Here is a 121,896-nt window from a genome sequence, read left to right as displayed (position 1 = left end):
TATCGCAGCCTTTGGACTCTGTTGACAATTGAAGAAGAAAAATAGAAAAGATATATAGTTACGTTGCTGAACAATGAACAAAGTGGAATAATTTTTCAATACATGAAATTGGGCCATTTGGTTATTAAACGATGCAAATTGCATATACAAATAAAAACTTATAGCAAACTGTTATATAGATTAGCATCATTATATGTAAATGAAATCGAGTTTTTATTAATAGGAGATGTGATGCTAGGAGAGGGTTTAGATTAGCATTCATGACAGCATTGTCATTTAGAGAAACTGAACAACATGTGTAAATTCAAAATCAAAAGGGTGATGAGATAGCATAAAAAAACAAAGTTGATCAAAAAATTCATCACCTTGATCATTATTAGTCGGAGCTGTTTGTTTCATGAGGGTCTAATTGAATATCTTGGTCATTTTTTGTTCCTGACGTAGAACCCTCTTGAGTGCTTTGATCCTGAAAATGTAAATAAGTTGAAGCATATATCTTAAAAATTAATTCCTAATATGTTTCTTAGTTAGCTTATACTTCCTGGGCACAATCAATGCGTAGAGCATTGGGAGGCAAGATGAAGTATGAATTCGTTGATGGAACGATTAATCCAATCGTTGATGATTTTAATTCCTTATTCCGCCATTGGAACCGTTGCAACAATCTTGTTCACTCATGGATCGTGAATTCTGTGTCTCCTTCAATTGCACAATCCATCATCTTCATGGAAAACGCCTGTGATGTTTGGAATGATTTGAATGAACGCTTTTCACATGGTGATTTGGTAAGAATTTCTGAACTCATGCAAGAAATTTATGCATCGCAACAAGATTCCAAAACTATTACTATCTTTTACTCTGAGTTGAAGATTTTGTGGGAGGAACTTCATATTTACATGCCTGTTCCAAATTGTGTACGCAGAGTACGTTGTTCTTGTGAATTCATGCGTAATGCAAGACACAATCACACTCTGCTTTATGCCATTAGGTTCTTAACTAGTTTGAATGAAAATTTTGCTATGGTTAAGTCTCAGATCTTGTTGATGGATCCACTACCTTCTATGAACAAAATATTTTCCATGGTTTTACAACATGAAAGACAAGGAAACTTTACTTCACCTAGTGAAGATACAGTTCATATCAATTATGCTGATTCCAGTAAATTCAAGGGAAATTATTCTGGAAAATCTTGTTCTCAAGGTTCCAAGAATGGTGTACGTGTATGTACTTTCTGTAACAGAAACAACCACACTGTGGAAACATGCTGGAAGAAGCATGGAATACCACCTCATCTTCAGAAGACTTTTGGTTCTTCTTCTTCTTCATCTGCAAATCATATTGCTAAGGAGGATGTTGCTAATGTTGAAAAGCCTCCAACATGTGTTGATTCTAAAGTTGTTACTCCAGCTATCACACATAAGCAAAATGAGAGGTTAATGTCTTTACTTCAAAGTTCATCTCTCAATCAAGGTTTAAACACTGCACATGCTTCCAATCAGGTTTCTTCTTCCATGTCTCTTGGTCATTTGCCATCTGACAGGCAAGGATCAAGCTTCATTTCTTCTTTAACTTGTCACAATTTCACTCTCAGCTCTTGGATCATAGATTCAGGTGCTAGTGATCATATTTGTAGCAATCTAAAATGGTTTCATTCTTAGCAATCTGGAACCATTAAATTTTCTGATGATTTTATAATACATGATGTTCTCTATGTTCCTGATTTTCATCTTAATTTGTTTCCTGTGTCCAAAGTAACAAATTTATTAAATTGTATTGCGAGTTTTAATGGTTTCCAGTGTTTTATTCAGGGCAAGAAAACCAAGAAGATAATTGGTTCTGGTGATAAAAGAGAAGAGTTATACTATCTGAATCTTTCAAATAAGATGACTTGTTCTGCAAGCAAGCTTGTTTCAAGTCCTGCTCCTTTACCAGACAGTGCCCTTTGGAATTTTAGATTAGGTCACCTTTCATTTTCTAGAATGAAGTCTTTACAGTCTATGTTTCCTTTAGTTCAATAGATTCTAAAGCAACTTGTGATGTATGTCATTTTTCCAAAGATAGGAAGTTGCCTTTTCCTGAAAGTTGTAATAAAGTTGAAAAGCCTTTTGAATTAATACATTTTGATATTTGGGGGCCTATTTCAATTTCTTCTATTCATGATCACTTATATTTTTTAACTATTGTTGATGATTTTAGTAGATATAATTGGATAACTTTAATGAGATCAAAGAGTGAAACAAGACAACATGTCATTGATTTTATCACTTTAATTGAAAACCAACATGATTGTCATGTGAAAATTGTTAGAAGTGATAATGGCCCTGAATTCATTATCCCTCAATTTTATGCTTCAAAAGGAATTTTGCATCAAACTAGTTGTGTTGAAACACTTCAACAAAATGCAAGGGTGGACAGAAAACATCAACACATTTTAAACATCACCAGAGCTTTACATTTTCAATCACATTTACCCAAGAATTTTTGGTCGTATGCTTCTATTCATGCTGTTTTCATCATGAACAAAGTTTCAGTCCCATTTTGAACAATCAAACTCCTGATTTACATCATTTAAAAGTTTTTGGCTCTTTAGCTTATGCATCAACTCTTCAGGCAAATAGAATTAAACTTGATCCTAGAGCAAGAAAGTGTGTTTTTCTTGGTTACAAGAGCGGAATGAAAGGACATATTCATATCAGTAGTATGAAACTATTTAATATTTACAGCAAAAATGCAACAGTTTTTAAAAATATTGGACAAAGTGTGTACCTGGTTGATCATAAATATAATCTTCAACATCATCTTCAATCAAATGCTTCAACTCTTTGCAGTCATTAATTATTATGTGAAGCAGCTGCGGTAGGCACATTATTATAGATGTGGAGAAAACATTTTCCAATTTTTCACATCCCTTAATTTTCATCTTAGTAAGGTTTTTGAGGAAAAAATATTTTTTTAGACCCTTAAAAAGACATGTCAACATAGGTAGAGTATACAACTCAATGATTTGCAATCCGAAGTTCATCTCCCACTCACCTACTTCATTGAGACAACATATACTTTCAACATTGGAATTATCTACCTTCAACCTTTCCAAAGCGACAAAATGCTCCACAAATGAATGGTAAAGAAACAGTATGACACAATACTAGCTTGGTAGAAGAACTAAGTCAATTAAATAGTCTAACAAACATCCATACTAATCAAATATGCATCTTAACGTAAACAACAGATATTAAATAAGCTTAACTTGATCTGCTTAATTTGAGCACAATATGGACAATAATTTTTTTTAAAAAAAAAGGGAAAACAACTAATTTATTTCATCTAATATATAATGGGCTCAATTATTTTTTTGGTAAGCAAAAATTATTATTAAAGGGAGTACAAGGGTATTGTAACCCAACAGCCTAGTTAAGTTGTGACAAGTTATATCCGCTCTCACAATATATGTTGTTTGTGGTAATTCAGAATTTGATTGTGATAGCACGTAATGAAAGATTTGTTGTCGTTTTGGTATAAAAGTCAAGTCTAGTTGTTAGTATTGAGAATTTGAGTTTAGGAGGGCAAAGAACAGTGTCTGCTAGGAGTGAACGCCATCAAACGGTTCCAAACATCCAACATGATTAAGATTTGTAAACTCCTTGGCGTGTTGGCTTTCTTATCTTTACTTTTAACTAGATTGAAGACCCGTGCGCCGCACGGGTCCTACCGACTAAAATAGTCACCAATTAAGGTATATTGTAATGAAAAATTGTAGTGAAATTTATCAAATGATAAAAATTTATTAGATTAGTGATATCATGACGACATTTATATAGTTTGAAAATCGTACTTTTATAATATTTTTTTTATAGTACCTTTGGGGATTATGAATAGTATCTGTCAGAAACGGTTGATTCAACTTTTATCATTGTTAATGTACCAATTTTGTCTAGACTTTTATTTGTATCCCGTGCAACAATTGATTCATTCATTATGTAATACCAATCATAGGTTAGATTAACATTAAATTAGAATAAAAATTTAAAGTACTAATAAAAGCACTCAGATTTTTTCATATGATAATGCAAGGAAAATTACTCTTTCGCAAAAAAATAATTATATACAACATTTTTTTAAAGGAAAAAATATAGAACATATCAATGAAATTTTTTAAAACAACTTTTATGGAAAAATCTCATATAAAAATAGATTTTTAATTAAATGTTATTTCTTCTATAAGCTTTAAAAAAAAAAATCAATTGTTATTGAACTGCAATATATTCCTCTATTGTTATTAAATTAACCAGAGATGATTCGGTACAATATATAACATAGCGCATAAAAGCTCAAACTCCGACTCTTATATAGTCTCATTACGATCAACAAAATAAAATGGCACCATTAGACACCCTATTATATTAATACATGCCCCAATAGCCACTTATATTACACATTAATTTATCAAAAGTGCTTCAACAGCAACATTGTACCAAATTAACATTGGACAAATTTATAATAGTAACCAATTCAGATCTCCATTCCAGTACATACATGCTAATATCAACCCTATAAATTAAAACTGATTGGTTACATTTAGTTTGGACAAAATTTAAACTATGACAGGTTCATACCTTTGTTAATAGTTTAATTGAGCAATCAAAACCGATTGCTTGCAAGTAAGTTTGGACAGTTAAATCAAACCTTATTACTTGATATCTTGAAAGCTTATTTAGTTTGGTATAGTGTAACATTTGTTAATACCTTTAGCCATAAATATTCAACAGGTGTAATATAAGATGGTTCAGTCTTAAATATAATGAAAAGAGTAATGACTGAGTCTTCCTATGTTCCTATTGATAGCAGAGCTCAAAAGTTGCAGCTTATAGTTTTTTCTTAGAAACTGCAGATTAATTTTTTAAGTTGAAGATTGTCATCTTCGAATTTGTGATATATAAGTTGAAGATTATTAACTGGAATTGACACATCTAAATTAAAATCAGCATCACATAGCATATGAATTCAAACCAAAACAACAAAAATGGCATATATGACATTGTTTTAAAACAAAAATAAGAAACAAAATGGTTTTTTTTTTTTTTTTCCAAAACAAAAACTACAGATTAAATAAAGGAATTGTCACAATACAAATTAATGGATTCAAGTACTTCCTCTAACCAAATCCTATCAGGAACCTGAAGAGCCAAATGAGCCAACTCATGGGCCACCAAATTTCATTGTCTCTTGGTAAAAGAGGAAAGCACACTTGTTAAAAGTTTTACTTAACCTGAAAACATCTAATAATATTCTCTAGATAAGTTCCAGGTTCTTCAGCAGCACTAATGATCTTCTTCACTAACCCTTCATTATCACTGAAATTCCACTGTGCGAAAACAGCAGTCCTTGACCAAAATCATAGTCTTATACAAAGCATAACCCTCAGCTTCTTCTGGTTGAACAAAGTCATCCCTCTTCCAGGTTGTTGTTGCTAAAACATGTCCATCTTCATCTCAGAAAACCACACCCAACCCCCAGGTATTTTCCTATTGTAGATTTGCATCTGAGTATGCTTTAATATCCAGCCCCTAATTGGTTTTTTCCATCGCAAATTCTGAGGATTTCGCTGATTAATTTGTTGACTGTGAACAGGGAATACACGGTTAGGTCCCAGATCAGAGGTTAAAGAGTAAGAAACAAAATCATTAAAACTAATAAATCGGAAACAATACAATCCAGTTGGGGCAGAATGTTCAGGAACATCAATCTGAAACTAATAACACTTTTAAAAAGAGACAGGGCTAAGGGAGAACAAAGAAATTGCAATAATCAGTAAAAAAACAAAAACAAAAAAAAACAAATAATCAATAAAAGCAAATTGCAATAATAATTAAAAACAAACAAAAACAAATCACGATGAAATAGGGAGTGAGAGAGAACAAAGCCTCGTGGGAAATAATAAACAGGAATGCAATTAGCTTGTTAAGAACCGCATCAAACTCGAAATCAGAGTTGTTGATCAAAGGACCAGTTAGGAAATGGTAGGCAAGCAGGGTTTGAATGTTATGAGAGAGTGGAAACTGAAGGGTGAAGCTGCAGAATGATTGGAAACGTATATATTTACCCAAGGGATGCATAAAGCCTTGCGTTGGAAACATACACATTTAATCAGATGCACACTTATTTTTCTGCATGGGTTATACCAAAGGTTTAGTGATAGCAGCCATATGGATTTTTTGAAATTGAAATAATCTTGCATTATCTCGGTAGTGTAATAGGCCATGTGAAGGAAATACAACCATTCAATTTTTGAAATTCAAATTGACAATAAAATAGGAGGGAAATGTTATGTGCATTAGCAATTAATGACAGATTAGTAGAGGGAAAAATTAGGTTTAGTGCTTGCAAGACCTAATAAGCATTTAGAGTAAGGGATGATGTATTTATATATTTATATATACAGGGCAAGTCTTAAAAGACATTGACCACGTTCCTGTGATGTAAGCCGAATAAAAAGGAACTTAATCAAACCAAACAATCCCTTATTGTAGAAAAACACTTGTGAAGTTGTTAATCATTTTTTCCTATGACACAGATGAATGTTTATTGTTTCGTTTGACTTATTTCTATCTCTATATTAAATGGTACAGATCATTTTTTATAATAGAACAGTTAATGTTATTTTTAACTTTGAAAATGGCATTTTTTTTTTCTTGGTGTCCCGGATTCGAACCACGGACCTTGCATATATTATGCATTGTCCATACCAACTGAGTTAAGCTCACAAAGACAAAGAAATATATATTCACCTTTAATTTGTTAAGCTTCAACTTTTAAAACAATTATTATTAGTGATATTGTAAAAAAAAATGTTACATCTTGGCAAATAACATATTTTGGCTCTTTTAAGATGATTTTTTTCTCTTTCCAATATTACCCTCAACTTTCAATACAAATAGCACATATAACAATTAGATAAGAGTAAATTCAAATATTAAAATAAAAATGTAAGAAACAATATTTGTACTTATCATATTTGATTTAAAGAGTACGTATCTATCAAAAGTTAACATGAAAATATGAGAGGATATTACCAATGAGATTGAGAAGTCTTTCGGTTGACCCTCAGAAACCAATGAGATTTCAGTACTTGTGGGGCCCTTCAATTTATATCTAGGACAACATACATTGGCTCCAAGAGATCATATATTTGATTTCATTGGCTCCAATTGCGTCTGTGTCTTGGAAATAGAATTAGGTGAGCTTTTAATGGATGAAGGCATGGAATGATTAGATTCTGGAAATATGTCGATGAAATTTTGCAAATCTCTAAGCTCCAATTTTTCTAGTGAAGCAAGTTGGAAATATGCAATTGAGGACAGCTATCAATTTCAACAACTTTCAGGTTTGGAAACATTATTGAGTTGCAACTACTGACATTATCACCATTGACAGTTTCCTCAATCGTGTCATCCCAGGGGTGTTTAATCAATTGTGTCAGCTTATCACACCGATATATGAAGATAGATTCTAGTGACAAAAGGTCTCCAGCAGAGTGACATGGAAGTATAAGATATACTAAAACTCATGAAACATATCCTTACCATTCTCAGAAACTCGGAGGATGGAGAAATAGGCCTCCCTATGAATTTGCACGTATTTCTCACATACCAATCCATATTCTCACTTTCATCAAACCCTCATTATCCGCATCTAAGAACAAAAGGAAATCAATCGTGCAACATTTAGGTGAAAGTAACTCCAACATTGCAAAATGCTGCTCCGAGTGCTGAGGATAAAATTTCGAACATTGCTTCTTTACAAATAATTTTATCTCGAATTTTGTAAATGATTGCGTGAAGCCAGTTGAGGATAAGATTATAGACATTACTTCTCTTGAGAAGTTCCTTCAGGAGACGATTAGGTTGGTGGTAAAGCTGGTGCTCTCGATGATTCCGTTAATGTTACTTGTGACAAGAGCAAGATCACGGTTACTTCAGACAGCAATTTCTCCGAAAGGTAACTTTTTCGTCTTTGCGTTGTTGTTTTGCTCTATTAGGTGAAATTTGTGTACTTGAGGTAGAGTAGATAGATGTAGCATCCTATTATTGAGATATCAATAATTGTGGTGCCAAAAGGATAACAGCAGGTGATTTTGTAGAAGTTCCAATGCCTTATGCTTGTTGTGAGCCAGTCTTGGCTTGTGATGTTTGCAGGCATTCACATTTCCAACTTAATATTCTAGTGACATTTTTAGCACTGAGTGAGAATGATTAGTGCAATTGGTCATGTTCATGAATTTCTTAGTACGTGCTTGTTAATATTAATGTGATTCTGATGCAGTGTCTTACGTACTAAATTTTCTTAAAATCGCCACATATCTTACAAAGTGACAAAACAAAACCACTGTATTTGACAAATCACCTTTCTGATTAATTTTTCTCTTCAATTTTCATATAAAAGAGGGAAGAAGTGGAATTGTCAGTTACAAAGATGGAAGCGGAGCATATGAAAGAGCCATTATAAACCTATATGTAAGATTGCCTAAAATCACAACATTTGGTACAATAATAATTGACATTTGGAATAGTTAACAACATGAATCCATTCATTCCCTAACTTGTATAAAAACATTATAACCGTTGTACAGTCATATATGATCTCATCTCGTCTCATACAAAAGTTGACAATATTCGATCAGTTTGGAAAACTATATCCACGATTTGCAAAAAAAATGCAGACATGATTAATAATCACCTGATTAAGATTGAAAGCCTTTGAAAACGATCAACTATTCCTTGTTTGGATATTTCTCATTACAAACCACTATTTGCTGCTAGACATGATTTAGTGGAACGTGTTTGCAAATAAAAGTATAAGGAAATAATTACAATTTTTTTCTTTTGCTATAATGTAAAATTAAAAGCAGCAAAGTTTCTACACAAACTCTTATTCTGCAACTATCTGCATAACCTAATATATAGAGAGAGATATACATAAACCACTAGACTAATTCTTAATTCTGTTAATATTCCAAAACTGTTTAATATATATTCATAAAATATTTGGCACCCCCAATAAAAAAATTCAAGATCCACCACTGGTAGAGAGATACATGAGGTGTGGACAATCCCAAAGAACAACTTACAACAAGTGAAACATGAATTCAGAAGCACAAACTGTGAAATGCATAATCACCTGATAAAATATGAAACAAATGAAATGGATGTAAGTTTTGATTAGAATTGCATAATGAAAGAAATATTCTATAGTTTGACTGATAAAACTTGAAGTAGGTTTCACTAACCTTAACTGGTAGGAGCTCAATTTCTGCGAAAGCTATTTAACTTTACCGTCAAAGTAACATAGAGCTTGTCACCTATTCCATATATAAACCGAAAGTATGCATGCCTCCATTTCCTAATAAGAAACAAAGAACCACAAATCCCCCAGAAACCTGCTGCAAATCCAACTCCCGTCCTTAGATACAATGATTCTTTTATCGATTCATCATCCTCATTCTCTGTAGATGGCAGTGCAGTTTTAGGATTTTCTTCTGTTATGGTACAATTATTAAGAGGAGCTCCGCATAGTTTAGGATTCCCAATATAACTTGATACATTAAAACTTTGAAGTTGAGTTCCTATTGGAATTTTTCCATCAAAATTATTGCAAGATAAATTCAACACCTCCAAAAAGTTTAGAGAGCCATGCTCTGAGGAATTTCACCAAAAAACTTATTATTAGAGAGATCGAGAGATTCCATATTAATCATGCCTCCAATCGTTTTTGGAATTGTTCCAGTCAAACTATTGTGAGATAAGTTCAATGTTTGAACTTGAACAAGCCGAAACAATTCCAATGGCACTTCTCCAGACAAGCTATTGGCTGGAAGGTCAATAGTTCGTCTTCTTGGACTGACTCGATACATATAATCTTGACCTTTGGTAAATAAATCAATTGTGGTAGGATACCATCCATAAACATGATCAGTATCCATTTGAGTCAAGTTGTAAACACAGTGTGGCAAAGATCCTGAAAGTTTGTTATTTGCAAGGTCTAAGTGAAACAAAATATGGAGATCAAATAGTTGTGGTGGAATAGTCCCTTCAAATTGGTTAGCTCTCAATATGACCACTTCTAAGTCTTGTGAAATCAAGATAGGTATGGTTCCAGAAAATTCATTTTCGCCCAAGTTCATGTTTTCCAATTGGTTCAAATTAGAGAAGTGCAACGAAACTTCACCAGATAGCCTATTACTCCACAAGTTAATGTAATTTAATCCTAAGTTCTTCCAACTATATGGAATTGTTCCTGAGAAGGAGTTGTAAGACAAATCAACTCTAAAAGCCATTGGTGATATGTTTGGGAGTCCTCCAGTGAAATTATTGTGATCCAAGAATAATGAGGAACAATTTAGTGTTAGGTTAGATATGTCAGCAGCAATCAAATTGTTTGATAAAAAAAGTTCATAGGATATTCTTTCTATAAGGATTGAAAAGTTACTTTTATCTACCAACAAAATTGCGGAGATCGATAAGTCGAGTTCTTGCAATGACTTCTGTGTATATATTCAAGATGGAAAGTTTGGGCCTTGATTTATATTGCTCAAAAACAGGTGAGAGAGTTGAAAAGGAGGAACCCAATCCAAATCAATTTGGGAGACAAAATTTGAATTACTCAAGTCTAAATAATGTAAACTAGAGAGTTTGGAAAAAGTTAAATTTGAAATTTCACCTGAGAAATTGTTAGAGCCGATAGATAAGTCATTTAAAGATGAGAGGTTTCCTAGTGTCGACGGAATTGATCCTTGTAGCTGGTTTTCCGAGAGATCAAGCTCTTGAATATGTGCTAGTTGGCCTATTCTATCTGAAATTGATCCTTGTAGTTGTTTTTCCGAGACTTGGAATTATAGAATTTATTGGCAACTTATTATGACTGGTAAATACTCACTCCGTCCCAAATTATAAGCAAAAAAATAAAAAACCACACTTATTAACAAAACTAAAACATAAGAATTTGGAGTATATAGTTTTTTGTGTTTTCTTTGAAAAAAGTTTTATAGGAAGATTGAAAAACAATTTTCATTTATTATTGGTTATGGGAAAAATGAAAGAGAGAAAAAGTTGAATGTAATTTGCATTTCAGTTTATGAGAATAAACAAAAGTTTTTCTTGAAAAAGAGATTTTTTTTTAAAAACAAGATTAAATAGAATAAAAGTTTGTCTTTTCTGCTTATATTTTGGGATGAAGAAAATGAGTTTTTTATTTTTTTTATATTATGGAACGGAGGGAGTAGTATTTTGCGGTCAACAATGAAAGTTTAGTGTGGCCTATGCCTCTTCCTTTCAATTTAAAAACAAATAAATAATATAAGTTTCACTTGATCTCCTTTTGCTTTTGGCTTCAAAATTCTGCAGCAACAATGATAGTAACATATGATCTCATCTCATAGAGCTCTTAATTGTTGATATCACAATGGCTCTGTTTGGAAGATTATATCCATGCACGATTTTCATAAAACCACCACAGATCTTACAAAGTGACAAAACAAAAGCACTGTCATTGACAAATCACCTTTCTGATTAATTTTCTCTTCAATTTTCATATAAAAGAGGCAAGAAGTGGAATTGTCGGTTACAAACATGGAAGCGGAGCATATGAAAGAGCCATTATAAACCTATATGTAAGTTTGCCTAAAATCTCAGCATTTGGTACAATAATAATTAACATTTGGAACAGTTGACAATATTCACTCTATTTGGAAAATTATATTCATGATTTGCAAAAAAAAATGCAGAATCTTCTACATTAATAATCACCTGATTAAGATTGAAAGCCGTTGAAAAGGATCAACTATTCTTTGTTTGGATATTTCTCACTACAAATCACTATTTGCTGCTGGACATGATTTTGTGGAATGTGTTTGCAAATAAAAGTATAAGGAATTAAAAGTAGCCATAATTGATTGATTAAAGTGAAAAACATTCAAACAAGATGACTAAAAAAAGGCAAGGAAGACTTGGAATTGTAACCTTTACTAATTTTTTTCCTTTGCTCTTTCCTTTTGTAATGAAAATCAAATTTCATATGGGATTTAGATATAATGTAAAATTATAAGCATCAAAGTTTCTACACAATTTCTTATTCCACAAACTTATATATAGAGAGATATACATAACATGAGCAACATTAGAGAGGACAAGCCCCAAGAACAGTAGTCCCGTCACATATGACCTCATCTGATACGGCCCTTAATTGTTGGTATCGACAATTATGTCCACGATTAGATTAACATTAATAATGCCCGATCGTCACATGTATAATCACTTGATAAAATATGAAGCAAATGCAATTGATATAACTTTTAAATGGAGTTATACAGTAAAACAAAATACTCTATCAACTGATCAGTGAATAATGAATGATAAAATACTCTGTAGTTTAATCAATGAAACTATGAGGTAGGTTTAACTAACCTTAACTAGCAGGAGCTCAGTTTCTGCGAAAGCTATTTAACTTTACGGTCAAAGTAACATAGAGAAAGTCACCCACTCTATCAACTAACCGAAAGTACGCATGCCTCCATTTCCGAATAAGAAACAAAGAACCACAAATGCCCCAGAAACCTACTGCAAATCCCACTCCCATGCCTAAATACAACGACTCTCTTATAGATTCATCATCTTCATTCTCTGTATTTCCAGGATTTTCTTCTTCCGTGGTACAGTTATTAAGAGGAGCACCGCATAATTTTGGATTGCCAATGTAGCTTGATGCATTAAAACTTTGAAGTTGCGTTGCTATTGGGATTTTTCCGTCAAAATTATTGTATGATAAATTCAAATAACCCAAAAAAGTTAAGAGAGACATGCTCCGAGGAATTTCACCACAAAGCTTATTATTAGAAAAATCGAGAGATTCCATATTTTTCATGCCTCCAATCGTCTTCGGTATAGTTCCAATGAAATTATTGTGAGATAAGTTTAATGTTTGAACTTTAACAAGCCGAAATAATTCCAATGGCACTTTTCCAGACAAGTTATTAGCTGAAAAGTCAATAGTTCGCCTATCTGGTTCGATTTCATACACATAATCTTGACCTTTTGTAAACAACTCAATTGGAGCATTATTCCATTCATCCACAAAATTAGAAGTAACCATATGAGTCAAGTTATAAATGCACTCCGTCATAGATCCTGAAAGTTTGTTATGTGCAAGGTCCAAATGAAACAAATTAGTGAGATTGAATAATTGTGTTGGAATACTCCCTTCAAATTGGTTACCTCTCAGTATATGAATACTTCTAAATATTGTGGTATGTTCAATGGTATGGTTCCAGAAAATTCATTTTCTCCCAAGTTCATGAATTGCAATCGTCTCCAATCGGAGAGGTTTACTAGAACCTCACCAGACAGTCTATTACTCCACAAGTTAATGTAAAATAAATATTCCAAGTTCTTCCAACTATGTGGAATTGATCCTGAGAAGGAGTTGTAAGACAAATCAAGTCTAAATGATTTACTAGAGAGTTTGGAAAAATGTAAATTTGAAATTTCACCAGAGAAATTATTAGAGCCAATAGATAAGTAATTTAGGGAAGAGAGGTTTCCTAGAGTTGAAGGAATAGATCCTTGTAGTTGGTTTTCAGAGAGATCAAGTTGTTGAATATGGGCAAGTTGGCCTATTTCTTTTGGAACTGATTCTTGTAGTTGGTTATAAGAGAGATAAAGGTCTCTCAAATTTTGAAGGTTTAGCAAGCTTGAAGGTATCTCACCGTATATATTACTCTGTGAAAGGTCAAGATAAGTGAGATCTTTGGTGAGATTAAAAAACCCATCAGGTAAATGAGAGGTGAAATTGTTTAAAGAAAGATCAAGAGTTACAAGTAAAGACAAATTCAAATACTCAACAGATGGGAAATTGTTCAGGTTACAATGACTCAACTGTAATTCTAATAGTGAAGGAAGTGTATTCACTATTTGAAGCCAATTGGTTTCCTTATGAAGATGAATTCCACTAAGGTCGAGATATTTCAAGGAAGAATGTGGAGAAAGCCAACCAAGATTATCCATGTGAAGAGGACCGTGATCATGATAACGGAAGGGGGATAAGTCAAGGTAGAAAAGGTTAGATGAATGTGTGATGTTGTGTTGAATGGATGGAAATCTTATCACATCAAATTCATTCAGACTCAAATCCAAGTAACTGAGAAACTCAAGTTCTAGAATACAAAGATTCATCTCACCTTTTAAAAATGGCTCATTGTCAAAATTAGATTTTCCATTGAGATCAAGTTTTGTAACTCTTCCAGTAATGTTGTCACAGTGGACTCCTTCCCAAGCACAACAATCTATTTCGGTTGACCATGTTAATATCCGACCAAGAGTGTCATTGATTCCTTGTTTGAAGGTTAAGAGTGTCTCTCGATCTTTCTCATTGCATCCAACCACTGTGTGATTGCTGCACAAGCTTTTGTAGAATGTGGTTATAGATAAAAGTAAAAGCAAAAGAAGTGAAATTTGTGTAGTAAGAATGGTCATCATGAATGATTGTTTGAATCAGAGAAGATTTAATTCAAATGAAAATATGATTTGGTATGAGATTTTAATGTGCTTATATAAGATATTGAGTTATGGGAAAGCTTATAAAAAAAAATTGGAAAAAAGTTTGCTTAAAGTGGGGTCTGATTGTTAGAAAAATGAAATGAAAAGTCTCCAAAACTACAAGACTTTGAAAAGGCCGGGAAAAAGTAAATGAATGTAATTGATTTCATTTACTATTTCAAGTTCAAATTGGTATGTCATTGTTAGAAAGAAGATGGCTTGCATAAAGCAGTGGAAGACTTTGAATTTTGAAATCAGTAATTTGAATGGCTTGGTATGTGAAGTCAGTGACATGACATAACTGAGTGAGTGAGTTTGGTAGGAAAATAAAAGAATGTTAGCTTTTGGAAAAGTAGTGGAAGACTTTGAATTTTGATGTCAGTGATATTATGAATGTTTGAATCTTATGTTTTAATATTTGCTAAAGTCCCTTTTTGATAGGACATAGCCCGTTGCTGAGAATGTTCGCCTTAAAGCCTCTACCTGTGATACTGCTTTTTCAGATTGATTTAATTGTGGAAATTACAATCTCTCAGCAATTGATGTAATTGTAATGAATTGAGAGCAATACATCTATTTTTACCATAGGAGGTTTTTCTTTATCTTTTATCTCCAGCTAAACTCTTTTTCTTCCTCTTTCTTCATACTTCACCTACTTGTCTCGGTGCGCCAAGAGAGTATGTGACAAGTAGATGTGGAAATACGATATGCTATGTGGCTATACTGTTAAGACAGGTTATTCGACATTACACCAGAACGTGTACAGCTTGGAATATGATGAAGTGGGCATGGTTATTACGTGAGTCTTGTGCAGTGCTGTACTATCAAAGGAGATGGTGTTCGCATTGAAAATGTTGCTCGATAAGCTCTTCACTAGAGATGCACGGGTTTGAAGAGGGCTATTGGGAATTAACCGTGAGAGCTCTGATTCCATTTTCCCCGACAAATCAAGTCTTCTACTCTTCCTCTCCTTGTAAGTGAGTGTATATGGTGCCCATCGAACGACATTACTATCTTTTGTTTTTATTTTTAATGTTCCTTGATCCGATCTAGGAGTTTTCAAACTTCCCTTAATGCTTCTTCTTTTAATTATGGATGTATAGGTAATCTGTACTATAAATGTAAGTTATTGTAGATAATTAAATTTAATAAGTTTTCCGAAAATTATATTTAAAACTCTCTTATGTTTTTTATTTTGGCTGAAGAAAACATAGATCATATTATTAAACAAAAAGTATTGATTACAATCAGGTAAAAACTCAAAAACTTTGTGATTAGTTCAAAACTGGCCACCCTTCAAAGGGTATGTGCAATCCCACAGTATCATCTTAACTAAAAGATAACGGCATTTTGATATCAGAGATTATAGAACCGAATTCATATTCTCTAATAAGGGGACACGCGCAATCTAGCTTAGCATAGCAAAGCTAGAGGAGAAAAATTCATTGCATAATAGAAAAGAGTAGCAGATACATTCATGTCGAACATGTACGCGCATTTAGCCGAACTCCGTAATCAACTATTGTAACACAATTTCTACACAAACTCTTATTCGGCCACAATACTAAATAAATTAATTAACATATAAACTAATAAAATATTTGAAAACAAATAAAACAGATTTTAAATACATGAATGCAACCATTTTCTGAGTTGTATTACATTGTTTTCAATGAACAAAAACATTATAACATGTGCAATAAAAAAAAACATAAACATTACAAGAAGTGAAAGATGAAGTCAGCAGCAAAATAGGTATAATCACATATAATCTCATATCAGATAACTCCTAATTGTTGATAATACAATATTGGCTCTGTTTGGAAAATTATATCCATGATTTGCATAACAGCGCAGGATCTTCCACAAATATAATCACCTGATAAAATTCCCGAGCTCGATATGCATACAAATTGTATCTGAATTCAACTCAAAGACGTAAATACAATTTGTTAAACTCTGTTATCAACAGCTCTGTTTTTTGCATATTTACTTCTTATATTGAAACCAAATTTTCTATTTTAACACGGTTTATACAAAAACTTTTGCATAAATTGATATATAAATTAACAGAAAGTAATCCACTTTGTCCATAAAAACCAATTACATCAGCAAGACTTTCTTAATAAAAATTAAGGAGAAACTGCATAATGAAGATCGCATAGTTGATTTAGTCAGTAACGAGAAGGATAAATCTTTCCTCTGTTGAGTTTATTCAACCTGAGAAAGTGGCTTATGTGTTGATATCTTATTCAACCAAAACAGACGAAAATGGTAGGGGCAAAAACTTCATTATGGACAATACAGATTTTGAGAGTTGTCAAGGAATGCACTTGTTATCCAAATGTTATGTTTATAGATCGATGTATCATCATTGTAAACTAGATTATCTTGGACAATCATCCAATATATTGTAGCAAGTTCTATTTTAACTTAATATGACAATATTGGTTTTTTCTTATTATTGAAAATAAATTTTAATGACATCTTCACATAATTTAGATTTGGAGGAATCAAAATGTTGATTATAGCTCATAGTCTGGCAAAGCAAGAGGACGACAATTTAGTGCATAACAGAAATCAAGTTTAGATACTTTGTTGTCGGAGACTTAGGCACAATATTGAGAACCTGACTTGCTATTGTAACACAAATTCTACAAAAACTCTGATTCTGCCACCATCTGCATAAATTGATATATAAACTAACGCATAAGCGATCCACTTTCTCATTAGAGTATTTGGCAAAAAACTCTTCTGCTGCATCTGTGTTTTTACTGACTAAATGCAGGTATACGTATCATTTTGAAGGGCTGCCTCTTATACCAGTTGATGCTTTGGCAGGTATCTGTTTTTGAGGTGGAGTGCTTCGGCAGTCATCAGCGTTTTGGGTCTGTTATTGTGTTCTTTAATGGTTGGTCTGGTTACATTTTCTTCAAAAAATAGTTAACAACATGAATTCAATCCTTCCTGGTACTTGTTTAGTTGAACTTTGACTTGTATAAAAAGTTTTAACTAATAAAATATTTAAAAACAAATGAATAATTCAATTTTATTTGAGTTTCCTTTTTTGCTTTTGGCTAAATAATGTGAGGGATCATTTAAGATTGTACTCGTACCATCAATGTAGGTTAATTTAGATCATTGATTATCTTTGAGAGGCACTATCCAAAAAATCTTAGCAAGTTCCAATCCAGCTTATTTTAGAATTCAATGTTAGTTTTTCATCTGCGATGCAAATAATATCTAATATGACATTATCACATGACTTAAGAGTTGGATGCAACATTTCTACAGAAACTCTTATTCTGCAACGAAATGCATAAACTGATATTCATACAACATTAATGCAACCATTCGCTGAGTTGTATAAAAAGTTTACAATGAACAAAAACATTACAACAAGTGAAAGTTTAATTCAGCAGCAAAAACATTCACATATGATCCATCACAATACTTGACTCTGTCGGAAAGTTATATCCATGATTTGCAAAGCTATGCAAGATCTTCCATATGCTTAATCATCTGATAAAATATTAAATCAAGATGGATATAAGTTATGCATAGAATTATTAAATCATGGATAAACAAAATACTCTATAGTTTGATCAATTAAACTGAAAGCAGTTTCACTAACCTTTACTGCAGGAGTTCAATTTCTGCGAAAGCTATTTAACTTTACCATCAAAGTTACATAGACCCTGTTACCCACTCCATATATAACCCAAAAGTATGCATGCCTCCATTTCCTAATAAGAAACAAAGAACCACAAATCCCCCAGAAACCTACTGCAAATCCAACTCCCAAGCCGAGAAACATTGATTCTCTTATAGAGTCATCATCTTCAATCTCTGTGGATGGGTTGCAGTCTTAGGATTTTCTTCTTCCTTGGTACAATTATTAAGAGGAGCTCCGCATAATTTTGGATTTCCAATGTAGCTCGATGCGTTAAAACTTTGAAGTTGCGTTGCTATCGGGATTTTTCTGTCAAAATTATTGTATGATAAATTCAAATAACCCAAAAAGGTTAAGAGAGACATGCTCTGTGGAATTTCACCACAAAACTTATTTTTGGAAAATTCGAGAGATTCCATATTTTTCATACCTCCAATTGTCTTCGGTATGGTACCAAAGAAATTATTGTGAGATAAGTTTAATGTTTGAACCTGAACAAACCGAAACAATTCCAATGGCACTTCTCCAGACAAGCTATTGGATGAATCGTCAATAGTTCGCCTTTCTGGTCAAACTTTATAAACATAATCTTGACCTTTTGTAAACAACTCAATGATAACACCGGACCAATGAAATATGTTTAAAGTAACCATATTAGTTAAGTTATAGACACACTCTGGCAGAGATCCTGAAAATTTGTTTAGTGGATGACGTTGGTAAAGGTGTACTTCATCAAGAAGAGTATACGTAGCTCTAGCGAGGACGAGAAAGATCGAACTACTATAAAAATATTAGTGTTATCTCTCTTCCCTATCCTCTTTACTTTTTACTATTGCATATGATCAATTGAATAATTGTTAGGATAATTCCTAGTGTTGATTTAAGTTGTTTTTCATTGAATAGTAATCTAATTCATTGAATTAGGTTTCAAATAATTTGCTTAGATCAATTGATTGCAAAATCTATTCAATTCCTCAATTTCACATGTATTGTGTTTTGATTTGACAGCTTAGTAATTTTGTTCATATAGGTTTGGTTTGAAATTGTCTAAACGTTTTGTACATTGTTCAAGGTTTATTGAAGTTTGATTGTATAATAAGGTTAGTATTGTGAATCTCTTAATTCTAAGATTAAATCTTATTGCATGTATATTTGTCTTTTTGATACATTGTTGTGATTGTTCGGGCACAAATCCAATAGTACGTTATAATTGGTTTTTATTAAAACTCGGGAAAAACTTTTTAAAAAGCTATTCACCTCTCCCTCTAGCTTGGTAACCAATATGCCATATAAACCAACAGGCAATTGCTAGGAGTAATGAAGTAATACAAATTTGTTCCTAAAATGAAATTTGATTGTGCTAGGCTATAAGCAACTTCAACAAACCTGGCATGAAATTTGTTGCCAAGAAAAAATTACCGCACTTGTTAACTTTACCATTTTAATAACATTTCTGGTAGGGATGGAAATTAGACCCAGGACCGATTGGTATCCGCAAAAATTACCTGCAATGGGTAGGGTAAATCCCCGCTTTCATGGGTATGGGCATGGGTCCGGGTAATTACCCGCAAACTTAAAAGGGTACGGACACGGATATGGGCACTATAATACTCATCCCTGCAACCCGCACATATGTATTTATATAATATAATAAATAATTTATATATTAATTAATTAATTTACCTAACAATTTAAGCTTAAACCTAAACCTAAAAATTACTTATTATAGTAACCTAAACCTAGCCTTCTGTTGCATTTTGTTATCCATCTCTTCTGCTTCCATGTAACTATTTCTTGAATCTTATACTTCTAAAGGGATGACAATTGGATCCAAGTCCGATGGGTACGCGCAAAATACTACGATACATATTGTTTTTTATTTGGCTAAATACTACGATTCATATTATTTTATGAGTTGATTTGAAATTTTTTGGATCATAATTTTATTTCAATTGTGGGTTTTTTTTATTGTCTTTTTCATAGTTAAAATGTGGGTAATGGGTGCAGATATGGACACTTAAGTGCCCATAGAGTATGGGGAAGGGTACTAAAGTTGTTGCCCACGAGGGTACGAGTCCGGGTACGAGCATTTTTTACAAACGCAGGCATGGGGATGGGTACTATAGTACCCTATCCATTGGGTACCCATTGCCATCCCTAATTTCTGGTGGATGAGGTGCTGTGAACATTATGTTTCTTACATTTTTTCTAACACCCACTTATTTATTGGTTGAAATTCATGTGGGGTCCACTTTGAAAATGGTTCTTACATAAAATGGTGAAATTCATATAGATTTCACCAAATAAAACAGTGAGTGTTAAAAGAGTACTTGTGCTTCTGTTCTACGGTAAATGATTGATAGTATTGGAGAATTGTTGTTGATACATTGCATAAGGTTGAGACACACGAGTAAAATACGCTTTTGCCCTCTCGGCAGTTAACTGCTGAGGAATTCAAAAATCGGTTGCAGTTAACTGCCGAGGATCTTCTACTACAAATCTGGCAGAAGCTCTCTCATCCATTATTCATCTCATCTTCCAAAAAAATTTCAAATTTCTCTCAAAAATCTCTCTAAAAAACCCAACCAAATTTATTCAACAAAATCACAAGTAAGTAATTATAATGCTATTAACTTACATTTTAGTTGTTATAAATGTTTTTATTTTTTAGTTTTTGAGTAGATTTATTTTATTTTAGTTTGTGAGTAGATTTACATAGTATAATTCATTTTTAGAGTAAATGTTAGTTGCTTAATTTAGTTAAAATGTTTGTATGATGTTTATGTTATAGTTTAAAATTTCAGGGTTATATTTGAATTTGGTCTTTTATATTTATTTTTTTATTTTAGTTTTTAATTAGATTTACATGTCATAAATCATTTTTAGATTAGATGTTAGTTGATTAATTTAGTTAAAATGTTTGCATGATGTTTATGTTATAGTTTAAAATTTTAGGGTTATATTTTAATTTGGTGTTTTATATTTTTTATTTTATTTTAAGAGTAAATATAAGTTGAATAATTTTGTTATATTTTACGTTGTAACAAAAAAAATTATGTTAAACATAAGTTGAATGATTTATGTTATATTATATGATTAATCTTTTTATTTTAGTAAGAGTATATGATTTATAATTTTAGGGTTATTTTTATGATTTTTAGAGTCTGTATAATGTGCACATCAAGTGTCTGATGGAATGTTTGAATGAGTTTTTCATTGATTGTTTTTAATTTCTTATTGTGTAGATTTGAAACAATGGCCGGGTGGATCGACGTTCATGCACAATTCAACGGCGGAGAACCTCAGAGGTTGAAGGTTTGGTGCCTTGGTGTAACGTTAAGAGGTCTCAAGGATGAACTGACTGAATTCAACCAAGGAGTCAACCCCAGAGATAGAAGGAGGGTGGAACACGTTCGATATAAACGTCCAATGCTCGACAAGGGGAGAGTATCATTCACTTGGGTGGAATTAACGAACGACGAAAACGTGACGAGCATGTTCTGGGAGCACAACATGTTCCAATGGATCGATATGCGGGTGACGTTGCTGAGATCAACTAAAGATATCATCAAAAGTTTGATTCCACCAGAAGATCATCATTAGTTAGGGTAAGGTGCATTCCAACTACAACAATTCTCTTACCTCTGAAATGGGGTAATTCAAACTTGTCAAACGGCCATGACTCAAGCATTTCGCTCGACATTCATGTTTTTCCTTTGAAAAGATTAAATTCTTGTTAGGCTGGTTTAGATGAAGGTATTAAGTGTCAATGAATGAACCTCATTTCGTTGGCACTTCAATACCATCATCTAAAGCAAGCCTAACAAAAATTTATTTTTTTCAAAGGAAAACATGAATGTCGGGTGGCAGTGGCTTGGTTAAGGGAAACCACCGGAGCCGTAGCGAAAGCGAGTCTTCATAGGGCTATTGTCACTACTTATGGACCTGAAATGCTTGAGTCCTGTTGTTTGGCAAGTTTGAATTTACCCCATTCAAAGGTAAGACAATTGTTGTAGTTGGGAGGTACAAACGTCCATTTGCAACAATTGTCTTCCTCTGAAAGATGTAATTCAAACTTGTTAAACGGCAGGAATCCAGCATGTGATGTGCATCTTGAACAATGGTATTCAAGTGTCAAGGAATGCACCTCATTCTTTTGACACTTTAATACCATCATTCAAGATGCTCATTGGATTATGCAGTCCTGCTGTTTAGCAAGTCTGAATTTGCCTCATTCAGTGGTAAGATAATTGTTGTAGTTGGAAGGTACATTCTAGAATATAATGTAATGCAATGTAATGTGATAACATATATGTAATATCCCGCTAAATTTTAAATAATCCGTTGTATCAGTTGAACATGTTAGAACTGAAGTAATTTTTGAAAGGTTAATTATTTATTGAGAAACGCGACGATATTCGGTAAATATCTAACACATTATTTCAATGAACTTGAGGAATTACATGGTTATGAGTTGATAAAGGGTAATTGTGTCTTTTCCCTGGAAGGGCATTTTGGTCATTTGGGACTTAAGATTTTTTTAAAAAAGTTGGACCCATTTTCCCCATCTCATTTTCTTCCAACTTCTTCTCTCAAAATCTAGAATCCTCTTTCCCCTTCTCCTTACCAAATACGGCCCTCACCATGAGCCACCCTATCATCCAATTTTTCATCAATTCTTCATGGAAATCATGTTGTAAATAGTTCAAGTGTATTCTTTAGAGTGGAATAAGCAAGAAATAAGCTTCAAAATTCATCCTCCCTCCTTAATTCCTCATGACCACCCCTCTCTTTCAACTTTCCAATTCTTCATTTTTCTTTCAAATTCCATGGAAAGCAACTTATAAGCATGTTTTTGGAGCAACCAAGAGTGGAATAACACTAGGAATGTAATTTATGTTGTGGTGATTATGATAGTGACTTGGCTGATACATACGGAGCTAGGGAATTACATTCAAGGTTAATTACGGATGCCCTCATGGTTGAGGTTTGAAATGCAAAATAAGTGAGACGGGTCTATGCTATTTTTAAAGGATTAAAGGTGAGTTCCTTAGTTAGTTAACTCTTCCTTTCGGTAGTTTGAACTATGTCATTTTGACTTTGTTATTTACTTTTACTTGGTACAAACGAGGTTTTTATGGTTATGCTAAGTCATGATAATGTGAATGAAATTTTATATGATATCAATGTTATGAAAGTGTTGATTGTAACGCCCCAATTTTATTTAATTATTTTTGATTGATTTAAAGTCTTTTATGTGATTTTAAATGATTATGTTCATTTTATGATGTGGTGTATTTTATTAAATGTCTATTTGTATTATTTAATAGAATAAGTGAAGAAATAGAGTTATTTTGAAGTTAGGGGAGTTAATTAGGATTTATTAGAATTAAGGGGAGTTTAATAGAAAAAAAAGGAAGTTACATTTTGGGAGTTAAGAAAAGAGAAGTCAGAGAAAACATTCTTACGTGAAAACATCAGTTTTGGGAGAAAACCAGAGAAACCAAGGAAGAGCCAAGAGAATCAGATTTTGTGGAATTTCTTCATCTGAATTAAGGTAAGGGTGAGGTTTACTTTCAATAGTATAGATTGTAATTCTAATTTTGGATTTAACATGTTTCTGGTAGAAATTGGGAAAATTTGGGATTAGGTTTTGATTATTGATTTTTGAATGAAAAAGTGTAGAAACCATAGAATTGAATGGTGAAAAGAGTGGTTAATCAGGTAGGTTAGTGATGGGTTAACTTTTTAATGATAGGGTAATCATATGGTGATGATTATGGATGATTTTGGAGAGTTTAGGGTCAAGAAATGGAGCCAAGGAGGCTCCCATGGTAGAAAATCGTAGAAAAATCTGTAATTTCAATATGTAGGAAGCTGTCGAAATCATGAGGCGATGATAGTGATCGTGAGGCGATTTTGACAGAAAATCTGTAATTTCAATATGTAGGAAGCTGTCGAAATCATGAGGCGATGATAGTGATCGTGAGGCGATTTTGACAGAAAATCTGTAATTTCAATATGTCTGATGCATGCCCTGTTTCATGTTCTTGCGTCTTTTTCACACGTTTCTGTTTTGAATTGGCCTTTGGTGTGAACATGAAAGTTGTAGATAATTTTGTTAGCTTCCCTATGGCTTTGGTTTGACATGAAAGTGATATTTGGTTTTTGAGATATTATGAAAATACTCCAAGGAGGTCTTATTGAAATTTTATGAAAATTCAGCATAACCATTTCTAAGTGAATCCAAAACTTATGGGATAATTCCAAAGCTCCAAACTAGAAGTGCCATGAGTTCAATTAAACTGTGCATTTTTCTGGTGTTGTTGACTTGAATATACTGAACTGTAATTGACTGTGATGAATGCATTTATCTAATTGAATTATGTATGATGTTGCATTATGGAGTGGTGAGTCATATAGTACATATGCATTAGTTGGAGTTGTATGTAGATATACACAAGCGGAGTCAGTTGCATAAGCATAAAAGCGGTGAGGGCTTCTGCCCTGGAACGCCTTGTCGTTCAAAGCGGTGGAACACATTGTTGTTCAAAGCGGTGTTTAGCGGTTGTTATCACGATTTTGGGGTATCAAGTCATTAATTAGGCTTGAACCTTTCAATCTTTGATATTCTCTATTTTTTCTTGGGAAGGGCAAAATTGAGAAAACCCTTAGAAATTCTAAGTTCGGGGGTTGTTTTCGTTACGGGAAGGTGTTAGGCACCCGCAATGACTATAGTACTCTATAGGAGCCGTTTTCTTAGTTTTATGTCTACGCTTTATTTTTAATGCTATTTATTAAAAAAAAAGAAGTTGATTATGTTAAGAATGGAGGGAGGAAAATGTTTGAAGTTTTATTTTATTGGACTTGGAGAGGTTTTGACCTCTTGCCTACATACCCTTTTAAGGGTTCAAAATGCCATGTAGTTCTCTTTCAAAAATGTTTTTGTGTGTTTCAATTGATTTTAAGTTTTGAAAAAAGGTTTTAAAGAAGGGAAAGAAGCCGTAAAGGCATGAGAGAAAAAAAATGGTGAGTGGTTGGTATTTATTAAAGAAAAGAGTCTAAGTTGGAATTAAAGTTCATTTGAGTTTGATTAAGAAAATAAAGGGAAAAATCAATGGAGTTTTGACTCCAAAGTTTGTTTGGAAAAAAAATTTCAAGTGATGGAATTTGCTTATTTTTTGGAAAATTGATATTTTTCTAAGCATCGCATTTCCTAAGCATACATCTAAAGCGGTAAATCGACATACAACGTGTGTGCGTGTCGGTGCTTGTGTCGGTGTACATCGTTAGAGAGTCCTTGTCCGTTACATTGGCCCTAATTTACATTCTATGGTCTTGCAAGAAATTAAAAAGGAAATTTAAACTACCTAAAATATTACATGCCATTTTAACATAGAAAATAAAAGGAAAATAATGCCTAAACTATGAGAAATTGAGATGAAAGAGGTAAGATGCTCATGAGGTGAATGAAACATGAAATGAAATGGTTAGCGATATAAGGCATAAAAATGGTAAAAAAGGTAAACAATATTGAATAGGATAGCAAAAAGAAAAGAGCAATGGAGTGAAATAAAATGGTAAAATATACCTAAAATTTGTTATAACACTTAGACATGCACATGACCCATAATTCTCTCACCATAGCAATTTTTAAAGAGGTTTGATTTTAAGCTATAATGTGAGAATAACAAGGACACATACAAGCCAAGCATTATAACACATTTCTAGAGATATTTTGCACTTTATTTCTTGACAAAAACACACATTACTTGCAAAACAAGAAAAATTAAAATTCGCATCACACAAACAGTAAACCACACATAGGATCAGAGACATATTCATCATGAAATTGCATATTAATCACTCATATCATGCACCAAGACCATGAACACAATGTGACAAAAAAACTCACAAGAAATTCCATTAAAAAGTAAAAAAAACATCAAGAACTATCACATACATTTTTTATTAGTTTTTCAATGTGTAAAAGCATCACAAGAAATACCAAAAATGAATTAAAAACAATAGGAATTTTTCTAGAATTTTTGAGAGAAAAATTGAGCAAGTAGGGGTTCAAATAGCAAGAAAACAGGATGCAAATAGCATAAAATAAGAAAAAAATGCAGAAATAACCAAACTGAAAACCCAAGCCCAAAACCCATGGATCTGGATGCACAGGGAGCGTTGGATTGATCCAGGAAGCCAAACCCTAGATCTAAAGGCTAAGAATGAAGGGAAAGAACCAGAAATAAACCGGACCGGTTCACTTGTTTATAAAAAGGCTTATGGACCGGTTTTTTTCATTTCTTCCTCTTTCTTCTCTCTCTTCTCTCATTCTAGTGAGAGAAGCTCTCACTTCTCTCCTCCCTCTCTCTCACCGGAAACTGGAAAAGGAAGATGAACTTCATCTTCTCCGGTGAGGTTTGTTCCTCCGGCGTGGTGGCCGGCCGCCCAAGGGGGGCGGCGCCGCCGCCGGAGTTGAACAAACTTCTCCGATTTCGAAATTTTTTACATTTTTAGATATCCTTTTTTGTTCTAAACACGAATATGGCACTGGATTTTGCATGCAAAGCTCGAATCAACGTAGATCTACGCTTCTTGTTCGCGGTTTTGAAAGAAACTTTTTCAAGTTTTTTTACTTTTTTCGAATGGAATCTTTTAGAATTTCATAGATCTACACTTGATTCGTCTTTGTTGATGTTCTTGAGAAAAAAAAGATGAAGTTTGAGTTTTACCTGTGATTTTCGGTTGGAGATTTCGAATATGTTCTTCGGAAAACTTCGATTTGATTCTGTTTGTGGATTTTGCTGCGTGAATCCGAAAATAAATCGGTTATTCTTCTTCACCGGTTCGATTTCTTCTTCTTCTGTTTTCTCTTCTCAGATCCTTCGTGATCGTGCTTGAGTTCGTCACTGATGGTGATGAATTCGCACTGGAATTGCGAAGGAAATGGTTCAATGATGATGATTCAGTGATGAATCACTGAGAACTGTAAAGAAATCAAAGAAAAATTGTTGAATTCTGGTTCTGGAAAAGTTAGGGTTTTTTGATCTGTTCTTGGTGATTTTCTGTTTTGATCTAACTGAATGGAGAGAGAAAGTTGAAATCTGTTTTTGGTGATGTGTCAATGATTGTGTGGATCTGTGCAGATTTGACTCTATTTATAGGCTGTCATGTGTGATTCTGGACCAATGAGAAAAGGACATCTGTTTTGGGACTTTTCTGCAAAAAAAGAAAATTAAAAGACTGGACAGCAAATAAGAAAAACGACTAAAAAATGCAATTTTTAAAGAGTAGTGGACAAAAATGCAATTCTGGAAATTGTTTGAGGGACTAAAATGTAATTAAAAATAAAATTGAATTAAAATTGGTAATTTGGAAAAAAAAAGTAAAGTGAAACCTAAAATAAAATCAACAAAAGGACTAAAATGAACCAATTACAAAAATGAGGTATTTTAAAATACCTTTCTGCCGAAATTTTGACAGGAAAAGACCAAAATGCCCCTAGGGACTAAACTGACTCAAACTGACTCAGATGGAATTTTTGAAATGGTTTTTTTTTAAACAAAGACTCGAGAATGATTTGTACAGACAAGTTGAAAAGAATCAGAGGCAAACACAGGAACTAAAATGGGCTCCACTGCAGGAAATGACCAAAATACCCTTTTTGTATGATTTTTTGAAATAAAATGCAAGGAAAGTAATGCAATGTTTCAGAGAGTTTTCAAATGACTTGTGATGCAAGAAAAACACTTTGGATAGTTTTATGCAAGAAAATCATGCTTGAACGTACTTTGAGACAGAAACAGTAAAATATGCAGACGAAGAGAGAGTAGAGATTCGGAGTAAAACAATAGCGAATTGACAATTATCAGTGTTAGAAAAGAAATTTGAACGAGTATTTTTAGGTCCAAAATCAGGGTATAACAGCTGCCCCTATTTAAGTTTCTTTGTCCGGAGGGTCAAGAGACGAAGTCTTTGGCTTGACGGGACGAAGATACTTAAATATTAACATTTGCACTGCGTTTTGGACGTAAAAATACGCTTGCACATTTTCAAATATCATGAATGCCATGCAACATTTGGATTATGAATGCGAGACAAACGAGAGTCGGAACTAACAAAAGATGTCGTATCCATTGCGGGATTGGTAGACATTGGCAAGATAACAGATAACAGGGTAGGTAGGGAACTAGAAACAAATTGACGGGTACAAGCTGCTCTTGGATTGAGCTGGGCACTTGACCGGGAATAAAGGCAGACAGACAGGTGCGAGTTGTTCATGGATTCGAACTGGTCACTCGACCAAAATCATAGACATATAGACAGGTACGAGCTGTTCTTGGATTTGAACTGGTTACTCGACTGAAATCATGGACATATAGACAGGTACGAGCTGTTCTTGGATTTGAACTGGTTACTCGACTGGGGTCATGGAAAAGTAGATAGGTAAGAGTTGTTCTTGGATTCGAACTGGTCACTCTACCGGAGACAAAGGCAAATAGACAGGTGCGAGCTTGTTCTTGGATGCGAACTGGTTACTCCATCGGAGACATAAACAAACAGACAGGTGCAAGCTGCTCTTGGATTTGAACTAGCCACTTGACCGGACAGAAACAAATAGACAGGTACAAGCTGTTCTTGGACTTGAACTAGCCACTTGACCGAACAGAAACAAATAGACAGGTACAAGCTGTTCTTGGACTTGAACTAGCCACTTGACCGAACAAAAACAAATTCACTGGGGTTTAGTTTTATTGACAAAACATAGATTGAAACTGACTTGACGTTGATTTGATTTGAAAGGTAGAAATTGACCAATATTATTGGCTCACAAGATTTTGATAGAGAACCTGACATAAGTATTGAATTGAGACTGATGTTGACATTGGAAATGCAATATGCATAGATGATATAACAGTTTTATCAAATGTGTGGGCACGTAATATGCATGATTATGCATGTATGAGAGCTTGTAATGCATGACTGTTGGTAGTTTGTAGACACAGTTTCGCAGAGACAGACAAGACATTGGAGTATTGGGCACGTAGTGGCTCGTGCTATATTACACATTCCTGGAAATTCTCTTTGGAGATAACGCCGTTGGGAGACGTATCGGAACCATGGCTGAGGGCAGATAGCTATGCAACTTGCTGGGGATAGAATCTCGGAAGGCTTTACTGGGGATAATGCCGTCATTGCCGGGTGTTTCAATGTTGGGTGTACTGTGGATGTCGCATCTGTGGTCAATGCTTTTTGCATGTCATTTTCTCAATTTTTTATCATTATTTTTTTTGCAACCCATTTTTGCCTGGATCGCCCTTTCGGGTTTTCGATCCACCGGGGAAATAAATTCTTTTCATTGCCCCATTTTTGCCTGAACTGCCCTTTCGGGTTTTCAATCCAGCGGGGTGCTCATTTTTGCCTAAGTCGCCCTTTCGGGTTTTCAACTTAGCGAGCCTATTCATTTTCATGCATTTTCATTCTGTTTTTTCATTCTTGCCATTGACCACAGACTATCCTGGGGAAGAATCTGCTTGTAACACATATTGAAATAGACATCAACATACGCTCGCTCATGCATGTTTCGTTTGAATGTACCATGTTGCTCAGGTTTGCTTTCAAAATAGACAAAAAACTTTTTCAATTTTCAAGATGTTTGTTTCAAGCATTTGTCATTATCAAAATAGAAAAAAAATGTTTTTGTACATAGCTTTGAAAGTAGAAAGAAAATAGAGTTTCAAACAAAAGCACAGGCTCAAATTGATGTATAAGAGTGGTGGTCAGCCGAAGGCGTGACTCCACGGATTTACAAAGCTTGGAAAATGGTAATTTTATTGGTTGGTGGTACATTGAACACAGTAACCACTATATTTCCTAGAAACTTTGAATTCGCAAGCATAGGAGTTTCTGATGAAGATGGTCATTAACAGCTGCAGATGCCTCAAGGGGATGGTGGTTTGCCAGATATAGTTACTTGCCTTTTGTTTCAACCTCATTTTTGCATGAACCGCCCTTGCGGGTTTTCGGCCCATCGAGACGCTCATTCTTGCCTGAGTTGCGTACAATCTCAGCGAGCTTTTTCATATTTGTTTTTTTTGTCCCTTATTTTTGCCTGGACCGCCCTTTCGGGTTTTCGACCTACCACGCTGTTCTTTTCATATATCTAGGCAAAGTATTTCTTGACTATATCAGCATTCACAGGATTTGGAAGTTCTACACCATCCATGTGTGTAAGAATTAAAGCACCACCAGAGAAGGCCTTATTGACAACATAAGGACCTTCATAGTTAGGCGTCCACTTGCCCCTTGGGTTGGGTTGCTGGCTTATCCTCCTTTTCAATACAAGTTCACCTTCCTTGAATTCTCGAGGATGGACTTTCTTGTCAAAGGCAGTCTTCATCTGTTATCGCGATTTTCGGGTGTCAAGTCATTAATTAGGCTTGAACCTTTCAATCTTTGATATTCTCTATTTTTTCTTGGGAAGGGCAAAATTGAGAAAAACCCTTAGATTCGAAGTTCGGGGGTCGTTTTCGCTACGGGAAGGTGTTAGGCACCCGGAACGATTATGGTATTCCATAAGAACCGCTCTCCTAAGTTTATTTCTACGCTTTATTTTTATTGCCTACTTATTGAAAAAAAAGTTTTATTTGAGTGAAGAATGGGGGGGAGAAAGTGTTTGAGGTTTTATTTTAGTGGACTTGGAGAGGTTTTGACCTCATGCCTACATACCCATTTAAGGGATCAAACTCCATGTAGTTCATTCTCAAAAAATGTTTTTATGTGTTTGGTTGATTTTAATTTTTGTTGGAAAATGATTTTGGAGAAAAGAAAGAGGCCTTAAAGGCATAAGAGAAGGAAATGGTGAGTGTTGGTTCAATTGTTTATTAAAAAATGCCTAAGTAGGAATTAGGATTCATTTGGATTTGTTTAAGAAAATAAAGAAAAAAAATCCATTGGAGTTTTGACTCCAAGGTTTGTTTGGAAAAATTTGAGTGATGGAATTGTTTCATTATTTTTGAAAATTGGCATTTGTCTAAAAATCGCGTTTCCTAAGTATACATCTAAACGGTAATCATGCAACATGTGTGCGTGTCGGTGTACATCACTTATAGTGTCCATAGTCCTTTACATTGAGTCCTAGATACATGCTATGGTCTTGCAAAGAATTCAAAAAGGAACTAATCTATCTAAAATTATTACAAACCCAATTGATATAGAAATGAATAGAAAAATGATACCAAAACTATGGGATGAATGAAATGTGAGATGAAATGGTTAGTATCATAAAGCATGAAAATAGTAGAAAGGTAAACAAAATTGAATAGAATAGCAAGCGAAGAAAAAAGGTAATGAAATGAAATAAAGTGGCAAAATATACCTAAAATTGGCTATGAAACTTAGACATGCATATGACCTATAATCCCCTCATTATAGCAATGTTAAAGGGGTTTGATTTTGAGCTATAATGTGGGAACAAATAGGACATATTCAAACCAAGAATCATGACACATTTTCAAAGATATTTTGCACTTTATTTCTTGATAAAAACACACATTGCTTGCAAAACAAGAAAGACATGAAGATCTACATCCACAATCAGCAAGATATACGCATGATCAGCAACATATTCATCATGAAATTACACACCAATCATCCACATCACATGCCAACATTTTATGAGAAAATATACCACAAAAATACACAAACTTAGATCACACACAAAATTAATCAAGGAAAAATAACACACACATTTTTATCATTTTTTAAACCACTGGAAAATACCACCAAAGTATTAAAACGTGTTAAGAAACATATAACAATTTTTTTAGAATTTTTAGAGAAAAGATTGAGCATGCAGAGGTTCAGTTAGCAAAAAAAGCAGGGTGCAGATAGCAGGAAAATGGCAAAAACGCATAGGAACCTTAAGCCCAAACCCAAAGCCCACACTCAGCAGCCTGATGACACAGGGAGCGTTGGATTAATCCAACGCTCAAGATCAAACAAGATAAACCGGTCTTGAGCCGGACCGGTTCAATGGCCTATATATATGTCTCAAGACCGGTTTATTCATTTGCTCCCTGCTCTTTCTCTCTCTAAACTTCTCTCTTCTCTCAGACCTCTCGCCTCTCTCTAAAACTCACCGCCGGTGAGGATGAAGCAACGGCGGAGACCTTGAAGGTCCGCCGGAACCTTCATCTTCTCCGGCGAGATTATGCACTTTCCGGTGACCTAATTTTCCAGAATTCAAAAATTTTTACATCAATCAAAACCTCTCTTCAATCTAAACATGATTTCACCGCTGATTTTCGCAAATAATGATTGAATCGTCGTAGATCTGAGGTTTTTTTCTCCGGTTTTAAAAGTTAGGGTTTCACATTTTTTGAAGGAGAAACCTCTAAATCTTCGCGGATCTGTGTTTATTTGTTTCTGGTTGATATTTTTTGAAAGAAAAATAGAGGAAACGAGGCTTTGAACGACGTAGATCCTGGAATTTATTTTCGGTTTTGATGACGTTTTTAGGTCTTCAATCTTTTTGAACCAAAACGTTTTCCTTTTCCAAGATCTACATCGCCTTGGCTTCGTTATTGCTTTTGAGGAAGAAAATTGAAGTTTAAGCGTTTACCTGAGTTTTAATGGAGATTTTGTTGGATTTCTTCGGAAACACTTGATTCTTCGTTTTCTGTGTTGTTGATTTGGTTGCTGGACCGGAAATAAACCGGTGATTTCACTGGTTCTGCTTCTTCGTCTTCTTCGCCGGTTTAAACTTTGCTTCTTTTCCTCTTCCTCTCACTCATTCCTTCGTGATCGGTGCTGGAGTTTGCCAATGGCGAATTCGCACCTTGAATTGCGAAGGAAACCGATTCGATGATGAAGATTCAGCGATGAATCTTTGAGAATTGCGAAGGATTCACTGAATTTTGTGTTGAATTGTGATTCTAGAAAAATCTAGGGTTTGAGTGTTCTTGGTGATTTCTGAGTTTTGATCCTAACAGAAAGGAGAGAGAAATCTTTCTTTGGTTTGTGATGTGGCGTGTGATTAATGGTTCTCCTCTTGACTTGTACAGTAAATGCGCCTTTTATAGGCTGCCTTGTGTGCTTCTGAACCAATGAGAAAATGACACCTGTCTTGGACTTAAGGACCTTGCTGCAAAAAGGAAAAATAAAAGGACTAAACTGCAATAATAAAAAAATGGACTGAAATGAAATTTTCAAATGTTTTGGACTAAAATGCAATTTTAGAAACTGTCTCAGGGACTAAAATGCAATTAAAAATAAAATTGGACTAAAATTGGTAATTTGAAAAAACGTAAAGTGAAACCAAAAATAAAATCAACAAAAGGACTAAAATGAACCAGCTACAAAAATGAGGTATTTTAAAATACCTCTCTGCCGAAATTTTGACAGGAAAAAGACCAAAATGCCCCTAGGGACTAAACTGACTCAAACTGACTCAGATGCAATTTTTGAAATGATTTTTTTAAACAAAGACTCAACAATAATTCGTACAGACAAGTTGAAAAGACTCAGAGGCAAACACAGGGACTAAAATGGGTTCCACTGCAGGAAATGACCAAAATACCCTTTTGTATGATTTCTGAAATAAAATGCAAGAAAAGTAATGCGACGTTTCAGAGAGTTCTTAAATGACTTGTAATGTCAGAAAAGACAGAGGCAGTAAAATTCGTTTAAAAAGAGAGTAAGGATTCAGAGTAAAATAACAGAGAATTGACAAATATCAGTGTTAAAAAAGGAAATTTGAACGAGTATTTTTTAGGTCCAAAATCAGGGTATAACATCATCCTTGCTTGGTATGACTGTCCGCGAGCCATGGCATCCATACGTTTTTCCTCAACCAAATTCAACTGATCATACCGGCTTTGGCACCATTCAGCCTCGGATAACTTTGCTTCCATGACCACACGGAGAGATGGGATCTCCACTGTAACGCCCACTTTCGTTTAATCGTTATTTAATCGAGTTTAGGTGATTATATTATATTTATATAATATATGTATGATTTTGATATGTTTTGATAAATTGTGGTGATTTTGGTGATTTGATTGATGACGTGTTAGGTTATGAGTTTTGGAGGATTTGATAAGATTAGAGAATTTATTTTATTGTTAAATAAAATAAAGATTTGAAAAATATTTAGTTGAGGGCTGTTTTGATATTTTAGATAGTTTTGGGGGAGAAAGTGAGATAAGATAAGTTATTAGAAAGAGGTATAAATAGGAGAAGACCTAATATTATTAGAAACTCATTGTACGTGAAAACTTTTGGAAAAGGGAGAAAAAGCCAAGTCTAGAGGAACCAAGGTAGAGTGCTGCGATTTCTTCATAACCAGGTAAGGGTGAGACTAATAATTCAATAATGTTAATTACTGTAATTCTGATGATTAGTTGACCAAGTTAGGATTGATTTAGAAAAGTTTTGGAATTAGGTTAAAGCCCTAAAAATTGATGATCAAACGGTAAAACTTGTTTAGATTGATGTAAGAACCGTCCTATAACCTTAGAACATGTTTAGGATGAATTCTGGAATCAAAATTAGGCTTTGAACCATGTTGTGTGATGGATTTTTGAGAAAAACCCTAGTCTGCCCGTGCTTCTGTTCATCGCTCGCCACGGCGAGTGATGATCATCGCCTCGCGAGTGATGAACTTCATCGCTCGCCACGCGAGCCCCTTTCCTTCGCCTCGCGAGTTGTTTGGTTCAACTCGCCATGGCGAGCAACCTTCCTCGCCTCGCGAGCTTAGGCAGAGTGCATGTCATATTTCGTGTTTCGACCTTTTTAGTTGAATCTTGTATGCCTTTAAGTGCCTAAACATACCTAGAGATGATTAGGAATGATTTTAGGACAGGATTGAACCCAAAACAACATTAGTTGGGAATCTGAGTGGTACTCGCCATGGCGAGTAAGAACTCTCGCCTCGCGAGTAAGTCCAGAATGTAGCTGTTTGAGTGGTTGTGCGATCTGTGTCGCACCTTTTGATCAAGAGTGAACCCCTAATTGGTAATGAGACCTTATGATAACGTTTAATGCAGTCTGTAAAAGCTATTAAGATATGTTGATATTAATTGAGCATGATTAATGTATTATGCAATATGTGAGATATAATGAAACGATTATGATTCTATTGAATTGCTGTTGATATATTGATATCTCCTTGCTGATATGTGACTTGACTATGCTGCTGCTGTTATTTAACTGAGTATGCAATGCTTATTTATGAATATAATGAAAATGATGACGTTTTGCATCAAGTTATTGAATGCACATGATTACGATGATTATGATGTTTTGTTCATATGTGTCCATGCATAGCATATCATTGAGCTTAGTCCTCACCACGAAAATTAGGAGCTTTGTCCTCCGCACGTTTTATAGGAGCTTTGTCCTCCGCACGATTAAAGTATATTAATACTTATGATGGTGATTGGTACCACATGCATATAAGGAGTCTAGGAGCATTGTCACATTGACATGATTAAGATGCCTTGTTGATAATGAATGGATATGTGATTATGTGATAAGTGTTATTTGATTATGTGATGTTGTTTATAATGATTGGATATATGATTACGTGATAACTGTTTAGCATTTATGCAAAGTTAATAATGGAATGTTTATGATGTTAATTATGATTCGCAATTACATTGATTAATGTTATTTTATTATGAAATCTCGCCCCTTCTGCTTGAAAACGTTGCCCTTCGTATGGGTAACTTGCAGGTGATCGTGCTTAGTGTGCAGTTGCTTCGTGAGTTGGCCTTGCCTTCACTGTGTCGTCTAGGTCGCTCTGATACGTAACGGGATGGGGTTTAATGCTATAACATGCTTCATTCTTTTACGTGAACTGCTTATGTTTTGATAAACTCTTTTGAGATACTTATTGGGCCTGCGTGCCGAAAACGTTTATGATTTATGTTTATGATTTTCCGCTGCTATGTTAAAGATATTTGTGAAGGTTAAATCATTATTTAACTGTTTTGGATTACGTTTCTATGTGATATCCCGTTTATGGTTTTTACTCTGATAATTGTTTAAGAAATTTGTATATTGGGAAAACGGGGTGTTACAATTGGTATCAGAGCAGGTCGATCCGTCCGGTCAATTAGAGAGTCGTGTCGAGTCTTAGTAATATTTATATTACTATCTTATGTTGATTGTTGCTACTTTTGTAGAATATCCGAAATGGCTGGAAGGAATGATGCTGCGTTAGCTGCTGCTCTTCAAGCTGTTGCCCAAGCTGTGGGACAACAACCTAACGTGAATGCTGGTGCAAATGCTGAAGCTAGGATGTTGGAGACGTTCATGAAGAAGAACCCTCCGACTTTCAAAGGACGTTATGACCCTGATGGAGCCCAGACGTGGCTTAAGGAGATTGAGAGGATTTTCCGAGTTATGCAGTGCACTGAAGATCAGAAGGTGCGGTTTGGTACTCATCAGCTGGCCGATGAAGCTGATGACTGGTGGGTTGCTATTCTGCCTACCCTCGAGCAGGAAGGAGCTGTTGTGACTTGGGCTGTTTTCAGGAGAGAGTTCCTGAGAAGATACTTTCCGGAAGATGTTCGCGGGAAGAAAGAGATCGAATTCCTTGAGCTGAAGCAAGGAAATATGTCCGTGACAGAGTATGCTGCCAAGTTCGTGGAGCTGTCTAAGTTCTATCCGCACTATACTGCAGAGAATGCTGAGTTCTCGAGATGCATCAAGTTCGAGAACGGTTTGAGGCCCGACATTAAGAGGGCGATTGGATACCAACAGCTGAGAGTTTTTCAGGACTTGGTTAATAGCTGTAGGATCTACGAAGAGGACACGAAGGCTCACTACAAGGTAGTGAATGAGAGGAAGGGCAAGGGACAGCAGAGTCGTCCTAAGCCGTACAGTGCCCCTGCTGATAAAGGGAAACAGAAGATGGTCGACGTTAGGCGGCCTAAGAAGAAGGATGCTACTGAGATTGTGTGCTTCAATTGTGGTGAGAAAGGCCACAAGAGCAACGCCTGTTCTGAGGAAATCAAGAAGTGTGTCCGGTGTGGTAAGAAGGGTCATGTCGTAGCTGATTGTAATCGTGCAGACATTGTGTGCTTTAACTGCAATGGAGAGGGTCACATTAGTTCACAGTGTACTCAGCCTAAGAGGGCGCCGACTACTGGTAGGGTCTTTGCTTTGACTGGGACTCAGACAGAGAATGAGGATCGTTTGATCAGAGGTACTTGCTATATTAATAATACTCCTTTAGTTGCTATTATTGATACTGGTGCTACGCATTGTTTTATTGCTTTCGATTGTGTTTCTGCTTTGGGTCTTGTTTTGTCTGATATGAATGGAGAGATGGTTGTCGAAACTCCAGCTAAGGGTTCGGTGACTACTTCTCTCGTATGTTTGAAATGTCCTTTGTCTATGTTTGGTCGTGATTTTGAAATGGATTTAGTTTGTCTACCTTTGAGTGGTATGGATGTGATTTTGGGTATGAACTGGTTAGAGTACAACCACGTTCTTATTAATTGTTTTAGCAAGTCAGTACATTTCTCTTCCGTCGAAGAGGAAAGTGGTGCAGAGTTTTTATCTACTAAGCAGCTGAAGCAACTGGAACGCGACGGTATCTTGATGTTTTCGTTAATGGCTACCTTATCTATTGAGAATCAAGCAGTGATTGATAGGTTACCGGTGGTGTGTGAATTTCCTGAAGTTTTTCCAGATGAGATTCCTGATGTGCCTCCAGAGAGAGAAGTTGAGTTTTCTATTGATCTTGTTCCTGGAACGAAGCCGGTCTCGATGGCACCTTATCGTATGTCTGCTTCTGAGTTATCTGAGTTGAAGAAACAGTTGGAAGACTTGCTTGAGAAGAAGTTTGTTAGACCAAGTGTTTCACCTTGGGGAGCGCCGGTTTTGCTAGTAAAGAAGAAAGATGGTAGTATGCGGTTGTGTATTGATTATCGGCAGTTGAACAAGGTAACTATCAAGAATAGGTATCCACTTCCGAGAATTGATGATTTGATGGATCAGCTAGTGGGTGCACGAGTTTTCAGCAAGATTGATTTGAGATCAGGTTATCACCAGATTAAAGTAAAAGACGAAGATATGCAGAAGACGGCTTTCAGAACGCGTTATGGTCACTATGAATATAAAGTTATGCCTTTCGGTGTGACCAATGCACCTGGAGTGTTTATGGAGTATATGAATCGCATCTTCCATGCATTTTTGGATCGGTTCGTAGTTGTGTTTATCGACGATATTTTGATCTACTCCAAGACTGAAGAAGAACATGCTGAGCATCTGAAGATTGTCTTACAAGTGTTGAAAGAGAAGAAGCTTTATGCTAAATTGTCTAAGTGTGAATTCTGGTTGAAAGAGGTGAGTTTCCTTGGCCATGTTATTTCCGGAGATGGAATTGCAGTGGATCCGTCTAAAGTTGAAGCGGTATCACAGTGGGAGACTCCTAAGTCAGTTACTGAGATTAGAAGTTTCTTGGGTTTAGCTGGTTACTATAGAAGGTTTATTGAAGGGTTTTCTAAGTTAGCTCTTCCGCTAACGCAGTTGACTTGTAAAGGTAAAACTTTTGTGTGGGACGTTCATTGTGAGAAAAGTTTCGGTGAATTGAAGAAACGGTTGACGACTGCTCCAGTGTTAATTTTGCCGAAGTCGGATGAACCTTTTGTGGTTTATTGTGATGCGTCCAAGTTGGGTTTAGGAGGTGTACTTATGCAAGAAGGTAAAGTGGTAGCTTATGCTTCAAGACAGTTGAGAGTTCATGAGAAGAATTATCCTACGCATGATCTCGAGTTGGCGGCTGTAGTCTTTGTATTGAAGATATGGAGACATTACTTGTATGGTTCGAGATTTGAGGTGTTTAGTGATCACAAGAGTTTGAAGTATTTGTTCGATCAGAAGGAATTGAATATGAGACAGCGAAGATGGCTCGAATTGTTGAAGGATTATGACTTTGGTTTGAATTATCATCCAGGTAAAGCTAATGTTGTTGCAGATGCCTTGAGTAGGAAGACATTGCACATGTCCGCCATGATGGTCAGAGAGTTCGAATTGCTTGAACAGTTTAGAGATATGAGTTTGGTTTGCGAATGGTCACCTCAGAGTGTGAAACTGGGTATGCTGAAGATTGATAGTGAATTTCTGAAAGGTATCAAGGAAGCACAGAAAGTTGATGTAAAGTTTGTGGACTTGTTGATTGCTAGAGATTAGACTGAAGACAGTGATTTTAAAATCGATGATCAAGGTGTGTTGAGATTCCGAGGAAGAATTTGTATCCCAGACAATGAAGAGATTAAGAAGATGATTCTTGAAGAGAGTCATAGAAGTAGCTTGAGTATTCATCCGGGAGCTACGAAGATGTATCATGATCTAAAGAAGATTTTCTGGTGGTCTGGTTTGAAACGAGATGTGGCACAGTTTGTGTATTCCTGTTTAGTTTGTCAGAAGTCGAAAGTTGAGCATCAGAAACCTGCTGGAATGATGGTACCTTTAGATGTGCCAGAATGGAAATGGGATTGTATATCGATGGATTTTGTGACGAGTTTGCCGAATACTCCGAGAGGGAACGACGCAATTTGGGTTATTGTTGATAGGTTGACGAAGTCAGCTCATTTCCTACCTATTAATATTAGTTTCCCTGTTGCCCAGTTGGCAGAGATTTACATCAAAGAGATTGTGAAGTTGCATGGTGTTCCTTCGAGCATTGTGTCAGATAGAGATCCAAGATTTACTTCTAGATTTTGGAAAAGTTTGCAAGAGGCCTTGGGTTCGAAGTTGAGATTGAGTTCGGCGTATCATCCACAGACAGATGGTCAGTCGGAGAGGACAATTCAGTCGCTAGAGGATTTGTTGAGAATTTGTGTTCTTGAGCAAGGAGGAACTTGGGATAGTCATCTTCCGTTGATCGAGTTCACATATAATAATAGTTATCATTCTAGTATTGGAATGGCACCGTTCGAGGCTTTGTATGGTCGGAGATGCAGAACTCCGTTGTGTTGGTTTGAATCGGGAGAAAGAGTGGTCTTAGGACCAGAGATTGTTCAGCAAACTACTGAGAAAGTTCAGATGATCCAAGAGAAAATGAAGGCGTCGCAGAGTCGACAAAAGAGTTATCATGATAAGCGTAGAAAAGATCTTGAGTTCCAAGAAGGAGACCACGTGTTTTTGAGAGTCACTCCTATGACTGGTGTAGGACGTGCTTTGAAGTCAAAGAAGTTGACCCCGAAGTTCATTGGTCCGTATCAGATATTGGAAAGAGTTGGAACGGTGGCTTACCGAGTGGGTTTACCGCCGCATCTTTCGAATTTGCACAACGTTTTTCATGTGTCGCAACTTCGAAAGTATGTTCCGGATCCATCTCATGTAATCCAAAGCGACGATGTGCAAGTTAGAGACAACCTTACGGTAGAGACTTTACCGGTAAGGATTGATGATCGTAAAGTGAAGACGTTGAGAGGCAAGGACATACCTCTCGTGAGAGTCGTTTGGTCGGGAGCGACTGGTGAAAGCTTGACGTGGGAGCTTGAGAGTAAGATGCTGGAGTCTTATCCAGAGTTGTTTGCTTGAGGTAAATTTTCGAGGACGAAAATCTTTTAAGTGGGGGAGAGTTGTAACGCCCACTTTCGTTTAATCGTTATTTAATCGAGTTTAGGTGATTATATTATATTTATATAATATATGTATGATTTTGATATGTTTTGATAAATTGTGGTGATTTTGGTGATTTGATTGATGACGTGTTAGGTTATGAGTTTTGGAGGATTTGATAAGATTAGAGAATTTATTTTATTGTTAAATAAAATAAAGATTTGAAAAATATTTAGTTGAGGGTTGTTTTGATATTTTAGATAGTTTTGGGGGAGAAAGTGAGATAAGATAAGTTATTAGAAAGAGGTATAAATAGGAGAAGACCTAATATTATTAGAAACTCATTGTACGTGAAAACTTTTGGAAAAGGGAGAAAAAGCCAAGTCTAGAGGAACCAAGGTAGAGTGCTGCGATTTCTTCATAACCAGGTAAGGGTGAGACTAATAATTCAATAATGTTAATTACTGTAATTCTGATGATTAGTTGACCAAGTTAGGATTGATTTAGAAAAGTTTTGGAATTAGGTTAAAGCCCTAAAAATTGATGATCAAACGGTAAAACTTGTTTAGATTGATGTAAGAACCGTCCTATAACCTTAGAACATGTTTAGGATGAATTCTGGAATCAAAATTAGGCTTTGAACCATGTTGTGTGATGGATTTTTGAGAAAAACCCTAGTCTGCCCGTGCTTCTGTTCATCGCTCGCCACGGCGAGTGATGATCCTCGCCTCGCGAGTGATGAACTTCATCGCTCGCCACGCGAGCCCCTTTCCTTCGCCTCGCGAGTTGTTTGGTTCAACTCGCCATGGCGAGCAACCTTCCTCGCCTCGCGAGCTTAGGCAGAGTGCATGTCATATTTCGTGTTTCGACCTTTTTAGTTGAATCTTGTATGCCTTTAAGTGCCTAAACATACCTAGAGATGATTAGGAATGATTTTAGGACAGGATTGAACCCAAAACAACATTAGTTGGGAATCTGAGTGGTACTCGCCATGGCGAGTAAGAACTCTCGCCTCGCGAGTAAGTCCAGAATGTAGCTGTTTGAGTGGTTGTGCGATCTGTGTCGCACCTTTTGATCAAGAGTGAACCCCTAATTGGTAATGAGACCTTATGATAACGTTTAATGCAGTCTGTAAAAGCTATTAAGATATGTTGATATTAATTGAGCATGATTAATGTATTATGCAATATGTGAGATATAATGAAACGATTATGATTCTATTGAATTGCTGTTGATATATTGATATCTCCTTGCTGATATGTGACTTGACTATGCTGCTGCTGTTATTTAACTGAGTATGCAATGCTTATTTATGAATATAATGAAAATGATGACGTTTTGCATCAAGTTATTGAATGCACATGATTACGATGATTATGATGTTTTGTTCATATGTGTCCATGCATAGCATATCATTGAGCTTAGTCCTCACCACGAAAATTAGGAGCTTTGTCCTCCGCACGTTTTATAGGAGCTTTGTCCTCCGCACGATTAAAGTATATTAATACTTATGATGACGATTGGTACCACATGCATATAAGGAGTCTAGGAGCATTGTCACATTGACATGATTAAGATGCCTTGTTGATAATGAATGGATATGTGATTATGTGATAAGTGTTATTTGATTATGTGATGTTGTTTATAATGATTGGATATATGATTACGTGATAACTGTTTAGCATTTATGCAAAGTTAATAATGGAATGTTTATGATGTTAATTATGATTCGCAATTACATTGATTAATGTTATTTTATTATGAAATCTCACCCCTTCTGCTTGAAAACGTTGCCCTTCGTATGGGTAACTTGCAGGTGATCGTGCTTAGTGTGCAGTTGCTTCGTGAGTTGGCCTTGCCTTCACTGTGTCGTCTAGGTCGCTCTGATACGTAACGGGATGGGGTTTAATGCTATAACATGCTTCATTCTTTTACGTGAACTGCTTATGTTTTGATAAACTCTTTTGAGATACTTATTGGGCCTGCGTGCCGAAAACGTTTATGATTTATGTTTATGATTTTCCGCTGCTATGTTAAAGATATTTGTGAAGGTTAAATCATTATTTAACTGTTTTGGATTACGTTTCTATGTGATATCCCGTTTATGGTTTTTACTCTGATAATTGTTTAAGAAATTTGTATATTGGGAAAACGGGGTGTTACATCCACCTCCAAAGGAAGAACTGCTTCCATACCATACACAAGAGAGAAAGGGGTTGCCCCGGTTGAACTGCGCACTGTAGTACGGTAGCCATGCAGAGCATAGGGCAACATCTCATGCCAGTCCTTGTAAGTAGTTACCATTTTCTGGACAATCCTCTTGATATTCTTGTTGGCGGCCTCAACTGCACCATTCATCTGAGGTCTATAGGGAGAAGAGTTATGATGCTCAATTTTGAATTCTTCACAAAGAGCTTGCACCACATTGTTGTTCAGGTTAGTACCATTGTCGGTAATGATCTTGCTGGGAACACCATATCGACAGATGATGTTGTTCTTGATGAACTTAGCTACCACTTGCTTGGTTACATTGGTATAAGATGCAGCTTCGACCCATTTGGTGAAGTAGTCAATTGCCACGAAGATGAAACGATGGCTGTTTGAAGCCTGCGGTTCAATTCTTCCAATCATGTCGATGCCCCACATTGAGAACGGCCATGGGGATGAAATAACATTGAGAGTGTGCGGAGGCACATGGATCTTATCAGCATAGATTTGACATTTGTGGCACTTTCTGGCGTGCTGGTAGCAATCATGCTCCATGGTCATCCAGTAGTAACCTGCTCGTAACAACTTCCTTGACATAGTATGCCCTGTAGCATGGGTCCCGAAGGTACCGTCATGTACATCATGCATTAACTGCTCTGCTTCGCGTTCATCAACACATCTTAACAATACCATGTCGTAGTTTCTCTTGTACAGAATGTCTCCATCTAACAGGAATTTACTGGCCAATCTTCTCAGGGTCTTCTTGTCTTTGTTGGAAGCACCTGGTGGATACTCATGGCTTAGCAAGAACTGCTTGATGTCGTAATACCAGGGTTTATTGTCAACCGCATTTTCACCATTCTGATCGATCACATCCCCAATAGCCTGCACATCATTCCAATGGTTTACTCGAAACATGGAGGATAAGTAGCAAGAGCATCAGCCATTTGATTCTCATCACGAGGGATATGGTGCAACTCAACCTTTGTAAAATATGTCAGCAGACGTCTCGCGTAATCACGATAAGGAATCAACTTGGCATGGTGGGTCTCCCATTCACCCTTTATCTGGTTGATGACGAGTGCAGAATCTCCATAGATGTCGAGGTGTTTGATTCTCATGTCAATTGCTTCCTCGATCCCAAAGATACATGCTTCGTACTCAGCCATATTGTTTGTACATTCGAACAGAATCCGGGTGGTAAAAGGAATGTGATGCCCTTGCGGGGATACAATGACTGCCCCGATTCCTTTACCATATGCATTAACAGCGCCATCAAAGACTAATCCCCACTTACTATTGGGATCTGGACCTTCATCAATCAACGGTTCTTCGCAGTGTTTTGATTTCAAATACATGATCTCTTCATCGGGGAAATCAAACTCAATTGGTTGGTAATCATCAAGAGGTTGGCAGGCAAGATGATCGGCAAGAATGCTACCTTTGATTGCCTTTTGAGTTTTGAACACAATATCATATTCAAACAAGAGCATCTGCCAGCGTGCAATCTTCCCAGTAACAACAGCTTTCTCAAAGATATACTTTATCGGATCCATTCTGGATATCAACCAAGTTGTATGATTCACCAAATAATGACGCAGGCGTTTGGCGGCCCAGGCCAGAGCACAACAAGTCTTTTCAAGCATCGTATACCGAGTTTCACATTCGGTGAACTTCTTGCTTAGATAGTAGATAGCGTGGTCTTTCTTTCCAGTTTCATCTTGTTGACCAAGTACGCATCCTATGGATTCATCAAACACTGACAAATACATAATCAAAGGCCTTCCTTCCACGGGTGGGACAAGGATAGGTGGTTCCAGCAGGTAATTCTTTATGCTATCAAAGGCTCCTGGGCATTCATCGTTCCATACAATAGGCTGATTCTTCCTGCATAACTTGAAGATCGGCCCGTAGGTTGCGGTCATGTGAGATATGAATCGGGAGATGTAATTCAAGCGCCCGAGGAAACCTCTGACTTGTTTCTCGGTCTGCGGGGCTGGCATTTCTCGGATGGCCCGGACTTTATCAGGGTCGACTTCAATGCCTTTTTGGCTGACAATGAAGCCCAGTAACTTTCCAGATCTGACGCCGAACGTACATTTGTTAGGGTTCAACCGAAGCTTGTACTTTCTCAACCTTTCGAACATTTTTGTCAAGTATTCAACATGTTGCTCCTCATCTTTTGACTTTACAATCATATCATCCACATATACTTCGACTTCTTTGTGAATCATGTCATGAAACAGAGTAGTCATTCCTCTTTGGTAGGTAGCACCAGCATTTATTAGGCCGAACGACATCACTTTGTAGCAGAAAGTACCCCATGGGGTGATAAAAGATGTCTTTTCTCTATCTTCAGGGGACATTTTGATCTGATTGTAACCGGAGAAGCCGTCCATGAAGGAGAACACCTTGGACTGAGCAGTATTGTCAACAAGCACATCAATATGAGGTAATGGGAAGTTGTCTTTTGGACTGACTTTGTTCAGGTCTCTGAAGTCAACACACATCCAGACTTTTCCGTCCTTCTTTGGCACAGGTACAATGTTGGCAACCCATTCAGGATACTCGACTGTCATGAGAAAACCCGCATCAATCTGCTTTTGAACCTCACTCTTAATCTTGAGAGCCATATCTGGATGAGTCCTTCTCAATTTCTGCCTGACGGGAGGACATTCAGGCTTCGTGGGGATCCGATGTTCCACAATCTTAGGATCTAGACCTGGCATATCTTCGTACGACCATGCAAAAATATCCGGGTATTCTCGGAGGAGCTGGATGATCTTCTTTTTAACCCCTTCCTCTAGAGCAGCACCGACCTTGATGTCTCGCTTGTTCTCTTCGGTACCTATGTTGATAAGTTCAATCTCTTCCTGGTGAGGCTGAATGGCTTTCTTTTCTTGCTCGAGAAGTCGAGTGATCTCATACGGTATGTCATCACCTTCCTCATCTTCGGCTTCATACACCGGGAATCCAAAATTTGGAGGAAACGTAGGGTTACTGTGCCCAACGGGTTTATTATGGCTCAATCTGCGTAAAATGGTTGGATGATTTTAGAAAGAGGTTTTTTATGCAGATTTTTTTGAAATTGATAAGAAAATATAGATGTTTTGGTTTTTTCTGGCATTACCATTATTTCCAAGGAAAAAGCACTAAAAATAAAAGTCATGAAAGAAGCGACAATTTTTTATTAATAACGGCGATGCTGAAACAAACATGCCCTTACAGAAAATATCACTTTCGCTTCGGGCAGAGCGAGAGGATTGTTATTTTGAAAAAACGAAACTTAAGCAACAAGACACATTACTCGGAAACATGCATGATTGAAGGAATGTCGATGGTATCCCAATCTCTCGCAATGCCTCCTGGTATAACAAACACAGGCCTAGGACCAAATCCGGTCGCCTCTTCAGTAATTGCATTGACAAACCCAGCACTATGGAAAGTTCCTGTGGAGACACTTGATGTTGGGGAAAACCCGAGACCTTCCTTGTGCTTATTCTCACGGAGTTGTATTAACTTGCCCCAGCCGGCAGCCTGTCCTTCCTGAACAGCCTTCTGAGCGTCTTTAAAAGAAGCCATAGTAGCCCCAGTCTTCTTGAGCTCCGTACCTTCAATAGTCAAACCTTGAAAGGCAGTTCCTTCAGCAGATCCAGCTTCAATGCAGGAGAAAGATGACAGCTGGCTAACCAAATATGCCTCTTCTCCATGGACTGTAACAAGCTTCCCATTCTTTACAAACTTCAATTTCTGATGCAGGGTAGAGGTTACTGCGCCAGCATCGTGTATCCATGGTCTTCCCAGGAGACAGCTATAAGAAGCATTGATGTCCATGACCTGGAATGTGATCAGAAAGGTTTCAGGACCGATAGTCATTGGCAGATCTATCTCCCAAAGAACATTCTTACGGGATCCGTCAAAGGCTTTTACCAGAAAAGTACTTCTTCTCAGAGGAGTCTCTCGATAGCTTAACTGATCTAGAGTTGATTTAGGCATTACATTCAGGGATGAGCCAGTCTCCACCAGCACGTTTGATAGCATGTCAGACTTGCAATTCACAGAGATATGTAAAGCCAGATTGTGATATTTTCCTGCTTCAGGCAGCTCATCTTCACTGAACCACAGGTTATTGCAAGTAGTAATATTTCCCACTATGCTGCCGAAGCGATCCACAGTGACCTCGTGATCCACATAGGCTTGTTCCAATACTTTTAACAGAGTATTCCTGTGGGCTTCGGAACTCAGGAGTAGTGACAGGATGGATATCTTTGACGGGGTTTGTAACAGCTGATCCACAATCTTGTAGTCACTTCTCTTGATTAACCTCAAGATCTCGTCCAGATTGGAATCCTCTATAGACTGGCTTGGTTGGCTCGCATCTCTAGTAACAGGAGAAACATCGGTCAGAGTTGCTTTGTCAATGGGTGGGGTGGTAGGTGTATTTGCTTTCTTTTGGAACAACGGTGGACGGACCCTTCCGCTTCTCAGAGCTGCTGTAGTTCCTTCGGCGATGTTGCTTGCCATGGCCAAGGATGCCAGGGGCACTTCTACTCCGTTCTCAATCATGGTAGCATTGTACTTGTAAGGGATAGCCTTTTCTGAAGTATAAGGTACTGGTCCGGGCAGCCTTATCACAAGAGGCTCAACATTCTCTCTCGAAGGCATGCTCTTAACGGGCGGATCATGAAAGACTGGCACAATCACACAGACGTCGCTGACAGTCAAATAATTGTCGTTCATCAAGCTCTGGATGTCATTTTGAACAACATAGCAACCCAAAGGATTACGAAAGCATTCTGGGCAACTGGCATGATCATGGTCAAACAAAGAGGCTTGGCATAGCTTGATGTGTAGTGGCACCAGAGGAGTTGCAACATTACGGACGTCAAATCTGGGAGCTTCCTCATATACCTCAATCATGTTTACAGCAGCGTGATTCGGAAGAGGATTGTCGAGGACATGAGGGACATTGATGGAAATCACACTTGAGGTCAGAACGGAACTTGGGAGGCAACGGATCAGGTGGAGGCTTGCCCTGTCTGGTTGTGCAGTGCCCTCTGAGAAGTAGAGTCGGGAGTAACTCAGCATACAACATTGGTATCGGAGGGAAGGTAGGTCTAGCTTGTTGATGGTGTTGTTGTTGAACTGGTGGCTGTTGTTGCATTTGCTGAGCAATGGCATTGACGGGTACCTGAGGTTGACCCGATGGCAAAGGATACTAATGATAGAATGGTGGAAAGAAGGGATGCTGAGAGTATGGCGCATATGGGTACGACGGAGGTAACTGGGCAGCATTAATAGGGGCGACAGTAGCCATGGATTGACCGGCCCCGGCAGATACCGTCCCTACTTCTGTTTCTTTCTTCTTATGATGTTTGTTACCGTATCTCTTTGATGCATTCACGGAGGATTCAACTTTCTCGAATACAATAATTCCTTCTCTGACAGCTTCTTCTAGGCGAGTCCCCATGGTGACCATCTCAGAGAAGTTATTTGGAGCAGCAATGATCATTCTTTCGACATAATCCTTTTTCAGAGTCTTCAGGAATGTCTGAGTCATCTCTTCTTCATCAAGAGCGGGAGTAATGCGGGCAGCTGCCCCTCTCCATCTCTGTGCATACTCGCAAAAGCTTTCATCTTTCTTTTGGGAAAGGGATCTAAGAAATTCCCTGTTTGGTTTCAACCTGGTATTAAACCCATAGTGGCTTTTGAAAGCAGCGGCTAATTCATCAAAGGTATGAACGTCATCTTTGCTCAAGCTAGTATACCATTCTGCAGCGTCTTCCATCAAGCTATCTTGGAAGCAGTGAATCATGAGCGAATCATTGTCTTTGTAGTTACCCATCTTTCGGACATACTTGATAATGTGGTTCTGGGGACAAGTCAGCCCATTGTATCGGTCAAACTCTGGGATCTTGAACTTCTTAGGGACGTCCACCTTTGGTACCAAGCAGAGATCATGAGTCTTAAAAGAGTCCCCGTTCCCTCGGTTAGCTTTGATTTCATGACGGAGTTCTTTAGCAAGTTCCTCCATCCTTTCTTCCATGGTTCTGATCACGGGGATGCTTCCGTGATGTGCGTTGATGTTAACACCTTGAGATATGGCATGCACAAGAGGCTCAGTGACAGTTGCCGTTGTCTGAGGCAAGGTAGTATTGATGGAGACAGTGTTCGTCCCAGGAACCGGGCCATTGTTAGCAGTACCAGAAGTGCCTGCTGCAGTACTAGGAGTGAAAAACGGTGGAAGTCCAAAAGGAAACCCAGTTGGCATAGCGAAGCGAGCATCAGTAGATGCAGTTGGGATCACACTTGTAGCTATAGGGATAGCTGTGGCCACAGGGATAGCTGTAGCTGATTGTTCCTGGGCGGCTAGCAGAGCAGTCATGGTATCATTGGCCTTAGCCAATTCTTCCCTCAGAGAAGCTAACTCGGTACGGAGCTGAGCATTTTCCTCTTCCATAGCTACCAAATTCTTCTTTCTGTATAATCTAGTCTGATGTATTCTGTCAGGTTCGTAGACCTTTCGAGCACGAGCCACCTTTCAAACTGTGGCAGAAGAACCAGGAGGCAGTGAGCACTTGGAAACCTTTAGGTGACTGATGAATGATGCATGATATATACAAATGCAAATGCAAAAGGCTTTTTTGTCATCGAAGGGTTTTTTAGACAAATTAGGAACTTTGTAAACAATATTAAACAAGCAAAGCAAAACGAAGTTTTTACAAGGTGAATCCCTTTGAAGTACTAAGCCAAGGGAAGACTTTGAAATACAAGCAAATAAAACTCTCAAGCATAGGAAGTGGTGGGATGACCCTCAGACTCGGACTCTGAATCTGAGCCGCAGTATCTAGCATAGAAGTCGCGTCGTCCTCTAGCTCTCTTGGAGTCCCGCATGAGCAACTCATCTTTTTCTTCAAGTTCCCTTCGGGCCTTAGCCAACTCTTTCTTCAACATCAGGTTTTCATGAGTTTTCTGCTCATCCTTACCATCCAAAGTCATGATTAGATTCTCAGCTTCATTGTATCAGGCTTTCCACATCTGCTTCTCACGACTCTCCATGGCTAGATGCTCCTGATACATCTCCTGAGTTGTGGGAGGTAGAGGTAAAGGTATAGATGGAGCAGATGCAGACACATGTCTCATAGCAGGGTAAGGCATACCAATTTCCTCGGCTCGATCTATTACCCACTGAGTATAGGTCTCATGAGCAATACCGGATCTCACACCCAGATGCTTCACACTCTTCCTACGGACTTTGGACCAAGCATCTATGAAGGCCTCCCTTTGTCCGGTGGGGGCATTCGAATAGTAGAAGAATTCCGGAGATGTAGCAAGATTGATGGGCTTTGCCTTCATTGGGAACGCAAACTGTCTCATAGCAAGCTCAGGATTGTAGTTGATTCCCCCACGGGTACCAAGAAGAGGTACATTGAGAAAATCCCCACAACCGGTAATAATTTCCTTAACCCGAGCGGCGGGAGTGAGCCAGACCACCTCATTAGGAGTGAGGGCCATAATCCGCTGTGAGTAAGACCAATTCTCCGAGTTGTCATGGAAAGAACTCGGAAGGTGAGAAATAAACCACCTATATAGGAGAGGTACGCAGCAAAGGATGTACCCACGACCTTTGAGAGTTCGATCATGGATAGCATGGTATGTGTCAGCTAGCAAGGTAGGAACCGGATTCTTGGAATGGAAGATCTCAATAGCATTCATATCCACAAAGTGGTCGAGATTCGGAAAGAGAATGAGCCCATAGATAAGCAATGCAAGGATAGCCTCGAGCGTGTCCTGACAAGTGGTTTTGAGATTAGCCTGCTCAAGTAGATACTTCGAAGTGAACCCTCGGATGTGAGACTTAGTAGTAAGATGATTGGAGACATCGGAAGTCTTGAGATAGAGATCCTTAGCAATAACCAAAGGAGTAAGAGAAGTCCCGGGACCGGTGAAAGGCGTCTTCTCGGCTATAGGTGAATCTAACAAGTAGGAATAAGCCTCAAGAGTAGGGACTAACTGGAAGTCCGGGAAAGTGAAGCAACGGAAACTCGGGTCATAGAATTGCACTAGAGTGTGCACTAGCTTCTCTTCAACATTGGTCCGGAGAATAGTAAGCAAACCACCATATCGGAGTCGGAAACCTGTTTGATTCTTAACCTTGAGTGCCAACTCTCTCAAACTAACCAAATCAACCTCCTTGAACTTGTAGGATTTAGTCTTCTTCATACCTGTAATGTTTACAAATTTTTTAATTTGTCTAGTCCTTCGATGAATGCATGAGAAAAATTTATGCATGAATGCATGTATGCATGATTGTTTTTCAATTACAGAGAAAACATGGAGGGTTGAGATTCAAAATCGAGGGGCCACGGGTGGACACGGTGTCCGGTAAACTAGGGTTTAGGGTTGAGATTCTAATGAAGTTCCCAAACTGCAACCTCTTTTGCGTCATGGTGGCACGGGACAACGTCCGTTCCATGATTATTCGCAAGAAGGTCTAGTTTGAGTGTAGTATCGCGTGACGACTAAAACTTGAGACAACACTCAGTTTAGCCACCGCACTACGTCCTAAAAAAGCCAGGGATGGGTTTGGTAACTACGGTCCATAGCATCGTCGAACAATTGAAAGCAAAGTGCCTAAGCATGACAACACACGCCGACAATATTACCTCCAAAATGCCTCAGCTATGTGAGATTGATCGCATAACCCAATACACGAGGCAACCCTCGGATCGAATTATCGATTATATCTCTACCTATTCATAAGTTCACTCAGCCCGGGTATAGGACTTTGATATTCTCACCCCACACGTAAAGTGAAAAAAAACAAGTATTCACATATGTAAGCAATAAAACAAAGCGTAAACATAAACTATGAAAAACTAGGCGTGACCCGCTTAAAACGTCCCCAATGAAGTCGCCATTTCTGTTATCACGATTTTGGGGTATCAAGTTGTTATACCCTGTTTTTGGACCTAAAAATACTGGGCCCAATTTCATTTCAAACTTTGTCAATTATCAAATTTCAACTGCACAGTTCAAATTGTCTCTGCCTCGCAGTATTTTCAATCACAATTTTACCTATGTTTTTCTTGCATAAAACCTTTCGAAATGTCTTTACTGGTCTTGTAAGTCATCCAAAAGTGTCTCTGAATCATTGCATTGCTCTTTCTACAGTTTATTTCAAAATTTGCAAAAAGTCATACAGAAGGGTATTTTGGTCATTTCCTGCAGTGGGACCCATTTTCATCCTTGTGACTGTCTCTGAGTCTTTTCAGATTGTTTTTTTACATTTCATCAGTAAACCTTGTTAAATTCATTTCAAACTTGCATCTGAGTCAGTGTCAAGTCAATTTGAATCTGTTTAGGTCAATTTTAGCCCTAGGGGCATTTTGGTCATTTCACACAAAATTTTGGCATAGAGAGGTTACTTTGAAGTACCTCATTTAGGCCATTGGTTCGTTTTAGTCCGTTTTGTCAATTTTTTTTTTTTTTTTTTGTTTTTGTTTCGCTTTACGTTTTGTCAAGTTACCAATTTTATTTCAATTTTTTTTTTATTTTTATTTTTGCATTTTGGTCCTCGAAGAGGTCCAAAATTGCATTCCAGTCCAATTTTCTTTCCAATTTACATTTCAGTCCTTTTTGGTTAATTGCAGTTTGGTCCTTAAAGTTCTTATTTTTGCAGAAAGGTCCAAATTTCATTTTTTGTCCAAGGCCGTGCCATTTTTCTCCAGGTCCAGGTGTCACAATTCCATTGGCTCAAGTGTACACATGTCAGCTATAAATACATTGAGTCAGATTTCAGAAGCAATAATCACACGCCAACTCAACAAACACAATCAGATTTTCTCTCTCCATTCAGTTAGATCAGAAATAGAAAAATCATCAAATTCATCAAGAACACAAGAACCCTAGAAATTTCCAGAACCAAAATTCATACACAAATTCATTGATTTTTGCATCAATCCTCAGAAATTCGTGTGAATCTTCATCACTGGATTGAAGATTCTCCTGCAATTCCAAGTGCGAGCTCACATTAAAGCAAGCTCAAGCACTGATCACAGGATTTCCTCACGCAAATCTAAGAAGCAAGCTCAAGCACGTAATCACAGAGAGAGAAGTAGAGAAAGAATCGGAGAAGATGAAGAAATAGAACCAGTAAACCGATTTATTTTCGGTCCAGAGAAGATCAAAAATCATCAAGAACATTCAAGTTTTCCAAAGATTTTCCTCCATCAAAAGTTTCAACCAAAACTTCAGCTAAAACTCATCTTCCTCTTTTAAAAAGTTTAAAATCACAGTTTAAACCCGTAAAATCACGCAAGCAAACAGATCTAAAAATTTCCAGAATTCAAAGGTAAAGCCGTAACCGTAAACACAAAACCTAGATCCATAAGGATCTGAGTTTTGAAAGCAAGAACGAGTACCAGAAAAGTAATCAAACGACGAAACGATGTAGATCTTTAAAGATCTAAACGTTTTTGTTCAAAAAATCAAAAATCATTTCAAAACCGTATAAAGTTTTTCCAAGATCTACGTCGTTTCAAGCTGTATTTGAAAAAATAATTGCTGGATTCGTGTTTAGGGTTAAAGGACGAATCAAGAGATGTAAGAATCTTTAAGTTCTGGAAATTTTTCACCGGAAAGTTCATAGGTTTCGCCGGAGAAGATGAAGTTTCCGGCGGACCTTCAAGGTCTCCGCCGTAGCTTCATCCTCACCGGCGGTGAGGGTTCTAGAGAGAGATGAGAGAAGAGAGAAGGTTTAGAGAGAGAAAGGATTGTAAAAAATGGAAAAAACCGGTGCCAGTCCCTTTATATAGCCAGTGAACCGGACCGGTCCAGGACCGGTCCAATCTCCTTCATTCCTGGCCGTTGGATCTAGGGTTTCCCACCCTGGATCAATCCAACGTCTCCTGTGCAATCTGGGTTTTAGTGTGCTGGGCTTTGGGTTGGGCTTAGTTTTCTTTTACGTTTTTGCTTTCTTTTGTGCTATTTACACCGTTTTCTTTGCTATTTGCACCTGTTACTTGCCTACTTTTTTTTATAAAAAATTCCTAAAAAATTCTAGTTGTTTCTTGATATATTTTTGGTATTTCCATGGCGTCCTTGCATGTAAAAAAAATGGTGAAGTGGCATGAACTAATTTCCATGTGTTTTTACACTTTTGGTATACTTTTTGCTATGTTTTTGTTCTTGATGCTTTGATATGTGTTATGAATAAATGATATCCTATCTTGTGATGAAGATGCCTCTGGACATGTGCTTTTTTTTGTTTGTCTTTGGATATGATTTTGTGGATTTCTTGTTTTACAAGCAACAAGTGTTTGTTTCAAGGAATAAAGTGTCAAATTTCTCTATGAATTTGGTGTGATACTTTGCTTGCATGTGTCTCCATTAATTTCATGTCATGGCTTGAAACAAAATCTCTTTCAAAATTGCCATGATGTGATGATCATGGGTTACAAGCACCTTTAGGTATCATATCCAAATTTTTTAGGCTTTTACCACTTTATTGCTTTCTTTTGCTTTTCCTATACAATTTCTTTTTGTTTTATTTCCTACTATTTTGTGCTTTGTGATTACTAACCATTCCATCTCATGTGTCATACATTTCATAGCATTCCACCACCTCCTCCACTTTCTTTAGCTTAGCATTTATTTTTGCAAGTTTTAATTCATTTGGTGATGTAATTTGTTATCATTGGTTTGTAGCTTGGCAAAGGGGCCATAGAATGTATTTAGGTAATTTTTGTAATATGGACTATGGACACTATGACGCACCGGCACGCACACACTCACCCTAGATGTATGCCTAGGATTGTATGTGTAGATGTATGGCTAGGATTGCATGTTTAGATGAATGCTTAGGTTTAAACACTTAGAGAAAAATCCAACTTTTTCCAAAACATGCAAATAACCTCACTTGAAAACCTTTTTGAAAATAAAATAGGAGTCAAAACTCCTTATTTCCCTTTTATTTTCTTAAGTAAAATTTCTAATAAATCTTAACTATACTTGGGCTTCATTTTGAAAAAGCTAACTCCACCTCACTTTTTTTCAAATCTCATGCCCTTGAGGCCTCTCATCTCTATTCTTCAAAATCTCTTTTCAAACTTAAAATCAACCAACAAAAACAAAAACTATTTTTTGAAAATGAACTACGATCGGTTTTGATCCCTTAAAAGGGTACGTAGGCAATGAGTCAAAACTCCTCCAAGCCGAAATAAAATCAAATTCTACTTCTTCTCACCCCCATTCTTCACTAATCATACCTTCTTTTTTTACAAATAAGCAATAAAACTAAAGCGTAGAAATAAACTTAGGAGAACGGTTCTTATGGAATACCATAATCGCTCCGGGTGCCTAACACCTTCCCGTAGCGAAGACGACCCCCGAATTCGGAAACTCAAGGGTTTTTCTCCTTTTACCCTTCCCAAGAAAAAAGAGAGATATCAACGGTCAAAAGGTTCAAGTCCAATTAATGGCTTGGCACCCAAAAACCATGATAACAGAAATGGCGACTTCACTGGGGATTCTTTTTAGCGGGTCGCGCCTAGTTTTCCTTAGTTTATATTTACGCTTTGTTTTATTGCTTACATATGTGAATACTTGTTTATTTTCATTTGACGTGTGGGGTGAGAATATCAAAAGTCCTATACCCGGGCTGAGTGAACTTATGTTTAGGTAGAGATATAATCGACAATTCGATCCGGGGGTTGCCTCGTGTATTGGATTATGCGATCAATCTCACATAGCTGAGGCATTTTGAAGGTGATATTGTCGGCGTGTGTTGTCATGCTTAGGCACTTCACTTTCAATTGTTCGACGAAGCTATGAACCGTAGTTACCAAACCCATCCTAGCCTTTTTAGGACGTAGTGCGGTGGCTAAATTGAGTGTTGTCTCAAACTTTAGTCGTCACGCGATACTACACTCAAACTAGACCTTCTCACAAATAATCATGGAACGGGTGTCGTCCTGTACTACCATGATATATGTGAGAGAGGTTGCAGTTTGGGAACTGTGTTAGAACCTTGGTTACTACTATCCAAAGCCTTAGTTCACCGGATGCCGTGTCCACCCGTGGCCCTGTTACTTTGAACCTCAACCCACCTTGTTCTTTGTAACTAAACAACACAATCATGCATACATGCATTCATGCATAAACATTTTTCATGCATTCATCGAAGGGCTTAAACAAATGGAAATTTTTGTAAATAATCACAGGTATGAAGAAGACTAAGTGCTACAAGTTCAAGGAAGTGGATTTGGTCAGTTTAAGAGAGTTGGCACTCAAGGTCAAGAGTCAAACAGGGTTCCGACTCCGGTATGGGGGATTGCTTACTTTGCTCCGAACCGATGTGGACGAGAAGCTAGTGCACACTCTAGTGCAATTTTATGATCTGAACTTCCGTTGCTTCACTTTCCCGGACTTCCAGTTGGTTCCTACTCTCGAGGCTTACTCCAATCTAGTGGGTTTACCTATAGCCGAGAAGACGCCTTTCACCGGTCCCGGGACTTCTCTTACTCCTCTGGTTATTGTTAAGGATCTCTACCTCAAGACTTCCGACGTCTCCAACCATCTTATTACCAAGTCTCACATCCGGGGGTTCACTTCGAAGTATCTTCTTGAGCAGGCTAATCTCAGTACTACTCGTCAGGATACACTCGAGGCTATCCTTGCTTTGCTTATCTACGGGCTCATTCTCTTTTCGAACCTCGACAACTTCGTGGACATGAATGCTATCGAGGTCTTCCATTCCAAGAACCCGGTTCCTACTTTGCTAGCGGATACCTACCACGCCATTCATGACAGGACTCTCAAGGGCCGTGGGTATATTCTTTGCTGCATATCTCTTTTGTATAGGTGGTTTATTTCGCACCTTCCGAGTTCCTTCCATGACAACTCGGAGAACTGGTCCTACTCGCAGCAGATTATGGCCCTCACTCCTAATGAGGTCGTCTGGCTCACTCCTGCCGCTCAGGTGAAGGAAATCATTATGGGTTGTGGGGACTTTCTCAATATACCTCTTCTTGGTACTCGTGGAGGAATTAACTACAACCCCGAGCTTGCTATGAGACAGTTTGGTTTCCCTATGAAGTCGAAGCCCATCAATCTTGCTACATCTCCAGAGTTCTTCTTCTACACGAATGCTCCTACAGGACAAAGGAAAGCTTTCATGGATGCTTGGTCCAAGGTTCGAAGGAAGAGTGTGAAGCATCTAGGTGTGAGATCCGGTGTTGCTCACGAGGCTTATACTCAGTGGGTGATAGATCGAGCTGAGGAGATTGGTATGCCTTATCCAGCTATGAGATACGTGTCTTCATCCGCTCCATCTATGCCTCTACCTCTACTTCCCACGACTCAGGATATGTATCAGGAGCACCTAGCTATGGAAAGTCGTGAGAAGCAAGTGTGGAAAGCTCGGTACAATCAAGCTGAGAATCTAATCATGACTTTGGACGGTAGAGATGAGCAGAAGACTCATGAGAACCTGATGTTGAAGAAGGAGCTAGCTAAGGTCCGGAGAGAATTGGAAGAGAAAGACGAGCTGCTTATGAGGGATTCCAAGAGAGCCAGAGGACGACGAGACTTCTTTGCCAGATACTGTGGTTCAGATTCCGAGTCCGATGATGCTCCGACTACTTCCTATGCTTGAGGGCTTCATTTGTTTATCTTGTTGAAATTTCAAAGTCTTCTTTTTGAAAATAATATGTAGTTTTGATTATTTGCAAGATTTCTAATTTGTTTAAAAATCCTTCGATGAAAAAAATAAGTCTTTCGCATTTGCATTTGCATATCATGCATCATATGCATCATGCATCGGTCACAAAGGCTTCCAAGTGCTCACTACCTCCTGGTTCCTCTGCCACAGTTTGAAAAGTGGCTCGTGCTCAGAAGGTCTACGAACCTGACAGAATCGATCGAACCCGAGAATACAGAAGAAGGAAAAAGGCTATGGAAGAAGAGAACACGCAGCTCCGTATCGAGTTAACTTCTCTGAGGGAAGAATTGGCTAAGGTCAATGACACCATGACTGCTCTGCTAGCCGCCCAGGAACAATCATCCACCGGTTCACCAACAACGACAGCAGCAACAAGCTAGACCTACCTTTCCTCTGATACCAATGCTATATGCTGAGTTGCTCCCGACTCTACTTCTCAGAGGGCACTGCGCAATCAGACAGGGTAAGCCCCCACCTGATCCGTTGCCTCCAAGGTTCAGGTCTGATCTCAAATGTGATTTTCATCAAGGTGCCCTAGGTCATGATGTCGAGGGGTGCTATGCTTTGAAGTATATCGTGAAGAAGCTCATTGATCAAGGAAAGCTGACTTTTGAGAATAATGTCCCACATGTCCTCGACAACCCTCTTCCAAATCACGCTGCTGTGAACATGATTGAGGTATATTAGGAAGCTCTCGGACTTGACGTCCGTAATGTTACAACTCCTCTGGTGCCACTACACATCAAGTTATGCCAAGCCTCTCTGTTTGACCATGATCATGCCAATTGCCAAGAATGATTCTGTAATCCTTTGGGTTGCTGCGTTGTTCAAAATGACATCCAGAGCTTGATGAACAACAATCATTTGACTGTCAGCGACGTCTGTGTGATTGTGCCAGTCTTTCATGATCCGCCCGTCAAGAGCGTGCCTTCAAAAGAGAATGTTGAGCCTCTGTGATAAGGCTGCCCGAACCAGTACCTTATACTTCTACAAAGGCTATTCCTTACAAGTACAATGCCACATGAATCTTCTACAGTGCTGAGTTTATCAATGCAATTACTGAAGAGGCGACTGGATGTAGTCCTAGGCCTATGTTTGTTATACCAGGAGGCATTGCGAGAAATTGTGATGCCATCAACATTCATTCAATCATGCATGTTTCCGAATAATGTGTCTTGTTGCTTAAGTGTTTTGTTTTTCAAAATAACCATCCTCTCGCTCTGCCCGAAGCGAAAGTGATATTTCTGGAAGGGCGTGTTTGTTTCGGCATCGCCGTTATTAACAAAAATCGTCGTTTCTTTCACGACTTTTATTTATTTTATTTTATTTTTTTAGTGATTTTTTTTTTTCTTGGAAATAATGGTAATACCAGAAAAAACCAAAACATCTTTATTTTTCTTATCAATTTCAAAGAACTGCATAAAAGAAAAAAAACCATTTTCTAAAATCATTCAACCATTCTATGCAGTTTGAACCATAATAAACCCGTTGAACACAGTAACCCTGCGGTTCCTCCAAATTTTGAATTCCCTGTGTATGAAGTCGAAGATGAAGAGGATGATGATATACCATATGAGATCACTCGACTGCTTGAGCAAGAATCAGCCTATTGTATGGAACGATGAATGCCAGGAAGCTTTTGATAGCATCAAGAATTACCTGCTGGAACCACCTATCCTTGTCCCTCCCGTGGAAGGAAGGCCTTTGATTTTGTATTTGTCAGTGTTTGATGAATCTGTGGGATGCGTGCTTGGTCAACGAGATGAGACTGGAAAGAAAGAACATGCTATCTACTATCTGAGCAAGAAGTTCACCGACTGTGAAACTCGGTATACAATGCTTGAGAAGACTTGTTGTGCTCTACCTTGGGCTGCCAAACGCCTGCGTCATTATTTGGTGAATCATACAACTTGGTTGATATCCAGAATAGATCCGATAAAGTATATCTTTGAGAAAGCTGTTGTTACTGGGAAGATTGCACGCTGGCAGATGCTTTTGTCTGAATATGATATTGTGTTCAAAACTCGAAAGGCAATCAAAGGTAGCATTCTTGCCGATCATCTTGCCTACCAACCTCTTGATGATTACCAACCAATTGAGTTTGATTTCCCCGATGAAGAGATCATGTATTTGAAATCAAAAGACTGCGAAGAACCGTTGATTGGTGAAGGTCCAGATCCCAATAGCAAGTGGGGTTTAGTCTTTGATGGTGCTGTTAATGCTTATGGCAGTGGAATTGGGGCAGTTATTGTATCCCCGCAAGGGCATCACATTCCTTTTACAGCCCGGATTCTATTCGAATGTACAAACAACATGGCTGAATACGAAGCATGTATCTTTGGGATCGAGGAAGCAATTGACATGAGAATCAAACACCTCGACATCTATGGAGATTTTGCACTTGTCATCAACCAGATAAAGGGTGAATGGGAGACCCACCATGCCAAGCTGATTCCTTATCGTGATTATGCAAGACGTTTGCTGACATATTTTACAAAGGTTGAGCTGCACCATATCCCTCGAGATGAGAACCAAATGGCTGATGCCCTTGCCACTCTATCCTCCATGTTTCGAGTAAACCATTGGAATGATGTGCCAATAATCAAAGTACAACGCCTTGAAAGACCTTCACATGTGTTTGCTATTGGGGATGTGATCGATCAGGCTGGTGAAAATGTGGTTGACTATAAACCCTGGTACTACGACATCAAACAGTTCTTGTTGAGCCGTGAGTATCCGCCAGGTGCTTCCAAACAAGATAAGAAGACCCTGAGAAGATTGGCCAGTAGATTCCTGTTAGATGGAGATATTCTGTACAAGAGAAACTATGACATGGTATTGTTAAGATGTGTTGATGAACACGAAGCAGAGCAGTTAATGCATGATGTACATAACGGTACCTTTGGGACCCATGCTACAGGGCATACTATGTCAAGGAAGTTGTTACGAGCAGGTTACTACTGGATGGCCATGGAGCATGATTGCTACCAGCACGCCAGAAAGTGCCACAAATGTCAAATCTATGCTGATAAGATTCATGTGCCTCCGCACGCCCTCAATGTTATTTCATCCCCATGGCCGTTCTCAATGTGGGGCATCGACATGATTGGAAGAATTGAACCGAAGGCTTCAAATGGTCATCGTTTCATCTTAGTGGCAATTGACTACTTCACCAAGTGGGTTGAAGCAGCGTCTTATACCAATGTGACCAAGCAAGTGGTAGCTAAGTTCATCAAGAACAACATCATATGTCGGTATGGTGTTCCCAGCAAGATTATTACCGACAATGGTACCAACCTGAACAACAATGTGGTGCAAGCTCTTTGTGAAGAATTCAAAATTGAGCATCATAACTCTTCTCCCTATAGACCTCAGATGAATGGTGCAGTTGAGGCCGCCAACAAGAATATCAAGAGAATTGTCCAGAAGATGGTAACCACTTACAAGGACTGGCATGAAATGTTACCCTATGCTCTGCATGGCTACCGTACTACTGTGCGCAGTTCAACCGGGGCAACCCCTTTCTCTCTTGTATATGGTATGGAAGCAGTTCTTCCTTTGGAAGTGGAGATCCCATCTCTCCGTGTGATCATGGAAGCAAAGTTATCTGAGGCTGAATGGTGCCAAAGCCGGTATGATCAGTTGAATTTGATTGAAGAAAAACGCATGGATGCCATGGCTCGTGGACAGTCATATCAAGCAAGGATGAAGACTGCTTTTGACAAGAAAGTCCATCCTCGAGAATTCAAGGTAGGGGAACTTGTATTGAAAAGGAGGGTAAGCCAGCAACCCGACCCAAGAGGCAAGTGGACGCCTAACTATGAAGGTCCTTATGTTGTCAAGAAGGCCTTCTCCGGTGGTGCTTTAATCCTTACACACATGGATGGTGTAGAACTTCCAAATCCAGTGAATGCCGATATAGTCAAGAAATACTTTGCCTAGAAATATGAAAAGAACAGCGTGGTAGGTCGAAAACCCGAAAGGGCGGCCTAGGCAAAAATGCGCTTCCCGGTGGATCGAAAACCCGAAAGGGCGGTCCAAGCAAAAATAAGGGACAAAAAATATATATATATGAAAAAGCTCGCTGAGATTGCACGCAACTCAGGCAAGAATGAGCGTCTCGATGAGCCGAAAACCCGGAAGGGCGGTTCATGCAAAAATGAGATTGAAACAAAAGGCAAGTAACTATATCTGGCCAACCACCGTCCCCCTTGGGGCATCTGGAGCTGTTAATGACTATCTTCATCAAAAGCTCCTACGCTTGCGAATTCAAAGTTTCTAGGAGATGTCATGATTACTGTGTTCAATGTACCACCAACCAATAAAATTACCATTTTCCAAGCTTTGTAAATCCGTGGAGTCACGCCTTCGGCTGACCACCACTCTTATACATCAATTTGAGCCTGTGCTTTTGTTTGAAACTCTGTTTTCTTTTTACTTTCAAAGCTATATACAAAACATTTTCCTTCTATTTTGATAATGACAATGCTTGAAACAAACATTTTTTTTGAAAATTGAAAACTTTTTGTCTATTTTGAAAAGCAAACCTGAGCAACAGGGTACATTCAAATGAAACATGCATGAGCGAGAGTATGTTGATGTCTATTTCAATATATGTTACAAGCAGGTTCTCCTCCAGGATAGTCTGTGGTCAATGGCAAGAATGAAAAAACAGAATGAAAATGCATGAAATTGAATAGGCTCGCTAAGTTGAAAACCCGAAAGGGCGGCTTAGGCAAAAATGAGCACCCCGCTGGATTGACAACCCGAAAGGGCAGTTCAGGCAAAAATGGGGTATTGAAAAGAATTTATTTCCCCGGTGGGTCGAAAACCCGAAAGGGCGATCCAGGCAAAAATGGGATTCAAAAAATGAATGATGAAAGTTGAGAAAATAACATGCAAAAAGCATTGACCACAGATGCGACATCCACGGTACATCCGGCATTATTTCCAGTAGAGTCTCCCAAGATTCTATCCCCAGCAAGTTGCATAGCTACCGGCCCTCAGCCTAGGTCCCGAAACGTCTCCCTACGACGTCATCTCCAAAGAGGATTTCCAAGAATGTGTAATATAGCACGAGCCACTACGTGCCCAATACTCTGATGTCTTGTCTTCCCCGTGAAGTCGTGCCTACAAAATGCCAACAGTCATGCATTACAAGCATTCATACATGCATAATCATGCATATTACGTGCCCATGCATTTAATGAAACTGTTATATCATCCGTGCATATTGCATTTCCAATGTCAACATCAGTCTCAATTCGATACTCATGTCAGGTTCTCTGTCAAAACCTTGTGAGCCAATAATATCGGTCAATTTCTGCCTTTCAATTCAAATCGACGTCAAGTCAATCTCAATCTATACTTTGTCAAAAAACCAATCCCCAGTGAATATGTTTCTGTTTGGTCAAGTGGCTAGTTCAAGTCCAAGAACAGCTTGTACCTATCAATTTGCTTATTATCGGTCGAGTGCCCAGCTCAATCCAAGAGCAGCTTGTACCTGTCAATATGTTTCCGTTTGGTCAAGTGACTAGCTCAATCCAAGAGCAGCTTGTACCTGTCTATCTGTTTCTGTCCGGTGGAGTAACCAGTTCGCATCCAAGAACAAGCTCGCACCTGTCTATTTGCCTTGCTTTCAGTCGAGTAACCAGTTCGAATCCTTAAGAACAACTCGTACCTGCCAATTTTACATGTTTTCAGTCGAGTCACCAGTTCGAATCCATCAGAACAACTCGTACTTGTCAATTTTCCCTTTTTCCAGTCGAGTCACCAGTTCGAATCCATAAGAACAACTCGCACTTTCCAATATCCCCAAGTGAGTTACCAGTTCGAATCCATAAGAACAACTCATGTTTGTCCAGTAACCTCTATCCCCTGTGAAGTGACCAGTTCGAATCCATAAGAACAACTCGCAGTTGTCTGTTTGTTTCATCCCCGGTCAAGTGGCTAGTTTGAATTCAGGAACAGCTTGTACCTGTCCAACTTGTTTCTAGTTTCCCGTTACTCTGCTATTCATTATCTTTGTCAATGTCTACCAATCCCGCAATGGATACGACATATTTTGTTAATTCCAATCCCCATGAGGTCTTGCATTCATAATCCAAATGATGCATGGCATGCATATTATTTGAAAATGGGTAGGCGTATTTTTACGTCCAAACACAGTGCAAATGCTAATATTTAAGTATCTTCGTCCTGTCAAGCCAAAGACTCCGTCTCTTGACTCTCCAGACAAAGAAACTTAAATAGGGGCAGCTGTTATACCCTGTTTTTGGACCTAAAAATACTGGGCCCAATTTCATTTCAAACTTTGTCAATTATCAAATTTCAACTGCACAGTTCAAATTGTCTCTGCCTCGCAGTATTTTCAATCACAATTTTACCTATGTTTTTCTTGCATAAAACCTTTCGAAATGTCTTTACTGGTCTTGTAAGTCATCCAAAAGTGTCTCTGAATCATTGCATTGCTCTTTCTACAGTTTATTTCAAAATTTGCAAAAAGTCATACAGAAGGGTATTTTGGTCATTTCCTGCAGTGGGACCCATTTTCATCCTTGTGACTGTCTCTGAGTCTTTTCAGATTGTTTTTTTACATTTCATCAGTAAACCTTGTTAAATTCATTTCAAACTTGCATCTGAGTCAGTGTCAAGTCAATTTGAATCTGTTTAGGTCAATTTTAGCCCTAGGGGCATTTTGGTCATTTCACACAAAATTTTGGCATAGAGAGGTTACTTTGAAGTACCTCATTTAGGCCATTGGTTCGTTTTAGTCCGTTTTGTCAATTTTTTTTTTTTTTTTTGTTTTTGTTTCGCTTTACGTTTTGTCAAGTTACCAATTTTATTTCAATTTTATTTTTATTTTTATTTTTGCATTTTGGTCCTCGAAGAGGTCCAAAATTGCATTCCAGTCCAATTTTCTTTCCAATTTACATTTCAGTCCTTTTTGGTTAATTGCAGTTTGGTCCTTAAAGTTCTTATTTTTGCAGAAAGGTCCAAATTTCATTTTTTGTCCAAGGCCGTGCCATTTTTCTCCAGGTCCAGGTGTCACAATTCCATTGGCTCAAGTGTACACATGTCAGCTATAAATACATTGAGTCAGATTTCAGAAGCAATAATCACACGCCAACTCAACAAACACAATCAGATTTTCTCTCTCCATTCAGTTAGATCAGAAACAGAAAAATCATCAAATTCATCAAGAACACAAGAACCCTAGAAATTTCCAGAACCAAAATTCATACACAAATTCATTGATTTTTGCATCAATCCTCAGAAATTCGTGTGAATCTTCATCACTGGATTGAAGATTCTCCTGCAATTCCAAGTGCGAGCTCACATTGAAGCAAGCTCAAGCACTGATCACAGGATTTCCTCACGCAAATCTAAGAAGCAAGCTCAAGCACGTAATCACAGAGAGAGAAGTAGAGAAAGAATCGGAGAAGATGAAGAAATAGAACCAGTAAACCGATTTATTTTCGGTCCAGAGAAGATCAAAAATCATCAAGAACATTCAAGTTTTCCAAAGATTTTCCTCCATCAAAAGTTTCAACCAAAACTTCAGGTAAAACTCATCTTCCTCTTTTAAAAAGTTTAAAATCACAGTTTAAACCCGTAAAATCACGCAAGCAAACAGATCTAAAAATTTCCAGAATTCAAAGGTAAAGCCGTAACCGTAAACACAAAACCTAGATCCATAAGGATCTGAGTTTTGAAAGCAAGAACGAGTACCAGAAAAGTAATCAAACGACGAAACGATGTAGATCTTTAAAGATCTAAACGTTTTTGTTCAAAAAATCAAAAATCATTTCAAAACCGTATAAAGTTTTTCCAAGATCTACGTCGTTTCAAGCTGTATTTGAAAAAATAATTGCTGGATTCGTGTTTAGGGTTAAAGGACGAATCAAGAGATGTAAGAATCTTTAAGTTCTGGAAATTTTTCACCGGAAAGTTCATAGGTTTCGCCGGAGAAGATGAAGTTTCCGGCGGACCTTCAAGGTCTCCGCCGTAGCTTCATCCTCACCGGCGGTGAGGGTTCTAGAGAGAGATGAGAGAAGAGAGAAGGTTTAGAGAGAGAAAGGATTGTAAAAAATGGAAAAAACCGGTGCCAGTCCCTTTATATAGCCAGTGAACCGGACCGGTCCAGGACCGGTCCAATCTCCTTCATTCCTGGTCGTTGGATCTAGGGTTTCCCACCCTGGATCAATCCAACGTCTCCTGTGCAATCTGGGTTTTAGTGTGCTGGGCTTTGGGTTGGGCTTAGTTTTCTTTTACGTTTTTGCTTTCTTTTGTGCTATTTACACCGTTTTCTTTGCTATTTGCACCTGTTACTTGCCTACTTTTTTTTATAAAAAATTCCTAAAAAATTCTAGTTGTTTCTTGATATATTTTTGGTATTTCCATGGCGTCCTTGCATGTAAAAAAAATGGTGAAGTGGCATGAACTAATTTCCATGTGTTTTTACACTTTTGGTATACTTTTTGCTATGTTTTTGTTCTTGATGCTTTGATATGTGTTATGAATAAATGATACCCTATCTTGTGATGAAGATGCCTCTGGACATGTGCTTTTTTTTGTTTGTCTTTGGATATGATTTTGTGGATTTCTTGTTTTACAAGCAACAAGTGTTTGTTTCAAGGAATAAAGTGACAAATTTCTCTATGAATTTGGTGTGATACTTTGCTTGCATGTGTCTCCATTAATTTCATGTCATGGCTTGAAACAAAATCTCTTTCAAAATTGCCATGATGTGATGATCATGGGTTACAAGCACCTTTAGGTATCATATCCAAATTTTTTAGGCTTTTACCACTTTATTGCTTTCTTTTGCTTTTCCTATACAATTTCTTTTTGTTTTATTTCCTACTATTTTGTGCTTTGTGATTACTAACCATTCCATCTCATGTGTCATACATTTCATAGCATTCCACCACCTCCTCCACTTTCTTTAGCTTAGCATTTATTTTTGCAAGTTTTAATTCATTTGGTGATGTAATTTGTTATCATTGGTTTGTAGCTTGGCAAAGGGGCCATAGAATGTATTTAGGTAATTTTTGTAATATGGACTATGGACACTATGACGCACCGGCACGCACACACTCACCCTAGATGTATGCCTAGGATTGTATGTGTAGATGTATGGCTAGGATTGCATGTTTAGATGAATGCTTAGGTTTAAACACTTAGAGAAAAATCCAACTTTTTCCAAAACATGCAAATAACCTCACTTGAAAACCTTTTTGAAAATAAAATAGGAGTCAAAACTCCTTATTTCCCTTTTATTTTCTTAAGTAAAATTTCTAATAAATCTTAACTATACTTGGGCTTCATTTTGAAAAAGCTAACTCCACCTCACTTTTTTCCAAATCTCATGCCCTTGAGGCCTCTCATCTCTATTCTTCAAAATCTCTTTTCAAACTTAAAATCAACCAACAAAAACAAAAACTATTTTTTGAAAATGAACTACGATCGGTTTTGATCCCTTAAAAGGGTACGTAGGCAATGAGTCAAAACTCCTCCAAGCCGAAATAAAATCAAATTCTACTTCTTCTCACCCCCATTCTTCACTAATCATACCTTCTTTTTTTACAAATAAGCAATAAAACTAAAGCGTAGAAATAAACTTAGGAGAACGGTTCTTATGGAATACCATAATCGCTCCGGGTGCCTAACACCTTCCCGTAGCGAAGACGACCCCCGAATTCAGAAACTCAAGGGTTTTTCTCCTTTTACCCTTCCCAAGAAAAAAGAGAGATATCAACGGTCAAAAGGTTCAAGTCCAATTAATGGCTTGGCACCCAAAAACCATGATAACACAAGTCATTAATTAGGCTTGAACCTTTCAATCTTTGATATTCTCTATTTTTTCTTGGGAAGGGCAAAATTGAGAAAACCCTTAGAAATTCTAAGTTCGGGGGTCGTTTTCGTTACGGGAAGGTGTTAGGCACCCGCAATGACTATAGTACTCTATAGGAGCCGTTTTCTTAGTTTTATGTCTACGCTTTATTTTTAATGCTATTTATTAAAAAAAAAGAAGTTGATTATGTTAAGAATGGAGGGAGGAAAATGTTTGAAGTTTTATTTTATTGGACTTGGAGAGGTTTTGACCTCTTGCCTACATACCCTTTTAAGGGATCAAAATGCCATGTAGTTCTCTTTCAAAAATGTTTTTGTGTGTTTCAATTGATTTTAAGTTTTGAAAAAAGGTTTTAAAGAAGGGAAAGAAGCCGTAAAGGCATGAGAGAAAAAAAAATGGTGAGTGGTTGGTATTTATTAAAGAAAATAGTCTAAGTTGGAATTAAAGTTCATTTGAGTTTGATTAAGAAAATAAAGGGAAAAATCAATGGAGTTTTGACTCCAAAGTTTGTTTGGAAAAAATTTTCAAGTGATGGAATTTGCTTAGTTTTTGGAAAATTGATATTTTTCTAAGCATCGCATTTCCTAAGCATACATCTAAAGCGGTAAATCGACATACAACGTGTGTGCGTGTCGGTGCTTGTGTCGGTGTACATCGTTAGAGAGTCCATTGCCCGTTACATTGGCCCTAATTTACATTCTATGGTCTTGCAAGAAATTAAAAAGGAAATTTAAACTACCTAAAATATTACATGCCATTTTAACATAGAAAATAAAAGGAAAATAATGCCTAAACTATGAGAAATTGAGATGAAAGAGGTAAGATGCTCATGAGGTGAATGAAACATGAAATGAAATGGTTAGCGATATAAGGCATAAAAATGGTAAAAAAGGTAAACAATATTGAATAGGATAGCAAAAAGAAAAGAGCAATGGAGTGAAATAAAATGGCAAAATATACCTAAAATTTGTTATAACACTTAGACATGCACATGACCCATAATTCTCTCACCATAGCAATTTTTAAAGAGGTTTGATTTTAAGCTATAATGTGAGAATAACAAGGACACATACAAGCCAAGCATTATAACACATTTCTAGAGATATTTTGCACTTTATTTCTTGACAAAAACACACATTACTTGCAAAACAAGAAAAATTAAAATTCGCATCACACAAACAGTAAACCACACATAGGATCAGAGACATATTCATCATGAAATTGCATATTAATCACTCATATCATGCACCAAGACCATGAACACAATGTGACAAAAAAACTCACAAGAAATTCCATTAAAAAGTAAAAAAAACATCAAGAACTATCACATACATTTTTTATTAGTTTTTCAATGTGTAAAAGCATCACAAGAAATACCAAAAATGAATTAAAAACAATAGGAATTTTTCTAGAATTTTTGAGAGAAAAATTGAGCAAGTAGGGGTTCAAATATCAAGAAAACAGGGTGCAAATAGCATAAAATAAGAAAAAAATGCAGAAATAACCAAACTGAAAACCCAAGCCCAAAACCCATGGATCTGGATGCACAGGGAGCGTTGGATTGATCCAGGAAGCCAAACCCTAGATCTAAAGGCTCAGAATGAAGGGAAAGAACCAGAAATAAACCGGACCGGTTCACTTGTTTATAAAAAGGCTTATGGACCGGTTTTTTTCATTTCTTCCTCTTCCTTCTCTCTCTTCTCTCATTCTAGTGAGAGAAGCTCTCACTTCTCTCCTCCCTCTCTCTCGCCGAAAACTGGAAAAGGAAGATGAACTTCATCTTCTCCGGTGAGGTTTGTTCCTCCGGCGTGGGGGCCGGCCGCCCAAGGGTGGCGGCGCCGCCGCCGGAGTTGAACAAACTTCTCCGATTTCGAAATTTTTTACATTTTTAGATATCCTTTTTTGTTCTAAACACGAATATGGCACTGGATTTTGCATGCAAAGCTCGAATCAACGTAGATCTACGCTTCTTGTTCGCGGTTTTGAAAGAAACTTTTTCAAGTTTTTTTTACTTTTTTCGAATGGAATCTTTTAGAATTTCATAGATCTACACTTGATTCGTCTTTGTTGATGTTCTTGAGAAAAAAAAGATGAAGTTTGAGTTTTACCTGTGATTTTCGGTTGGAGATTTCGAATATGTTCTTCGGAAAACTTCGATTTGATTCTGTTTGTGGATTTTGCTGCGTGAATCCGAAAATAAATCGGTTATTCTTCTTCACCGGTTCGATTTCTTCTTCTTCTGTTTTCTCTTCTCAGATCCTTCGTGATCGTGCTTGAGTTCGTCACTGATGGTGATGAATTCGCACTGGAATTGCGAAGGAAATGGTTCAATGATGATGATTCAGTGATGAATCACTGAGAACTGTAAAGAAATCAAAGAAAAATTGTTGAATTCTGGTTCTGGAAAAGTTAGGGTTTTTTGATCTGTTCTTGGTGATTTTCTGTTTTGATCTAACTGAATGGAGAGAGAAAGTTGAAATCTGTTTTTGGTGATGTGTCAATGATTGTGTGGATCTGTGCAGATTTGACTCTATTTATAGGCTGTCATGTGTGATTCTGGACCAATGAGAAAAGGACATCTGTTTTGGGACTTTTCTGCAAAAAAAGAAAATTAAAAGACTGGACAGCAAATAAGAAAAAGGACTAAAAAATGCAATTTTTAAAGAGTAGTGGACAAAAATGCAATTCTGGAAATTGTTTGAGGGACTAAAATGTAATTAAAAATAAAATTGAATTAAAATTGGTAATTTGGAAAAAAAAAAGTAAAGTGAAACCTAAAATAAAATCAACAAAAGGACTAAAATGAACCAATTACAAAAATGAGGTATTTTAAAATACCTTTCTGCCGAAATTTTGACAGGAAAAGACCAAAATGCCCCTAGGGACTAAACTGACTCAAACTGACTCAGATTCAAGTGAAATGGTTTGTTGAGGCCGTGTGCCAAGGATTTATTGGAAGTAGTTTAACGTTGAAAAATATTTTCCGCTGCGATGTATTGATATTTTTATCAAAGTTGGTTATTAAATAGCATTTTATTCTATTAAGGAATTTTGAAAAGCAGTGTAACATTCCGTTTGTTGTTTTACTCTAATTTTTATGAGAAATTTTTATGTTGGGAAAACGGGGTGTTACAATTGGTATCAGAGCAGGTTGGTCCGTCCGGCCAAGTAGTAGAGTCGTGTTGAGCCACGTAGTGTAGTGTGTCAACTTTAGACTGTCTTTTGTTGTTCTGACTGTTGTTTGTGGTACAGAGTTATATTTTCGAGGACGAAAATTCTTTAAGTTGGGGAGAGTTGTAACGCCCCAATTTTATTTAATTATTTTTGATTGATTTAAAGTCTTTTATGTGATTTTAAATGATTTATGTTCATTTTATGATGTGGTGTATTTTATTAAATGACTATTTGTATTATTTAATAGAATAAGTGGAGAAATAGAGTTATTTTGAAGTTAGGGGAGTTAATTAGGATTTATTAGAATTAAAGGGAGTTTAATAGAAAAAAAAGGAAGTTATATTTTGGTAAGGGTGAGCCAAGAGAATCAAATTTTGTGGAATTTCTTCATCTGAATTAAGGTAAGGGTGATGTTTACTTTCAATAGTATAGATTGTAATTCTAATTTTGGATTTAACATGTTTCTGGTAGAAATTGGGAAAATTTGGGATTAGGTTTTGATTATTGATTTTTGAATGAAAAAGTGTAGAAACCATAGAATTGAATGGTGAAAAGAGTGGTTAATTAGGTAGGTTAGTGATGGGTTAACGTTTTAATGATAGGGTAATCCTATGGTGATGATTATGGATGATTTTGGAGAGTTTAGGGTCAAGAAATGGAGCCAAGGAGGCTCCCATGGTAGAAAATCGTAGAAAAATCTGTAATTTCAATATGTAGGAAGCTGTCGAAATCATGAGGCGATGATAGTGATCGTGAGGCGATTTTGACAGAAAATCTGTAATTTCAATATGTAGGAAGCTGTCGAAATCATGAGGCGATGATAGTGATCGTGATGCGATTTTGACAGAAAATCTGTAATTTCAATATGTCTGATGCATACCCTATTTCATGTTCTTGCGTCTTTTCACACGTTTCTGTTTTGAATTGGCCTTTGGTGTGAACATGAAAGTTGTAGATAATTTTGTTAGCTTCCCAATGGCTTTGGTTTGACATGAAAGTGATTTTTGGTTTTTGAGATATTATGAAAATACTCCAAGGAGGTCTTATTAAAATTTTATGAAAATTCAGCATAACCATTTCTAAGTGAATCCAAAACTTATGGGATAATTCCAAAGCTCCAAACTAGAAGTGCCATGAGTTCAATTAAGGTGTTTGAGAATATTTAACCCATTGCTTGAGTTCTCCATAGCGAGTAGACTAGCTCGCGAGGCGAGTTGCCCAGTTTTGTGTGCTGATTGTTAATTGATTGTATGTTGTTGAATGAAGCTTGATGTATGAGCATGTTGGTGAATAACTGTGCATTTTTCTGGTGTTGTTGACTTGAATATACTGAACTGTAATTGACTGTGATGAATGCATTTATCTAATTGAATTATGTATGATGTTGCATTATGGAGTGGTGAGTCATATAGTACATATGCATTAGTTGGAGTTGTATGTAGATATACACAAGCGGAGTCAGTTGCATAAGCATAAAAGCGGTGAGGGCTTCTGCCCTGGAACGCCTTGTCGTTCAAAGCGGTGGAACACATTGTTGTTCAAAGCGGTGTTTAGCGGTGAGGACTCATGTCCTGATAAAAGAATGCTTTAACCATTCTATAGCGGTGAGGGCTCCGGCCCTGTTATGGTACCACATGCATGTAGAGGAGTCTTAGTGGAGTTGTGGAGTGTTGCATGAGTCGATGATGTTGGTCTTTAATTACCATTGTTGTTGATATTGAAAATGATGATGTTATAAAATGTTGATGAATTATTATTATAATAGGGTGTTAGATTCAATTGATGGATTTATTATCTATATTTATTGTTGTGAATCTCACCCCTTCTGCTTGGAAATGTTGCCCTTCGTATGGGTAACTTGCAGGTAATGGAGAATATTAGAAGTGGTGGTTCAAGTGTCTTAGGGCTCTGATACGTAACGGGATGGGAAATTGATGTCATGTTTTCATTCCTTATGTGTCATTATGAACCTGTTGATGTTGATTTTAATCTTTAAAGATATTTTTGTTGAGGCCGTGTGCCTAGGATTTATTGGAAGTAGTTTAACGTTGAAAAATATTTTCCGCTGCGATGTATTGATATTTTTATCAAAGTTGGTTATTAAATAGCATTTTATTCTATTAAGGAATTTTGAAAAGCAGTGTAACATTCCGTTTGTTGTTTTACTCTGATTTTTATGAGAAATTTTTATGTTGGGAAAACGGGGTGTTACATTGATCATATAAATGGAATATAGCAATAAAATACTAAGCAAGATAATTGATGTATATACTCGTAGAAATGATTTGAAAGAAAAATTGAAATGATTAACATGCTCATAAAAATAAAAATAAAAATTAACATGCTCATAGAAAAAAATATATAATTGAGAAAACTTTGTTTGCTACAACGAAGAGATAATGTAGCCTATGAGGTACGGCTCGTAGTAACAAATGCGAAAACTCCGTTTGCTACGACGAAGAGATAATGTAGTCTATGAGGTACGACTCATAGTAACAAATAAAAAAAACACTGTTTGATACAACGAAGAGATAATGTGGGCTATGTGCATTAGTGAAATGTATAATTAATGATAATTACTGACATGAATTTTAAATCAAGAATTATGATTATGAGTATGAATAAGAATATGAAATTATGATAGAATCGTGATAGTATTCTAGGTACGTAGCGATCCTAGTTATTCCTGATCGCTTAGTTATGTATGATAAAGACTGTATAAATCCGAAATGGGTTGAGTTTAAAAAAGATGGCGATCCTAGGTTCCTTGAGATTGCCTACAGCCTAGGATAGGTGGAACTCACTGAGACATCATGTCTCACCTCAATCCCTTTTATTTATTTCAGATATTCAGGTTACTAGACGGCATAATGATTCGTGATGAAGAAGCAGAAGTCGCTGGACCATACAAAGTTCACATCAGAGGTATATGACGAGAATTTTCTATATCTTATTCAAAAAAAAAATTATTATTGTAATTTTAATGTACCCAATGCCAAGTTTAACACACACGCTAGATATCCTAGGTAATTTCTAGCAGGGATGTTTCAATATATTTTGTGATTCAATGCAATAGGATTCACAAAAGTTACTTGTTTTTGTGATTGAAATTGACTTGAAATTACTTCAAATTGTTTAAAATCGTACCAAGGAGAATAAAAAACGCAACAATGGAGTTTTGGAAACTCTTATGTCTGTTCTGTTCTTATAACATATTTTTCGGCAGTTAACTACCGAGGTTTTCCTCGGCAGTTAACTGCAGCCGGTTTATGAATTCTTCGGCAGTTAACTGCCGAGGAGGCAAAAGTTTATTTTACTCGTGTGCCTCAGCTTTATGCAATGTATCAACAGCAATTTTATACAAAGTTGGAGGAAGGAAGCAAAGTTTTTATACAAATGCTACATAATATCTAAAGCACATTGGAAGCAGCAAAGTTAAGGAGTGAGATACATGTGGTGTGGACAAGCCCAAAGAACAGCTTACAAAACTAATGCAACCATTCCCTAACTTGTATAAAAAATAATCAATGAACAAAAACATTAAAACATGTGAAACATGAATTCAGAAGCAATAGTGTTACAATAATCACATATGATCTCATCTCATACAACTCTTAATTATCGATATCACAATATTGGCTCTATTTTGAAAATTATATCCACGATTTCGATAACAATGCCGGATCTGGCACAAGCATAATCCCCTAATAAAATATGAAACAAATGAAATGGATGTAAGTTTTGATACAAACATTCTATAGTTTGATTAATAAAACTTAATGTAGGTTACCCTAACCTCAACTAGCACGAGCTCAATTGCGATAGAATCATAACAAACCACATGATCATTATTCATTTGAGTCATGTTGTAGACGCAGTGCGACAAAGATCCTGAAAATTTGTTATGTGCAAGGTCCAAGTGAAACAAATTAGAGAAATTGTATAGTAAACATGATATCCAAGGAAGGAATGAGAGAAAACTCAAATAATGTTTGTATTGATGATAAAAGTGAATATTACAGATGATGAAGTTATCCCACTAATGGGGGTATTACAAGTATATATACTACTACAAACTAGTATCTGACATATATCTCTAATAGATTGAATAGTTGTTGTGGAATAGTTCCTTCAAATTGGTTATCTCTCAATATTACCACTCCTAAGTTTTGTGACATCATGATTGGTATATGGTTCATGGTATGCAATTGTTTCCAAGTAGAGAGGTTTACTAGAACTTTACCAGATAGCCTATTACTCCACAAGTTAATAGCCTATTACTCCACAAGTTAATGTAACATAAATCTTTCAAGTTCCTCCAATTATATGGAATTGATCTTGAGACGGAGTTGTAAGACAAATCAACTGTGTTGGCCCTTTTTTTTTTAGGGAAAGAGTACAATAGAAACTTACTATGTGCCTTAAAGCATATATTAATGTTTGTTTCTTGTAACACCATTGCAAATAATTATATTTCATAGACTATCCAAAATACAGTAGCTATTAATTTTGGAAGACTTTAAATTTTGGAGTCAATGATATGAATGTTGTCCTTCTAGTATTTAATTTTCTATTCCAATTAGCTTTCCTTTTTCCTGTTCAATTTCCTGAAATACCTAATAAACGTTGATCTTTCTTTTTCTTTTTAAAATCGTTAATTCGTTGGACTTGTTCAAAAGTAAAGAAAAACTATACATTCGTGACAAATTTGAATATCGTTATTCTTTTCAAACTAGATCCGTCATTTCATAACAACATTATTATCATCCTTTGTTTTTGTTTTTATTTTTGGGTTAATTAAATAAATAGTTCTATAAATATTAAGGATTTCATTTTTAGTCCCAATAAAATAAAATCACATCTTTTAATTCATGTAACATTTTTTCTTATATTTTTAGGAAGAAAAAATGTTGATAGAAAATTATTACAGGGACTAAAAATTTAAAAGTGCATAATCAACTAAACTTGTCATGTGTTAAATTATGAATCATAAAATACTCTACAGTCAAATCAATGAAACTGTGAGATAGGTTTAACTAGCCTCAGGTTCAGCGAAAGCTATTTAACTTTACTATCAAAGTAACATAAAGATAGTCACACACTGTATCAACTAACCGAAAGTACGCATGCCTCCATTTCCTAATAAGAAACATAGAACCACAAATCCCCCAAAAACCTACTGCAAATCCAACTCCCATGCCTAGATACAACGACTCTCTTATAGATTCATCATCTTCATTCTCTGCATTTTTAGGATTTTCTTCTTCCGTGGTACAATTATTAAGAGGAACTCCACATAATTTAGGATTGCCAATGTAGCTCGATGCATTAAAACTTTGAAGTTGCGTTCCGATCGGGATTCTTCCGTCAAAATTATTATATGATAAATTCAAATAATCCAAAAAGGTTAAGAGAGACATGCCTTGAGGAATTTCACCAAAAAACTTGTTATTAGATAGATCGAGAGATTCCATATTTTTCATGCCTCTAATCGTCTTCGGTATTGTTCCAACAAAATTATTGTGAGATAAGTTTAACGTTTGAACTTGAACAAGCTGAAAAAATTCCAATGGCACTTCTCCAGACAAGTTATTCGCTGAAAGGTCAATAGTTCGCCTTTCTTGTTGGATTCTCGAAACGTAATCTTGACCTTTTGTAAAAAACTCAATTGTGGTAGTAAACAAAGAAGTTTCATGAATAGTAACCATACGAGTCAAATTGTAGACACACTTTGTCATAGAACCAGAAAGTTTGTTATGTGCAAGGTCTAAGTGAATCAAATAAGAGAGATTGAATAGTTGTTGCGGAATAGTCCCTTCAAATTTATTAGCTCTCAATATGACCACTTTTAAGTTTTGTGACATCATGATTGGTATGGTTCCAGAAAATTCATTTTCTCCTAAGTTCATGGTTTCCAATTGTTTCCGGTTAGAGAAGTACAATGGAAGTTCCCCTGACAACCTATTACTCCACAGGTTCATGACTCTCAGTTCTTTCAAGTTCTTCCAACTATGCGGAATTGATCCTGAGAAGGAGTTGTAAGACAAATCAACTATTTGGGCAATTAGTGATATGTTTGGGAGTCCTCCTACGAAATTATTGTGATCCAAGAATAAGATGGAACAATTTAGTGTTAGGTTAGATATGTCTTCAGCAATCGAATTGTTTGACAAACTAAGTTCATTGGGTATTCTTTCTATAAGGCTCAAGAACTTATTTCTATCTACCAACGCAATTCTCGAGCTCGATAAGTCGAGAGATTGTAGTGACGTTTGGGTATATATCCAAGATGGAAACTGTGGGCCTTGAGTTGTATTTTTCAATGAAAGGTGAGAGAGTTGAAAAGGAGGAACCCAATCCATATCAAATTTGAATACAAAATTTGAATTGCTCAAGTCGAGCCAATCTAAACTAGAGAGTTTGGAAAAAGTTAATTTTGAAATTTCACCAGAGAAATTATTAGAACCAATAGATAGGTAACTTAAGGATGAGAGGTTTCCTATTCCATCTGGAATTGATCCTTGTAGTTGGTTATAAGAGAGATCAAGGTGTCTCAAATTTTGAAGGTTTAGCAAGCTAGAAGGTATCTCCCCATGAATATTGTTAAACGAAAGGTAAAGAGAGGTGAGATCTTTGGTGAGATTAAAAAACCCATCCGGTAAGTGAGAGGTGAAATCGTTATCTGAAAGATAAAGAGTTACAAGTGAAGACAAATTTAAATACTGAATAGATGGATTAATCACGAAGTTGTTCAGGCTGCACCCACTCAACTTTAATTCTAATAGTGAAGGAAGTGAATTCACTATTTGAAGCCAATTTGGTAAATAAGAGGTGAATTTGTTTCCAGAAAGATCAAGAGTTACAAGTGAAGATAAATTGAAATACTCAACAGATGGGAATTTGTTCAAGTTACATTCACGCAACTGTAATTCTAATAGTGAAGAAAGTGAATTCACTGCTTGAAACCAGTTGGTTTCCTTATGAAGATCAATTTCAGTAAGGTTGAGATATTTTAAGGAAGAAAGGGAAGAAAGCCAATCAAGATTATTCATGTGCAGAATAGGATAGTTGTACGATAAGTCAAGGTAGAGAAGTTTAGATGAATGTGTGATATTGTGTTGAATGGATGAAATTCTTATCACATCAAAATCATTCACACTCAAATCCAAGTAACTAAGAAACTCAAGTTTTAGAATACAAAGATTCATCTCACCTTCCAATTGATTGTAGCTGATATCAAGTTTTGTAACTCTTCCGGTAATGTTGTCACAGTGGACACCTCTCCAAGCACAACAATCTTTTTCGGTTGACCACGTTGATATCCGACCAAAACTATCATTGATGCCTTGTTTGAAGGTTAACAGTGTCTCTTGATCTTTCTCATTGCATCGAACCACTGTGTGATTGCTGCACATGGTTTTGTGGAATGTTGTTATAGATAAAAGTAGAAGCAAAAAGAGTGACATTTGTGAAGTAAGAATGGTCATCTTGAATAATTGTTTGAATCAGAGAAGAAGATCTAATTCAAATGGGATTGTGACTTGTTAAGAGATTCTTGCTAGTGTGGTTATATAAGATGTTGGCACATGAGAAAGTTTGAAAAATGCACGGGAAGACTTTGAATTTTGAAGTCTATGATAAGAAAGTACGTATGTGGAGAACATGGGGTCTGATTGATAGAAAAATTAAATAGCTCCAAATTAAAAGTAAGACTTTGAAAAAGTAGGAAAGACTTGGAATTATAGAATCTCTTCGTACCTCATGTTTTAAAATTGGTTTCAAATTATTTAATGGCCTCAAAAATCAAATCAGCTAATGGCCTTTAAGAGAGATGCTGCTGTCACGACCCAAAATTCACAATCGTGACCGGCGCACGAACTAGAACATTCTAATCCGACAAGTCTATTGACGACACTTGACAACTATAATTTAAACAATTTTCAATCTGACTTAAAATGATATCCACTGAAATTTCGACAGAGCATCCTCTGTATTTTGAATATTTTCCAAGACTTTAATCCTATTTATGAACCTGTATTCTCATCCAGAGTTTCAAAAAGACATATTTACATATTTGTACATCTCAAATAAAACATTCCTAGACTCCAAATAGCTGCAGATACTCTGATTCAACATATACATAAACAAAAGAGACATCCATAAAAGAAGCCTACCAAAAAGAGTGACACGGCTGAACTTTGAGTCTACTAGCAGCTTCCTACTTAGCTGCTTGAAAATCTGAAAAAAATAGAAAATAAAAGAGTAAGTTACAAGGACTTAGTGAGAGACAACAACCACCACCAACTAGAAGGGAAACGCAAAAGGACACGATTATTTATTTTTCTCAAATCTAATTTTTAACTTTCAAGGCTAGTAACTGTATAAAAATATAATAAATTCACAATCAAGTGTACCATGAAAATTCATAAAACTTTGTAATTTTATCAAACCAAATAAGACTATATCAAAATTTCAATGTCGTCAAGAGGTGAAACCAAATCCACAACTTTAAAGAAAATATATAAATCGATTATAATGAAAAGGAATCGAGATAATCAAATCCAAATAGAATATAAAAATCGGGCTTAATGAAATGGAATCAAAATAATCACTTCAAAGAAAATATAAAATCATATTCAATTTCATAATACCAAAATAATCAACTTTAAATAAAGTATAGAAATCTAACTTTGGTGAAAATAATCAAATGGGTGAATCGAGAACTAGCTCCATCTCGTTGATAGCCCTCTCCTCCTAATGGTGGCCTTTCCATGGGGCGGCTCCATCTAACGGATAGCTCTTTTCTCTCGACTCAAAACAAAGTGTAAAACATTTTCAATTAGGGAGTTTACCTCTCATTGATAGCCCTCTCCTCCTAATGGCGGCCTTTCCATAGGGGCGGCTCCATCTAATGGGGTAATTCTACCTAATTGAAATCACATACTAGGTGCACCTAGATCGTCACAATTATAATCGTATTCTCAAAACAAAAATCTCAAAACGTCTCTAAAACCGTATTTTACAAAATATAGAAACTATGCCAAAATATGTACCATCAAAACTCAATGGTAAATCTACTAATAATCATAAATAAATCAAAATTCAAATCCAATTCAAATCAATTACATATTAATATCAAAATCTTCGAAAAACACAAATTTCAAAACTATGCTTTACAACATATCAAAAATAGTCAAATCTAGTTTTAGGAAGATATCAAAACTATTGCACAAAATATATGCAATCAAATCTCCATTTCAAATCCAATACTTTATAAATCATAATTAGCGTCAAAGCAAGTATATATTAGGATCGAAAATTCCCAAAAACATATATCTCAAAACCGTATTTCTCCATATCTGAAAACCCATGTCATAGTCTATGCAACCAAACATCTATTTTCAAATCATTTGCTCAATAAGTCATAGATAAATTCAAATAGAGACCATAATAATATCGATGACTTTAAACATAAGTATCAATGAGAAGAAAAATGTTCAAAGGGCATGTTCCCCATTTTTATAAACACTTTAAGATAGAAAATTATCAAAATATCAATAATATTAATAGTAAAAATATGTGATAATGATCGTTATCAACTCACAGTTATGGCACATCAACTAAATCTGCTCTCTAACCACTTCTAAAGAAACATATGAAACATCCGGCATCATATCTCCAAGAAGTCTTAATGATCAACTTTCACTGGCATTCTTCTCCTTTCTTAATCCACAAACCCAAACTCAAAATCCCACCCAAGAGCTCTTGTGAGAGTTGAGAAATCTTTGATTAGATGTGAAATTGATCTCACGTGTGTCTAGTTTTTATTTTATTCTATTTAATTTCTTTATATTTTTTTTAAAAAAAAATAAGTGAAACGGTGCGTAAAAAAGTATATTACAAGGGATAAACATATATTAACCCTTAAACTAATAAAAAAGTAATCAACTTTCTCCACAAAATTCCAGTTACATTTCTATACATTGTCAGTTGAACTTTGACTTGTCTAAATTTTTTTAATTAATACAATTTTTATTTTTTTTATAAAATAAATTATGTTCTATTTAAGTCTCCTATTTGATTTGGCTCCAAATTTCCCATCCTCGAAGGTCACCGGAAAGAAAAGAAAAAGTAGCAGCACATGTTACATTTACCACTGTAACATGAAATTTGTAGTTCTACATTACTAACAAATGTTTCATCGAGTGATATGCACAAAAAATGTACCATGCTATAAAAAAGGACTGTTTGAAAATGCATTTAAACAAAATGGCTCTACTTAGAAGATTAACTTTTTAACCTCAAATGTCTAAACTGAACCAATATTTTAGGTGGTCCATATATAAAAGACTTCATTAAGTTTTTAATATTATCCATTGAACATTTTTTGTAAAAAAATAAATCATTGGATTTTGAAGCTCTACTAGATCTAATAATGCTTCATTGACATATTTTTCTTTCCTACTGTTGCAGAACTTCATAATTCAATCGTTTATTTTTTATCCAAAGTGATCGAATGGTTAAAATAAAAATATCAATGAAGTCCTTTGTGAATCATCTAGAGTGTTGGTCATTTTATACATTCAGGGTAAAAAGTTACCGAAAAAAAATAATATAACTAGTGGAAGTAAAGTTAAAGGACTAGAAACTGAAGAAAATATAAGTGATGAAACCAAATGGAAACCACAAAATCACATAAGTGACCAAATTAGTAATTTACAAAAGAAAATAGCTCAAAATTAGCTCAATATTTAAAGCCTAATAATTGCCTTCTAGTATTTAATTTCCATTCCAATTAGCTACTTTTTTTTTGTTCAATTTCTTGTGTGTGGGTTTACCATTCAACTAGAAGGACCTGAAATACCTAATAAAGTTGATTTTGAATTTTCTTCTTTAAAAAAGTATTAATTCGCTTGACTTGGTCAAAAGTAAAGCTATACATTTGTGGCATCTCAACTACCTGGAGGGTCTAAGTTATTATGAAGAGAAGAAATGAATTAAATATATTTTTCATTAGTGAAATCATCATAGTAGCATTACAGCTTATATAGCTTTCATAGATGACCAGAATAACTACAAATATACGAACTGTATGCTATCTAATCCTATGGCAGTTAGTTACAACAAACTAATTTGATAACTTGTTTAGCAAGATATCCATATAACTAACTAATAGTTTCCTTTATTTCTTCATTATGCAATAGCCTCCCACAAGTTGAGGTTGGTAAATGTCAACCAATCCCAACTTGGATAAGAGAGTGTGAAAAGGTTGAGGTCAAAAAGCATTGGAGAATAGATCTGCAACTTGGGTTTGAGAGGTAACAAGTAGGAGCTTCATGACACCAACTTGTAATTTTTCTCTGACTAAATGGGAGTCTATCTCCAAGTGTTTGGTTCTTTCAAGGAAAACAGTGAAGGTGAGAAAAGCACAAGAAGGGGGTTACATTGTGCTAGATTTTTCTTCTGATAGCGTTCAGAACTTGAAGCAATGTTAAGAGTTAAGTGCAGCAGATATGAAAGAGCTAGAGAGAGAGAAGAAAGAGACACAAGTAATTTATCCTAGTTCCTTCCACAATCCGAAATTAGTCCAGTCCTCTTGTCACTTACACGAGATTTTTCACTATAATCACACAAGATTACAATTGCTCAAGAACACAAGCAAGAGACTTCTAACAAACAAAGATTACAAAAAAATTGTTTTGTTAAACACTTGATACACAACTAGAGGTGTTCAATGTAACAACCCGTTTTTCGCTAGATTTATTTTAATTAATTTTTTATGTGTTTATATGTGCTTGTATGTGATTATTTGCCTATGTGAATATTTTGGTTGGGATTAGTGGATTTTGGCATTAGAAGGGTATTTTAGTCATTTTGTACTTAGGGGTATTTTGGTCATTTTGCGAGCAAGGGTAAATTAGTAATTTCACTGTGAGGATTATTTGTGATGTTTTAATGGCGGAGATTATTTTTACCAAGTTATTAGTGAGCGGAGTAATTAATTAAGAGCCGGTAACTATTCATTGTTTTATATCCGTTAAGTGAGTAGAAACTTTGTGAATTAGTTAGTGACAATTTAAGCTCATTAAGACAATTGAGGGTTGAGCTCATTTATGTAGAGCATATATAAACTGGTCATTTCCACATTTCACAAACTAGTGAGAGTGGTAGAGAGAGAAAGAGCAAGAACAATGGTTAGAGAGAATAAGCTTAGGAGAAGAAGAAAAAGGTAGAGATTCAAGTGGGTGGAGCAAAAGTGAAGCCTAAGCTAAAGATTGTGCTCAATTGAGATAAGGGGGATAGTGTACATTCATAACTTAAGCTAAAAACTCTTTTTCTACTTAATTTCATAAGTGCTTATTTTATGTATTATGCTTTTTGAGAATTTAAGTGATGAATTTTGTGTTCCTACTTTGACACTAATTTTGGGTATGTGAAATTGATGCTAAACATGTTGTTATTGTTGATTTTACATGCTTGAATTGTGGTCATATGAAACTTTGTTGATTTTTGCTCAAATTGGTATAAAGTAGTGTTGTTGTTGTTGATTGTGATGAATTCATGTAATGAAGTTGTTGTTGAATTGGATATGTTGTTGTTGCTGAATTATACTATGAGTATTTCATTTTGTGAAGCTGTGGTTTGAATTTGTGAAGTTTGTATTAAGTTGTTCATGTGAAGGACCAAAATGAACTTTTGATATATGAGGTTGTTGATTGAGTTCTTGATGTTCTTGGGTGAGTTATACCTAGTCAAATTTCTGTTTTCATGTTGTGGTTGTGTTAGTCGAGTAGTTTGGGAGACAGCGAGATTTTCGTGTGAAAAGTCGAGGTTTAAGCGTTTTTGAAAATAAGTGATTATGTAAGGTTTTGGAAAATTATTTTGGGATAGATGGAACTTTAATTTTTCTGATTAGGATAGAACTAAGTGGCAGGAGCGTGTACGCGAAAACGGCATCGAAAACAAATTAACGGTTTGAATTTTACGCGCGAAATGGTGAGACGATGAAAAACCAATTTTTGGATTGTTAGTTGAGCACGACCGTGCTCCCCTTGGCACGGGCCGTGCGTGACTCTCTGTTAGTAAGGCATGCCCGTGCCGCTTCTAGGCACGACCGTGCGCACTGTACTGAAATCCGGAAATGCAATTTTTCGCATTTTCACGACTTTTAACGCATGCCTATGAGTTCCTAACACCTAACCCAATCCAATCAATGTATAATTAAGCTTCTAAGAGTGTCATAGCTTGGTTCTACTTTGGTTTATAATTGGTTTTCATTTATGTCCAGTTAACTTTGTTTTTGAGCCGATTGTCAGATTGGCACTTAAATTGCAATTGCCGATGAGATAGACATGTATATGCAACTGCACATAAATGTGATTATTGTATATGCTTTGTTGAGGCAAATGAACATGTTTACTTAGTTTGGTTGAATGTCTAGAATTGTTTAAAGTTGTGGACAATAGACGGACTTTATCGGATTGTGTCATAGTAGTGTGATAACTTTAGGAATGTGTTGTAATCATGTGTATATGATTAAAGTATAATGAAATGAGGGTGAGTTCATGGTTTTTGTGTTGAATTTATACATGTTAAATGTTGATGATTGGATGTGATGATTGCATGTATTGAATTATGTGGTTGAATTATTACATGCAAATGATGGTGATATTGTTGGTAAATGCATGTATGAAAAATGAAGGTGAAAATGATGGTGAATTTGTTGTTGAACATGTGCATAGTATGTCGTATGTTCATGCATCATAAGTTGTAGGTCATTTATATCCAATGAAGGTGATCGAATACTTTGTATTCAAAATGAAGGTGATTATGATGTTATGTTTGCATCATGAGGCGACGACCTTGTTGGTGAATGGTACCGCATGCATATAGGAGTCATGTCTAGGCGCATTGCACGATTTGACATGAGTCCTATTGCTTATGTGCTTGGTGATTGATGTGACTGATAAATTGTATACTTGTGATGATGTGACTTTATATGTGTTGATGAATGATGTGGAAGTTGAATTATTATTTTGTTCAAATCATTTGGAAGTTTAAATTGATAAAAACCTTTTCATTTGATTATGTTTATGAAATGTGTACTAAACCACCGGTGGTAGTTTGGTTGACCGCCTCACTATATTTAAATATGGTGTAGACGGCATGCAGGATTAGCTTGTCTTTGCTTGGTGAGTTGCTAGAGGCTAGCTTTGGAGCTACCTCATTTTAGCTGCTCTGGAGTCTTTAGTCTAGGGCTCTGATTTAGGATGTCGATCTTTCCTTTATTTTGATGTTGACTTTGTGGTTGAGATTTTTACTCATATGTTGAGATTGGAGACTTATATGACTATGTATTTATGATGCTTATGACATGGCTATTACTCATATGTTGAGATTGGAGACTTATATGACTATGTATTTATGATGCTTATGACATGGCTATTTGGAGTTGTATGCTATTTATCCGCTGCGACATTTGAGCTTCCCTTTTGGTTTTGACTTCATATTACAAACTGGCAAATAAATAACAATGAGAGTAACATATGGTTTCATCTCATATACCTATGAATTGTTGATACCATAAAGTCTCTGTTTGGAATATTATATCAATGCACAATTTTCATAAAATCGCCATAGATCTTACAAACTGACAAACAAAAGCACCATATTTGACAAGTCACTAGGGATGGGCAAAAAACCCAAAAACTGAACCAAAATGTTGAACTGAATCAAGTTAGTGCAAGATTCTGTTTTCCCTGTGATATTTTGGAATCATGCCAGCATGAAGTTTATCTCATACAAGATGACAGTCAGTCTCTAAATGCTTGGTACGTTCATGGAAGACTGGGTTTGCAGCAATGAGCAGTGCACTTTGATTGTCACAATACAACACAAGCAACTTAGTGGTTTGAAGCTGCGAATCCTGAACCAGATAGAGTAAACATTGAAGTTCACATGTGGCAGCTGCAAGAGCTCTATATTCTGCTTATGAGGATGACCTAGAAACAGTTAATTGTTTCTTAGTGCGCCAGGAAATCAATGATTTACCAAGGAAGAAGCACTGGCCAGAGATGGATCTTCTAGAATCTAAGCAGCCAGCCCAGTCAGCATCATAAAACCCTAAAATATGAATTGATGAGTCTCTAGGAAAGAATAAACCCTTGCTTGGAAATGATTTAAGGTACCTGAGCACTCTCATAGCAGCATAATGGTGAACTTGAGTAGGTTTAGTAAGGAATTGGCTCAATTGTTGAGTGACAAAGGTAATGTCAGGTCTTGTTGTGTTGAGATACAACAACCTACCAACTAACCTTCTATAAGCAGAAATGTCTGTGTATGGGGGACTGGAATCATGATGAAGTTTTAATTATTTATTATACATTTACACTTGAGAGTTTAGGCTTCAAAATGTTTTTCCACATTGTTATTGTTGAGTTTGACTCAAAATTTGATGTTTGTGTTCTGTATTGTCCTGTACTGTATTGTTCCACTCAAATTATTATGAGATATGTTCAAAGTTTGAACTTGAATAATATAAAATAATTCAAGTGGAATTCTACAAACAAGTTATTCAGAAAATTTAGTATTGAATGCCTTAACTTGTGAAATTATTGTGATACCTATTGCCTATATTGTTATTCTGTCTGTTCAAGATTTTGGAGTTACTTAGAGCCAAATGTAAATCATATCTTAATGCTAGTGTGAGATCATAATTTAGATTGTTGACCATGAAGTGTTTATTACTTAAGTTTCAGAATTATTGTATATATCATTCTAAGTCCATTCAACCAGAGTATGTTTGGTATATTTTCATTCATAAAGGCATGAAAAAGCAATAAAAAAGCAGGAGAGGGCCTTCCCTGAACCCATTTACACAAGATAGAAACCTAAGACAAGGAGCCCTAAGCTATCACTATGCAACAAAAGAAAGTTGGTATATCACATGTTAGTGAATATAGACAATCTGAGATTTAGTTTAATTTGAAAACTTAAGCCATTCAGGTCAGCAATAAGTGAAAGTTAACGACTCTTTCAAATAAATGTGCTAGAAAAACAAACATGCTCATTTGATCCTAAGTTTGATAGCTTAGGTTAGCTTGATTTTAATATGATTTTAATGTTTCAGAGTGATAAAAAAGAATGAAAAAGGTTTCAAGTATCCATAAAGCGGCCCATTTACTTAGCTCTGAAAATTGGGAATTAATTTTGCGATGCATGCCATGCACAAGGAAATAGTACAATCCTAAAAAAGTGACCGATTTTTTCTCAGTTTCATTGGTTGGTTAATGGTATGGCTAAAAACAAACTTAAGCTTCTGAATTCTTCATAGATTCTATCCCTGAATGTATCTCTCATTTTGAGGCTGTTTTAACTGTACCAAAATTGATAAAATATAAAATATCTCTGAGCAGCATGGAAAAATTTCTTGATCAATTTGATGAAACTTCAGATTTGATTTTAAGAGTTGTCAAGGAATGAACTTGTTATCTAAATGTTCTGTTTAACGTCATATCCAAAAATAAAGACATAGATCCTTCTAGTCAAACTTGGATGAAGTGGCCTATGCGTCTTTGATTCCTTTCTGTTCGGTTTAAAAACAAATAAATAATTAACTTCCATTTGAGCTTCCCTTTTGATTTTGGCTTCAAAATTTCAAACCTCATGTAACATTTTTTGTGACATGAAATTTATACTTACACATTGTATTCAAAAAATTCTGTTCTTTGAGACTGTTCTTTATATGTGATTGTTGTGAGTACCAAGTTTTCTGATGTTACTATTCTAAGGTCTTATATGTGTTGGTAATTTTTCAATAAATCTTTCTCATTGCAATGTGTTGGATCATAAGACATTGAGTATGCATGTCCTCTCAGTTATATATTTAACTTTGAATATGATTATGTATAAAATAGAGAGAAACATCCAAAGACTTATGCTGTTTTGTAAGACTTAGTTTGTATAGTTTGAAATCTATCCTCTTTTGTAATACTTTGGTACTTTCATTGCAAATTTTTATATAATTACACAAATACAGAGAGATAATAGAAAGAATTAATCTACTTTCTCCACAAAACTGTCTGTAAGATTGTCAATGAACAAAAACATTACAACAAGTAAAAGATGACATGAGCAGCAACAACTGTTCAGTTATGTATGATCTCATCTCATACAACTTGTAACCTTCCACGATTTGCATAAAAATGCAGAATCTTCCACATTAATAATCACCTGATAAAGATTGAATCAAATGAAATGGATATAGGTTTTGCATAGAATTACAAAATAAAACGAATACTTTATAGTCAGATCAATAAAACTATGAAGTAGGTTCCACTAACCTTAACTATAGCAGGTGCTCAATTTCTTTTAAATCGGTTTAACTTTACGATCAAAGTAACATAGATCTTATCACGCACTCTATCAACAAACCGAAAGTATGCATGCTTCCATTTTCTAATAAGGAACAAAGAACCACAAATCCCCCAGAAACCTACTGCAAATCCAACTCCCATCCCTAGATACAATGATTCTTTGATAGAGTCATCATCTTCATTCTTTGTAGATGGTGTTGCAGTTTTAGGATTTTCTTCTTTCATGGTACAATTATTGAGAGGAGCTCCGCATAGTTTAGGATTCCCAATGTAACTCGATGCATTAATTCTTTGAAGTTGTGTTCCAGTTGGGATTTTTCCGTTTAAATTATTGCAAGATAAATTCAAAAAACCCAAAAAGGTTAAGACAGACATGCTCTGAGGAATTTCACCACAAAACTTATTATTAGAGAGATCGAGAGATTCCATATTTTTCATGCCTCCAATCACTTTTGGTATTGTTCCAATCAAATTATTGTGAGATAAGTTTAACGTTTGAAGCTGAACAAGCCTAAACAATTCCAAAGGCACTTCTCCAGACAAGCTATTTGCTGAAAGGTCAATGGTTCGTCTTTTTGGACTTACTCGATACATATAATCTTGACCTTTTGTAAACAACTCAATTGTGGTACCTGCTGGTAATTCCTCCTCTTCAAATGTAACCATATCAGTCAAGTTATAGACACATTCTGGTATAGATCCTGAAAGTTTGTTTAGAGCAAGGTCCAAATGAAACAAATAAGGAAGATTGAATAATTGCCTTGGGATAGTCCCTTCAAATTGGTTAGCTCTCAATATGACGACTTCTAATTTTTGTGATAAGTTCATTGGTATGATTCCTGAAAATTTATTTTCTCCCAAAATCATGATCTGCAATTGTTTCCAATCAGAGAGGTGCTGTATAACTTCACAGGATAGCTTATTACTTCATAAGTTAATGGAATATAAATCTTTCAAGTTCTTCCAACTATGTGGAATTGATCCCGAGAATGAGTTGTAAGACAAATCAACTGCATAAGCCATTGTTAATATGTTCGGGAGTCCTCCTGTGAAATTATTGTTATCCAATCCTAAATTGGAACAATTTAGTGTTAGGTTGGATATGTCTTCAGCAATCAAATTGTTTGACAAAATAAGGTGATCTGTTATTCTTTCTACAAGGCTCGAGAACTTATTTCTATGTACCAATGAAATTCCCGAGCTCGATAAGTCGAGACTTTGCAGTGACTTTTGTGTATATATCCAAGATGGAAAGTTTGGCCCTTGATTTGTACTGCTCAATGAAAAGGTATGGAGTTGAAAAGGAGGAACCCAATCCAAATCAAATTGGAATACAAAAGTTGAATTACTCAAGTCTAGTTCTTCTAAACTAGAGAGTTTGGAAAAAGTTAATTTTGAAATTTCACCTGAGAATTTATTAGAGCCAATCCATAAGTGATTTAATGATGAGAGGTTTCCTAAAGTTGAAGGAATTAAACCACTTAACATATTGTTTGAAAGATCAAGGCTTTGAATATGTGCTAGTTGGCCTATTCCGTGCGGAATTGATCCTTGTAGTTGGTTTTCATGAAGATGAATGTTTTGAATATTTACAAATGGCCTATTCCATCTGGAATTGATCCTTATAGTTGGTTTTCAGAGAGATCAAGGTATGTCAAATTTTGAAGGTTTAGCAAGCTTGAAGGTATCCCACCATGTATATTGCTCTGGTGAAGTCTAAGATAGGTGAGATCTTTGGTGAGATTAAAAAACCCATCAGGTAAATGAGAGGCGAAATTGTTGAAAGAAAGATCAAGTGTTACAATTGAAGACAAATTCAAATACTCAATTGATGGGTTGATCATGAAGTTGTTTGGTTTCCAATCACTTATTTGTAATTGTAATAGTGAAGGAAGTGTACTGACTCCTTGAATCCAATTGCTTTCTTTAGAAAGATCAATTCCACTAAGGTAAAGATTCTCCAACGAAGAAAGTGAAGAAAGCCAATCAAGATTATCCATGTGAATGTAAGAAACCAAACCCGATGTAGAATAGGACATAGACATCAATGATAATTCAAAGTACAAAAGGTTAGATGCATGTGTGATGTTCGGTAGAATGGTTGGAATACTTACCATCACATCAAATTCATAGACGGTCAATTTCAAGTAGTTGAGAAACTCAAGTTCGAGAATACAAAGATTGATCTCACCTTCCAATTGTCTGAAGAGGAGATCAAGTTCTATTACTCTTCCAATAATGTTATTGCAGTGGACTCCTTCCCTTGCACAACAATCTTCTTCGGCTGACCACGTTGTTGTCGAATCATCCCAACTACCGGTGGTTCCATTTTTGAAGATTAACAATGTCTCTTGATCTTTCTTATTGCAACCAAGCACCCTGTGGTTATTGCTAGACATGGTTATGTGGAATGTGGTTATTGATAAAAGTATAAGCAAAAGAAGTGAAATTTGTATAGTAGGAATGATCATCATGAATAATTGTTTGAATCAGTGAAGATCTAATTCAAATGAATTTATGATTTGTTAAGAGATTCTTGCTAGTGTGGTTATATAAGATGTTGGCACATGGGAAAGTTTGAAAAATGCACGGGAAGACTTGGAATTTTGAAGTCTGTCATAAGAAAGTATTTGGACAACATAGGGTCTGATTGATAGAAATATTAAATATTAGCTCCACATTAAAAGCAAGACTTTGATAAAGTAGGAAAGACTTGGAATTAAACCATTTCTTTGAACCTCATGTTTTAAAATTGGTTCCAAATTATTTGAACCTTATTATGATTGCTTAATGTTTAATTTATAACATTTTGTGGATAACAATAATTATATTATTTGAACCTTTTTGATATGACAATATATGCCATACAGATTAAAAATTAATCAAAGCATTAGTGTGTGTAATGATATGTTCAATTTACAATATTTTGGAGAATCATATTTTTTGTTTTTTTCACAAAGTGAATCAGATTAAAATTACTTTTTTTGTATTTGAGGGAATCTGATTGTGTTTAATAAAGTGATTGTGTTTATTATGATTGTACGAGCATCTGGGATTCATTCAAAAATAAAAGCAATTGTTACGAGACTCTTGCGAGGTAATTGAAAAATAAACATTTATTTTGGATTTAACCAATGTTCTTTAGACACTTTAACATTCTCCATTCAATGAATTCTCAGAGTGAGTGAGAGAATCTGCCGAAAACATTTGATTATTATAAGAAATATAAACAACTCATTTTGATTGCTCCTCTAAAAAAACTCATTTTAATTGTTAGATTTTATCTGATATAAGATATTTAATATTTAGATTACTAGTTCATCAAATAACTTCTCTCAAAAACAAATATAAGTTCATCAAATAATTGTCATATATAAATCAAGTGGAAATTTACAACTTTTATTATTCTTTCAAAAAAAAATATTGTTAATCTTTCCACAAAAAAACTTTAACTGTTAATATAAAAATGTGATAAATAAAAATGCTAGTGATAAACTTATCTATACTAATATATAAATTGGATACTCCCTTTTGGGTTGATTTTTCTCTTCCATTTTCATGTATTATTTAAACAATTTTATCATTTTTATAATATTATTTAAATTCTTAATTAAAAAATAGTTAATTAAAATAGTAACAATCCACAATGGTAGGGGGACCACAGTAATAGAATATTGGACACAAAAAAATATCTTATTTTGACTTTATATAAAAAATATTGTAGTTCAGAGTAACATTTTTTTTTTTTTTAATTTTACCATTTTTCATTAAATTATTTACCATTTTATCGTTCCTTATCAATAAAAGTAGAAAGACAAATAAGTTAGTGCCCGTTTTGTTGCTATTATATATAATAAATCAACTTTTATTGAAGGAAAAATAAATCAACTTTTTAACATGTTTATATAACATGTATGTCATGTCAATGTTGAGTAACGATAAGTGTAACAAAAAATAGCTCCAAACAAAAAGACATTTTCTCTAAACCTCATATTTCATAATTGTTTTGAAGTGGCCATAATTGTTTGATTCAAGTGGGAGTGTGATTGCTTGGTAATTTCTCTTACAAATTTGGCGTATGAAAAAAGCAAGAAAAAATGGAAAATATCCAAAAGAAGGCTCAGAAAAGTGAATTAGAAGACTTGTGTATTTTCTTCTGAAATATGTATTTAAATAGTTAACGAATTGTCCAAAAGTTGTGAAGCCCGGATACGAGATATGATACGAATACGATACTGCACTGATACGTCGATATGGAAAAATTTCAAAAATCAAGATACGATGCGGCTAGGATACGTTAATAAAAAAAATTATATAATTAAATATACAATATAATTATAACCATTTTTTTAATATGCAAATATATTAACAAACAAAAGAAACCAGTCATAGGCTCGTAGCACATCAACATAAAATTGATGCTTAAGAGAGTGATGATTAGTCAATTACATACACAATATATCCCAAAAAGAGCACCATTAGTGCTATATTATATTTATATTCATAAGGAACATTGTTAGTGTTATACTATATCGATTCAAAAAAGAAGCACTATATCCAAAAAAGAATACATCAGTGCTCAAGAGTTAAGTTATTTTGGTTAACATTAATTGGGAAATATCAGGGCAGGTATCGGTGCAGGATAATTATCATATACGCTCCTGATACGTATCGGGAAGTATCGGATAATTACTTTTTAAAAAAATAAAATTTAATCTTCGGATACTCTCCTGATACGTATCGGGAAGTATCAGACAGGTATCGGTGCAGGTAGGGTTGGGAATAGGCCAGGCCGGCCTACAGGGGCCTATGGCCTGGCCTGTTTAAGCCTGGCCTGGCCTGGTCTGTTTATTAAAAAGGCTAGGCTTAGACTTTTTAAAAAGCCTATTTAAGTAAATAGGCCAGGCTTAGGCTATAAAAAAAGCCTATGAATCCTAATAGGCCGGCCTGTTTATGCATGTTAGGCTTCATAGTGGACTTTTTAAATAGGCTTTAAAGCTTTATAGTGAAATATGTTTTTAAGGCCTTATAGTGATAGACAAATCTTACACTGGAATAGGCTTTGAAGCCTATTAAGCCTATTTAAAAGTAGATAAAATGGAATGTTTAGTGACTTTAATAGTAAGTAGGCCTGTAAATAGGCTTTCAGGCCAGGCCAGGCCAAAATAATAGGCCTATGAAAGGCCATAGGCCAGGCTCAGGCCTGCAAATTTTTTCGTAGGCCAGGCTCAGGCCTATCAAAGCCTGGCCTGGCCTGGCCTATTCCCAACCCTAGGTGCAGGATACGCAGGGGATACGATACGTCATCCATTTTGAAGTATCGGGGCTTCACGGTCGAAAAGAAATCTTGAACATCTTTTTTTTCCATTTTGTTTTTAATGACAAAGCTTGAGAAAAGGATAAATTGAAAAAAGATTGATAGGAAAGTATGTGGACAACATTCAAATGGGGTCTGATTGCTAGAAGAATGAAATAGCTCCAAAACTACAAGACTTTGAAAACGCATAGAAGACTTGGAATTATAGAATTTCTTTGAAACCTTGTGTTTTAAATTTGGTACCACTTTTATTCTTATCTTATTTGTTACATGAACCTCATGCTTTAAAACTTTGTCTTGAAGTGGCCATAGTCGATTGATTCAAGTGACTGTGATTCCTTAGTGACTTTTCTTGCAAATTTGGCGTATAAAAGAAGCAAGAAAAAAATGGAAAATATCCACACGAAAAGACATGGAAAAATGACTAGGAAAACCTAAAATATTTTCTTTTGAAATATCTATACTATATATATAAAGAAAACTACCACTTTTAGATTGAGTTGAATTTTTCTTTTTAAAAATGCCTTCAATTTTCAATACAAATAACACATGTAACAAATAAGATAAGAATAAATTTAAATATTAAAAAAATGTAACAAACACGATATGAATATATATATGTCTGTTTTTTTTCTTTATCATTTGAAAAATTTAACAAATTAAATGAGCATATTTATAGTTAATTTGTTATTATCCCAATTATACCCTTAAACAACTTTTTCTATAATAAAGATTGTTGTTGGTGTTATTGAAATAAATAATCATGTTTAATTTGGTTTGTTACAACTAGAAAGCAACAAACATTTATATTTTTAGTTTTAATCAAAATCAAAATTTCATAAAAAAAGCATAGTTCATAATTTTCAAATATTAGCGTAGTAAAAAGACCGGAAAGACGAGCACATGAGTGTCCGTCTTTTCACTAGTTCGACGCGAACAACCAATAAAGTAAAAAAAGATAAAATATGTTAAATAAAATCAAAAAATATACCATCAAAAAATAAAATAAAACTAATGCAAATTTTTTCGGGTTTTCCTGAGAATATAAAAAATTTCAAAAAAATTAAAAACGGGCCTAAACGAAGGAGTTTTGGATTTTGAGGGGCGGAATCCTATAAGAAGTCTCTTCTAAAGAAGTCTTGATCCTTGATTTATTTTTTCCTGATTTTCTGAAAAAGTTTTTTCCTTATGAAGATCAATTCCACCGAGGTTGAGATATTTTAAGGAAGAAAGTGGAGAAAGCCAATCAAGATTATACATGTGAAGAAAGTTGAAGGATAAGTCAAGTTTCACAAGGTTAGATGAATGTGTGATGTTGTGTTGAATGGATGGAATTCTTATCACATTAAATTTATTATGACTCAAATCCAAGTAACTAAGAAACTCAAGTTCAAAAATACAAAGATTCATCTCACCTTCCAAAACATTGACTGACTCATATTCAAAAAAATAAGTGTTGCGATTAATTTCTGTAACTCTTCCGGTAATGTTGTCACAGTGGACTCCTTCCCATACACAACAATCTTTTTCTGCTGACCACCTTGAAAACAGGCTAAGACTATTATTGATGCCCTGTTTGAAGGTTAAGAGTATCTCTAGATCTTTCTCATTGCATCGAACCATTGTGTGATATCTGCACATGCATATGCGGAATGTGGTTATAGAAAAAAATAGAAGTAAAATAAGTGACATTTGTGTAGTAAGAATTGTCATCATGAATAATTTGTTTGTAATAAATGGGATTATGATTTGTTATGAGATTTCAATGTGGTTATATAAGATGCTAGGTCCTGGGAAAGCTTAAAAAAAGACAAATTGGAAAAAGTTTGATAAGAAAGTATGTGGACAACATTCAAACCGGGTCTGATTGTTAGAAAAAATGGAATAGCTCCAAATTTAAACTAAAAGACTTTGAAAAGGCAAGAAAGAAAGACTTGGAATTATAAAATTTCTTTGAAACCTCATATTTTAAATTTGGTGCCAAATTATTTGAAACATTGGTGCACAACAATTCTGTTATTATTTGAACTTTTTTTATATGACAAAGGTAATTGCTATAAATATATGTCGTACAGACTAAAGTTAAGCATAGAATCTACGAGTTTCATCGACAATAACATATGAAAGTAAAAGTGATTAAATATACTTGTATGTATTGGTGTAATTTTGTTGGACACTAAAAATATATTTGATCTAAAGTTTCAACCAATCAAGTTGTAACTTCTAATTTTTTTTTGTGTAAACCTCGATTGGATCATAATTAGATAGGTTTTATTAAAAATGTGAACAACTTTTTAAGGTGTTAAACGAATTTTATTTTGATATGTAAATGAACATAATCAATTTCATTAACTATTTCTAGTTCATTTAATAATAAATCGACAAAATTAATTTTTCTTAAATAATTTTTTTTGTTAATTTCAATTTAAAAATAGTAAAATATAAGATGTTTTTATTAAGTAAAAAATATAATTTTGAAGTCTAAAATTGTCTATGAGTAGCCTGATTACCATAAACTTTTTTTTTAAGGACGATTACCATATATTCGCTTATCAGAAAGCTAAAAAAATTATATAAAAAAAATAATAGAAGCTCCAAAAAAGAGGATTTGGAATTTTGAATTAAGTGATAAGAAATGAGAAATGATATTTGTACAACCATTTTATGACAACTTTTTGACAACCTTCTCTCTTATTCTCTCTCTTCCTTTTTCTCTCTCTTCTTTTTTCTCCTTCCATTGTTTTTGACCAATGAAAAGAGAGAGAAAAGAAGTTGTCACAAGAGTTGTCTCAAATGGATGTTCAAATATCACCACTCATAAGAAATATGTGGATAATAGTCTTACAATTTTAGCTAGATTCGTAGAAGTTTCAGCCAGTCTTTTCTATACAAATTTGACAAAAGTTTATTAAGGAATTTGTGAAAATTAGTTGCATTAAATCAATTGTAAATGGATATTGCAAGGCGTTGTAAGTCATTAACTATATATCACAACCATAATTTCGAATGTAATTTTTTTTTGAGGGATTATATGTAATTTTTGAGGGATAATTTTTTTTTTGAGGGATTATATAATTTATGAGGGATAATTTTTTTTTTTTTTGAGGGATCATTTGTTTTCATTAACTAGAAATAGTTAATGAAATTGATCATGTAAATGAAATAATCAAAAGTGGTAACAACTTAAAGTATTTTACAGATGATTGTGATTGACATGATATATAGCCCATGCTGATACAAACGGGATTCTGATTGCCACAGAAAAGAAATTAGCTTCAAACAAAAAGCCTTTTTAAAATCAATGAAGACTTAAATATAAAAAGTTTCTATGAACCTCATGTTTTAAAATTTTGTCCTGAAGTGACCATAATTGATTGATTCAAGTGACAGTGTGATTTCTTAGTGACTTCTCTTGTAAATTTGGCGTATGAAAGAAGCATGAAAAAATAGGAAATATCCAAACAGGAAGAGTTGGAAAAATGACAAGGGAAACTTAAAATATTTTGTTTTGAAATATTTATATAATTAAAGAGTTGTCCAAAAGAAATTATGAAAATCTTTTTCCATTTTTGTTTTTAATGAGAAAATGTTAACTAGCAATAGTGTTTAATTGACTTTAGGACTCATTTGGAGTTGGAGGCCATAATAAGAGATATGATATGATATATTTATTATTATCTACAGTTGTCAAATTGGCCACAAATTCCAAATCTTACACTTATTAAGAATGAGGTAGAAACTTTCAAGCTTCTATAAATGTTTCTTTATATCTTTATTTTTGTTCCAACACCTATTTATTTTTTTTATTGACTAACGGAAAAGATAAATTTACTTTAGCTCAACAATTAAACGATGGAATATAGCATGGCTGTTCACAATATTATTCACTATATCGCAAGATTGGGTTATTTACGACAGCAGTGTTACCTATATGTTTATACAACATAGCAAGCAAAATCTGCCTTGTGATCACTGTGAGACAAAATAGTAATTGATGTAAGCGTTCTTCTGATTCGAACGAGCCTCCATTTAAATTTAGAATTGAATAAGTTTAGCAAGCAATGAACAATCGGTGAAATTGTCTGTTGTAGGTGTTTAAGCATTATCTTGAAGCAATACATCCAATAATCCTAAACTCTTGCATCAAACAAAATACAATTTAAACCACATGGCGCAAAAATCATATCTACCTCAGAACCAGCAAGCAGTATTTTCTTCCTCTTCCCCAGACATGTAAGTTAGTGTAGATAATTATCTTTGACAGGATATCAAAAAAATATATTGAAGTAAGTTCTAGTTTATTTCTCTGTGTTTTACCAAAGAAAACTCATCAGCTCATATCATTAAGAAAAAATATTGATTACAATGAGGTAAACTCATCAACCATTCTTTGTTTGGAGATTAATTTATGAAGTCCATGGATCTTTCTCATTGCAAAGCGTTGGTTCATGAGAAGAGTCCGAGGATCGTCGCATTAAGACTCTTACAAACCACTATTTGACCGCTAAACATGCTTTTGTGGATGTCCCATTAAGGATCGTCGCATTTTAGTTAGTCACTGTATAAGGTAGAAGGTGGATATATTTTGTAACCAACTTGTTCATTTGTACCATTCTCATAGTTTCTAATACAACATTTTCTTAAGCTTTTATCTCTTTCTTCTCTGATATCATGATTCTCAATAGAATGTGTTTGCAAATATTACAATTTGTGAAGTAAAAGTGACCATAGTTGATTTATTAAAGTGAGAGTCTATTTCTTAGTGTTTGAATATGATTATGTAGAAATATTGGAATATGAAATTAAGAAATACGTAACATAAGAAACACTGTCCAAAATTAAGGAGGGAGATACATGATGTGAGGACAAGCCCCATTTGATGACTTTGTTTGGAAAATTATATACACGATCTTCTGTCACAGCCATAATCATTAATCACCTGATAATTATGAAGCAAATGCAATGGATATAAGTTAAATGGAATTATATAATAAAAAAAAAAAATAATCTATGAAATGATCAATAAAACTTATCATCTGTTCAGTTATGAATAACAAAATACTCTATAGTCTAATCAATGAAATTGTGAGGTAGGTTTAACTAACCTTAACTAACTGCAGCTCAGTTTCTGCGAAAGCTATTTAACTTTACGACCAAAGTAACATAGAGATTGCCGGCCACTCTATCAATAAACCGGAAGTATGCATGCCTGCATTTTCTAATAAGAAAAATAGAACCACAAATCCCCCAGAAACCTACTGCAAATCCCACTCCCATTCCTAGATACAATGAATCTTTCATAGAATCATAATCTTCATTCTTTGTTGATGGCGTTGCAGTTGTAGGATTTTCTTCTTTGATGGTACAATTATTAAGAGGAGCTCCGCATAGTTTAGGATTCCCGTTGTAACTTGATGCGTTAAAACTTTGAAGTTGAGTTCCTATTGGGATTTTTCCGTCAAAACTGTTGTAAGATAAATTTAAATAATCCAAAAAGGTTAAGAAAGACATGCTCTGAGGAATTTCACCGTAGAACTTATTATTTGAGAGGTCTAGAGATTCCATATTTTTCATGTCACCAATCAGCTTAGGAATTGTTCCAGTCAAATTATTGTGAGATAAGTTTAATGTTTGTATTTGAACAAGTCGAAATAATTGCAATGTCACTTCTCCAGACAAGCTATTGGATGAAAGGTCAATAGTTCGCCTATCCGGACTAACATGATACACATAATCTTGACCTTTGATAAATAAATCAATTGTGGTAGAATACCATAAACTTAAATGAAAAGTAACCATATGAGTCAAGTTGTAGACGCTGTGTGGCAAAGATCCTGAAAGTTTGTTATGTGCAAGGTCTAAGTGAAACAAATCAGAGAGATTAAATAGCTGTGGTGGAATAGTCCCTTCAAATCGGTTATCTCTCAATATGACCACTTCTAAGTTCTGTGACATCATGATTGGTATGGTTCCATAAAATTCATTTTCTCCCAAATTCATGACTCTTAATTGCTTCCAACCAGAGCAGTACAAAGGAACTTCACCAGATAGCCTATTACTCCACAGGTTCAAGACTGTCAGTTCTTTCAAGTTCTTCCAACTATGTGGAATTGATCCTGAGAAGGAGTTGTAAGACAAATCAACAAACTCGACAATTGGTGATATGTTTGGAAGTCCACCTGTGAAACTATTGTGATCCAAAAATAATGCGGAACAATTCAGTGTTAGGTTAGATATGTCTTCTGCAATCAAATTGTTTGACAAATAAAGTTCATCATATATTCCTTCTATAAGGCTCGAGAACTTATTTCTATCTACGAATGAAATTCCCGAGCTCGATAAGTCGAGAACATGCAGTAACTTTTGTGTATATATCCAAGATGGAAAGTTTGGGCCATGATTTGTATTTCTTAATGAAAGGTAAGAGAGTTGAAAAGGGGGAACCCAATCCAAATCAAATTGGAAAACAAAACTTGAATTACTCAAGTCTAGATGATTTAAACTAGAGAGTTTGGAAAAATATAAATTTAAAATATTACCAGAGAAATTATTCGAACCAATAGATAAGTAATTTAAGGATGGGAGATTTCCTAGAGTTGAAAGAATGAATCCTTGTAGTTGGTTTTCAGAGAGATCGAGGTGTTGAATATGTGCTAATTTGCCTATTCCATCTGGAACTGACCCTTGTAGTTGGTTATTTGATAGATCAAGGTGTCTCAAATTTTGAAGGTTTAGCAAGCTTGAAGGTATCTCACCATGTATATTGCTATATGAAAGGTCAAGAGAGGTGAGATCTTTGGTGAGATTAAAAAACCCATCAGGTATATGAGAGGTGAAGTTGTTGTAAGAAAGATCAAGAGTTACAATTGAAGACAAATTCAAATGCTCAACAGATGGGAAGTTATTTAGGTTACAATGACTCATCTGTAATTCTAATAGTGAAGGAAGTGTATTCACTATTTGAGGCCAATTGGTTTCCTTATGAAGATCAATCCAACTAAGGGTGAGATATTTCAACGAAGAAAGTGGATAAAGCCAATGAAGATTATTGATAGTGTCTAAGCTGTAGGATAAGTCAAGGTAAACAAGTTTAGATGAATGTGTGATATTGTGTTTAATAGTTGGAATTCTTATCTCACCAAAATAATTGTGGCTCAAATCCAAGTAACTGAGAAACTCAAGTTCTAGAATACAAAGATTCATCTCCCCTTTCAACAAATAATCGATTATCTCATCTTCAAAATTAGGTTTGAGATCAATTTTTGTAACTCTTCCGGTAATGTTGTCGCAGTGGACTCCTTCCCAACCACAACAATCTTTTTCGGTTGACCACGTTGATATCCAACCAAGACTATCAGTGATACCCTGGTTGAAGGTTAACAGTGTCTCTCGATCATTCTCATTGCATCGAACAACTGTGGGATTGTTGCACATGGTTTTGTGGAATATGGTTATTGATAAAAGTAGAAGCAAAAGAAGTGACATTTGTGAAGGAAGAATGGTCATCACGAATAATTGTTTGAATCAGAGAGGAAGATCTAGTTCAAATGAGTTATGATTTGTTAAGAGATTCTTGCTGTAGTGTGGTTATATAAGATGTTGGCACATGGGAAAGTTTGAAAAATGCAAGGGAATACTTTGAATTTTGAAGTCTGTGATAAGAAAGTATGTGGACAACATAGGCTATGATTTATAGAAAAATTAAATAGCTTCAAATTAAAAGAAAGACTTTGAAAAAGCAGGAAAGACTTGGAATTATAGAATTTCTTTGAAGCTCATGTTTTAAAATTGGTTCCAAATTATTTGAACCTTAGCATGATTGGTAAATGTTTAATATATAACATTTTGTGGATAACAATTATATTAATTGAACCTTTTTGATATGACAATATATGTTGTACAGATTAAAATTAAAATTAATTAAAGAATCAGCGTGTGTAAAGATATGTTCAATTTACAATATTTTGGAGAATCAGATTAAAATTACATTTTTGTGTTTGAGTGAATTTAATTGTGTTTAATAAAGTGATTGTGTTTATTATGATTATGACAAAATGAATCAGAATGTTGAGCTTAGAACGTTCTATAGTGGCAGTTAACTAGTTTTAACAGCTTGTTAGTTAGTTGTTAAACACAACTCTATCTTGTAGAGTGTATGTGAAAATAGTGAATGGACATAGTGGAGAGAGAGAGTGTAAAGTTAAAACAAAAAGTGTATCATATGAGGGAAGTGTTGTAGAACTGGATTTCCACACAAACCCTTATTTTGCCACAAATACCAATTACATGAGCAACACTGGATAAATACATATAACACAGATGATAGTTTAATTAGTAATAATTATACACAATGTACATACTAATTACACTATCAATTTTTCGTAATAAATGTGAAAAAATTTCATAATAAATGTGAAAAATATCAATGGATGCTTATAAAAAGGGACGTAGGGAGTAATAAATTTAGCTAAAGTCCCTTTATTGTAGCACACGGCCCTATTGTATAGTCCAACGATTGCATGAAAGGTGCATGCACTATTTAAGGATTGTTCGTAAGTTTCTTTTTCTCTTTTGATTATGTGATTAATGATGTTTTCAAAGGATGTGTGGTGGATTATTAGAGTATTTAAAATGTTGTTGTAACAACCAACAACCCTAGTCTATTATATTCAACCAATTGGGTTAAAGGAGAATGAAAAGTATTTAAAGTATTCACTATCGTCTAACATTTGGACCCTTTCCTCGTTGTCAAATAAAAATGATATTTAAAGAAAACTGACAGAATCATACAATAATAAATTGTAAAGAAAAAAATCATTACATAAAGTGAAAAATGATTTCTACATGGTATCAGTAGCAAACCGGTCCTTACCATGACCAAATACGGTATGGCTACAGAAAAAGAAACCTCCATACTCAAAGAGGATGACAATCAATCCTCTTCACAATAAGTCAGCACCAATCATGGTGTAACCTTGGAGGCCACGACCCATCTCCCCATTACAGGACACAAACTGAATGGGAACAACTACCTCCAATGGTCACAATCAGTTTTGATGTTCATCAGTGGCAAAGGAAAGGATGAATATCTTACCGGTGAAAAAATTGCACCAAATAACAGAGGATCCAACCAACAAAAATTGGAAGATCGAGAACAACATGGTTATGTCATGGCTCACAAATTCCATGAAATATGAAATAGGCGAAAATTTCTTGCTGTATAGCACGGACAATGAAATTTGGAGTGATGCAAAGGAGTTTTATTCAAGTAAAGAAACCACATCGACCATCTTTGAGATCGAGACAAATCTGCAAGATCTGCGACAAGGAGAACTATCAGTCACGCAGTTCTATAACAGTCTCACCCGTCAATGGCAGTTGCTTGATATGTTTGAAGAACACAACTGGTCCTACCCTGCTGATTCGAAGAAATACAAGGAGATTGTTGAAAAGAAAAGAATTTTCAAGTTCTTGATGGGGCTCAACAAAAACCTAGATGAAGTGAGAGGTAGGATACTTGGAACCAAACCCTTACCAAGTATCAGAGAAGTATTCTCTGAAGTTCGTAGGGAAGAAAGCAGGAAGAAAATGATGATCGAAGAGTCGTCTACCATAGCTTCCATGGAAAATCAGTCTGCACTGGCTGTCCAAGGAGTTCACCATCATTCCAATGAAAATCGGTTGAAGAAGAAAAAACCATGGTGTGATCATTGCCAAAGGACTGGACACACTAATGAAACATGCTGGAAGATACATGGAAAACCCGCTCATTGGAAACCTTCAAAACCCATGTGGGACAAGGGAAGTCGAGGCAATCATGTCTCAACCGAAGAAGGAAATGAGACTACTGCTCCCAAATCCACTCCATTTAATCAAGAGCAAATTGAAGCCCTCCAAAAGATGTTCTCACAAATGTCCTCCCAACATGGTACCAAAGTTGCATCATTAGCACATAAAGGTAATTTATTAACTGCTTTTATTGCTAAAATTGGAAGTCAGAAGCATTGGATAGTTGATTCAGGTGCTTCAGATCACATGATGGAGGATAGATCACTATTCCATCATTACAGTCCATGTTATGATGGACTATTTGTTAAAATTTTGGATGGTTCACTGTCTAAAGTAGCTGGTACAAGTTTAGTCACTCTATCAAATGATATAGAGTTAAAATCTGTCTTACATGTTCCAAACTTAGATTGCTATTTGATATTTGTGAGTAAGCTTTCTCATGATCTTAATTGTGTTGCTAAATTGGTCTCCAGTATGTGTGAATTCAGACCTTGGGTTCGGGGACGAATATTGGCAGTGCTAAGATTTGCTTAGGACTCTACCTTCTCAAACAGATTATCCTCTTACAAGACAAACTCACAATGCAGCTTGTGTTGAGTCAACCAACCCGTCAAATCAGGATAGAGTTATTATGTTTTGGAACTATCGTCTAGGTCACCCAAGTTTCATGTATCTTAAAAAATTGTTTCCTTCATTATTCAAAAATAAAGATCCTAAGTTTTTTCAATGTGAAGTTTGTCAATTTTCTAAACATGTTCGTCATTCTTACTCTATGTTGCCTTATAAAGCCTCTCATCCCTTTTCAATGATTCATAGTGATGTGTGGGTACCATCTAGAATAAAAAATGTCACTGGATCTAGATGGTTTGTGTTTTTTATGGATGATCATTCTAGAATAACATGGTTGTGTCTAATGAAAGAAAAGTCTGGACTTAATTAGTCAAATTTTTCGAAAACTTAATACCATGATTCAAACTCAATTCCAAACAAAAATTCAAGTTCTAAAAATTGATAATGGAAGAGAATATTTTGAAAAATCTCTTGGAGAATATTTGGATAGTCATGGGATTATCCTAGAAGTTGCTAGGTCTCTTATGTTCACCACACATGTTCCAAAATTCTTTTGGGGTGAAGCTGTCTCAACAGCCACCTATTTAATAAATAGAATGACTTCCCGTGTACTAAAATTCCAAACTCCATACCAAGTTATTTCTAGTTGTTTTCCTCATACTCGTGTCTTATCCACTCTTCCGGCCAAAGTATTTGGTTGTTCAGTGTTTTTCCATCAGCAAGCTAGTAAAGTTGACCCAAGGGCTCTCAACTGCATATTTGTAGGGTGTTCCCCTAACCAAAAAGGATACAAATGTTATTCACCAATTACCAAAAAATTCTATAATTCAATGGACGTTACCTTCTTTGAAGATCAACCTTTTTATACCAAAATTGGTATTCAAGGGGAGAGTTTTACAGAAGAATACCAACTTTGGGATATTAAAGTCTTGGAGTCAATCCATGGTGAAAATTCTGATGTGTCGCCTCAAGTAAACCAAACTAACCCAATCGTGTCATATCATCTTAGTTCTAAAATACCTCCACCTGTGTCAGACCAGCCCAATATTCAGCCCTCTATTTTTCCCATGTCTAACCAATTTGATTTGTCTAACTCTCAATCCACTATTATGCCACTATCAGAACAACAACCTCCCAGTCAGCGCTCTACTTCAACACAACCTGCTGAAATATGTGACTTTCGTGTCTTCACTACGAGGTATAAAAAACAGGAAGGGAAACGAATGCAGCAAATCCAAGACTGCTCTGATTCCAACTCGAATTTCGAGATTGAAAACACACAAGATAATGAGATTTGTGAGCCTATTCCCACTGTTGAATTCGACGATAGACTGATTTCCTTGAGAAAAGACAAGCGTTCTTGCACCTCTCATCCTATTTGCAAATTTATCTCTTATGATAAATTATCTCCTCATCACTTGGCTTTTGTCAGCAATCTTGATAAAATCCAGATTCCAAATTCGGTCCATGAATCTCTTACTAACCCATAATGGAAGAAAGCTATATTGGAAGAGATTCATGCACTTGAAAAGAATGAGACTTGGGAGTTATCTGATTTGCCATCAGGAAAGCATCCGATGGGATGCAAATGGATTTTTACTATTAGACAAAACTCAGACGATAACATCAACAGATTTAAGGCACGACTAGTTGCAAAGGGGTTTACACTGACTATCAAGACACGTTTGCACCTGCGGCAAAACTCAACACAGTTCAGATTTTACTTTCACTTGCCTCAAATCTTGATTGGCCTCTCTATCAGATGGATGTGAAGAATGCCTTCTTAAATGGCGATCTTGAAGAGGAAGTTTACATGGAAATTCCCTCCGGCTTTGAGACTTCTGCCAATTCAAACAAAGTCTGCAAACTCAAAAAAACTTTGTATGGGTTAAAACAGTCACCTAGAGATTGGTTTGATAGATTCACATAGGTGGTAAAGAAGTTTGGATATATTCAATGTCAAACAGATCATACAATGTTTATCAAGCATTCATCGACAGTGAAGAAAGCTATTCTTATAGTGTATGTTGATGATATTTTTCTAACAGGAGATCATGGTAAATAAATTAAGAGACTAAAGAACCTCCTAGCCGAGGAGTTTGAGATCAAAGACTTGGGAAATCTCAAATATTTCCTTGGGATGGAGGTAGCTCGGTGGAAGAAAGGTAGTTCGATTTCCCAACGAAAATACGTCCTAGATCTCCTAAAGGAGACAAGAATGATTGGATGTAAAACCATCCGAGACCCCTATGGATGCAACTGTGAAGCTAGGAACTCTAGACAATGGGACACTAGTTGATAAAGGAAGATATCAAAGGTTGGTTGGAAAACTCATTTATTTATCTCACACTAGACCAGATATTAGTTTTGTAGTGTGTACAATGAGCCAGTTCATGAATAGTCCCACAGAAGAACATATGGATGCTATATACAGGATTGTCAAGTATTTGGAAATGACACCAGGTCTATCCACTGATACTAATTGGGCAGGTTCTGTGACTGACTGACGCTCAATATCAGGTTATTGCACTTTTATTTGGGGAAACTTAGTTACTTGGAGGAGTAAAAAGCAACCTGTTGTATCCCATAGTTCAGCAGAAGCCGAATTTAGAGCTCTGTCTCAAGGTATTTGTGAGGGAATATGGTTAAACAGGGTTGCCTCATGAAATTGGAGTCATCAATTCTGTTCCTATAAAGGTGTTGTCTGATAATCAGTCTACCATCAACATTGCTAAGAATCCAGTTAATCACGACAAGACAAAACATGTTGAGATTGATCGTCATTTTAATAAAGAAAATGTGAGAATGGGACTATACATCACTTCAATATACACCTTCAAGTCAACAGACTGCCGACATTCTCACCAAAGCAATGCCAAGGAAAACATTTGACAATCTTACATCCAAGCTTGGATTGTTCAACATATACAACCTAGCTGGAGGGGGAGTGTGGAAATAGGCCACATAAAGTCTGATTATTAGCATTACTTATTTCCAATAATAAGAGGGATCAGGGAATTATATTACCTTGACTTTTGAGTAGTTTATTTCCATTTTTATTGTCCATGTTTATGAGGAGTTATTTTCTTGTTTATGAGCAGTTATTGTATTTACTTTTCAGTTTCCTAGACTGAGGGTGGCTGTGTGCCTCCTCCCTCTATTTAAACCTTGTAACTCTTTTACTCCAAACATATCAAAATACAAAATATATATTCTCTGAATTTCTACATAAGTGTATGTAAGATACACTGTCCGTGGAGTCAACTCTGGCAACATTATATTCTGCTTAATTCATTATTTCTTTTATCCATTCCTTTCATTTAGTAATAAAACAGCTTCCTAGCAAATAACAGTTGATAAGAGAGATCAAGGTGTCTCAAATTTTGAAGGTTTAGAAAGCTTGAAGGTATCTCACCATGTATATTGCTCTCTAAGAGGACAAGATAGTTGATATCTTTGGTGAGATTAAAAAACCCATTTGGTAAATGAGAGGTGAAGTTGTTGAAAGAAAGATCAAGAGTTACAAGTGAAGACAAATTCAAATACTCAATAGATGGGTTGATCATGAAGCTATTCAATTTACAATCGCTCAACTGTAATTGTAATAGTGAAGGAAGTGAATTGATTACTTGAAACCAGTTGGTTTCCTTATGAAGATCAAGTCCACTGAGGTCGAGATATTTCAAGGAAGAAAGTGAAGAAAGCCAGTCAAGATTATCTATGTGAAGACCATCATTAAAGGATAAGTCAAGGTAGAAAAATTTAGATGAGTGTGTGATGTTGTGTTGAATAGATGGAATTCTTATCACATCAAATTCATTATGACTCAAATCCAAATAACTAAGAAACTCAAGTTCAAGAATACAAAGATTCAGCTCACCTTTCAATTGATTGTCATAGAGATGAATTTTAGTAACTCTTCAGTTGACCACTTTGATATCCGACTAAGACTATCATTGATTCCACGTTTAAAGTTTAAGAGTGTCTCTCGATCTTTTTCATTGCATTGCACCACTGTGTAATTGCTGCACATGGTTTTGTGGAATGTGGTTATTGATAAAAGTAGAAGCAAAAGAAGTGAAATTTTTGAAGTAAGAATGATCATCGTGAATAATTGTTTGAATCAGAGAAGAAGATCTAATTCAATTGGTATTATGATTTGTTATGAGATTTTACTGTGGTTATATAAGATGTTCGGATAGGAAAATTGGAAAAGGTTGATAAGAATGTATATGGACAACTAGGCATGGGTATGGTTCGGTTAATCAAAAAAACCGAACCGAACTGAACCGAACCGAACCGTTTTAAGGTTGGAGCTAACCGAACTCAACCAAAGTTATGGTTTGGTTAACCATTTGTTTACCTATTAACCATACCGAACCGAACCAAAACAAATATTTTTTATCCAATGAATAAAACCACTTTTATTATAAAAAATAACAAATTAAAATTAACAGTTAGAATAGTTTATTTCTTCAAAAACAACTTATCTTATGCAAAACAGTTTATTTAAAAAATAGCTTATTCAAAAAAACTTATTTTATGAAAAACAATTTATAACGATATCTTTTTAATAATAGCTTATTCAAAACCACTTATTTTATGAAAACACCTTATTTTAAGAAACAGCTTATTCAAAACAGAAAATACCTTATTTTATGAAACAACTTATTTTATGAAAATACCTTATTTTAAAAAAAACAGCTTATTCAAAACAGCTTATTTGATAAACAACTTATTTTATGAAAAACAGCTTATTCATAACAGCTTCTTTTATGAAAAACAGCTTATTTTATTAAAAATAGTTTGTTACGATCTCTTTTAAAAAACAACTTAATCAAAACAGCTTATTTTATGCAAAACAACTTATTTTATGCAAAACACCTTATTTTTAAAAAACAGCTTATTCAAACAACTTATTTTTTGAAAACAACTTATTTTAAAAAAAAAACAGCTTATTTTAAAACAACTTATTTTATTCAAATGTTTTGAATAAGTTGTTTTTCGAAAATAAGTTGTTTTAAATAAGCTGTTTTTAAGATAAACTATTTTTCATAAAATAAGTTGTTTATCAAATGGATGTACATATATCACTATTTAAAATGAAATAGTTCCAAAACTACAAGACTTTGAAAAGGCAAGGAAGACTTGGAATTATATAATTTCTTTGAAACCACTTGTTTTAAACTTCATGGCAAATTATTTGAAATATCTCTGGACAACAATTCTGTAATTATTTGAACCTTTTCTATATGACAAAGGCAATTGCTATGAATATATTCCATACAAGTTAAAGTTAAGCATAGAATCTACGAGTGTCATTCAAAATTAACAAAGTAATACACATTTGTTCCTAACATGAAATATGACTGTGCAAGACCAACTTCCAATTAACTTGACATGAAATTTCTTCGAATAACGGAAAAAAAGGTGCAGCACATGCTATTTTTACAATTATAACTGGCGAAAAGATGGGCATTCTACGTTCTTTTTATGCACTAACATTTAAAAATTATGAACAACATATTTTTTATGAAATTTTTATTTTTATTAAAACTAAAAATATAAATGTTTGTTGCTTTCAAATTATAGCAAATCAAACTAATCATGATTATCTATTTCAATGACACCAACAATATACCATAAAAAATATAATCCAAATTCTTATTTTTTTAATGACCCTAACGACAATCTTTATTATGGAAAAGATTGTTTAAGGGTATTTCTTATAATTTGGGTTATAAATTAAAAAACATGGGATAAATAATTTCGTTGATAAATAGAAAAAAAGGGTGTCGTGAGTATAACTTTATTAGTATAGACAATGCATTATTTTATGCAGGGGTCGGTGTTCAAACCCCAGACACCCCACTTATTTACCTTAAAAAATGAGTTCTAACTAATGTGCTACTTGACTGAACAAAAATAGAAAAAAACAATAATGTATTTTTAAAAATTTATAAATGGTTAATTTACACTAGGGGTCCTTTAAGTTTGAGGTTTGTAATAGATTGATTATTTAAGTTATTTTGGTCAAACATAAGTCCTTTAAGTTTAAGGTTTATAACAGATTGGTCGTTTAAGTTATTTTGGTTACACATAAGTCTTTTAAGTTTGCAAACCTTTTCAATTTAGTCCTTATGTTAACCAAAGGATGATGTGGCAGAAGGACTAAATTGAAAGCGTTTACAAACTTAAAGGACTTATATGTAACTTAAAGGATCAATTTGTTACAAATTTCAAATTTAAAAGACCCCTCGTATAATTTAACCTTTAAAAATAGTAGTGCCATGTTGCCCGTGGTTAACACACTAGTTTACTATATATCAAAGCCAAAATTTCAAACGTAATTAGCCAAGATTTTCTGGTGTATATTTGAATAACTTAAAATAGTTTTGACACTTCACTACATTTACTCCCTCGTCACAAATTGTATGTCGCTTTAGGGAAAAAAATTTGTCCAAATTGTATGTCGCTTTACAATACCAATGCAAAATTAATTTTACTTTTCCTATTACAACCTTAACCATTTATTACTCTCTATTTTTTCATTTATCTTTCCCATATTATTTATTAAGGACAATTTTGTTAAATAACTCATAATATCTCTTTTCCACACAATATTAATTGCATTTTTCAATATGTGTAAAATGCCCAAAGCGTCGTACAATTTGGTACGGAGGAAGTATTAATTATCCACTAAACTTCATTAACAAAACATTTGAAAAGTCTTAACAATTTAAAGTATTTTAGAGATGGTTGGGATTGACATGATATATAGCCCATGCTGATACAAATGAGATTCTGATTGCCATAGAAAAGAAATAGCTTCAAACAAAAATCCTTTTTAAAATTAAATGATGACTTAAATTTAAAGAATTTTTATGAACCTCATGTTTTAAAATTTTGTCTTGAAGTGACCATAATTGATTGATTCAAGTGGCAGCTGATTTCTTAGTGACTTCTCTTACAAATTTGGCGTATGAAAGAAGCAATAAAAAATAGGAAATATCCAAACAAGAAGACTTGGAAAATGACTAGGGAAACTTAAAATATTTTCTTTTGAAATATTTATATAATTAAAGAGTTGTCCAAAAGAAATTATCAAAAAAAAATTCCATTTTTGTTTTTAATGACAAAATGTTAGCAATAGTGATTGACTTTAGGACTCATTTGGAGGCCATAATATTAGATATGATATGATAATATTTAGCACTGGTTAAAATTTTCCTATATTTATTATTATCTAGAGTTGTCAAATTGGTCACAAATTCCAAATCCTACAGTCATTAAGAATAAGGTAGAAACTTTCAAGCTTCTATAAATGTTTCTTTTATTAATTTCTTCTATAGATTAGAGGTTACACAAGTCATGAATTGTGTCTCTCTGTTACAAAAAGAGATATACTACCAAGACTGAAGGAGTGCTATATGGTTATTGTGGATTGCCATCGTTGGAGTCACAAAATTGTGTGATTGACTTCTGCCACAACATCTCTGTTTCATATTGTATTGTCGCATTTAATCAATAGTGAAACAATGAAGCTGGAAATTCTATCTCTATTATTTGCTTGAATCATCACACAAATTCAAACTAGACTAGTCATTTTGGATCGACATTATCATCTTTTTTATTTTTTATGTACCGTGTTCTTTTCTTTCACAACCATCTTTTGCTATGTTTCTGCATATTGTATTATTCTTGCACCAGATTCGTGAAAATATAAGTCTGTCTGTTGTGCCGATATTGGACATTGTACACGTCTTCAATCTCTAAGTTTCGGTTCTACATAAAAGTGTTCTATATCAATATGTATTCAAGTCTGTCTCAAGGTTGAAATTATACCATGCCTTATTTTTTAAAATTTCAATGTATATAATCTTTCAATTTGTTCCTTTCTCATTTAGTTTTTAAAAATATGATTCAGTTGCTTAATCAAATTCTGATTCCTTGACCATGCAAACTAAATTTAAATTACTTGTCATACATGTGATTCAGTTTGTTATTCACATGTAATCCCTGATGCTTTTTTATTTTTTTAATTTCCTTACAAGGTTACTTATATTTAATGAGAATGATGTAAATTTTTTATTTACTATTTTGTCAATAATGTCAACATACTATCATTTTTATCACTTTCTACATAAACTCATATTCTACAACCATCTAAATAATCTGATATATAGAGAGATAATAAAAAGAAGTAATCCACTTTCTCCAAAATCACTACATTTAACACAAATTAATGACAGAAATGCATAGACCAGTTGACAACCTGAATGAAACCATTACAACAAAAACATACAACGATTACAACAAGTGATCAAGTTACATAGGCTCTGTTTGGAAAATTATATCAACGATTTTCAAAACAGTGCAGGATCTTCCACATACATAATCACCTGATAAAATATGAAGCAAACAAAATGGATATAAGTTATGCATAGAATTACAAAATAAACAAAAAATACTCTTTAGTCTGATCCAAGAATAAAACAAAATACTCTATATCATGATCAATTCAACTTAAAGTACGTTCACTAATCTTTATTAGCAGAAGCTCAACTTCTACGAAAGCTATTTAACTTTACCATCAAAGTTACATAAAGTCTGTTACCCACTCCATATATAAACCGAAAATATGCATGCCTCCATTTTCTAATGAGAAACAAAGAACCACAAATCCCCCAGAAACCTGCTGCAAAGCCAACTCCCATGCCTAGATACAATGATTCTTTTATAGATTCATCATCCTCATTCTCTGTAGATGGCATTGCAGTTTTAGGATTTTCTTCTGTTATGGTACAATTATTAAGAGGAGCCCCGCACAGTTTAGGATTCCCAATATAACTTGATGCATCACGACTTTGAAGTTGAGTTCCTGTTGGGATTTTTCCATCAAAATTATTGCAAGATAAATTCAACACCCCCAAAAAGTTTAAGAGAGCCATGCTCTGAGGAATTTCACCAAAAAACTTATTATTAGAGAGATCGAGAGATTCCATTTTTTTCATGCCTCCAATCGTCTTCGGAATTGTTCCTTTGAAACTATTGTGAGATAAGTTTAATGATTGAACTTGAACAAGCCGAAACAATTCCAATGGCACTTCTCCAGTCAAGTGATTGGCTGAAAGGTCAATAGTTCGCCTATCCGGGTTAACATCACACACATAATATTGACCTTTGGTAAATAAATCAATGGTGGTATCATACCATAAATCCACATGATCAGTATCCATTTGAGTCAAGTTGTAGACAAAGTGTGGCAAAGATCCTGAAAGTTTGTTATGTGCAAGGTCTAAGTGAAACAAATAAGAGAGATTGAATAATTGTCGTGGAATAATCCCTTCAAATTTATTGGCTCTCAATATGACCACTCTTAAGTTTTGTGACATCCCTACTGGTATGTTTCCAGAAAATTCATTTTTTCCCAAGTTCATGTCCTGTAATTCTTTCCAGTTAGAGATGTATAATGGAAGTTCCCCAGACAGCTTATTATTCCACAGGTTCATGACTCTCAGTTCTGACAAGTTCTTCCAACTATGTGGAATTGATCTTGAGAAGGAGTTGTAAGATAAATCAACAATCGCAGGCTTTGGTGATAGGTTTGGGAGTCCTCCTGTGAAATTATTATGATCCAACCTTAACACCGAACAATTAAGTGTTAGGTTAGATATATCTTCAGCAATCGAATTGTTTGACAAAACAATATAAAAGGATATTCTTTCTATAAGGCTCGAGAACTTATATCTATCTACCAATGAAATTCCCGCGCTCGATATGTCGAGATTTTGCAGTGATTTCTGTGTATATATCCAAGATGGAAAGTTTGGGCCTTGAGTTATATTGTTCAATGAAAGGGTATGGAGTTGAAAAGGAGGAACCCAATCCAAATCAAATTGGAATTCAAAATTTGAATTACTCAAGTCTAAATGATTTAAACTAGAGAGTTTGGAAAAAAAAAATTGTGAAATTTCACCAGAGAAATTATTAGAGCCAATCGATAAGGAAATTAAGGATGACAGGTTTCCTAGAGTTGAAGGAATAGATCCTTGTAGTTGGTTATTAGAGAGATGAAGTTGTCTCAAATTTTGAAGGTTTAGCAAGCTAGAAGGTATCTCACCATGTATATTGCTATATGAAAGGTCAAGAGAGGTGAGATCTTTGGTGAGATTAAAAAACCCATCAGGTATATGAGAGGTGAAGTTGTTGAAAGAAAGAGAAAGAGTTACAAGTGAAGGCAAATTCAAATACTCAACAGATGGGAAGTTGTTCAGGTTGCACCCACTCAACTCTAATTCTAATAGTGAAGGAAGTGAATTCACTATTTGAAGCCAATTGGTTTCCTTATGAAGATCAATCCAACTAAGGTTGAGATATTTCAACGACGAATGTGGTGAAAGCCAATCCAGATTATCCATGTGAAGAGTAAAAGTGGGGGGGTGTAAGTCAAGGTAGAAAAGGTTAGAGGAATGTGTGATGTTGTTTTGAATGGATGGAATACTTATCACATCAAATTCATTGAAACTCAAATCCAAGTAACTAAGAAATTCAAGTTCTAAAATACAAAAATTCATCTCACCTTTCAAAACTTTGACTGGATCATGAACACCATCAAAAGGTTCTCCTTTGAGATCAATTTCTATAACTCTACCAGTAATGTTGTCACAGTGGACTCCTTCCCAAGAACAACAATCTTTTTCTGTCGACCACGTTGAAATCATACCAAAACTATCATTGATTCCTTGTTTGAAGGTTAACAGTGTCTCTCGATCTTTCTCATTGCATCGAACCAATGTGTGATTCTCATTGCATCGAACCAATGTGTGATTGCTGCACATGGTTATGTGGAATGTGGTTATAGATAAAAGGAGAAGGAAAAGAAGTGACATTTGTGTAGTTAGAATGGCCATCATGAATGATTCTTTGGATCAGAAGAAAAAAGATATAGTTATAATTCGAATAGGTATGTGATTGCTTGAAAGAGTTGTTGGTAGCTTAATTATATAAGATATTATCTAATGGGAAAGGATTAAAAAAATAATAGATTTGTGACAGCTCCAAACAACAAGACTTTAGAAAAAGCAAAGAAGACTTTGGACATATCACCATTGATATTTCATATTTGATACAAAGAGTACAATTGAAACTTATTAGGAGTTTTCAAGCATCTATTAACGTTTCTTGTATTAATTATCAATATGTGATACCCGGATAATTGCAGTAGTTGTCAACTTGTCATCTCTTTTTGTTAATTCCTTAAAAAAAAAATCTTTTTTTGTTAAGGGTCTTGCTAACTGGTGCCCCCGGGGCACTGATTAAGCATACCATAAAAGGAAATTATTATCATAAAAGGAAACTGTTTTTAACTTTATTATAGTTTAATTACACAATTTCAATGCATTAACTACTATATAATTTACTTTTTCATATCCTTAATCAGTGCCCCGGGGGCACCAGTTAGCATTTCCCTTTTGTTAATTCAAGTTTCAAGATTGAACTTGTAACACCACTACAAATAATTATATTTGATATAAAAAAAAAAAAAAAAAGGCAATCTGGTGCATTTAAAGCTCCCGTATACACAGGGTTCGGGAAGAGATCCCCCATTTGATGTATTTTACGCAGTTTTACCCTATTTTTACACCGGAATTATATTTCATTAACTATAATGAATTAGAAAATTAGTCACAGCTTAATGCTCCAAATGTACCACGTGAAAAAATAGTAAGTACGATTCGAAAATTCATTGTTGGATAATATCTATAACATACGTCATATCACATGGTTGCTATATAAGGTTATCAAAATCGGGACTTTACTTCAAGTTAAAATGGAGTAGCAAAATTGGGACTCGTAAAATCGCAATCAAAATCGAAGGATTTTACTCAAGGACTTTTATAAAACCGATATAGGATAGCAAAGTCGGGACTCGTAAAATCGCAATCAAAATCGAGGATTCTATCAAAACAAAAATAATGCTAAATATATGTTATAAATTGCATAGTCATAAATGACTAAAGTTCAAAGTCCACAAAATACATATACATAAATATGGGAGAATTGAAAGAATGAAAATTTTTGGCCTTTTGGGTATTTATAGAATGGGTCATGGATTTAAATCAGGTCAATTTACAAACGGGGTCATAAATTGACCTTTATCAAAAAATGAACAAAATCCTACGATTTTAAATGGATTTCACGATTTTGTGCGATTTTGATTGGATTTTGCCTATTTTTGGGACTTTGCTATGGATTTGAGTAGTTGAAGCTACGCAAAGTCGCAAAAACCAGGATTTTGGGCCTTAAGTCGCGTTTTTTATAACAATGGTGGTATGCATATTTGAACGCATAAGTCCATGGTTAGAGCCCTTCCAGTGTCTTTAAATTAAAGGGAAGTAAATGTAAATATCTTCGAACTTAAAAGTCTTATCTACTTTGTATTTGAGCACTATCGCCTCAGTCTAATTTTTTTTATTTTTTATAAAAGAATAAAATTAAATTAAATGAACATTAAATTTAAAAAAAGGGACAGAATACGTAAAAGAATATGTATGGAAAGTACCACCGGCATATCCACACTTATCGAGAGTATCAAGCTTATCTAATTAAGTACTCCCTCCGTCCCGTAATAGATGACCCATTTGAAAATGTGCAATTTTGACATAATTTACTTTGATCATATTTTTCTACTAATATACAAAGATAAATAATATCATATAAGATGTCGTTAGACTCGTCTCGATGAGTATTTTCAAAATATCAAATTTTCATAATTTTTTCTAATATATTATTCAAGATATTTAAGCTCTAAATTATGCATTTGTATGCGTAATTGGATCAACTGTATCATGTATTAAGGAACAGAGAGAGTATAGAGTAAGTTATCAATAAATATGTTTACATCCCCAATGTGAATTTTCCCATCATCTCAACATTATATCCTCCCCTCCAGTCAAAACATCTTCAAATTTAACTAAGGATTACTTATGTTTTACTTATGTTTTTAGTTCAAATAAATATTCAAACTTTTTGTTTTAGTCTCTTTAAAATTTTGTTTTCAACTATTAGTCTTCCAAAAAAAATTTGTCCACACTTTTGGTTCACGTTTTTACGTCAAGTCATGTCTACCCTTTTAATTTATGAATGATTCTTTTGATGAATGTTTAAAATATTATAAGAATGTCTCAAAAAAAAAATTGTAGGGAAACATTAAATAAATATGATTTTTTTAAGCGTCAAAAACATAAAAATTCATATTTAATGCATGTTTTTGTTCAAAAAGTTATAGTCTTTTTAGGAAGAAATTCTTATAATTATAAACTCATTCTTGTAAAAATTCTTTCAAGCTTTTGAATGATACAAATGAGTTGATTGAAAAGTAGAGACTAAAAATGATGATCAAAAACTTTTGAGGAGTCGAAAAAAAATTTCAAGGGACTAAAATAAAACATTAGAATATTTATAAGGAAAGAAAACATATTTAACACTTTAATTAAATAAGTTAATTAAAAGTGTAAAAAAGTAGAAGGATTATAGTAGTCAGCTGCAGTAAAATCTTGTCCACTTCCTAAAACCATTACCCCATGTGAAAAAGGACCGTTTGAAAATGTACCATGTTAGATAAAAGGACCGTTTGAAGATGAATATGAAATGGTTCAATGAACAAAATCATTACCCCATGTGAAAAATGAATTTTGTCATCTGAATTCATATTCAGTTTTCTTTTTCGTTGTCCCTACACTTTCATTTCATTCGCAACAATTATTGAATTGAAAATTTTGTCATCATTACTTCATTACTTCAGTTTTCTTTAAGTGAACAAAATAAGCACTAAAAAAAAATATAAATTAATATATTTTTTATTGTTTTGGTCAAGAAAGATTGATATATTTTATTATTTGTAAATGTTAAATTAAGTAATTAACTATTCAATATTAGAAACTAGAAAGTGCTTGCTTAATTACCCCTCATGTTTTGTTAAAATATAATTTTTTTACTCAATGTGATATATTTTGGTACTTAATTTAAAATATTTTTCTACTAAATCTAATATGTGAATTACTTGTTCGCAAAGTAATACTTGATTTACTTTGTATCCAAAGTTTATCACATATTAGTTGTGAATTTTCTCTATAAATAAATAGCTCACATAGTCATTTCTACACACCAAAAAGTATTTTGAAACTTCAAACAATTTTCTTCTTTCTCCCTCTTTCACTTCTGTTCACGTTGTATTTCTTCTCTTATCATCTCATTTTTATGTCTCTTCGGAATTAATAATCTTCTTAAACCATAGTCTCATTTCGTTATATTGTCCCTTCGAAATCAAAAATGGTCTTAAAAACATAGTCCCTTCGATAATTTATGTCGCTTCAAAATAAATAATATTTTTAAGACCATAATCCCCTTTGAGGTCTAATGTCCGTTCAAAAATTAAAAATGATCTTAAAAATATATTCATTAACTTCATTAATAAATATTTCTTAATAAATTAACTATCCACTTTTTTTTTAAGGAGAAATTAACTATCCAGTTAACTTCATTAACAAATGTTCACAAAAAAAAAAACTTCATTAACAATTTCTTTTTTTATACAAATAACAAATATTATTTATTTGAATTGAAAATTAACAAATGTTATTTGAATTTAAAAAATATTAACTTCATTAACAAAATTAACAAATATTGTTTGAATTGAAAATTACCAAATATTATTTGAATTGAAAATTGTTCGCAATTCAAATTATTTTAGTGATGGTTGTGATTGACATGATATATAGCGCATACCGATCGAAATTGGATTCTTTTTTTTTTGATAAAAACGAAACGATATTCATTCATTCATTCATTCAGATTGATCCAATGCATTGGATACAAAGATCGCTAAAAACGTAAAAGATGAATCTGCGAACAAACTTAAAGAACCCAAATTAGTAGCATACAACCGCAAGATACCTACAAATAATATGATTATATCTAAGTCACTGAAATATTCATGCTTCTGGATCTGCAACGTTGACGCCCAAGTGATTGATTGAAATTGTTATTGACTAAAGTCGATCTTTCAATAGAAACTAAACGAACACCGTGACAAGATGTGAAATCAAACGCCGCACAAGATGATGAACAACACAACGTCACACTTAGATAACGGAATCACAAAAAACACAAAAGGAAAAACTTTGATATATGTGAAAACCACTTTTTTAGATCGAAAGAAAGAAAAGAAAAAAAGAAAAAAAAGATGTAGATGGATGATAAGATGGTGTTTCTCTCACTAGAAAACTAAGGTTGGCTTTCTCTAACGATCAAAATTTCTTAAAAAATGGGATTCTAATTGCCCTAAAAAAAGAAATAGGTTCAAACAAAAGACTTTTGTAAAAGCAACAAAGACTTAAATTTAAAGAAATTTTACGAACATCATGTAAACCAAAAAAAAAAAGTTTTAAAATTTTGTCTTGAATTGACCATAATTGATTGATTCAAGTGACAGTGTGATCGAGAAACAAGTTTTCTTAAATCTCATCTAGATGTTCCATCCTTGAATTGAACTTAACATTAACCTTCAAGTTAAAAACAAAATCTTTCTCCCTTACATCAAGTACTAACTGGGAACGAAACATTAATTGGCAAAACATGCTTCAATTAGATTAGCGGTAACCTCTGCAACTCAATACTCCACATTTGCTTCTCCTAGAGACCCATTTATTTATTGAGGTAGTCCTTTGTTTGAGATGCTTCCAAAGCGGCCCACAGAAGGGTCGATGAGTGCATCAAAGGTCTTGCAACGATGGTAGGTTCGAAGCCATATGTTTCCGCATTGCATCGGAAACATATCGCTTGGGTTTGTTGTAAATTGGCTTAATGATCCTCCTGTTTTCGTCTACTCACGAAAATGGTTCCGCCCTTTTAAAACAGAACAAAATTGTTATTCAATTATCATTTTTGTTGCATTTTTCGTCCTGCCCTCCATTTTATCCTCACACTGATATGACAAATAAATACCTATGTGGCAGTGCCAACTGGGAAAATGACATTAACATGTCATTAAAACAACATTTTTTAATTTAAAAAACCAACTTAAACATTTCAAAAATTAAAATAAAAAAAATTGAAAGAAAAAAAAAGGAAATAAAATTGAAAGAAAGATAAAATTCAAGTGCTTCTTCAAGGTTTTCCATCTTCTTCTTTACCATCGTGCTTCTTCATCTTCTACATACTCCTCCATGTTCTTCTTCTTCCATTCAAACCCAAACTCATGAATCTTCATCATCTTCAACTCAACTCATAAACACCCAAAAAACTAGAAAAACAAATTCAACAATACATATTCTCAAATCTTCATCTCTTTATTCCAAATCAAACCAATCTCAACCCACAATTTTTTTTTTTTAATCAACCCCATTTTTGGGATTCAAATCACACAAATAAATGAAACCAACCGATACATAAAATTAAATCTCAAAATGGTAGCATTAGCATTATAAATTACCAGATAATAGTAACACCAATTCCATAATCAAAAATACAAAATCAATTCACAGATCCAAAACACTAAAGTATGAATAAACAAAAACCAAAACGGTTTCCATCAAAACACAAGACCTGAGCTCAAAACCTAAGCTTGGTAAATAACCACCTGTTTTTTCCTGTCTTGAACCTCTCCTCAAATCTCTTCTTCGCCTCCTTCAAAGCAGTCACCTTCTTATCCTTGCTCTGAAAAACATCAACATCAGTAGTAACTGTAACACCCTACTTCTATTAAAGCGATAAAATACACGAATAATGAATATATTCAAGAAATAGACGCTACGTCATCATACAAAATTCAAATTCACATGCATGTATAAAATCTCAACAGTCGCAGCGGATATATAAACCATAAAATTCAAGCATACATGCCATGATATTAAAATACATAATCATAAAAGAATCCTCCAAGTCCCGACAAATGGGAAATCTCCAAATATGAATAAAATCCAAACAGATAAATCTAGGAAATCTAACGGACACCTAGATCAGAGTCATCCTAGACTCAACTAAACCAATACCGGAGATAGCTCCCGGTATCCACCAAGCATCAACCAACTCACTGGAGCAACTAATCCTGCACAACGTCTACCCATACATACAGACAGGTAGGCGGTCAAAACCACTAAGGTAAGTATTACATCATCATAATCCACATAGCAGTTAGTCATCAATAGAACAATTCAAATTCCAAATAATTGCCATGAATAATCAACCTCAATAATAATACATAATGGTAACTCCAAATATCACAAACAATCACTCACAATCACAAGTATGTCAATCATTCCACATCTAGGACTCATGCAACAAAATGTTATGTTCCTAAACATGACGCATAAATGCATGTGGTACTGAATCACCTCAAGGTCGTCACCTTCAATGCAACAAAAACATCGTATGTAAGATTTCACACCCGTCTTACATAATCTCCGAAGTAAAAGAGCTCAACCCTTTTACAACTAACCCTCAAACAGATTACGAACAACTGCAAATCCAATTCTCCAAACAAAGAATAAAAATCTGTGAGAATTTCAAACTCCCTGCTGATCATCCCCTCCAACCACCAACCATTGAACCATTAAACACCATTCATCCAGAAACCAACAAAGAAACAACAACAAAAACCAACCCAGAACCCCTCAAAACTCCACAAAAAGCCTCTGAAGTAGCTTCAGATGCAATTACTTCAGAAGAACCTCAACAACCTGAAACCTCCACACTTCACAACCTAGAAAAACATCTAGGAGGTGAAATGTAACCAACCCCCACAAAAGCCTCTAAAACAGTCCCTGAAGAGACTGTTCTAGAAAACCAACCTGCAACTTCAACTATCTCAGAGCAAATTGTTCCTGAACAACCTGTTTCTAAACAAGTTGTCTCTGATCTACCTAAATCAACCCAACCTGAAACCTCCACCAGCCAAGAGCAAATTGTTCCTGAACAACCTGTTCCTGAACAAGTTGCTTCTGAACCTCTCCAAACTAATCAACAAAAAGAAAATCTACAC

The 121,896-nt window shown here is 35.2% G+C and overlaps 6 protein-coding genes and 1 long non-coding RNA gene across 9 annotated transcripts; 1 reads left to right on the top strand and 6 right to left on the bottom strand.

Annotated features, from left to right (window-relative positions):
* Positions 1–12,432: 12,432 nt before the first annotated feature.
* On the bottom strand, positions 12,433–13,243 carry LOC25490688 (receptor-like protein EIX2). The gene has a single exon (XM_024777703.2). It carries the CDS (start codon positions 13,168–13,170, stop codon positions 12,472–12,474), a length of 699 nt encoding a protein of 232 aa, XP_024633471.1. The 5' UTR covers positions 13,171–13,243; the 3' UTR covers positions 12,433–12,471.
* A 22-nt stretch (positions 13,244–13,265) lies between these two features.
* On the bottom strand, positions 13,266–14,519 carry LOC120579556 (receptor-like protein EIX1). The gene has a single exon (XM_039831981.1). The coding sequence runs from the start codon at positions 14,517–14,519 to the stop codon at positions 13,266–13,268; it is 1,254 nt and encodes a 417-aa protein (XP_039687915.1).
* An 8,325-nt stretch (positions 14,520–22,844) lies between these two features.
* LOC120579374 (uncharacterized) lies at positions 22,845–73,893 on the top strand. Its single transcript, XR_005645176.1, has 2 exons — positions 22,845–23,296; positions 73,649–73,893. It is a non-coding gene; the product is annotated as an uncharacterized lncRNA (long non-coding RNA).
* A 1,856-nt stretch (positions 73,894–75,749) lies between these two features.
* LOC25490684 (receptor-like protein EIX2) lies at positions 75,750–78,320 on the bottom strand. Its single transcript, XM_013604307.3, has one exon. It carries the CDS (start codon positions 78,287–78,289, stop codon positions 75,851–75,853), a length of 2,439 nt encoding a protein of 812 aa, XP_013459761.2. The 5' UTR covers positions 78,290–78,320; the 3' UTR covers positions 75,750–75,850.
* A 9,427-nt stretch (positions 78,321–87,747) lies between these two features.
* Positions 87,748–89,077, bottom strand: LOC25490683 (receptor-like protein EIX2). The gene is made up of 2 exons (XM_024779139.2): positions 88,145–89,077; positions 87,748–88,034 (listed from the first exon to the last, which is right to left on the bottom strand). The coding sequence occupies exon 1, from the start codon at positions 89,042–89,044 to the stop codon at positions 88,163–88,165; it is 882 nt and encodes a 293-aa protein (XP_024634907.1). The 5' UTR covers positions 89,045–89,077; the 3' UTR covers positions 87,748–88,034; positions 88,145–88,162.
* Positions 89,078–98,343: 9,266 nt separating this feature from the next.
* On the bottom strand, positions 98,344–101,040 carry LOC25490680 (receptor-like protein EIX2). The gene is made up of 2 exons (XM_024779246.2): positions 98,600–101,040; positions 98,344–98,433 (listed from the first exon to the last, which is right to left on the bottom strand). Exon 1 carries the CDS (start codon positions 100,998–101,000, stop codon positions 98,616–98,618), a length of 2,385 nt encoding a protein of 794 aa, XP_024635014.1. The 5' UTR covers positions 101,001–101,040; the 3' UTR covers positions 98,344–98,433; positions 98,600–98,615.
* An 11,080-nt stretch (positions 101,041–112,120) lies between these two features.
* On the bottom strand, positions 112,121–115,030 carry LOC11410721 (receptor-like protein EIX2). Of its 3 annotated transcripts, XM_039831376.1 has the most exons (3): positions 114,436–114,992; positions 112,399–112,734; positions 112,121–112,255 (listed from the first exon to the last, which is right to left on the bottom strand). In XM_039831376.1, exons 1-2 carry the CDS (start codon positions 114,767–114,769, stop codon positions 112,415–112,417), a joined length of 654 nt encoding a protein of 217 aa, XP_039687310.1. In that variant the 5' UTR covers positions 114,770–114,992; the 3' UTR covers positions 112,121–112,255; positions 112,399–112,414. The 3 variants fall into 3 exon arrangements, with proteins under 3 accessions (XP_039687310.1, XP_039687311.1, XP_003599894.3); XM_039831377.1 differs by lacking the exon at positions 112,399–112,734 and having other exon boundaries at positions 114,436–115,030; XM_003599846.3 differs by lacking the exon at positions 114,436–114,992 and having other exon boundaries at positions 112,399–114,424.
* Positions 115,031–121,896: the final 6,866 nt, after the last annotated feature.

This window comes from Medicago truncatula, chromosome 3 (assembly GCF_003473485.1).
Source record: "Medicago truncatula cultivar Jemalong A17 chromosome 3, MtrunA17r5.0-ANR, whole genome shotgun sequence".
NCBI classification, from domain to species: Eukaryota; Viridiplantae; Streptophyta; class Magnoliopsida; order Fabales; family Fabaceae; genus Medicago; species Medicago truncatula.
This window is presented reverse-complemented; position numbering and strand designations above follow the sequence as displayed.

Excerpts from the sequence above, each read along its gene's own strand:
- LOC25490684 (XM_013604307.3), bottom strand. The coding sequence starts at position 78,289 with ATGACCATTCTTACTTCACAAATGTCACTCTTTTTGCTTCTACTTTTA.
- LOC25490680 (XM_024779246.2), bottom strand. The coding sequence starts at position 101,000 with ATGACCATTCTTCCTTCACAAATGTCACTTCTTTTGCTTCTACTTTTA.
- LOC25490683 (XM_024779139.2), bottom strand. The coding sequence starts at position 89,044 with ATGATTTTGGGAGAAAATAAATTTTCAGGAATCATACCAATGAACTTA.
- LOC25490688 (XM_024777703.2), bottom strand. The coding sequence starts at position 13,170 with ATGACGGAGTGCATTTATAACTTGACTCATATGGTTACTTCTAATTTT.
- LOC11410721 (XM_003599846.3), bottom strand. The coding sequence starts at position 114,274 with ATGGATAATCTGGATTGGCTTTCACCACATTCGTCGTTGAAATATCTC.
- LOC120579556 (XM_039831981.1), bottom strand. The coding sequence starts at position 14,519 with ATGACCATTCTTACTACACAAATTTCACTTCTTTTGCTTTTACTTTTA.